At 42.3% G+C, this 144,179-nt stretch overlaps 1 protein-coding gene across 1 annotated transcript; it reads left to right on the forward strand.

The window, feature by feature from the left end:
• On the forward strand, window positions 14,774–92,617 carry SH3BGRL2 (SH3 domain binding glutamate rich protein like 2). The gene is made up of 4 exons (XM_018052901.1): window positions 14,774–15,041; window positions 68,020–68,205; window positions 85,315–85,395; window positions 89,606–92,617. The coding sequence occupies exons 1-4, from the start codon at window positions 14,997–14,999 to the stop codon at window positions 89,615–89,617; spliced, it is 324 nt and encodes a 107-aa protein (XP_017908390.1). The 5' UTR covers window positions 14,774–14,996; the 3' UTR covers window positions 89,618–92,617.

Genomic DNA, 144,179 nt, shown 5'->3' on the forward strand with positions numbered 1-144,179 from the left:
AACTATTTTCTGTGTTTACTATGTTATCCGTATGTAACCAGGAAGGGTTAATTATGGCTCCATGCCAAATCTGTTCCTCTTGCTTTAAGTTTTGCTGCTTTTGTTATTATGAGCATATATAATGGCTTGCCTTAGGGAACGTTGCCCTCCTCTGCCTGTTAAACTAAAGTGCCTTTGTTCATAACCGTGTAAACCTGCAGATGGCAGGAAGAAAGAAATTAAGGCATCCCCCTGCGTGAAGCTTGCCATTCTAGGAGTTATTTGCAACAATTAAATGGTCTTTTTACCTTGTTTCCTTACCTTCCTCCATCTCTGATTCATAAAAGAACCTGGCATCCATGCCCCAACATGATGGTTATTTTGAGACATTAGTCCGCCATCTTCTCGGTCAGCCAGCTTTCCAAACAAAGTTGTATTCCGTGCCTCAACACCTCATCTCCTAGATTTACTGGCCTATTGTGCAGGGAGCAGAAGGAGCTTGGACTTGGTAAATAGTTAGAATAACTTGTTTTGGTTTGATTTCAAATTTGGTTTGCTTTTATTTTCTTTGTAAGTTTTAGTTTTGAACAGGTAAAATGCATTTGAGCCTTTCTGTGGCTCAAATTCAAAATTACATAAAAATATACTGTGAAGAAAGCTGAGCACCGAAGAATTGATGCTTTTGAACTGTGGTGTTGGAGAATACTCTTGAGAGTCCCTTGGACTGCAAGGAATCCAACCAGTCCATTCTGAAGGAGATCAGCCCTGGGATTTCTTTGGAAGGAATGATGCTAAAGCTGAAACTCCAGTACTTTGGCCACCTCATGCGAAGAGTTGACTCACTGGAAAAGATTCTGATGCTGGGGGGCAGGAGGAGAAGGGGACGACAGAGGATGAGATGGCTGGATGGCATCACTGACTCAATGGACGTGAGTCTGAGTGAACTCTGGGAGTTGGTGATGGACAGGGAGGCCTGGTGTGCTGCAATTCATGGCGTAGCAAAGAGTTGGACATGACTGAGCGACTGAACTGAACTGAACCGACAGTTAAAGAAATCAACTTTTTTCACCCATGCCCCCTCCACCTGCCCCCCTTCCTCCCTACCTCCGGGTTACTAACGCTGTCATTTCTGTTGGTGTGATACTCTGCATGTGTCTGTGTGATCTCCTCTCCCCTTTACACAAAAGAAAGCAACCTACATTTACTGCGCAGTGCCTCGTTTTCTTCCTAACAACATTAACAATGCCTGCTGAGAATCCATCTAGTTCCTACTTATCTTCCTCATTGGTTTTTGTTACTGCAGCCTTTGTTGTGGTCCTACACTTTTGTCGCTGTTTGGTCTCAAGCAGTTTTGCCTGTATTGGTACTTAGGGGCTCTTTTTGCCTTTATTTGCTCTTCTGGTCCTCACAGGCATTTGAGGTCTTGACCTCTGCTAAAGCTTTCCAGTAGGACAGAAGCAGGGAACCCAAGTCCAGCCAATTCCCAGATTTTTCCCATTAATTGCCTTTGGTGGAGATAAGGGTAATGAGGAACCTAACTTGGCTGTTTCCCCTCAGATCCAGCCCCAGTCACCCTGGGCTTTTTTCTGTTTCCATGGAGAGCTGGGGGTTAATGACCAAGGGGAGGGTGCTGATTTAATACAGCTTGGAATTAACTTCCATGTTTGTTTGGTTTTTTTTCCCCCTTCCCTCTCCCTTCTTTACTATGTACAAATTGGAATAATTTTCCTCTTGTGCTAACTTATAGGCAATTAAAAAAAGAAAGAAAACAGAACACAAGATTTTACTAACATTCAAAAGACACATCATTAGATTGAAGAAAGATTTTACTGCACACTGGAGTTGGAGCTTTCATCTTCAAAATTCATGTCTTGGATTTCTCAGAATAACTTTAAATATTCAGTATGTGAGTTCTCTTAATGCAGACTTTTTTTCTGTGCTCATCTTCAAAGCTCATAACACACACATTCTCTTATTTTCTTTTTGCTGGGTAATTCTCTTGCAGGTATATTCTTTCAAAAGTCATTTCTTAAGTCATTTGTTTCATTTCTGCCCCACTCATTAAAAAAAAAAAAAAGATGGAAAGACCATTTTGGTGAAATTAAAAGCTTTTTGCCTTTCCCTGCAATGATTTTCTTCTGACCTTTGAGTAATATGGCAAAAAGAAACCAATGCAATACAGCGTGCTTATCATCTGATCCACCCATGCTGGCTGTGTGACTGTCGCCTGGCTTGTGAGTTACTTACACTCTAGCACTCACAGAATAACTTAATCAAGCTCTGAAGAGATCACCTGTTAGTCCTTGAAGGATACCTGTCTCATAGGAATCTGAAGCCCTGGCTGAGGGTCAACATCCTTTTCAGCCTTGCAGTCAGGAGTAGGAGCAAAGCAATGATTACTTCCTGGCCTGTAAGGAAGAGAAGGGAGAAAAGGGCGTGAGTGGGAAAAGATGGAAGAGTCGATGCGAGGGCAAGGAGGGAAGAAAGAGGGAGGGAAGGGAGAAGAGAAAGGGGGGCCACTGCAGGCAAGAGCACAAAGCCCTAAATTATTGGGCTGGCTAAAACGTTTGAGGTTTTCTGAAATAATGTACCGAAAAACACAAAAGAACTCCTTGGCCAACCTAACAGAGCCAACTTTTTGGCCAACAGACATGTTTCTGGTGGAAAGAATTCTCTGAGGGTTGGAAACCACGTTTTCCAGTTCAGTATCTTCTGCACATGGTGCTATCCAAAGAATCTGAGGAACTGGCTTGTACACAGAGCATTTTTGGAAATACAGCACCTCTTTTTTTTAGTAGCCAATATTTACGAGTGAGTTGGTGATGGACAGGGAGGCCTGGCATGCTGCAATTCATGGGGTCACAAAGAGTCAGACACAAATGAGCGACTGAACTGAACTGAACCACGTACTTATTCAAGCACTTAGCATGGGTTATGCCATTTAATCCTTACCTCAAGCCTAGGAATTAGGCTTTATAATTACCTCAATTTTACTACTGAGGAAACTGAGGCAAGGATGCTAATTAACTTACCCAAGGTCACACTGAGCAAATGACAGTCACTGCTGTCATGCCCCCCTCCTACCTCCACTGTCTTCTTCGCTAGCAGAACCCCAGTAGTTTAGGTTGACTATAGGCCCACACTCCACCCCAGTCCCTGGAGAAAAAGACCTACACCCACCTTGCCTCTGGCATACTCCTTCATGATATATACACTTTCCCAGTCTCCCTTGTAGTTTGCCATGTGACCCAGTTCTGATCAAATAGGTTTAGACAGAAGTCCACTGGAGGGCTTCTGAGAAAGCTTTCCTCTGTGATGTGCGTGTGTGCTAAGTCATTTCAGTTGTGTCCGACTCCTTGTGACCCTATGGACTGTAGGCTGCTAGGCTCCTCTGGACATGGGATGCTCCAGGCAAAAATACTGGAATGGGTTGCATATCCTCCTCCAGGGGATCTTTCCAACCCAGGGACTGAGCCCGCGACACTTAGGTCTCCTACTTTGGCAGGCAGGTTCTATACCACTAGAGCCACCTGGGAAGCCCCCCTCTGTGATAGAAGAAAGCGTTTTTTCTGCCTGCCTTCTTCCTCCTTAGGGTGATAATCAATGACAGTGTCATCCTTTTGGCTCAGGCAGCCACCCTGCAACGATGAGGCAACAAGCCCAAGGACAAGCATGGCTACACTAAGGATGATAGATTGAAAAGTGGAATGTGTCCTGCATTTTGAGGATACTGCTAGGTGTTATGATAAACCTGGATTCACCTCCCTATCCTCTTCTTCTTATGTGATATTTCACATCAAATGTAAACTATTGCTGCTGGAAATTTGTTACATTTAGCCAAACCTACAGCTGCATGTATATCAACTACAGTTATGGGAACAGAAGTGGATTTTAGACATAGGAAGCCTGTTTCTATTTTAGGCTGATAGTTTGCTATTCGGTATCCCAGAATTCCGTCTCCAACAGCACTTCCTACCCTCAGCCTTGACCTCACATACACAGTTGTTATTCCTAAGTGAGGAACAAAGGCAAAATGTAGCAAATTGTGGGACACTACATACTGGTGAGATTCGTAACTACTGAAATTTTATTCTACTAAAACCAGAACAGTAATGATACATATTGCAAGTAAACATCAGTTCATACTCCAGACATTCTTCCCAAGGACCCGCAGTCTTTGTCTCTGCACTGTTCACACAGAGCCGCATGCTTACCCATGCTCACAGTTGTGCTTCTCTCTAGGTCTTTGTTGTTCAGTTGCTAACTTGTATCCAGCTCTTTCACAACCCTGTGAACTGTAGCCCACTAGGCTCCTCTGTCCATGAGATCTGCCAGGCAAGAACACTGGAGTGGGTTGCCATTTCCTTCTTCAGTGGATTTTCATGACCCAGCGATCAAACCTGAGTATCCTGCACTAGCAGGTGGATTCTTTACCACTGAGCCATCTAGGACTTTAGTTTGTGCTAAAACTGTTTCTTTCTGTCCCCAACCACACATGCTTTGTTTTAGGAATCTTCATATTCCCAGCATCTAGTAGAGTGCCTGATGTCGACTAGGATTTTGATAAATACCAGTGGTATGGAAGTAAAATTGCATCATATCCTCTCTATCAAACAGTTATCAAAGTCACATGCATCTCAGGAATTACAAATATATTAATATTTTCCAGATCCTGAGAGATGATTTCTTTAATTACGAAACATTTAAAGCAATGCAAATTGCTGAGGAGAGGAAGTTTGATGAGTTGCTAATAGACAGCCAATGCTCAAGTGCTCAACAACTAAACTAAACTAAACAGATTGACTTTTAAAAAGCTACATGTTAACCATATGATCCAGCAATCTTATTCCTGGGCATATATCTGGAGAAAACTATAATTCAAAAGGATACAGGCGCTCCAATGTTCATTGCAACACTATTTACAATAACAAAGACAGGAAATGTCCACCAGCAGAGAAATGAATAAAGAAGAATAGTACATACATACAATGGATTACTTGGCCATATAAAAGAACCAAATAATGCCATTTGCAGCAACACAGATAGACCTAGAGATTATCAAACTGTAAGTAAAGCAAGTCAGACAGAGAAAGATAAATATATCACTCACATGTGGAATCTAATTTTTTTTAAATGATACAAATGAAATTATTTACAAAACATAAACAGACTCACAGATATCAAAAACAAACTTACCAAAGGGGAATAAAGTGGGAGGGGGGGATAAATCAGGAGCTTGAGATTGACATATACACACTATTATATATAAAACAGAAAATAAGGACCTACTGTATATGACAAGGGCCTCTACTCAATATTCTTTAATAACCTATAAGGAAAAGAAATCTCAAAAAGAAAGAATATATGTATATGTATAACTGAATCACTTTGCTGTATACCTAAAACTAACACCACTTTGTAAATCAATTATACCCCAATAAAATTTTTTTTTAATAAAAAGCTACATGCTCTGGGAAGCGTAAATTTGGTTCAAGTAAAATCAGGCATTTCCGCCACATTGTTCTCAGGGCAAGAAGGATTTAATGGATTTTTCAACTAAGTTTGGCTTATAACCAGAGAGCAATTAACACCAGAAGGACTAGAGCTTCGTTACATTATTAAGGGCTTCATTCTGTCATAAAGTTAGTGATGCCTGGACCAGATCAGAGCTCCCTAGTACAGTGAGTGCATTCACAGGGAAGTCTAGTTCCCTGACCTCGTTGTTAAATGGAATTCCACTTAATGCAAAAGAAATGCCTTCCCTCTCAAAGATGCTATTTAAAGCCAACAGCTCTCATTGCAGTGGAGACCAAGGTAGAGTGATGCCTGCAACTTAAATTGCTTCTAAATAAACTAAATTGAGAAGGATGCAAAGAACTAAGGGAAAGAAATGGTAACCTAATAAAGCACTCTATGTTTTTTGTTGCTCTTTAATTTTACTTTCAGGAAAGAGTTGCAACATTTAAAGGTAAAGACCTCTTAGTTCTTTTTAAAATTATTATGGCTCAAGGTATTTAAAAGTACTATAAACAAATGTTAATCATTTTCATTCAGTAGACCCTTCAGAATCCTAGGGAAAGTAATAATAAAAAAATAACAATTGCTACAATACCACTTTATATTTGTCTAAGCTGACTTTTTCATTTTCTCTAATTATAGCTATATATAAACATTTTCTTATACTGGCTCTGTTGCAATTATTCTAAATGGCCTTTATGCCTAGCATAATGAGAAATTATAATGAACTGAAAACTCATTAGCAATGTATTCATAAGGAATCGAAATAATTTCAGAATTCAACAACAACTTACATGTAAATTTTTGTTTATTACCATATGGTATTCATTTATAAAGTAGCGAGCTAATAACCAAAACACTAGTGTATTGGGAGTTCCTCTAATAGCGCTGCCTAGAATTACTTAAGCAATATCAACTTTAACCTTTGTTTTGTTGTGGTGATACTGTCTCCTGATCTGGAATGTAATCTTGAGGGGTGTGGTGGGGTTGGGGTGTGTGTATATATATATCTATATGAAAGTGAAAGTGTTAATCACACAGTGGTATCCGACTCTTTGTGACTCCACGGACTATAGCCTGCCAGACTCCTCTATCCATGGAATTCTCCAGGCAAGAATACTGGAGTGAGTAGCCATTTTCTTCTCCAGGGGATCTTCCCAACCCAGGAATCTAACCCAAGTCTCCTGCATTGCTGGCAGGTTTTTTCCCATCTGAACCACCAAGGAAGCCATATACCGTTTTTAAAAGTTGATTAGGAGAGTCTTGTAGGATTACAAAACAGAACAACACAGTAAACAGATTCTTTCCATCAGTTCAGCTCAGTAAAGTTGGTCAGTCGTGTCCGACTCTTTGCCACCCCATGAATTGCAGCATGCCAGGCCTCCCTGTCCATCACCATCTCCCAGAGTTCACTCAGACTCACGTCCATCGAGTCAGTGATGCCATCCAGCCATCTCATCCTCGGTGGCCTCTTCTCCTCCTGCCCCCAATCCCTCCCAGCATCAGAGTCTTTTCCAATGAGTCGGCTCTTCACATGAGGTGCCCAAAGTACTGGAGTTTCAGCTTCAGCATCATTCCTTCCAAAGAACACCCAGGGCTGATCTCCTTTAGAATGGACTGGTTGGATCTCCGTGTAGTCCAAGGGACTCTCAAGAGTCTTCTTCAACACCACAGTTCAAAAGCATCATTTCTTCGGCGCTCAGCCTTCTTCACGGTCCAACTCTCACATCCATACATGACCACAGGAAAAACCACAGCCTTGACTAGACGGGCCTTAGTCGGCAAAGTAATGTCTCTGCTTTTGAATATACTGTCTAGGTTGCTCATAACTTTTCTTCCAAGGAGTAAGCGTCTTTTAATTTCATGGCTGCAGTCACCATCTGCAGTGATTTTGGAGCCCCCCAAAAAATAAAGTCTGACACTGTTTCCATTGTTTCCCCATCTATTTCCCATGAAGTGATGGGACCAGATGCCATGATCTTCGTTTTCTGAATGTTGAGCTTTAGGCCAACTTTTTCGCTCTCCTCTTTCATTTTCATCAAGAGGCTTTTGAGTTCCTCTTCACTTTCTGCCATAAGGGTGATGTCATCTGCATATCTGAGGTTATTGATATTTCTCCTGGCAATCTTGATTCCAGCTTGTGCTTCTTCCAGTCCAGAATTTCTCATGATGTACTCTGCATAGAAGTTAAATAAGCAGGGTGACAATATATAGCCTTGACGTACTCCTTTTCCTATTTGGAACCAGTCTATTATTCCATGTTCAGTTCTAATTGTTGCTTCCTGACCTGCATACAGATTTCTCAAGAGGCAGGTTAGGTGGTCTGGTATTCCCATCTCTTTCAGAATTTTCCACAGTTTATTGTGATCCACACAGTTAAAGGCTTTGGCATAGTCAATAAAGCAGAAATAGATGTTTTTCTGGAACTCTCTTGCTTTTTCCATGATCCAGCGGATGTTGGCAATTTGATCTCCGGTTCCTCTGCTTTTTCTAAAACCAGCTTGAACATCAGGGAGTTCACGGTTCACGTATTGCTGAAGTCTGGCTTGGAGAATTTTGAGCATTACTTTACTAGCGTGTGAGATGAGTGCAATTGTGCGGTAGTTTGAGCATTCTTTGGCATTCTCTTTCTTTGGGATTGGAATGAAAACTGACCTTTTCCAGTCCTGTGGCCACTGCTGAGTTTTCCAAATGTGCTGGCATATTGAGTGTAGCACTTTCACAGTATCATCATTCAGGATTTGAAATAGCTCAACTGGAATTCCATCACCTCCATGAGCTTTGTTCGTAGTGATGCTTTCTAAGGCCCACTTGACTTCACTTTCCAAGATGTCTGGCTCTAGATTAGTGATCACATTATATGATTATCTGGGTCGTGAAGATCTTTTTTGTACAGTTCTTCTGTGTATTCTTGCCACCTCTTCTTAATATCTTCTGCTTCTGGTAGGTTCATACCATTTTTGTCCTTTATCGAGCCCATCTTTTCATCAAGTACCTAGCATACTCTTGTTCACTTTTCATCTTCCTGATTAGCCATAATCTCCATGAGGGTAGGGACTGTGTTTGATCTACTCCTGAATCCTTAGCAGCTAGCATAGCATCTGACACATACTGAATGACTGCAGCTGAAAGAAACAAACTGCGGGAAGGTCTTCAGTCCTTCCTGTGGTTACCGGCAGACCTAAAGCTTCCTTGGTATAGTTCCAGTGGTGCTCCAAGATGCTGGCTTGTGCCATTCGCCTCTCTTCTCCTGACTTTTTTCAGATTCTAGTGGGAATAAGGTACTGGGAAAATGAAAGTGTTTTCCCCTGTTAGAGAGGCTGGGGAACCCTATTGATTTGGTTGAATATTAACTGATTCAGGAATAAGTCCTGGTGTGGAGGAAACGGAACACTCTAATACTGTCGGTGGGAAAGTGAATTGGAATAGCCACCATGAAGAACAGTATGGGGAGGTTCCTTAAAAACCTAAAACTAGAATTACTATATGACCTAGCAAGACAGCTCCTGGGCATAAACTTGGAGAAAACTATGATTCAAAAAGGTACATGCACCCTAATTTTTCTAGCAGCACTATTTATAACAGCCAGGACATGGAAGCAAACTAGCTGTCTGTTGACAGATGAGTGGATAAAGAAGATATGGTGCACACACAGACACATACACACACACATAAATATATATATATATATATATATATATGGGATGGAATATTACTCAGTCATAAAAAAGAATGAAATAATGCCATTTGCAGCAACATGGATGGACCCAGAGATTATCATTCTAAGTGAAGTAAGCCAGAAGAGACAGACAATATCATATGATATCATTTATATGTGGAATCTAAAAAAAAAACCCAAAACATACAAACAAACTTATTCACAAAACAGAAAGAAACTCATAGACATAGTAAACAAACTTATGGTTACCAAAGGGGAAAGAGGTGGGGGAGGTTAAATTAGGAGTTTGGGATTAACATATACCCACTATTACATATATATATATATAAAACAGATAAATCTACAAGGACCTACTGTATAGCACAGGGAACTATACTCAGTATTTTGTAACAGCCTCTAACAGAAGAGAATCCGAAAAAGAATATGTGTGCACATGTATATATATATATATATATATAAGTTATATATAGATATATAAATAACAGAATCACTGTGCTGTACACCTGAAGCTAGCACATTGTAAGTCAACTGTACTTTAATTAAAAAAAAAAAGAATATGTCCTAAATGTTGGTTTCAAGCCTAATTCCTTGCTTTATGATTTACCTCCAGTTCCTAAACATGAGGGCTGAAACTTTCATCCAATTCAGGGATTGCTCCGTATGACTCTGTTAATTAAGATTTTATTTTATTAAGAATAGACAGAATGGGCCTGATGAAGCCACATAAAAGCACTGGATGAATTCTCTCATGAAATCCAAGCTGCCTGATTTGACTCTATGCCTGCTTCGTTTCTCTAATATTCCTTTTATCTTAAGCATGGCCTCTAAACTTCATTAACATCAAAAAGATTTTGTTAAGCACTTTAATGGAACATGGCACTGTACAAAGAGGCTTATAAGAACCAGATTCTTGTTATTTAGCAAGTTCAAATCACAGACTTAAGACAGAAATATGTATAGGACTCACACGCTTTATGTAAATACAGGCCATTCCTTGATTTACTTTGCATGATTCATAACAGCTAATACTTCCTGAGTCCTAACTATGTCCCAGGCATTGTGTGAAAAGCACTTTCCTTAATCTTCTCCAGGAAGTCCCCTAACAACAATGAAGAAGGGGAGAAACTGGCAAGTTACATAAACCTTCCTTAGTTAGCTATTAGTCACTCGGTCATGTCTGACTATTTGCAACCCTATGGACTGTAGCCCCCAGGCTTCCCTGTCCATGGAATTCTCCAGGCAAGGATCTAACCCAGGTCTCCTGCATTAGGAAGGTCCTTAGGAAGCTCATATAGCTGTGACACACCAATCCTGGTCGGACTCAGTGGCCAAGCCGGTTCTTTAACCACTGTGACCTGCTCCTGCCCTTTGGCTTATAACCTCCTCTCCCACAAATCTATTGCCTACTAACAGCCAAATACACTCACTCGGCATTCACAGCAGCTGCTGCCTGCAGTGGGGCACGGATTATGGCAGGCATGGTGTGGTGACTGACTTTCCTTGAAAAGTTAAATTTTGGGGTAGCCAGATAGTATTGGATTAAGTGCTGTTAAAAATAGGGCAATCCTCGACTTCCCTGGCGATCCAGGGGTTAAGACTCTGTGCTTCTAATGCAGAGGACGCAGATTTGATCCTTGGTCAGGGAACTAAGATCCCATACGCCTGCCACATGGTGTGCCAAAAAAAAAAAAAACAAACAGGGTATCCCTGACAACAGAGAATTATCAATCAAATGCAATTCTACTCTAAAAATAAAATCTGGACAGTTGGGACTCCAGACTGTTTCAAAGAGCTCTTCATTTAATCTGTAAGGAAACCTTAATGAAGAGTGTTTCTGCTCCCTGGCTCCCCTGCAAGCTTCATCACTCATCCCCTGTTACTCCTCATCCTCTAATTAGAAAAGCTAGATCGCTGCCTCATTAGGCATCAGAGGGCTCCGGCCTCTGCCATTTAACTTCTGCTTCCACTCTCCTGCTGGAAGCGCTCTCCCAAAGGTCAGCAATGATAACAGACCACCATTATAATAATACCCAGTGGTTCCTGTGGATTTACTGGGCTCCAAACCCCATGCTTGGCGCTTTCTTTACACTGGAAGAACCAGGAGAACCTTAGGGTTGTACTGGACTTGCAGATGGCTTTGGCTTAGTTGGCTCGATTTTTGAAAATCAAGTCAGTATTAAAAGATCAGAATATCTTAGACAAAAGTCTATATTTTGAGCGGTGCTGCCCAGTTTCCTATGGTCCTCATGGTGAATATATGTCCACTTGGATCTATCCGACCTCTGTCATTTATGCCATTTGCCTGACTCCCTATACGAGCAGTATTTACTCTCATTGCTTTGCATGGATATTCTGGTCGGGATTGTGTAGCTGCCAGGAAAAGAGATATTATACACCTTAAACTTACAGAGTGTTATATGCCAATCCTATGTCAATAAAACTAAGGAAAAAACCCACATTCTCCAGATGGTCTATCATGACTTGTAAAACCCATCAAGTCCTAGACAACGCAGGAGCACCTTCTGTGGTGTCCAATGGCCTCTCCATTTTCTGAGTTGTCTTTAAGTTTTAGCCACCTGCTATATTTGCAGACCTGCCTTGTCAGATCGGCAGTGAATCCTCTCTGTGCTATGATATGCTGGGGCTGATCTTGGACACTTAAATTATATCCCAGATTGCTTTTTACTCTCTCTGTCACTCTCTGGGTCTCAGCTCCATCCTGGCTGCTGTAGGTTGCTGGACTGCTGACACTTTGTCCTACATACAAGCTCTGGAGACAACCTTCTTCACCAAGGATATTTAAAAACAGAGCGAGCTGGGACCAGAATAATCTTCTCAAAGTATAGTTCTGATCGTATGCTTCTCTTCCTCAGAATGCTTACAAATTAAGTACAAACTTCTCAGTTAAGGCAACTAGGGTTGTAAAAAAACAGAACCCTATTTGAGGTGACTCAGATCAGATTTATGACATGGATACAGGAATATTACACAGGCCTCCAGAGCAAAGATCAGGAACGGGCTGAACCATAAAGAGACTGGCAAACTTTGTTTGTAAAGGACTACGGAGTAAACGTACTAGGCTTTGCAAGTTATCTGGTTTCTGGCACTCTGCCAGAGACAATAGGAAAAGTAATGTGCTCTAATAAAACTTTATTTACAAAATAGACATCCAGCTGGATTCGACACACAGGCCAGAGTTTTAGGGTCCCTGGGCTCAAGCATTATCAGAGCTCACTGAAACATCTCTGTCATCTTCCACACACCTGCTTTGTTCTCCTCCTGCCGACTACCGTCCTTAGCATCTCTTGTGCTCATGTTGGAAACTGACTTCTGAAAGCACTGACCTTTCAGGTTACAAGCTAAAGTTCAAATGTTCTTTCTCTTTCTTAGTCCTCATTCTAAATTCTTCGGGTGGAGATGTGGCCAGGCCTTTCTTGATTCAGATACTTACCCTGAGACTAATCAGCTCAGGGTAAGTATCAGGAGTTTGGGTCTTGCTTTATGAACCAGGAGGGTGTTGAGACCCCCACCCCCCAAATCTCTTAGATCAAAGCAGAAGAACAAATTTCAGAAAAGGGCAAGGAGTTGGGCAGACAAGTTAGTGAGAGTCCCTGGCTGCATTCATCCGAAGCTGTATTTTCAGCATTGTCCCCTATTAGAACCCTGACATTTCTTCTTGAAGTAAAACAAACTTCTTGCTGTTCCTATGGACCCTGCATATTCCATCCTGGATGTGTGAACTCAGTCGCCTCCCACTCTTTGTGACCCCATAGACTGCAGTTGGCCAGGCTCCCCAGTCCATAGGATTTTCCAAGCAAGAATGCTAGAGGGAGTTGCCATTTCCTTCTCCAATATTCCATCCTGTATCCCTTCCATCTGCTAGCAGAAATACTACTCATCTTTAAAGTCTCTTCTAGAAGGCCATCTTTGCCCTCTCTTTTCTCTTTATATCCACACAACTCTATTGGTACAGTGTGTCTTGTCTCATTGCTATTTCTGTATCTGACTTTTTTGTTTTGCAGTCAATAGACACTCTGCTGACTGAGGAAAGGACTTATTCAGCATTTCATGCACTCTGGTACCTGTCAGAGCACAGGCGTGGAGTTCTCATTTGTTGAGTTTAACTATATCCTCAAAGCTGAATAATTCCAAATGGAAGAAATTTAGATTTTATAAAATTGCATCAATACAGGAAATATGGTATCTACTTTTAAGAAAATATTTTTCAAGATATAAACATTCATTTCTACATTTAGGGTAGCCAAATTAAAGTACATGTGCAGAGAGAGATTATTTACAGCCAGCAAAATGTACATTTAAAAATGTCTAATAGTAAGAAGAAATAAAGTCCCATTAGGATTGTCTTTTCTGTTACCGTAATAAATTTAAAAATGGAATACTACAGACATGACGTCTGATAAATAATAGGGCGGGTTATACATGTGAAGTAATCAAAATCGCCCTAAAACACAAATGCTCCAAAACCAAAATGGTCCAATGTTTATGCAAGAATTTTACCAAAGAGCCAGAGACCTCATCATCTAATCTTTCTTCCTAGAACTGTTAATTAACATTGTTCCCAGAACTCTGCTAAAACTCCCCTGCTGAAAGGAAGACAGTAAATACAGTACTGCAGAGAAAACTGGTTCATTCTACAGGAACTGTGAGAGGCTTGCGCTTTTGCGAAACAGAAAACACTTGCTGAAGAACTATTCCTAAACTATTAGAAACTACCTAACAGCTTTTTTATTTCAACAGCATCCTCCTGGGAGGCTGCGCTGGAATGTGCAGCAGGTCTGAAAACGGCACAGATTTGGCTCAAATCTGTGAATATTAGGTGCACAGAGCCGAAGCCATTGTGTAGGGAATCGGGGTGGGGCGGGCGGGGTCCTGATTCTCGATGATTAGTAGGATTCTAATTTCGCTTGAGATTTTTTTTTTCTACAACAATTATTACAGTTTCGCTAGAAAAATAAAATTTCTAATTTCGCTTGGGATTGTTTTTTTTCCTACAACAATTATTACAGTTTCGCTAGAAAAATAAAATATCGGTTGTGCTCTCACCTGGGTTTCTAATTTTCAGCGTCTACCGGAAACACAAAACAAAACAAAAAAACCTCGTATTTATTCCCCAAGAATCACCCTTCTGCAATCTGCTGAGCCGCTGGGAAAACAGGAGCGCACAGCCCCACCGCGCCCCCCGACCCGGTCCCCACCGCGGCCACCTCCCAGCCGCCCAGCCCACCCCACGCGCGACCCGGAGACGATGGGTCTCCGAGCATCACTGTTGTCTGCTGACGTTTCTGGGTGTGGGGAATGCTTCAAACCAGTAAACCACTACACACAGAATCCCAGCTGGACACCGAACCACGCCATCCTCGCCTAGCTTTCTTTTCTCCCCGGCCTCGTCTCGCCAGGATCCTCGCCACCCCGGCATAGCGTCTCCCCGCGGCCTCGGGAGGCCCTCGCGGCACCTGCGCGCGTCCGGGACGCAGGCTCAGGGACGCGGCGGCGGGAAGGAGCCCGGCGGCGGCCACTCCGGGAGCGGCGCGGACTACAACTCCCATCACGCCCCGCAGCCGGCTCCCTCCCCGGCCCGGCCCCGCCTCCCTACCTCGGCCGGCGGTCGGGCAGCGCCGAGCTTTTATCTGCAGACCGGGCGGCCGCGCGGGCTCCGGGTCCCTGCCGACCTCCCAGACGCGAGCGCTGTGTCGGGCAGCGGCGGCGGCGGCGGCGGCTCCCCGCCGAGTTCTGCCTCCGCGTCCCCGCCAGCCCGGAGCCCGCGGAGGGCGCAGAAGGTCCGTCCCGACCCGGCGAGAGGATGGTCATCCGCGTGTTCCTCGCCTCCTCCTCGGGCTTCGTGGCGGTAAGCACGCAGGGGACCGGCCGCGGGCGGGGGTCGGGTCCCGCCGGGAAAGGGGGCGCTGGTCCCGCGGGACGCGGGCGGCGGGAGCCCCTGTGCGTCTGGGCGCGGCGGGCGGCGGGAGCCCGCGCCCGGCAGGTGATCCATCTCCCTCGGACGACAATGAACGGGGCGGGGAGCCGGGGTGTGTGTGTGTGTTGAGGGGGGGGACCCCGGACTCAACCCACATGCCCACCCTGCATGGTCCGAGACGGAGACCGGGAAATGGATTCGGCGGGAAGCCCCCGGCTCTAGTTGGGAGGCTCGGGGATTTTGGAGAGGGGCGGGGGGGTCCCACTTTCCTTGATGAGCTTGACCGATTTGGGACTTTCAGCCTGGTTCCGTTTGGTAGGGGAGCTTGTTAAGCTGCTTGGTTTGCTCACCTAGCTCCTGAATGGAACAAGTTTAAGTGGAACTTGCTCTCCACCCTCTGTGCCCCGCCGCCAAGCACGTTACTTCATACCTGCGCAGAGAGAATGGTAAACCAGGTTTGTCCTGTTGTGCCAGGGTTGTTTTTTGATTTTTTGCCTAAGGTGCTATAAATATGTTTACATCTATATGTAAATATGGTGTGTTTGGTTCATCTTCCCCTATGTGCTCAGTTTCATCTTGGGGATATGTAAATTGTGGTCTGTTTAATTATTTTAAGCATTTTGTTTGGTCCGATGTTCTCGAATTTTCTTTTTTTTTTTTTTTTCAGGGAGAAGTTACATAGCTAGATGTCAGACTTTAAGGAAAAATTCAGTAATAATAGCTCACTGAGTAAGACATGTAGCAGTATGTTTTACATGATTATTAAGATTTGGTTACCTTTAGCTGAGTTAAACTGTAGATTTCAGGGGCTCTCTAGTGAGATATAGAGTTAAATACATCAAAAGCTGCGGTATTGATTGTTTCAAATTTAGTCCGGCCACTTGGTTGCCTGTCTGGAGATTCAACTAGGTTTTCCCCAAATTTGTTTCAGAAGGCAGGTTCGATGGAGAATCGAAGAAAATGTCGTTTGCAACATAACTCTGAAGTTTTTTATTTTAAAAAGAATTAACTTGTGGTAGAAAAAAGGCCCCCTTTTGTATTAGTAACAGGAGGTGGGAAACTCCAGCTTATCTTTATATGCAGGGATGTTCTGGTCCCCAGACTCCTGATAGTTTCAGTGTTGCTCTCTGGGGCTGCTTAGTCATACCTGCCTTTTATAGATCCCTCCACCGCTCCACCGAAGCTACGCTTCATGTGTTTGGGAACCCATAGAGTTTGTGGATAGATTTTTTTCACAGTCACTCCTTCATAAGTTCTACAAAGCTTTTGGTTCCACCGTCAACTTGCATGCTTCCATAACTATTGCAATAGTATTTCATTGACTGGGAAGGGATGCTTTATAGTATTGATATTAAGAAACCTATGTTACCTATGTTGGACAAAGTGAAGTCGCTCAGTCGTGTCCGACTCTTTGCAGCCGTGGACTATAGCCCACCAAGCTCCTCCATCCATGGGATTCTCCAGGCAAGAATCCTGGAGTGGGTTGCCGTTTCCTTCTCCAGGGGATCTTCCCGACCCAGGGATGGAACCCAGGTCTCCCACATTGCAGGCAGACGCTTTTAAACTCTGCACCAGCAGGGAAGCCCTTGACAAGTCAGAGTCAAAATTCTGAGGTCATTACTTGGCTTATCCTTCAGGAGGTAGTATATTAAGAGAGTTCTGGAAGCCTGCATCTCTGTTTACTCATTTCCATTAACAGATATGCATTGCCTGTCTGCTATGTGCCTTTTTAACTTTTAAATTTAATGATGGGTGTTTTGCACATGAAGCTAGACCTGAGAGAACCCAGGCAGGCTCTGATGAGCGGAATGAGCTTGGCTGAAGTACCTCATCTCTGCCTGAATTTCTCATCATTAGAATGAAGAGTTGTGATGAAAAACTCGGCATTCCACTCTAGCTTTAAAGTACTTTGGCTTAATTAGTTGGATAAATGCAGATAAATCCTCATAACAGCTCCTTTCACATTGGCAATATACATGCTAGTATCAAAGTGAATTTTTTTTCCCTTTGGTGTTTTACTGGGATTCCCTCCTTGCCCCACCCAGTTTGTGTTCTAACAAGATAAGGTTTGAGCTGGAAGACATACTCTGTTATCATGTGCCATATGTACAGCCCATGAACACTAATTATCTGTTTTAATGTACCTGATCTTTTTGGGTCTCAGACAGTCCTCAGTCACTGAATCTCTCCACTTGTAATATTATCTCCTGTATCCCTGCACAGTTTTTCTGTAATTAATATATCATTGATACTTTTGGTAATGATAAGTTTCTGCTTATATGCAAGAATAGTGATTTCTAAGAGATAATGAAATTGTTTAGCTCAGCTACTGAGCAGTAGAGGCTGCCTGGGGCTTATGGCATTATGCTGTATTCAACTGTGAGGGCATAGCAGGGTTTTCCCTCCAGCAGTATTGTACTGACCATTGGCTCTGTTTTATCCAGTGGCCAACCATGACCAGCAAGTGCATGGGAGAAAGAATATTTTGATTCCTAAGTCAGTTTGGTTTTAGCTGAAGTTGATTAAACCACACTGAAGTAATGTGACTGGAAGTAGACTTGGCTAAATAAGTCCCAGGAATTTCAGAAAAGAGGCTCTGCCCCAGTCCACAGTAGATTTAAACTGTTTAGGGAAAACCCTCATATCTTGTTCTGATTTCCCTGAACTCTCCAGCTTCAACACCTAACGGTGGTAATTGTAATAATTAACACCAAAAGGTGATTGCCCTTTTCTCTTCCTCAGCTCAGTGTAAAATCTGCTTTTATAAGAAATAAAAGCAATACCACATTATTATGCTGTGGCTGCCTGAAAATCAGATTTCTTATCCAGCTGTCATTCATGTCATAGTGAAGGGCATTTTATTTCAGTCCTAAGAAAATGCTGTAGTCATAGAAGGGCTGTTTTAAGACGTCTTGATTTATTTTGGTTGTATACCCAGCAGGGGTGATCTTGATAGCTTTATCCAGGAAATGTATTATTAATATGACTTTTTAAAAAACTTTATTTTGTATTGGAGTATAGACAATTAACAGTGCTGTGATAGTTTCAGGTGGGCGGCAAAGGGACTCAGCCATACATATACATGTTTCTTCTATTGAAAAACATTGAAATCAGCCCGTTATTTCATATTCATTATTTTATTCAGTCAGCAAGCATTTTCTAAGTGTCTGCTGCTTGCCCAGCTGTGTAAGGATTCTTGTGGGAATTGGAGGAGCGCAGAGGGTGTGGTTTCTGTGTCCTCAAAGAATTCAGGTAGGGATCACGCCGGGAGATAAGATAGGAAAGGTGAAACCACCAGTAATAAAGTACAACCCAAGGACACATACCTCTTTCGGGAACATTCTTAACAGAGATAGAAAGGCGGCAGAGGGATGCGTTGCAGGATGTCAGATAAGGAGGAGATGTGCCAGGAGTCATAAAATATGCATGTGGGAGCCTTAGGCGGATGGCGGAGAGAGGGACCGACTTGGATTTGGAACCGAGGGGAGAATGCCCAAGCCCACCTTGTTCAGGCTGGAAAGGGGGCGCCTTAGATGGGAGGAGGCAGGCTGCAGGGTTCCTTGCGGACCTCTCTTGAGGACAGGGCAGACTCTGAGTCCGTGAAGTGTTAGCTGCTCAGTCGTGTCTGACTCTGTGACCCCAAGGACTGTGGCCCACCAGCCTTCTCTGTCCATGGGATTCTCCAGGCAAGAATACTGGAGTGGGTAGCCATTCCTTTCTCCAGGGAATCTTCCTACCCTGGGATTGAACCTGGGTCTCGTGCATTGCAGGCAGATTCTTTATGCCTGAGCCACCAGGGAAGCCCATGATAACAACGTCCAGAGTGCTTAGCGTCTCAGAGATGTCTTCAAAATTTGCAGCTGATGTGCTGTCTGGACCCTTTGTCCCCAGGGAGGAAGGTGTGGTCTGATGGGGAGGGCCCCCGGGATGTGATTTCAGAAGATTCTTTACCTTTCTGCCTGTCCTGACTGAAATTTCTCCAAAAGGAAGGAAAGCTTTTCAGTCTTCGTTACAGTCCTTGGGCTCCGGTGTTGGGGCTGGCAGAACACCGAGAGAGATTTTCTCGTGAAGTCCAACCGCCTCATGTCACAGAGAAGAAAATACGGCTGAGAGAATAAGTGACCTGTTCTGAGGTCATTTATGTCAGTCAGTGCTGAGCTGGGGGTTAAATGGAGTCCCGGTCACCTGACTCCTGAATGTATTCATTCCTGTGTTCACTCGACCCCGCGTGTATTCGTGCCTTGATGTCCTCATTCATATATTAATCACTGAAAACCAACTGAGTACCAGGCTCTGTCTGACAAAGTTCTGTATAGTTTTTCCAGTAGTCATGTATGGATGTGAGAGTTGGACCATAAAGAAGGCTGAGAGCTAAAGAATTGATGCTTTCCAACTGTGGTGTTGGAGAAAATTCTTGAGAGTCCCCTGGACTGCAAGGAGATCAAATCAGTCAATTTTAAAGGAAATCAACCCTGAATATTCATTGGAAGGACTGATGCTGAAGCTCCAATACTCTGGCCACCTGATGCAAAGAGCCAACTTGTTGGAAAAGACCCTGATGCTGGGAAAGATTGAAGGCAAGAGGAGAAGGTGATGACAGAGGATGAGGTGGTTGGATGGCATCACCGACTCGACGGACACGAGTTTGAGCAACCTCTGGGAGATGGTGAAGGACAGGAAAGCCTGGCGTGCTGCAGTCCATGGGGTCGCAGAGTCAGACACGACTGAGCGACTGAACAACAACCGGGCTCTGTGAGGTGCTGATGTGTGCTAGGTGTATACCATGGTCAGGAGAACAGACACAGACTGCCTTCATGGCATAAATCAGTGCTGAAGCCCCACAGCCCAGAGACTTGGACTGTAAACCATTTCACCGAAGAGAATACAGAGCTGATGCTGTTGTGGGGGATGTTCCCATGGACAAGGTGAAATGAGCCAGACAGCAGTAGTATATCGCTGGATGTTGAGGGGACAGTCACTGGGAGAAAAAGGTACAGAGAAATGGGAAGCAGAGTTGGAAGATGTGGACCTTTGCCCACAGCTGCAACGCTGTTTTCAAGTGAGGTTGGGAGTAGAGGGGAAACGGAACTGTGCTCAGGGTTGTCTTGCTCTTTTAAGCTTAGAAAAGCATTTTATTTTGCCTGACTTATAACTATTTGAAACATGCAGAGATCTGTTCCATCTCCACAGGATGTATCATGAGGCTTTATTTGTGTAAGGGAACCTCCGAAAGGAGTTCCAATGTAAATCAGGATGTGACCATGTAAAACAGGCTGAGCATTAATTCTTAAGTGACTCTAATCCCAGAAAAAGCTGGTGAGGGTAAGCCTGGACTTGCTAGGATCTTTAATTCAATCCTGAGCCACCTGGCAGGGTTGATTCCCATCTTATAAGTGGAGAGGCTGAAGGTAACTGACCTGATTGAGATCATTTGCAGTTGATGGTGGGACCTTGAGTCAGAGTGTGGCTGGCAGGTGGCTCTAAAGCTTCTGGAGCCGAGTTTCTGCACTGTGGGCACTATCATGTCCTTGATGGAATGGAAGTGCCAGGGATGCTTGACATCCTGCAGTGTCCTGGACAGTCGCCCAAAAGAGCTGCCCCATGCAAAATGCCATTGGTACCCAACAAGAAATACTGCCGAAGGGCTTTGGTGGCAGGAGGTGTGGAATGACCTTAGGGAATTGGTGGGAGCATATAAGAATATTAGAAGAAAAAAGAATAAGTCTTCCCTCATAGCTCAGATGGTAAAGAATCTGCCTGCAGTGCAGGATACCCGGGTTCGATCCCTGAGTCAGGAAGATCCCCTGGAGAAGGAAATGGTAACCCACTCCAGTATCCTTGCCTGGAAAATCCCTTGGACAGAGGAGCCTGGTGGGCTGCAGTGCATGGGGTCGCAAAGAGTCGGGCGTGACTGAGCGACTAACAGACTAACACAGGGACAAAGTCGAAAGAGAATGGCAGGCTGGGAAGACTTGGGTGTTGTTTTTCTATGGCTGCCATTACCGAATACCAAGAACTGTGGGGCTCAGGCAACAGACATTTGCCTCAAAGTGCTGGAAGCTGAGAGTCAAGATCAGGGTGTTGGTCTGATTGCTTCCTTCCAGGGGCTGTGAAGGAGACTGCGCCATGGTTCTCGCCTACCTTCTGATGGTTTGCTGGAAGTCTTTGGTGTTCCTTGGTGTGTAGATTATCCCTTATATCTGTCTTCATGTCCGCATGGCATTCCCTTTGTGTGTATGTCTCTGTCTACATTTCCTCTTTTTATGTTGAACTTCAGCCTACCCTTTTACCTAATTTTGACTTGATCATTTGCAGAGGTCCTATTTCCAGGACCACATCCCAGGTACTGTGGGCTAGGACTTCAGCATCTTTTGCGGGGGACACAATCCAGTTCCCATAACAGCATGCGAGTTGAGGGTTGAACTAGAAGTACTAATTGATGGCACTTTAATTGGGAAGACTACGGGCAAGTTTCCTGAATCCCAGAGTCAGCAGCAGGGTACGCAGCTTTAGTCCCTGCATACACGAAGGTCCATTGCTAGCGAGGGAGATTCTTCATCATCCCAAGTGAAGACCTGACCTCAGTTCTTCTAGTGCATGCTAATATTTCCCAAATTTGACATCTTTTTTCCGTTCTGTGATATTTTAAATTTATAAATATAATCAAGGGCATGGACTCCTTTACGAAATTAGGGACTTTAAAAAATCTGTTTGCATTAGGACACTTTAAATAAATATTCCATTCTATTTGAGGAAACTAAATTTTGACAGCTGTTTATAAAAGTATGAGGTGGTTTCCACGTCGCAGGAATGTGAAGTCTAGTTGTCTTGCCTTTTTCTGTGGTTTTCAATTTTTTGATCAAAACCAGAGAATAATGGAGAAGGCAATGGCACCCCACTCCAGTCCTCTTGCCTGGAAAATCCCATGGACGGAGAAGCCTGGTAGGCTGCAGTCCATGGGGTCGCGAAGAGTCGGACACGACTGAGCGACTTCCCTTTCACTTTTCACTTTCATGCTTTGGAGAAGGAAATGGCAACCCACTCCAGTGTTCTTGCCTGGAGAATCCCAGGGACGGGGGATCCTGGTGGGCTGCGGTCTATGGGGTTGCACAGAGTCAGACGCGACTGAAGCGACTTAGCAGCAGCAGCAGAGAGTAACTGTTGTGAAACAAACCCCAACAGTTCTGCAGGAAGCAGTGAGATACTACTAAAGAACTAAAGAACATTTCTTCCTCAGATCTTTTTTTCATGTTTAAAAAGTTCTGGAATGAATTTCATGCTCTTTTTTGTCAGTAAAGTTAGAAATGGGTAACAGAGTAGAAAAAAAATCTAGATTAGCTGTGACGAACCTAGACAACATATTAAAAAGCAGAGATGTCACTTTGCCAACAAAGGTCTGTATAGTCAAAGCTGTGGTTTTTCCAGCAGTCATATACAGATGTGAGTTGGACCATAAAGAAGGCTGAGTACCAGAGAATTAATGCATTTGAACTGTGATGCTGGAGAAGGGTCTTGAGAGTCCTTTGAACAGCAAGAAGCTGAAACCACTCAATCCTAAAGGAAATCAACCCTGAATATGTTCATTGGAAGGAGTGATGCTGAAGTAGAAGTTCCAGTATTTTGGCCACTTGATGCAAAAAGCCGACTCATTGGGAAAGACCCTGATGCTGGGAAAGACTGAGGGCAGAAAGAGAAGGGTTTGACAGAGGATGAGATGGTTGGATGGCATCATCAAGTCGATGGACATGAGTTTGAGCAAGCTCTGGAGATAGTGAAGGACAGGGAAGCCTGGCATGCTGCAATCCATAGCGTCGCAAAGAGCCAGACATAACTGAGTGACTGAACAACAAGATTCTTAGTGAATGTGTCATTTTAAGAAAAAAATTATTTTTTGCTGCACTGGGTCTTTGTTGCTTTTGCACAGCTCTCTTTAGTTGCAGTAAGCGGGAGCTACTCTTCATTGAGGTGTGTGGGCTTCTAATTCCTATCCACTGTTCCACTTTTAGCATAAAAATTTATTATGATTTAATGATTATATGTGAAAGTTTGAAACTCTTTTTTGAAATGTGGATTTGGAAAAAAATGGGATCAAGAAATTATTAGTTTAGCTGCCAAATGTTAATTTTTTAAAAAGTTGTCCCCCAAACTCTAAACTCAGAAGGAGACCCTTTTAGGTTTCATCTGTTTTTCAGTACAGACTGCTTTAATAGGTGTTAGTTTAGCTGCAGGGTTAGTTAGAAACTTAAGTTATCATTTAAATCACATTCCTGTATTCGTTATTTTTCTGTGGCCAACTTTATATTATTTTGTTTATGTGTTTTGCAGGGAAGGAGCTTAGCTTTCCAAATTAGAAATTTATTGAAAATTTATTCTTTCTGTAAAATGGTGAATGCTTGTTAACCTGTGAGGGAAATCCTCTGCTTCTGATGATGTACACTTGGCTTTTGGGGTCCTCTTGTAACAACAAGTCATCGAACTCTTCTGTTTGGTGTTTATAAACCAATAAGGATCAGTACTTACCATTGCCAAGTTTGGTACTTACCATTGGTGGTTGGGATGGCTGGGGTGGGGGCAAGGATGGGGGGAGTCGGAGATTGGAAATTGATAACTGCAGGCGATGGCACCCCACTCCAGTACTCTTGCCTGGAAAATCCCATGGATGGAGGATCCTGGTAGGCTGCAGTCCATGGGGTCGCGAAGAGTCAGATACAACTGAGCAACTTCACTTTCACTTTTCACTTTCATGCATTGGAGAAGGAAATGGCAACCCACTCCAGTGTTCTTGCCTGGAGAATAGGGATGGCGGAGCCTGGTGGGCTGCCGCCTATGGGGTCGCACAGAGTCGGACACGACTGAAGCGACTTAGCAGCAGCAGCTAAGCATCTAGTTTAAAGCAGTGATTTACCTTCTGTCCTCTTCAGAGGCTTATCTGGGTTTTTCTGCCAGTACAGGCTAGTCCCTCAGGACCGGGACTGTGGCAAATATTTTCTTTTTTTTGGCCATGCAGCATGTGGGATATTAGTTCCCCAACCAGGGGGGTCAAACCCACTCCCCAACAGTGAAAACATGAATTCTTAATCACTGGACCCTCAGAGAAGTCCCAAGACTATAGCAATTTAAAGTTAGTGCTGTTATTTCTCTTAGGTTTGATTGTGTGGTATTTTTTTCCCTCAAATGCTAAAAGAGAAATCAACCTAGGAAAAGTACTTCATTGAATGTTTCCCTTCCAGACTTGTGACAGCTTTGCTGTAAACTGACAGCTGAACTGGGTGCTGGCAGCTGGGCCCCCCCACCTATAACCCCAGGGCCCTTTAGGCTGGTATGGCCCCTGGGAGGCACTGGAGCAGTTCGATTGGTCTCCTACATCTGATCCCTTGTGTTAGCCTTGACAGCTTATTTATTCCTGAGAGGACCTGACTCCTTTGTAACTGGCAAAACCCCAAAGGGAGTTTCCTGGAACTGACCCCTGACAGTGGAAGGATAGGAGTGGTGTGCGTCGGGGTGTGTCTGCCTTGTTGTGGGACCTTTGTGGGCTCCATGCCAGCATTACAGCCGGCCTCTTGAAGCCGGAAATGGAGTTTGGCTCTGACTGTGGGCAGAGAGTTCTACTACTTCAGGGTGCATTTTCCACCTCCTAGTGGTGATGAGTAGCCCATATCTGGAAACGGCTTGTCATCACCTTAGCCCTAGTGCCTCTGGCAGTGGAAGGCTAAGAGTGAGAGGTGACTTGCCTGACAGGTCAGTCCAGTGGTGTTCCGTAAATGCAAATGCATGGAGTTAAAGTCAGTAGCTGTTGCTACATACCAATCTAGTGTTAAAAACAAAGCAACCAAGAAGGTTGCTTGTATAGCACCGTGTATAGCTTGCATAGTTCCCTGTAGAGCACAGGGAACTGTATCAGGGTCTTGTGATAACCTATAAGGGAAAAGAATCTGAAAAAGAATAGAGATATATGTATATATGTGCAACTGAATCACTTTGCTTTACATCTGAAACTAACGCAGCATTGTAAATCAACTATACTTCAATTAAAAGAGAAAAAAGTAAATAAAAAAATACACCACCTGTTGTGCATGTTAAGTTGGGAAACAGTTTGTGACTATATCTGATTTAAATCGGTTTATGAATGCCCCTGATTTCAAAGAGAACACGTTCAAATGAAAAACAAGACAACAAAGCAAAAGAAAAACCCTCGAAGCAACACAACCAACGTAACTTTTGAGTCAGTTTGTTTTCCTTCTGTGGGTTGTACGAGGAATGGGAGTGTGTCTCCGTTCGTGACATTCCCGCGTAGACTGACGCTGCCAGCTTCTCTGCTTTAGTAATCATGCTGCTTAGGACAGATCCTTTGCCTAAGAATTGGCCATTTCCATAAGCCTGGATTCCCCCCTTGACCGGAGGTTTGGGTTGCACTGTCCTTATCCTTTTATGACAAAACAACATATTTGCCAAAGTAGATCTTTGCATTGAATATCTGCTGATTTATTTAATTCTGGCGGCAGTTTACATCCAACTCAAGAGCCTACTTCTGCCTGTTTGGACTATCTGCCTTTGGGTAGACATCACCAGCGCAAGCACGTTGGCTACACTGGTGTAGTCTCATGGTTAAGGCGGGGCTTGGTCCAAATCCTAGTCTCCCATTGGTGAGGGAGCTCCTTCATTTGTAAAAATGGGACTGGAGTGGTACCTTCTGTATAGGATTGCTGTGAGCATCAAAGATTTCTTCAATGAACTATTCCATATCGAGTGCCAGGTACACAGGAAGTATTCAGTGCCTGTCATCTGTTATTTTCATTGTATCATCATTAACAGCAGCAGTAATAAAAACACGAAAAATTATAACCCTGGATCATACAAGACCTTTAGTCATAAAAATATTGTGTTCAGTACATAAGACTTTACTAAACCAAGGGTGCACGCTGGTATATAGAGAGCTTTTAGTAAATTTAAGTTCAGTTTTTGACTGAAATTTAAATTAAGAGCATTATTATTTGAGGTCATTCCCCAAGCAAATCACTTTGGACATCGCATGCTGTGCACGAGTCGTTAAGCCATGTTTATTCACAGCCTACGAAGTGCTTACTATGATCCAAATGGGCACTGTCCTTTGCTGTACATGGTGTGTGATTTTAGAGTCCTCATTCGATTTAAGTCTTCCTAAACTTGGCAAGTAGATTCCATCCCAAATGGCAGCCCTGTCCGATGGATGGTGGCTGCCTGGAGAGCTGGGAGAGGGGTTCGGGAGCCTTGTCTGGGATCAGCTGGGGACCACACAGTGTGATTGATTGTTGATGTCTGCTCTGGCACCAGAGCAGGCGGCCCAGGGGTCGCCCACATACTTGGCAGCCCTGTCTCCGACTCTGTGCACGTTTCAGATTCATGTAACTGAATGTAGAATGTTTCCAGTCTGTGAGTAAGAGGGAATAGAAATATTGGACAGTGGATTGAATTGATGGATTGTATCCCTTGCAAACATCTACCCTTAAATAAGGGGGTGGAAGCAGAGAACGATCAGGATCTCCGTGTTTAATGAAGATGAGTAATACTTTCCAGAAAAGACCATCACGATTATTCTCACTGTGAAACTGAACACTGAACCTTGATGTCATGAAAGGTAGGCAGGGTTCTTTCACATCTGGCAGAGGGCAGAGGGATGGTGGTCAGAGAGAGCAGGAGCTTTGTGGAACGAGGTGGTGGAGACAGGAGAGGAGCAAAGCACTGGAATAGATGAGCATCAGCCTGCGCACCCTGCTGAGTCTTGACCACTGAAAGATCGGGTGAGTGATGAGTGTTTACCCATGCCCAGCAGTCTTGGACAATTTTTTTCTGCAGGTAATTCAGTCCTTACAGTCACCCTACAGCCTGCAGGCTATTATACCCATTTTGCAGATGAGAATATTGGGGGCACAAGAGTGGTTAAGTCACATGCCCAGCATGACTTAGCTCAGTGAAACCCATGTCTTCTGGTTTTGTGTCTAGTCCATTTTTTGTTACCCCACGTGGCCCACCAGAAAAGCCCCTGATTGGAGACCAGTGAGAACCTGGCCCTGCTGACCCAGAAAACTTGCTAGGATAACAGTGTGTGAGCCCAAGCTAACAAAGCGGGAGGGGCAAGACTCCACAGAGCCATTCCAGGGGCCTGCACTCAGCTGTGGAGCAGGTCATTTTAGGCACAGTGTCCTCAGGGCTTGTTTAAACAATGGCTTTGCTTCTTTAGAGACTGATAAAAGCTATCAGGAATGCTATAGATTGAGGGACCTCCCTGATGGTCCAGTAGTAAAGAATCTGCCTTCTAATTTAGGAGACATGGGTTCGATCCCTGGTCAGGGGACTAAGATCCCACATGCCACAGGACAACTCAGCCCTTGCACCACAATGAAGGCCCAGCACAGCCAAAATACAAATAAGTAGGTTTTTAAAATGAAAAAAATTTTTAAAGTATGGTTGACAGCATGTGCAGGAAGTACTCAGGGCTTTGTGTTTGTTATTTGTATTCCTTAAAGTAACTTGGCCTGGTAGCCACTGGAAGTGGAGAGAATGGATTTTCAGCACGGAAAGACCTGGGTTCAGATTACGCTTCTGGTTCCCCAACTGGCAGTAGAGTTTAGCAGGATAGTTTAGCAAGTCTTTTTATTCCTCTGGACCTCAGCGTTCCCATTTGTAAAGTTGTTGGGAGTTTCAAGAAACGGCAGCTGTCAATAATATTATGAGTTCATTTAAATTTAAGTTAACAGTAATTCTCTGGTCTTTGGTAAATTTTCAACTTCAAGTGAAACTATTAAGATTTAATTAAAGAAAAGCAGTTGTTCTTATAACCAAACAGTAAGTCCTGTATTCGATGGAACACATTCCTAGGAAAACCTGAATTGGACATTGCTTATTGGGGTTAACGTGTGCTACCTCATGGCCTGTTTGCAGAGGCTGGAACCCCCTTTTTTTAAAAAATTTTTTAATTGGAGGATAATTGCTTTACAATGTTGTGTTGGTTTCTGTCACACATCAACATGAATCAGCCATAAGTATACACATGTCCCCTCCCTCTTAAACCTTCCCCCCACCTCCCACACCTCTAGGTTGCCACAGAGTACCCGATGCGAGCTCCCTGCTTCAAAAAGCAAATTGCCACTGGCTAATGTATTTTAAATAGGGTAATTTATAGATTGCTGTGCTACGGTCTCGGTTTATCCCACTCTCTGCTTCCCCAGCGTGTCCCCAAGTCTGTCCTCTGTCCACATGTCTATGTCTTCATTGCTGCCCTGCAAATAAGGTCCATCAGTACCATCTTTCTAGATTCCAAGTATATATGCGTTACTATACAATATTTGTTTTTCATTTCCTGACTTACTTCACTCTGTATAGCAGGCTCTAAAAATTAGGACTAGAACTACCACGTTGTTGCTGTTGCTCAGTCGCTCAGTCATGTCTCTTTGCTGACTTCATTGCATGCAGCACGCCAGGCTTCCCTGTCCTTCACCATCTCCCGGAGCTCGCTCAAACCCGAGTCCATTGAGTCGGTGATGCCATCCAACCATCTCATCCTCTGTCGTCCCTTTCTCCTCCCGCCTTCAATCTTTCCCAGCATCAGGGTCTTTTCCAGTGAGTCAGCTCTTTGCATCAGGTGGCCAAAGGATGGGAGCCTCAGCTTCACCATCAGTCCTTCTAATGAATATTCAGGATTGATTTCCTTTAGGATTGACTGGTTTAATCTCCTTGCAGTCCACTGGGCTCTCAAGAGTCTTCTCCAACACCACAGTTCAAAAGCATCAGTTCTTCGGCCTTGAGCCTTCTTTACGGTCCAACTCTCACTTCTGTACATGACTACTGAAAAAAACCATAGCTGTGACTATACGGACCTTTGTTGGTAAAGTAATGTCTCTGCTTTTTAATATGCTGCTTAGGTTTGTCCTAACTTTTTTCCCAAGGAGCAAGCGTCTTTTAGTTTCATGACTGCAGTCACCATCTGCAGTGGATTTTGGAGCCCAAGAAAATAAAGTCTGTCACTGTTTCCATTGTTTCCCCATCTGGGAAGTGATGGGACTGGATGCCATGATCTTAGTTTTCTGAATGTTGAGTTTTAAGCCAACTTTTTCACTCTCTTCTTTCACCTTCAGTTCTTCAGTCTTTCACCTTCATCAAGAGGCTCTTTAGTTCCTCTTCACTTTCTGCCATAAGGGTGGTGTCATCTGCATATCTGAGGCTCTTGATATTTCTCTTGATATCTTGATTCCAGCTTGTGCTTATCCAACTGGGCATTTCATATATGTACTTTACATATAAGTTAAATAAGCAGGGTGACAATATACAGCCTTGACACACTCCTTTCCCAATTTTGAAGTAGTCCTTTGTTCCATGTCCAGTTCTAATTGTTGCTTCTCGACCTGCAGGTTTCTCAGGAGGCAGGTCAGGTGGTCTGGTATTCCCATCTCTTTCAGAATTTTCCAGTTTGTTGGTGATGCATCCAGTCAAAAGACTATGGCGTAGTCAGTAAAGCAGAAGTATATGTTTTTCTGGAACTCTCTTGCTTTTTCCATGATCCAGCGGATGTTGGCAATTTGATCTCTGGTTCCTCTGCCTTTTCTAAAACCAGCTTGAACATCTGGAAGTTCTTTGTTCACATACTGTTGGAGCCTGGCTTGGAGAATCTTGAGCATTACTTTGCTAGCGTTTGAAATGAGTGTGATTGTGCGGTAGTCTGAACATTCTTTGGCATTGCCTTCCTTTGGGATTGGAATGAAAACTGACCTTTTCCAGTCCTGTGGCCACTGCGGAGTTTTCCAAATTTGCTGACATATTGAGTGCAGCACTTTCACAGCATCATGATTTAGGTTTTGAGATAGCTCAGATGGCATTCCATCACCTCTACTAAAAGTGAACTTCCATATGACTCAACAATCCCACTACTGGACATGTACCCTGAGAAAACCATAATTGAAAGAGATACATGTACCCCAATATTCATTGCAACACTATTTACAATAGCTGGGACATGGAAGCAACCTAGATGTCCATCAGCAGATGAATGGATAAAAAGTTGTGGTGTGTATATATAGTAATATTACTCAGCCATAAAAAGAACCCCTTTGTTTTTAACTTAACAGTGTTTAAAATTTTTTGAGCAAAGATTTTAAATTCTGAGAGATGTCTTTCTCACCCCCACACATGATCTGGATTTCCCATTCTTCTTGAGACATCGGAAGATTTTTTGGCCTCCATCAAGGCAAAGATCCACTGAAGATGGCTAGTGGTGGCCCCTTCTTCTTCAGGGCATATACCCCTGGGGTCTCCAAGGCTCCCCATCATTCCTGCCATCTTTCCAACTCCGAGCCATTTGTTCTTGAGCTCATGCTGTTCTTTTTCACATTTATTGTTGTTCAGTCCCCAAGTCATGGCCAACTCTCTGCAACCCCAGGGACTGCAGCAGGACTCCCTGTCCCTCACCATCTCCTGGATTTTGCCCAAGTTCATGTTCATTGAATTGGTGATGCCATCCAACCATCTCATTTTCTTATACTAGAACGTATTTCTTGGCATCCATGACTGTCAAAGTAGGTAAAGCTGAGAGTCTGTTGAGAAGGTTAGATGTGTTTCATGAAGAATGGAGCTAGTGAAAGTCCTTCTTGTGGAAGGAAGGACATAATAGTCCTAAATGGTTATTAGGTGTTTGCGGGCAGTGGATATGTGGTGGAATCTCACTGTGGTTTTGATTTGCATGTCCCTTGCGACCAGTACTGTTGCTATTATTTCTTAAGAACTGGTTTAGATCTTTTTTGTCCCAGAGCTAACTCTAACTTTTTAATTCAGATGTTAAAGAATCTGCCTGCAATGATCAATCCCTGGGTTGAAAAGATCCCCTGGGGAGGGGAATGGCTACCTACTCCAGTATTGTTGCCTAGAGAATTCTGTGGACAGAGGAGCCTGGCTAGTCTGTGCTCTGTCCATGGGGTTGCAGAGAATGAGACGCGACTAAGCGAGTAACACTTTCACTTTTTTTTTTTCTTTTATTCCACACTTAGACCAATATGACAGAATTGAGTCGTTAAGGGCTCTCTCTCTCTCTACTTATATATATTAGGCTTCCTGGTGACGCTAGTGATAAAGAACCCACCTGCCAATGTAGGCGATACCAGAGATGTGCTTTTGATCCATGGATAAGGAAGGTATAGATTTAAATTTAATGTAGTTAATCCTTCCCCATATGTTCATGAGTACTTTTTGTTGCCCAGTGTTCGCTTGTGTTCAGGACACAACATGAATACAGATAGTATAGTCAGATAGCTAGTCATCTGATTGAGCAGAAAAGATGAGCACAGAAAACAGTCCTAGGGAACATAATGCTAGAATGACCTGTCCTGTCAGTAAGCCTCCAGGGCAGGTAGATTTATCTGGATGAGGGCAAAAAAAGCCATATTCTGAGCTCGCCAGAAAGGTAGCGTCTCTTCAACTGGGAAGATGACTATTTTTAAGATTCTAGAAAGTATTACTTAAATAAAAGGCTTTAGTGGAAAATTGAGAGACTTTTTTTTTTCAACATATTTTGTACGAGCTTGTGAACTGGAACAGATATCACCTTTCCTATTCTCTTTTTGTCAAAGAGATGGATTGGATTGTGTACCATGCTGCCTGGTGTCTTAGCCTAGACGATTCCTTTCCCACTGGCATGCATTTCACACTTGTAGAGTGAGAGCGTGGCACACACATATGCTGCTGTGAGTTCCACAGTAATATTTAAATGGTGAGCTCGGTTCTAAGCGATGATTAACAGAGATGAGATTAATACTTCACCTTTTTAAATTCCTTTTCCATTAAAAACGGGAAACTAAGCATCTTCCTTCTAACAAGATGAAGTCTGTGTTCAGTTCAGAGAGTGTAGGAAAACCTCACTGTCTACTCCCTTCAGGGCCTCACTTCTTGGCCTGGCACCTTGGGCCCCCTGATCCAATCCTGACCTACATCTGCGGTGTTTTCTCTACTGTATATATCAGTTCAGTTCAGTTCAGTCGCTAATCATGTCCGACTCTGCGACCCCATGGACGGACTGCAGCACGCCAGGCTTCCCTGTCCATCACCAACTCCCGGAGTTTGCTCAAGCTCATGTCCAGCCAGTCAGTGATGCCATCCAACCATCTCATCCTTTGTCATCTCCTTCTCCTCCCGCCTTTAATCTTTCCCAGCATTAGGATCTTTTCAAATGAGTCAGTTCTTTGCATCAGATGGCCAAAGTATTGAAGTTTCAGCTTCAGCATCAGTCCTTCCAATGGATAGTCAGGACTGATTTCCTTTAGGATGGACTGGTTGGATCTTGCTGTCCAAGGGACTCTCAAGAGTCTTCTCCAACACCACAGTTCAAAAGCATCAATTCTTTGGCACTCAGCTTTCTTTTGGAGACGGCAGTGGCAACCCACTCCAGTACTCTTGCCTGGAGGATCCCATGGATGGAGGAGCCTGGTGGGCTGCAGTCCTTGGGGTTGCTAAGAGTCAGACATGACTGAGCGACTTCACTTTCACTTTTCACTTTCATGCATTGGAGAAGGAAATGGCAACCCACTCCAGTGTTCTTGCCTGGAGAATCCCAGAGACGGCGGAGCCTGGTGCGCTGCCACCTATGGGGTCGCACAGAGTTGGACACGACTGAAGCGACTTAGCAGCAGCAGCAGCTTTCTTTATAGTCCAACTCTCACATTCACACATGACTACTGGAAAAACCATAACTTTTGACTAGATGGACCTTTGTTGGCATGCGTATGTGCTAAGTAGCTTCAGTCACGTCTGACTCTTTGCAACCTTGTAAACTGTAGCCCGACAGGCTCCTCTGTCCTAGGGATCCTCCAGGCAAGAATACTGGAGTGGATTGCCATATCCTTCTCCAACTATATACACATACCAGGCTTTTCTCTTTATTAGAGGCTACACCGGCTCTTAGCTGTGGCATGTGAGACCTAGTTACCTGGCCAGGGATCAAACCCAGGCCCCCTGCATTGAGAATAGGAATCTTAGCCACTGGACCACCAGGAGAGTCCCCACACCAGGCTTTGTTAATCCTTTCCCTCTGGGCCTTTTCTCACGCTGCTTTCTTTCCCTTGATTGTGCTGACCTTGCACTGGGACTAGGCCTCTTCCTTCTTTGAAGCCCGTGCCAGTGACATTTCCCAGTACATCCGCCTCGCGACCCAACCTGCCTCCCACTTTCACCTTATAAATCGGGAGGACTCTGTTTCCCCAGCCCCTCAAAGTCCAACCTGGGGAACTGCTCTCCTGCGGCCTCGACACGTGTAAGTCACGGCCAACTGTTTGTGATCCCATGGACTGTGGCCCACCAGGCTCCTCTGTCCACAGGGTTTTCTGGCCGAGAATACTAGAGCCAGTACTATTAGCCATTTCCTACTCCGGGGGTCTTCCCAACCCAGAGATCGAACCCGAGACTCTCGCATCTCCTGTGCTGGCAGGCAGATTCTTTACTGCTCGCGCTACCCGGGAAGCCCATTTCACACTTGGTTACAGTGATTTTGTACCCAGGTGATTTGAACTCTTAAGCTTGAAATTCGCTAAGGTCAGGTTCTATTCTTCTTTTTTTTTTTTTTTAAGGAAAATATTTATGTTTTACAAATGCTTTTATAGCGTTATTTTTTTAAGAGCAATTTTAGATTTGCAGCAAAAGTGAATAGAAAGTAGAGATTTCCCATATGTCTCCTTCCTTCTCATATGCAGTTTTCAAGTCCTCTTTTTATTCCCCCCACGCTTCCTGTCATAGCTTCCGGTAGCGCTAGTGGTAAAGAACTCACCTGCCAGTGCAGGAGACTTAAGAGACTCAGGTTCAATTCCTGGATCAGGAAGATTCCCTGGAGGAGGGCATGGCTACCCGCTCCAGCATTCTTGCCTTACAGTCCGTGGGGTTGCAGTGTTGGACATGACCGAGTGTGCACGCACACGTTTCCTGTCAGAGAACTTGGCATGTTGTATTTATTGAACAACATGGAAAAGAAATATTGTTTCTGTAGCTTCCACATCAGAAAGGAAAGCTAATAAGAGTTGGTGACCTTGCCGGGGGGCCTGGTGTGGAGTAGGTAGATGAAAGTATGGTAGGAAAACAGAAAGGCTACGAGGGGCGTGATTCATTTCACTGCTTCTTAAATAGATGGCATGAAGAATCCATTGTCATTAGGGATAATTTTATTACAGTATTACTTCTCTTATTCTGATAGCAGGATTCTAGAATCTTCATTTGGAAGGAAGCAGGGAGACCTCTGAGAGGCAGTTGGCTGGTCTCCATTCAGCCAGTCGGGGGGCTGCCCTCTTCCAGACGACTGGGAATGCAGTGGGGTCCTGCAGTCCTGGCCCCACGGGGTGGGGATCGGGGTCACCAGGGGAAGCTCTGAGAAGGGGAGTCGCCTTCTGAAGGCAGACAGAGCATTCCAGAAGCACAGCTTTGGTCTGTTTGGTATAAAATAAGCCAGCAGGCTCTGACACATAAGTGGGCTCTGAGAATGTCAGCATACCACATCAAAGGACAAAAATGGGTCAGCAGGATAACGCTCAGTCCAGGAGAGATCAAATCGGAGTTGGCATATTTTGGCTTGATGTACCCTGCTGAACAAGGCAGGAATACTTGTGGTGCATTTCAGAAAGATGTCTAAAATAAAAATGGCTTAAAATAAGATAGCAATAAATTTGTGCTTAAAGAGCTGAGTTTCAGTTACACAGAAACCCTCAGGCTCCAGTCCAGGAGAAAGTAACTTGGGTAGTTGTTTAGTTGCTGAGTCGTGTCTGACTCTTTGCGACCCAATGGACTCTATAGCCTGGCAGGCTCTGGTTATTACCAGGTAAGAGTCCTAGAGTGGGTTGCTATTTCCTTTTCCAGGGGATCTTCCTGCCCAGGGATTGAACTTGGCATTTCGTGCATCACAGGTGGGTTCTTTACTAGCTTCCCTTGTAGCTCAGATGGTAAAGAATCCGCCTGCAAGGCAGGAGACCCGGGTTCAATCCCTGGGTCAGGAAGCTCCCCCGAAGCAGGAAATGCCTACCCACTCCAGTATTCTTGCCTGGAGAATCCCATGGATGGGCAGTAGTTCACGGGGTCTTAAATAGTCAGACACTACTGAAGCAACTTAGCACTTGCACACTTGGAAAAAGATAGTAATAAATTTGTGCTTAAGCAGCTGAGTTTCACTTATACAGAAAGCCTCACTCTCCAATCCCAAGAGAAAGTAACTTGCTTACCCTTAACTCTGTACCCATACGGCACCTGCTCTTCACTTCTCACTTTTCTTTCTGTCTTTCAGGATTATAGGTGTTGACTCTTTTTCCTTATCATCCTCGGAGCCATTTGTTTTATATTTCTTCTTTCTGCAGTTCTCATGCTGTGCCTTTGTTCCCATCCACGTTAGCTGTGGTGACAGTTCCTCCCCAGTACCTTCCCCACAGAACACCTGCCTTTGGGCTGGCCTGACCCTGTGGGCACTCCGGCGTTACTGCCAGTTTCATAAGGGAGTTGCCTGTTGACAAGCCCTGACTCTGTCCTCTCACCCCAGTGACTGCACCGCCTCAAACTGGAAGCCTTGTCTTCTCACCTGTGCTCTCCTAGTTCCCATGGCAACGTTTACAACCTTTCAAGGTCCGCACGAGGTCTCGTAAAGCCTGTCCAGTGAACCTTGGCTCCTTGACCTTTTAAGGAATTTGGTTTTCCTTTGTGCTACCACCCCCTCTCACTAATTTTTTTTTTTCAGTTATAATATTTTTTTCACTTGAACTTCCCTGATGGCTCAGATGGAAAGAATCTGCCCGTAATGCAGGAGATCGGGATTCGATCCCCGAGTCAGGAAGATCCCCTGGAGAAAGGAATGGCAACCCACCCGTGTTCTTACCTGGGAAATTCCATGGACAGAGGAGACTGGCAGGGTACAGTCTGTGGGGTTGCAAAGAGTCAGACATCACTAAGTGACTAACACTTTGACTTTTCACTTTTCTAGTTGATTTACAGGGTTGTGTTAATTTCTAGTTCTTTGTTAACTTCTTCCACTGACTCTTTGGAGTCGAGACGGAATTCAGAAATGACGTGGTTGAAGATAGAAATTTGAGGACGTTCTTCAAGAATTTGAAGACGTTCTTCCAGACAGACTTTATCTCATCTGGGCTGCAGGAATCAGGGTCATTTGTGGGAAGGGTGAGTGCCTCCAGAGATACGAGCAGACTTTGAAAGCTCCTCATGGTGGTTTTTTGGGGATCTAAACAGAACACTGAAAGTGAAAGGTTTTTTTGGGCTCCAAAATCACTGCAGATGGTGACTGCAGCCATGAAATTAAAAGATGCTTACTCCTTAGAAGGAAAGTTATGACTAACCTAGATAGCATATTGAAAAGCAGAGACATTACTTTGCCAACAAAGGTCCGTCTAGTCAAGGCTATGGTTTTTCCTGTGGTCATGTATGGATGTGAGCGTTGGACTGTGAAGAAAACTGAGTGCCAAAGAACTGATGCTTTTGAACTGGGGTGTTGGAGAAGACTCTTGAGAGTCCCTTGGACTGCAAGGAGATCCAACCAGTCCATTCTGAAGGAGATCAGCCCTGGGATTTCTTTGGAAGGAATGGCGCTAAAGCTGAAACTCCAATACTTTGGCCACCTCATGCAAAGAGTTGACTCATTGAAAAGACTCTGATGCTGGGAGGGATTGGGGGCAGGAGGAGAAGGGGACGACAGAGGATGAGATGGCTGGATGGCATCACTGACTCGATAGATGTAAGTGTGAGTGAACTCCAGGAGTTGGTGATGGACAGGGAGGCCTGGCGTGCTGCAATTCATGGGGTCACAAAGAGTCGGACATGGCTAAGTGACTGAACTGAACTGAAACAGAACAGAGTGTCCAACTGAATGAAGTTGGTGGTGGTTTAATTGCTAAGTCATGTCCAACTCTTTTGACCCCATGGACTGTAGCCTGACAGGCTCCACTGTCCATGGGATTCTCCAGGCAAGAATACTGGAGTGGGTTGTCATTTCCTTCTCCAGGGGATCTTCCTGACCCAGGGATCGAACCCAGGTCTCCTGCATTGCAAGCCAGTTGTTTACTGATTGAGCCACTCACCCAGGAAGCCCGTTAATGAAGTTTGATACTTGGAATTTTCAGCAGAGAGGGCGCCCTGGCCTGGCTTTGTAGCCCACTGAGGGAGGAGAGAGCTGATGGGACCTGGCCCGTGGGATGTGGGTGAGCATGCCCAGAATGTCTCTGGGGTATCAGTGTGTGCCCACTACGGAAATGTGAACTCCTTTTGTGATCTCCCATGAAATGTAACTGTGAGAACAGTCTACTGTCCCTGTGCTCTTTGGTCAGATGTGAATAGTTATCATTTCTAGATTACCTCTTAGGATCTCTTTATGCAGATCTGAGGATGGACTGGCATAGACATGGGAAGATCGTGTTGCAAAAACATTGTTGCAGTGTAGCACCCTGGCCATTGATAAAGCCTTGACTTTTGGCTGCAGTCCTGTCATATTTGGTGGAAAATACCATCGTCAGCAGGATTTCCTCCTTACTGCAGAGGATTTGGACTATTACAGTGAGTTCTGCTGGAGCAGCTTTTTCTACAAAGTATCCTCTAATTAACAGGAAACGTGTGTGAGAACAGTAGTATATAATTTTCGTAGATAGTCTTGCAACATAGTGGCATTCTAAGTTGGTATTTTATACTTGGCTGACTTTTTCCTTTGAGGAAATAAACATGTAATCTTGACAGGGAATGTAAAAACAATAGCATCAAACCACCCACATCTTTCATTCCAGGTTTTTGCTAATGTTTTTTATGACTTCACATTGCTAAGTAACACAAGTTTTTTTTGTTTTTTTTTTTTGCTAAAGTGCAGAGTAAAAGTAGTTTAATGCATGAGTTGATAGAGAAATTACTTAGAGCTGTATATATTGCATCAAGCAGGTGGGAAAGGGGACAGATCAGCTAATGGCTATGTGACGAGCAGTCCTCAGAGTAACCCTCCCAAGTCCTATGGGGGACTCAGATGTGATACCCACGTGGTCTTCATCCTCCAGAGGAATTTACAGTTAAGTTGGGGAAAGACACACACAAACACAACTGTTATAAACAGTGCCAGGCTGTACATCATTAAATTCTAGGTTGCTGCTGACCATCGGTATAATGGGAATTTGGTTAGGAGACAATCTGGGAGGGCAGTGGTTGGCGTAAGTCAGGATTCCTCAGCGTCATCACTGTTGGTATTCTGGGGGGCTGTCCTGTACATCAGAGGATGTTTAGTAGCACCCCTGGCCTTTGCCTCCCAAATGCCAATTGTATCCCTTAATTGTGACAGTCAAAAACGTCTGCAGATGTTGACCACTGTTTCCTAGGGGGAACAAAGTTGCCCCAGCTTCGAACCGCTGGGTGGGCGTAGTTGAGCACAGTGTGGGTTTAGGGCTGAATCTTGAAGAATAAGTAGAACTTGGATAGGAAGTGTGGACTGTTTGGAGATGATTTAGTTACCAGGCGCCACTATGTAAAGACCCAGTCAATTTTTTGTTTTGATTTTTTAATTTATTTATTTGAGTGTAGTGAATTTATAATATTGTGTTAGTTTCAAGTGTACAGCAGAATGATTCGGTTATATATATATATTCTTTTTTTCAGACTCTTTTCCATTATAGATTATTACAAGATATTGAGGATAGTTTCTCATGCTGTACAGTAGGTCCTTGTTGTTTATCTATTTTGTATGTAACAGTGTGTATATGTTAATCCTAAACTCCTCCTAACTTATTCCTCCCCCAACCCCATCCCCCCACCCCCAGACCCAGTCGGTCTTGGAGCAGCCTGCTCAGAGTAGCATCTGTGGCCTGGACCTTGTTGCTGATATAAGTATTGCAATCGAGGGTAAACATTTAGCAACTTCTGTGGCAGGTTTACAGAATTAACTTTGTATGGTTTTCTGACTATAATCACGAAAACTTTAGGCTTCTGTTTTGTATGTTTTTAATCATTTCATTTTTCTAGAAATGCATTTTCTGACAGTCTTAGAACATTAAAGACCATTGGAAGGTTGAAGTATGAGAACAGTGAAATAGTAAGAACAATAGCAGAGTGGTCCTTTACCTCTGACGCTCTGGAAGGATCGCAACTCTGACCAGATGGGACTTAGGACCCACAGTGTGGAATAAGATGGGCTAGGTTTGGCCTTTGTGGGCCGTGGAGTTGGACTGGATTCTGAGCCCTCACAGTGTGCTTGCCACATCTTAGACCTGATGACTCAGTATTTTCAGGATGACTGGATGAACCAATGCCTGGAAAGCCTCCACCCCAAGCGCAGTGGATCTCGGCGGGAGGACCTGGTGGGTATTTTTGAGACAGGAGCAATGTTTAGGAGGGTGTTTGTCATTTGGCCCGTCTCTGGGTTTAGTCTTCAGGCATCTGATTATTCCCACTTAGAAACCTTTTCTAGTTGCTTGCCCTGGGACCATGAGTTTGAAACTTTCATTGATATATTTTAGACTGGGTGTTCACCTTTTGTGTGTCTTTCCCTCTTGGGATTTGTAAACAATTTAGTATCTTTGGCAGACAGTAATGTTTGTGATTATTTGCCAGTGCTTAAGGCCATTTCTTAAGGAAAGAAAGGAGAATGTGTTTTGGCGAATTTGCATTTTCTGTGAGTGGAGAAAGGTCTGTGACCTTGGTACTGTTTTTATAGTGGCGTTGGTGGGTATGTGCCTCTCTACTTATAATTTGGATTCCTGTTTGGACGCATGGGTGGTGTGGGTGTGGGGTTGTGAAGGCCGATTTTTAGCCTAAGGCTGTGGTCCTTTGCTTCTGTCTTCCCAAGAAGCTTTGAAGAACTTTGAAAGTTTGCTTTGAAATTCCACCTGCTGCTTGAACTTTTTTTCTTCTTAAGTTTTATTGAAGTATAGCTGATTTACAATGTGTTAATTACTGCTGTACAGCAAAGTGATTCAGTTATATATATAAATTCTTTTTCATATTCTTTTCCATTGTGGTTAATCACAGGATATTCAATATGGTTTGCTGTGCTATACAGTAGTACCTTGCTTATCCAGAGTCTATATACAATAGTTTGCATTTGCTAATCCCAGACTCCCAATTCTTCCTTCCCCCAACCCACCCTCTTCTGCCACTTACTTTTAAATTACCCCTCTTTTCTTTCTTTGAACATATTGCACTTACTTATATTCCGTATCTGATAATTTTAAGATCTAAAGTGTTCTTGGTGTTTTTTTTTCTTCCCTTCTTTATTTTGCGTCCCTGACTCATGATACATTGTGTGTTTCTAGAACGGTTCAGTTTTGAATATTAACTGCTTCCTTGCTTGAAACTAGTTGCTTGAAATAATGCACAGAGCTCAAGGCTTTGTATTTTCATTTGGGATAATAGTCTGGGACAAGAATTCTCAGTTTCCCAATTCCTGAACGTAAATTACTTGGCAGGACTTCCCTGGTGGCTCAGCGGTAAAGAATCCACCTGCAGTGTGGGAGACAGGAGTTTGATCTATGGGTTGGGTAGATCCCCTGGAGAAGAAAATGGCAACTCACTCCAGTATTCTTGCCTGGAGAATTCCATGGACAGAGGAGTCCAGCAGGCTACAGTCCATGGGGCCTCAAAAGAGTCAGACACAACTTGGCAACTACACAACAAAAGTCACTTGGCAGAGTGGGGAGGCGGATGTGGGGCTGCTTGTTAGGATATGTGGATCCAGCTCTGTCTACTGGGCAAATTACTTAACTAACCTGTGTTTCTGTTTTATTATTTTGTCAAAAGCGTAAGTTGACGGGTCATTGAATAGATGTAGAATAAATGACTCATTTCAGGATCACAGTCATCTAGGCGTTGGCAATTTCACGTCCACTGTTGCTGTGACTTCATCATTTGCCGAGGCAACGTGCAAGGTACTTTAAAGTCAAAGAGACATAGCATAAGTTCCCTGCCCTCCGGGATCGAAAGTTCCTTGACTCGACAGGACCCAGTAACTCTTAGACATACAATGAGTGTGGGTCAAGTTCTCTGGAAGTTCAGGGGAAGTGAGTGGAGAATATTCTGGACTGGGGTGGTCCTGTGTGAGAGAGGTAGACTTGAAGTAGAGCTTTGTAGGGGGTAGGAATTCACTGTTGAGAAGGCAAGAGGGCATTCCAGGTATCGAAAGCAAGGGTTATCAGTGTGGTGAGGACGTAAGTGTAGGAAAGAGGAGGTGGTCAGCTGCATGGAGAAGTTGGGACCACAAATGCCAGTCCCACACCCCTTACCCACACCTGCCATCCTCCTCACTCCAGCCCTGCACAGCCACTCATCTGCTTTCTGTCCGTAGATTCGTCTATTCTCTGGACATTTTATTTAAATGGAATTATCAACAGATGATCCTTTATGACTAGCTTTTTTTCACTTTAGCGTAATGTTTTCAAGGTTCTTCCATATCGTGGTGAGTATCCATACTTCGTTCATTGATGGATATGAATTGCAAATTCTTTTTAAAAAAATATTTGTTTCTTTGGCTCTGTGAAGTGAAGTGATGTCACTCAGTCGTGCCCGACTCTTTGAGACCCCATGGATAGTAGCCTGCACCAAGCTCCTCCGTCCATGGGATTTTTCAAGGCAAGAGTACTGGAGTGGGTTGCCATTTCCTTCTCCAGGGAATCTTCCCAACTTAGGGATTGAACCCAGGTCTCTCACATTGTAGACAGACACTTTACTGTCTGAGCCACTGGGTCTTAATTGCAGTATGCAGGATCTTAGTTGCAGCATGTGGAATCGAATTCCCTGACCAGGATTTGGAACTCTGGGCTTCCTGCATTGGGAGTACAGAATCTTAGCCCCTGGATCATCAGGGAGGGCTCTGAAATGCAAATTACTGAGCCCCACCCAAGTCTTACCAAATCAGAAACTCTGGAGTCCTCCAGGACAAGCCCTCCAGGCGACTCAGGTGTACTTAGGGGTGGAGAGCCAGGGCTCCTGAGGGGTGGGGGAGCTGGGGAGGTGGGCCTCGTGGGCCTGGGCAGGGATTTCTACCTTCATCTCAAGGATAATGGGAGGTTCTTAAACAAAGGTATGAAACCATTAGGTTTAGGCTTTTTAAAAAATTTCATTTTAAAAAGGATGTTTGGCAGCATTCTTGCCTGGAGAATTCCATGGACAGAGGAGGCTGGCATGGTGTAGTCCATGGAGTTGCAGGGTCGGACACAACTGAGCAACTAACTCTATACACTATTTGTGCAAAGTGGGCAATGTAGCCAGTATTTTGTAATAACTGCAGATGGAAAGTAGCCTTTTAAATTATAATAAAAATAAAAATTTTTCTTAATAAATAAAAGAATTTAAAGTCTCGTTTTAGCTCCTGTGTAAAAAGTAGCTTCGGGGGAAATCTAGCTAGAAGAAGATATAGGAAGACCAGAGATGATAGCTTGGCATGGACAAGTCGGGGTGAAAATGGAGAAACATGGATGGAGTCAAGAAAAAATTGGAAAGCAGAAACTTGATGATTAATTGTATCATTGGGGTAGAGGTAAAGATGGAATCCAGGTTTCTGGGTTGGGCAGATGTGTGGGTGTTGGTACCATCACTAGATGGTCTGAATTTTCTAGTTTTCTAGTATATGGGTAAATCTTGGTCTCCTTTCCTCCCCCTGGAATCTACTCTTTCAAGCAACCCTTGGGGACAGTGTATCAGATGACATCTGAGTACATACTATGCAGAAAATACTCTTGGGAGACACGCCTACGCATCTAGAACCATAATGTTAATACTATTGTGTATATATAAAAACAATGTCTGAGAAGCTAGAAAAGAAAGGTGCAACCAAGGTGTTTGGACTCAGGTGTGTGTCTTTGCAGGCACATGAGGTGAATTTCCATAGTTTAGAGAGCAGAGATGGGAGTGTTTGATGAGTGGAGAGAAGAGATCTGAAAGGAAAGGAAAGTGAAGCCGCTCGGTCGTGTCCGACTCTTTGCGACCCCGTGGACTGTAGCCTGCCAGGCTCCTCTGTCCATGGGATTTTCCACTCAATAGTGCTGGAGTACATTGCCATTTCCTTCTCCAGGGACTCTTCCCAACCCAGGGACTGAACCCGGGTCTCCCACATTGTAGACAGACACTTTGCCATCTGAGCCACCGGAGAAGTCTATAAGACAAAAGGTCAGCATAAAAAAATTCAATCCTGTTTCTACAGACTAGCAATGAACAACAGGAAACAGAAATTTTAAAAGCATCATTCACAACAGCACCAGAAAATATGAAATACATATTAATCTTATTTTAAAAACATGCAAGATCCAATGACTAAAATCTACAAAACACTAACAAAAAAACTAAAAAAAAAAAAAGTCAAAATAAATAGAACATCATAAATCATGTTCATGGCTCAATATGACTAAGCTGTCAGTTCTACCCTACGTGATTTACAGATTAAATACAGGGCCAATCAGAAATCCTGGCGGGATTCTTCTAAACAAGATGATTCTAAAAGATACTTGGGGGGAATTCCCTGGAGATCCAATGGTTAGGACTTTCACTGTCAGGGGACCAGATTCAATCCCTGGTCAGGGAAGTAGGGTCCCACAAGCTTTGAAGTGCAGCCAAAAAATAAATAAAAATAAGTAAGTAAAACGTACTTGGAAAGGCAAAGCAACTAGGATACTCAAAGATAATTCTGAATAACTCAATTAGAGAACTCATACCACCTGATTTCAAGACTTACTGTATAGATACAGTAATCAACAGTGTCGTGAAAGAAAAAATGAAAGACAGACAGTATGACAGAATCCAGAATCCAGGAGCAGACCCACACATACACGATCAAGTGGCTTTCAGCAAAGGTACAAAGGCAATTCTATGGAGAAAGAGGTCTTTTCAAAAAACACTGCTGGAGCAACTACACACACCCATATGCAAAAAAAAAAAAAAAAAATTAATCTCAATCCACACTTGGCACCATTAGAAAAATTAACTCAAGTGATTCATAAACCTAAACTGTAAAATTTTGAACTATAAAAATTCTAGGAGAAAAATACAGAGCAAAGTCTTTTTACTTTCAGGTGGGGCAGTAATAAGAAGACAACTAACTTGAAAAGTTTAGAACTCTAATCCAAAAAGATACATGCACCCCAATGCTCATTGCGACACTATTCACAGAACTATGTCCAAATGTGCGTGTGCCCACGTATACACACACACATGCAATGGAATAATATCCTGATTTGTTTTTAATTAACTACAAAAAGCTATTGGGAGGACAAACAGGAAAAGTTGAATATGCACTGAATGCTATAGAACTGTTCAGATGTCATCATTATAATTAGTTATACAGAACAAGGCTTAGCACACTGTTTCTGTGAGATAGTAAATATTTTCAGCTTTGTGGATCACAGGATGTCTTGTAACTGCTGTCACTGTAGCGCCAAAGCAACCACACACAATATGGAAACAAAGCAACACTGCTGTGTCCCAATAAAGCTTAATTTAAAAAAAGAAACCAACAGTAGGGCAGATCTGGTCTGCGGGCCATAGTTTGTAAACAGAACTGGTGACAGAAAGCAGAGTGGTGGCTGCTTACGGTGAGCTAGGCAGCAGAGTGAGGGGTGGAGGCAGAACTCTCTGGAGAACACAAAGGAACTTTCTGGAGTGATGGAAACATTCTATACCTTTATTGTGCTATAAGTTCAGTCAGTTCAGTTGCTCAGTCGTGTCCGACTCTTTGCGACCCCATGAATCGCAGCACGCCAGGCCTCCCGGTCCATCACCATCTCCCGGAGTTCACTCAGACTCACGTCCATCGAGTCAGTGATGCCATCCAGCCATCTCATCCTCGGTCGTTCCCTTCTCCTCCTGCCCCCAATCCCTCCCAGCATCCGAGTCTTTTCCAATGAGTCAACTCTTCTCATGAGGTGGCCAAAGTACTGGAGCTTCAGCTTTAGCATCAGTCCTTCCAAAGAAATCCCAGGGCTGATCTCCTTCAGAATGGACTGGTTGGATCTCCTTGCAGTCCAAGGGACTCTCAAGAGTCTTCTCCAACACATGCATGAATATATTTGTCAAAACTTGTCAAACTCTGTACACTTAAAATGGGTGCATTTTATCGTATAAACAGTGACTCAATAAACCTGATTTGTTTACAAATTGTACTCTTTTCAGGTGACATTAGTGATGTGAAAAGCATGCCCTTTGCAGCCAGAATAAAGTTTTATATATATATAATGAATTATATATATATATAATGAGTTATATGTGTGTATGTATATATATATATATATATATGTATAAAATGAATTCATTATTCATTTTAGCACCAAAATTTAAAACTATGTGACCACTGTCAAATCACTTTTGTGGGTGTTTCCCCCTCCTGAAAGTGTTACTCACTGAGTTATGTCCCACTCTTTACGACCCCATGGACTGTAGCCTGCCAGGCTCCTCTGTCCATGGAATTCTCCAGGCAAGAATACTGTAATGGGTTGCCACTTCCTTCTCCAGAAGAGATCTGAGGTTCTGGTCAATTCTGGAAGGGCCTCCGGGGTGAGGTGAGGTGCTTGGCTGTTAGAGATGTGATCCAGGATTCCGAAGGTGAGATGGAAACGGTATGGCTGCTGAGCGGCCTGGGAATCTAGGGGCAGGAGACAGTAGAACTGTCTGAAAATTTTTTTAAAGTCAAGAGCCGGTGAGGAATTGTGAAAGTGTGGAAAGGTAGTGATTTGTGCTTGAGAAGAACATTCTCATGGGCTTTTGGAGGGGCGTGGGTAAGTTAGTAAAACCTCTGGGGGTAAGACTGAGAGCAGCGTAAGCACCACGGAAATGGGGGGAAATCGGCAAGATGAGGGGAGCGGTGGAATTTTCAGCAGCTGTAGGCAAAAGCAGAGGAACAAAGAGAAGAAGGAGGTGACTTCATGGTTTCTAGGAAGCTGAGAGATCTTATGCCCATCATAACTTGTGATGGAGGACTTATAGAGAAAGGCTGAGACAGTGACTGTCTTTTAACATGAGTGAGTGCTCACATGGAATTAAATAAATTTAAGTGTGGTTTCGAAACATAAAATCTTTAAAAGTTGAGGTAGCAGATTTTATTGAATCCTTTATCTTTTCCATTATAATTAGGTTTTCATATGGTCCTATTAGCCTGTCTTTTAAAATTATACCAAGAATTAGAAGCAAATGTTGTTTCAGTAACCTATGATGTAGAATATGAAAGGACTTGGCCAAGCTGTTCTGAAATGCCAACCCATTCCAGGATTCTTGTCTGGGAAATCCTATGGACAGAGGAGCCTGGCAGGCTACAGTCCATGGGGTCACAAAGAGTTGGACACAGCTTAGCAGCTAAACAACAACAAAGCTATTCTGAGAGTACCAGTTCCCAATCAGAAAATACATAAATTTTCATTAGTGACGGATTAGATTCAAGTTCATGGGAACAGTTCTTTTGCCAGCCTCAGGGCAGCAGGAACCTCTCTTTGAAATATTCCTTTAAACTCAAGAACTGTAGACTATAAACTCCAACACCCGCCAAAGTTTCAGTCAGGGAACTAAATGAAGTGATTGGATTAAATTCCATCTTAACTTCTTGATCTTAATCTTTGTTTCTAAAACTGATTCTGACTCCAGATAAGCAGGTGTTTAAATTGATGTTGGTTATCGGTTTAAAAGTATGCCAGGATGGCCTTTTAGTCTTAGAGGACAGCTCTGGAGACGTTTGTTAATTACTCTCTGTGGCTTAGTTGCTAAGTCTTGTCCGACCCTTGCAACCCCATGGACTGTAGTCTTCCAGGCTCCTCTGCCTGTGGGATTCTCCAAGCAAGAATACTGGAGTGGGTTGCCATTTCCTTCTCCAGGGGATCTTCCCAACCCAGGGATTGAACCCTGGTCTCCTGCATTGCAGGCGGATTCTTTACTAACTGAGCTACAAGAGAAGCCTTTACTTGTCTGATATTTGTGGTTCTCTCCGTTCCACTTTCCAGTTTTTTTTGGAGTCTAGTTAATTTACAGTGTTGTGGTAATTTCTGCTATACAGCCAATTGATTCAGTTATACAACTTAAACATTCTTCTCTATATTCTTTTCCATTCTGCTTTATCACAGGATATTGAATATAGTTCCCGGTGCTATGTAGTAGGACCTTGTTGTCAATCCACTCTCTGTATAATAGTTTGCATCTCCTGACCCCAAATTCCCAATCCTTCCCTCTCCTCTCGCCCCCACTTTCTAGTTTTAACTCTAGCATCCTTTTTTCTTAGTCCCCATATGCAGCAGAGGTAGGGAAGTCCAAAAGGTTATTCCTGCGAACAGACAACGAGGGACAGCGCCTGCCTGTCCCCGCGTTTGGTGAGTCTGGCTAGGGTAGCTGAGACGCATTCTGCTGTGACGAGCTCTGTGCAGGGACCCCCGAAGGAGACCCATTGCTGCTCTCATCCCCTTCACGCTGCCCCAGCCCGCTTCCCGGGATGGGAACATGGCAGTGTTAGCATGAGAATACAGCCTCACGGAATCTGTGCTAGTGTGACAGCAATTACGTGTGCATCTAAAGAGAAACCCATTTTTACCCGTGGGTGTATTCAGTGCAGGAGACCCGGGTTCAATTCCTGGGATGGGAAGATCCCCTGGAGAAGGAAGTGGCAACCCATGCCAGTACTCTTGCCTGGAAAATCCCATGGACAGAGGAGCCTTGTAGGCTACAGTCCATGGGGTCGCAAAGAGTCGAACACAACTGAGCGACTTCACTTCACTTCATATTCCCAGGGAGTGGATCCTGTTGACAGAAATAATGAATATAACAGTCAACTATAAGAATAGAAAGCAGCTTTATTTGAGCCAAACTGAGGACTAGCCTAGAAGCCTGCTTCCCAGGCAGTTCTGATAAACTGCTCCGGAGAAGCAGGGTTTTCAGCGCAGTTTTATTTCCTGTTAGAACAAAGAACATTAAACAAGTCAGGGATACATTTCTTCAAGGCTTCAAAAAAAGAACAGTCCAACAAGTTCACAGCAAGTCAGCATGGCCTTGGTCCCTGGGAAGGGAGTCTTATCCTCAAAGGAGGACCAGCATTGGTGTCCCAGGAAGAGAGGCATTTCCTCTTTATTTTTAACATGGGCAGTCTTTACTTTTGGTCAGTGTGTCTTTTTCGCTAGTGATTAGAGCAGGTGTACAGTGTACACTTGATAGACCGTGAACAGGCTGTTTCAGTTAGCGTGAAATTCAAGCTAACCTGTGGATAAGCCGCAGTGACCTTCCTGTCTCTTAGACATGAGCATTGCTGTCATCAGTCCTTTCTGCATTGTCTGGGTTTATAGTTCAGGCACTGTCGGTGCTCTGACTGGTGGCTCCCTGTGACTCCCAGCTTTCTTGGGGGGGCGAGCTGAAGGAAGGCAGGTGCATCCCCCCTAAGCCTAGTACCGTGCCTCACACCTGTTCAACCCTCAGAATGCCCTTCCGGAAAGAACAGATGAGGGACTCACTGATCGAACGGTGCTGTGTCCTCAGTGACTAGTGAGAGCGTCCACTTACCGAAGAACAGAGCAGCTAATGAGGCTTGTGGCCTTGGCCCTAGCGGTTCAGTGATTGAGACTGCGCTGCCCATGCAGGGAGCATGGGTTCGATCCCTGGTCAGGGAGCTAAGATTGCCCCTGCCACAGGGCACGGCCAAAATAAATAGATACAGTAAAATAGCCTTAAAAAAAAAAAGAGTAGCAGTAATAGTGACTAAGTGTGCTGAGCTTTTTCAGTGGGTGCCTGCTGTGGCTTAACTGTGAGTGTTGATTGCGTCATTTAAATTTTCATTGCCACTGTCTGCCCTAAATTTTGATCTGCATTTTACCAATAAGGAAACTGAGGCTTTGATAGAAGAAGTAATTTGCTCGAGGTGACACAGATCCGTCCCTTGCTGGTTATCCGGAACTAGAACATAAATCAAAGTTAAGTGGCCCAAGTGAGGATCAGGCCACTGCCCTTGACATCATCATCAAATGTTCTAACCATCAAGGAAAAAGTCACAGATGAACCAGGACCCCTCAGAGGCATCTTCCAGTACCCTTTCTACACCATTCCTATTCCACTACTGCCACCCTGAGCTTGGAGACACTCTTCCTAGAAAGAGAAAAACAAATATTGTGTAACATCGTTTGTATGTGGAATCTAGAAAAATAGTACATGCGAACCTATTTGCAAAACGGAAATGGAGACATAGATGTTGAGAACAAACTTACGGATACCAAGGGGAGAAGGGGGGTGATGGGGTGAACGGGGAGGCTGGGTTTGACATACGTACACTGCTGCGTATTAATGTAAATGTCGAGAACCAGCTGTGCAGCACAGGGGACTCTGCTCTCTGCTCGATGGTGACCTAAATGGGAAGGAAATCCAAAAAAGAGGGGCTATATGTATACAGGCAACGGGTTCACTTTGCTGCACAGCAGAAAATAACACGATGTAAAGCAACTGTATTTCAATAAAAGTGAAAAAAGAGAGAGTGCGAGAAAGCGAAGGCTGCCATTTAGGTAGATTGTTAACGTTAAGTGTTGGACTGATAGGCAGGTCTGTGGTCGTGCTGAGTCATCAGCAAAGTGACGTATGCTAAACAGAAAGAGAGAAGTTAGGAGGAGGTAGATTGGTAGGTAAATCTTGTGACAACAAGGTTGTATCATTTTTGTTGTTTTGTTTTAGCAGTCAAGTTTGAGATGATGGTGGGACCTGTGAGCATACACTTTGAGAAAGGCTTTGGAACTGTGGGTTGGCCATTGTGAAAGAGGCCAATTTTGAAATACAGATTTTTTTAAAATATAAATTTATTTATTTTAATTGGAGGTTAATTACTTTATAGTATTGTATTGGTTTTGCCATACATCAACATGAACCCATCACGGGTGTACACGTATTCCCCATCCTGAACCCCCCTCCCACCTCCCTCCCGGTACCATCCCTCTGGGTCATCCCAGTGCACCAGCCCCAAGCATCCAGTATCATGCATTGAACCTGGACTGGTGATTCGTTTCATGTATGATATTATACATGTTTCAATACCATTCTCCCAAATCATCCCACCCTCTCCCTCTCCCACAGAGTCCAAAAGACTGTTCTATACATCTGTGTCTCTTTTGCTGTCTTGCATACAGGGTTATCGTTACCGTCTTTCTAAATTCCATATATATGCGTTAGTATGCTGTATTGGTATTTTTCTTTCTGGCTTGCTTCACTCTGTATAATAGACTCCAGTTTCATCCACCTCATTAGAACGGATTCAAATGTATTCTTTTTAATGGCTGAGTAATACTCCATTGTGTATATGTATCACAGCTTTCTTATCCATTCATCTGCTGATGGACATCTAGGTTGCTTCCATGTCCTGGCTATTATAAACAGTGCTGCGATGAACATTGGGGTACACGTGTCTCTTTCAATTCTGATTTCCTCAGTGTGTATGCCCAGCAGAGGGATTGCTGGGTCATAAGGCAGTTCTATTTCCAGCTTTTTTAAGGAATCTGCACACTGTTCTCCATACTGGCTGTACTAGTTTGCATTCCCACCAACAGTGTTAAGAGGTTTCCCTTTTCTCCACACCCTCTCCAGCATTTATTGCTTGTAGACTTTTGGATCACAGCCATTCTAACTGGCGTGAAATGGTACCTCATTGCGGTTTTGATTTGCATGAAATGCAGATTTTAGATGTGGTTTCCATAGAGGGGCTAGTTGAAGTTGTGGAAATGTTTGATGTCTTCAAAATAGTAGTGTGAAGAGCAAGCAGATTATAAAGGACATTGTAAGGTGCTGTGATGATTCAAGCATGTATTGCCTGATTCAGCTGTATTAGTATGTGCTTATATTCCTGTTTTTTTCCTGCCTCTAGATTTATTACCATGTCTCAGTTATGTTAACTCAACAGAAAATATATTAGCAGGATAGTAGATTTATATATTTACAGTGAAACTCTGGTTAGTTTTCTGAACTTTTAGAGAATATGTTGGGATTCACGTCCCTCCATTTTTGCTGGTTTTGCAAGATAGGAATTTATAAACTGACCTTCAAACATAGTCTAAGAAATAAGACACTAAAAAATTAGAATAATAGAATTTAATGTTTATCAAATGTCTGAAAAAGAGATTTACCTTCTGACTTGAAAGCTGTTTAGACATGTTATTTTATATTATAAAAGAAAATAATGTAAAATCCTCTGATTTGCACGTTCACATTTCTCGTGGGCCCCATGGTTCTCTAGTACAGTGGTCTGTGGAGTTTTTGATCACAAATCCCAATGATAAAAAATTCTTTGAGCGTATTTCCCCAATATGTATGTATTTTAAATGAATTTTATGTATGCATTACTGTACTAATAAAGGACATGCATTTTTAAATGTCAGTTAAAGCAATTATAGAATAATGAGATACAGTTGAAATTGCATTCTTAATTTTATTTTTAATGATAAAAATCTTCCAACAAAAATTTTTTTTCTTAATGAGAACAATGAGAGCTAAAGATCAATACTACAATTTGAAAGTCCGCTTTTAACAGTTGTCTTTTTTTTTTAATTAACTAACTTCCTTTTGGCTGAGCCTTCATTCCCGAGCAAGGGCTTTGTTGGTTGTGGTGCATGGGCTTCTCATCGCAGTGGCTTCTCTTGCTGCGGAATGCAAGCTCTAGAGCGTAGTTGTGGTACACGGACTTAATTGTCCACATGTGGAATCTCCCCGAACCAGGAATCAAACTCATGTCCCCTGCATGGGCAAGTGAATTCTTAACCACTGGACCACCGGGGAAGTCCAGCAGTTGTAATTCCTTAAAAATATGTCAATGCAAATGGAGGATAAGCAGCATTAGAATTAAAGGACAGTGATAATCATTTTTCTGACCTCATTCATCAGTAGTGCAGAAGTGGTAAACATTTTGTCATTAAAATCATACTGTCTTCCCTGATATCTTTTGGTTGTTCCTGAAAACTAATTGAAAGATGTTGTTAGATTTCTACACTTAATAAAAGGCACTGAAAATTTTCATTTGAAAGACTTAGTAGATTAGAAAATTATGTTTCTGGGTTTTCATAGTGACAGTTTTTATAGATGACAAGCTCTGTTTACAGTAACAAAATAAAAATATCAAACATTTCCTAAAATCCATTTTGTGAAACAGTTACTTGACAAAAGTATCATCTTTACTTTGAAGGAACAAATGAAGAAAGAATAGGGTCTGTGTGTACGTGTGAGTGACTCTTGTGTTTTAATATCTGTTAGGTAGCTTACTGTTGATATCATTTGTCTCCATGAAGAATGTCAGCCCATTTAGAACATTTTTTTTATATAAAAGAAAAATATCTCTACTATATACTTAAATTTCCAGTGGTAGGATAATGTTCTAAATATTAGAGTAAATAACAGAACCCATCGTATGGTAAGGTAACTGTGAAGATTATCAAAGCAGGAAAATCTTTGTAATCCATCTGAAACATTCTGCCCCAAGTGTATATGTTATTGTGGCAGCCATATAAAATCTATTTATGAATGTTGAATCCTTGGAAAGTAACATGAAAAATAATTACTTCAGGATGATACTATGGGTTTTGTTTTTTTTTTTTTTTAATGAAAAAGATGACTTAACATTATAAACATGGGGGAAAGAAGCCAATGCAAGGAAACAGGATCCAAAATATTTACTGGTTAAAAAGAAAGTATGTTAATAGTATTTATTCAAGCTCAGTAATGTTTATTTGTTTAATGCAAACATATGGAGTGCCTCATAAGTACCAGGGAGTTTGCTAATGACACACAGATGAAAAAGCATGATCTTTTCCATCATTGAAAATGTATTGCTTTAATTTATAGCTTATAATAGTGATTCTTTCAAAAATTGCCCTGTGGTTCACAATTCCCCTTTCTGACACTCTGATTCCCTGAAACTCAAGTTTCAATCCCTTGCAGGACAGCCTCTCTCGTTATCTCTGGCGTGGTGACCTGGTGTTTGCTTTCTAGTAAGACAGACTGAAATAGACACCAGAGACACAGCCATTCGTGTGTAATCGCATGTGGAGCTAAACAGCGTTTGAATGTTGCCAGTGAGTTGATGGCTCGTTGGGGTGTAGTCTGTACCCCTGCCCTGCTCTCCAGAAAGGAAACATACCAGTGGCTGTTTCAGGAAGGACTATGTCTGTTTGAAGGTAAAACTTGACTAACCCGAGCTTAAATGAGCAGGTGTTTTGGTCTCTGTTGGTAAATCAGGAAACTGATGTGTTCAGACCTGTGTTTCTTGGATTCTCTTGGCATTTTCCCGACGCCTGCTGCCTGACAGTGGAAAGGTGGCCCCTGCACTTCCAGCCCTCGTGCCGTGGTTTTGAGCAAGAAGAGGAAGAAAGGGCAGCTACAGCAGGAAAGCAGAGCTTTGTTCAGAAGCCCTGCTCCGTGGACTTCGGCCCCTGCTCAGCTGTGGCCTCTGGGTCCTGTGGCTGCCGAGCTGCAAGGATGGCTGGGAACTCGGGGCTTTCACTTTCCAGGCTTCATGGGAGAAGTAGAGAATAGCTTTGGGGTAACTAGCATCTGCCATTTGCATCTTCTTTATGAGAATATAATGCCTGGTGAGTCGCACAGTGTGGTATTAGTTAAAGAACTTGCCATGAAATGATTGATCTTTGAGGCACCCTGCCTAATCCTGGGAAAGTTCCTGGGTCTCTGACCGGGGAAGGATCCTGAGCCCATTCCTACCTTTTTGGTTGGAAGGAGGAGTTGTCCTCACGCCCCATCCGCTTAGTTTAGTCCAGCTCCTTCTCTATAGGTCTCATCAAGTTATAAGAAAATATGTCTTCTCTGTCCTTCCTCTGCCTGCCTTTGACTTTTTCCTCGTGAGAGACATAACAAGCCCTAACCAGCCTTATATCTGCCTCAAGTCAAAAGAAAGAAATCTGTATATTTGAAGTGCAGAAGGAGGTGAAATGAAGGACTATTGCATCTAATTCCTAAAGCCTTTGAAAGTTCTCAGAAGTTACTTTGCAGTTTTTGCCAAAGGCTGTGTCTAGGGTGAAGGAAGAAAAGTTAATATGCTTGAATGAATGAAATAATTGAGCAATGCCTGTTACTGCATGCACACATGCTAAGTTGCTACAGTCCTGTCCCACTCTTTGCCACCCTGTGGACATTCACCCAACAGGCTCCCCTGTCCAGGGGATGTCTCAGGCAAAAATACTGTTTAGCTTTTTTCTTACTTAATCCTCCCAATAAACCTATGAAACAAGATACTGAGTCTATTCCACAGGTATGAAAACTAGGGCTGAAAGAGAAGCTTAATAATAGCAGCAAGGCTCCTCAACTGACAGGGGCAGGATTAAAACCAGGACAGTGTAACTCTAAAATACTTATTTTTCCTCTAGTTTTTCCTTGTCTTCCATCTGTGCTTTGTCTTTTTTCTTTTTTAAATTCTTCATTGAGTAGATCTGATTGACAGTGTTGTGTTAGTTTCAAGTGTACTGCAGAGTGTTTCCGATGTGTATAAATACATATGTTCTTTTTCGGATTCCGTTCCCGTATTTGTATATCTATGTTAGTTGCTCAGTTGTGTCCAACTTTTTGCCAGCCCATGGACTGTAGCCCATAGACTCCTCTGTCCATGGAATTCTCCAGGCAAGGGTACTGGAATGGGTTGACATTCCCTTCTCCGGGGGAACCTACCCAACCCAGGGCTCGAACCCAGGTCTCCTGCATTGCAGGCAGATTCTTTACTATCTGAGCCACCAGAGAAGTCCCCTTTCCCATATAGATTATTACAATATATTGCGTGTTCCCTGTGCTATAAATTAGGTATTTGTTTTTATGTATTTTATGTATAGTAGTATGTCTCTGTTCGTCTCCAAGGCAAACCATTCAATATCACAGTTATCCAAGTCTATGCCCCAACCAGTAATGCTGAAGAAGCTGAAGTTGAACGGTTTTATGAAGACCTACAAGACATTTTAGAACTAACACCCAAAAAAGATGTCCTTTTCATTATAGGGGACTGGAATGCAAAAGTAGGAAGTCAAGAAACACCTAGAGTAACAGGCAAATTTGGCCTTGAAATGCGGAATGAAGCAGGGCAAAGACTAATAGAGTTTTGCCAAGAAAATGCACTGGTCATTAGCAAACACCCTCTTCCAACAACACAAGAGAAGACTCTACACATGGACATCACCAGATACTCAACATCGAAATCAGATTGATTATATTCTCTGCAGCCAAAGGTGGAGAAGCTCTATACAGTCAACAAAAACAAGACCAGGAGCTGACTGTGGCTCAGATCATGAACTCCTTATTGCCAAATTCAGACTTAAATTGAAGAAAGTAGGGAAAACTGCTAGACCATTCAGGTATGACCTAAATCAAATCCCTTATGATTATACAGTGGAAGTGAGAAATAGATTTAAGGGCCTAGATTTGATAGATAGAATGCCTAATGAACTATGGAATGAGGTTCGTGACATTGTACAGGAGACAGGGATCAAGACCATCCCCATGGAAAAGAAATGCAAAAAAAGCAAAATGGCTGTCGGGGAGGCCTTACAAATAGCTGTGAAAAGGAGAGAGGCAAAAAGCAAAGGAGAAAAGGAAAGATATAGGCATCTGACTGCAGAGTTCCAAAGAATAGCAAGAAGAGATAAGAAAGCCTTCTTCAGCGATCAATGCAAAGAAATCGAGGAAAACAACAGAATGGGAAAGACTAGAGATCTCTTCAAGAAAATTAGAGATACCAAGGGAACATTTCATGCAAAGATGGGCTCAATAAAGGACAGAAATGGTATGGACCTAACAGAAGCAGAAGATACTAAGAAGAGGTGGCAAGAATACACGGAAGAACTGTACAAAAAAGATCTTCACGACCCAGATAATCAGGATGATGTGATCACTAATCTAGAGCCAGGCATCCTGGAATGTGAAGTCAAGTGCACCTTAGAAAGCATCACTATAAACAAAGCTAGTGGAGGTGATGGAATTCCAGTGGAGCTATTTCAAATCCTGAAAGAGGATGCTGTGAAAGTGCTGCACTCAATATGCCAACAAATTTGGAAAACTCAGCAGTGGCCACAGGACTGGAAAAGGTCAGTTTTCATTCCAATCCCAAAAAAAGCAGCACCAAAGAATGCTCAAACTACCGCACAATTGCACTCATCTCACACGCTAGTAAAGTAATGCTCAAAATTCTCCAAGCCAGGCTTCAGCAATACGTGAACCGTGAACTTCCTGATGTTCAAGCTGGTTTTAGAAAAAGCAGAGGAACCAGAGATCAAATTGCCAACATCCGCTGGATCATGGAAAAAGCAAGAGAGTTCCAGAAAAACATCTATTTCTGCTTTATTGACTATGCCAAAGCCTTTGATTGTGTGGATCACAATAAACTGTGGAAAATTCTGAAAGAGATGGGAATACCAGACCACCTAACCTGCCTCTTGAGAAATCTGTATGCAGGTCAGGAAGCAACAGTTAGAACTGGACATGGAACAGCAGACTGGTTCCAAATAGGAAAAGGAGTACGTCAAGGCTGTATATTGTCACCCTGCTTATTTAACTTCTATGCAGAGTACATCATGAGAAACGCTGGATTGGAAGAAACACAAGCTGGAATCAAGATTGCCGGGAGAAATATCAATAACCTCAGATATGCGGATGACACCACCCTTATGGCAGAAAGTGAAGAGGAGCTAAAAAGCCTCTTGATGAAAGTGAAAGAGGAGAGTGAAAAAGTTGGCTTAAAGCTCAACATTCAGAAAACGAAGATCATGGCACCCGGTCCCATCACTTCATGGGAAATGGATGGGGAAACAGTGGAAACTGTCAGACTTTTTTTTGGCGGGGGGAGGGGGCTCCAAAATCACCGCAGATAGTGATTGCAGCCATGAAATTAAAAGATGCTTACTCCTTGGAAGGAAAGTTATGACCAACCTAGATAGCATATTCAAAAGCAGGGACATTACTTTGCCGACTAAGGTCCGTCTAGTCAAGGCTATGGTTTTTCCTGTGGTCATGTATGGATGTGAGAGTTGGACCGTGAAGAAGGCTGAGCGCCGAAGAATTGATGCTTTTGAACTGTGGTGTTGGAGAAGACTCTTGAGAGTCCCTTGGACTGCAAGGAGGTCCAACCAGTCCATTCTGAAGGAGATCAGCCCTGGGATTTCTTTGGAGGGAATGATGCTGAAGCTGAAACTCCAGTACTTTGGCCACCTCATGTGAAGAGTTGACTCATTGGAAAAGACTCTGATGCTGGGAGGGATTGGGGGCAGGAGGAGAAGGGGACGACCGAGGATGGGATGGCTGGATGGCATCATGGACTCAATGGACATAAGTTTGAGTGAACTCCAGGAGATGGTGATGGACAGGGAGGCCTGGTGTGCTGGGATTCATGGGGTCGCAAAGAGTCGGACACGACTGGGCAACTGAACTGAACTGAACTGAGTGTGTCTGTGTTCCTTCCAAATTCCTAGTTTATCTCCCTCCCTCTTCCCCTTTGGTAAACATGTTTGTTTTCTATGTCTGTGACTCTGTCTGTTTTATAAGTGAGCTCGTTTGTATCTTTTTTTTTTTTTTAGATTCTGCATGTGTTATCATAAGATATTTGTTTCTGTCTGACTTACTTCACTTAGTATGACAATCTCTAGATCCATCCATGTTACTGCAGATGGCATTATTTCATTCTTCTTGTTTTTCTGTGCTTTTTCTATAAACTTGCTTTCCCACAATTGCTCACATTAAATCTTAGTTAAAAAGCAAAAGCCAAGGAAAAAAAAGCCCTCTCTTGTTCTAATTGATAATATGTTTATTTACTAGTAGACTTCCAGGATCCCAGGATGTAGCCTTGGCTGTGTTCAGCCTGGAATTCAAACATGACTGGACACGTCTGGAAGGAATCTGGCACGGGCTGCTTAATTATGTAAGTTAACTGGCAGCCTTCTGGGAGAGAACTAATCCTACACAAAGAGAGAGTGGAGGCGTACAAGTTTACTTATAAGCCAGTGCCTCAGAACAGGGGTAAGTGTAAGTCAAGTGCGGTGTCATTTATTTAGCCTGGCCTCTGATCCAAACCCTAGGGGTTCCTGGAGTCAGGAGGTTGCCAGTGGAAGCTACCAGCATCTTCACTGGGGTGTCTGCGAGTCATTGAGGGTTCACGCCACGTCAGCAGATTCAGCAGCCGCAGCCCAGACATCTTATCACCAGCGGTGGGTCATCAGGACTTGAGAGCTAGAGTCTGGGTCCTGCAGGGTTCCCCAGAGTTGAAAGGGTAAAAGGTTTCTTGTCTTAGTCCATCCAGGCTGCTATAAAAAAATGCCAGAGACTGGGTGGCTCCTCAGCAACAGAAGTTTCTCACTGTTCTGGAGGCTGGAAGTCTAAGAACAGGGTGCCAGCTTGGTTGGGTGCTGGGGAAATCCCAGTTCTAGGGAGCAGACTGTCGTCTTGGCTGTGTGCTCACATTTCGCCAGGGGCAGGAGAGCTCCGGGCCTCCTTGATAAGAGCACTCCATCCTTGATTACCTCCCGTTAACCTCGTCTTCCGATGCTGCCATCTTAGGGGTAAGGTTTCAGCATAGGAGTTCAGGGGTGACACCTTCAGGGCGCAGCACTTACCGATGCAGGGGCCAAGGAGGCTGCTTTGAAACACGTGTGAGGAGCTCGCTTCTGAGTTCTGGGAGACGTGGGGGAAAGGGGTTGGGGCGGTTAGAGGTGGTGTTGATAGAATTCTATGGTAGCAGTTGGAAGGAGGGTCAGGGAAATACCAGCAGATTTGCTTAGTTTTCGGTTGCCATCAGTTACCAGATATATCAACAAACCTTTTTTAAAATGTTCTCCTGAGCTCCAGATATGTTTCTAATGAGCAGTCATGTTTACAAACAGTTGGACCATATGATGATGTTTCACTTTCATCTAGTTTGTTTCACTTTTTCTAGTTCATGTTCAGGGCTCCCATTTCATTTAGTTTATGTTTTCCAATTTCTCCATCTCTTCATTTTTTTTTTTAATGTTCTTTCTCAAGCCTTTATCAACCGTAGTAGAAAAGCTTTTGTATACATATATATAAATATTATAATAGTATATATATATTTAAAAACTTAGGAATTTTTGCCTAACTAAAAAATTTATGACATTTTGATTCATTTGTTTAACTTAATATGAATAGAATGCTGAATTTAGACAAGCGACAAGCAGCAAAGCTTTCTTGTATAGCACAGGGAACCATAGTCAATGTCTTGTAATAACTGACGATGGAAAATAATTTCAGAAATAATATATGTGTATTTGTATAACTGAATCACCTAGCTCTGCACCTGAAACGTTGTAAGTCAACTATACTTCACTAAAATATGTGTATATATATATGTATATATTAAGAAAAAATAAATTTATTTAATTTTGGCTGCACTGAGTCTTCGTTGCTGTGCGTGGACTTCCTCTAGTTGTGTCAAGCGGGAGCTGCTCTCACTTCAGTGTGCAGACTTCCCATTCTAGCGACTTCTTTTGCTGTGGAGTGTAGGCTCAAGGCATGCAGGCCTCAGTAGCTGCAGCACGTGGGCTCAGTAGTTGTGGTGCCTGGACTTAGCTGCTCAGCAGCATATGCAGTCTTCCCGGCCCAGGGATTGAACTTGTATCCCCTGCATTGGCAGGTGTATTCTTAACCACTGGACCAGCAGGGAAGAATCTATCAGCAATCGTATTAAAAAAAAAAAAAAAACCATTTGGGCGAAACACTATGTTACAGGATGCACTTGCAGTTTTTATTTTATTTATTTATTTACTTATTTTTTGCACTTGCAGTTTTTAAAATTGACTGACTGTAGCATTTATTTAAACATAGAATCACATCCAACTTCTTTCTTCAAGGTCAGTGGCAACGTTAGAAGGGATGCCTTTTTCACATTCAGGGTCCAGAGAGTCTTCTGAATTATTTAGGCTGTTTCCAGTTCCAAGTAGCATGGTAGACCTTTCTAAAGTCATTCAGCTTTAGCATTCATTGAAAAATATTGGTATTTGATCTACATTCCTGTTTGGCTAAACTTCAATTCCATTTGTTCCTAAATTAAATTATCAGTTCAGTGTGATCTCTTGAATGTCACCTGGAAAGCTTTGATGTTCAGCACTGGGGCGATAACTCTTTAATCATCCACTCAGTTAATATTTTTTGAGCGCCTCCGGTGCACCAGGCCCTGTGCTTAAAGAGAGCTGGCACTGTGGAGGGAGACATGAGCATAAAAACAAGTAAACAGATAAATAAAACTGTAATAAATGTAACTAATAAAACTTCAGCTGAGGAAGCTAGAGAGGGCTCTCCAAGAAGGGTGGTACCTGAGGTATCTCGTCCTCATGATGATCGAATCAGTGAAAGTCCTGGCTGTCCACTAAGCACTTACTGAGTGTCTCCTCTGTGCCAGATAACATTCTAGACCCAGGGATACAGCAGTGAACACAAGAGCAGACAAAACACCCTGCCCTAGTGGAATTTGTATTCTGATAGAAGAGGTGGACAAACCCATGTGTAAAACGGACCTATACGTCAGATGCTAAGCGCTGTGGTGAAAAATAAAGCATTGCAGGAAGAGTAGGGGTTGTGGGGTTGGTGGGGGCAAGGTGGTGGCTGGGGAAAATACAAAATCACGTGGTCAGGGAAGGCCTCCCCTAGAAAGTGAGCTTTGAGCCAAAAATGAGGATCTGTGACCTGGTGCAAAGCTGGCTAACTTTTTCTGAAAAGGGCAGCTGGGAAATACCTTAGGCTTTGGGAATCGTGCAGTGCGCCTGCGTGCTCAGCCGTGTCTGACTCTGTGACCCTAGTGGACTGTAGCTCACTAGGTGCTTCGTCCATGGAATTTTCCAGGCAAGAATACTGGAGAGCATTGCCATGTCCTTCTCCAAGGTGGATCTTTCCGACCCAGGGATTGAACTTGCATTTCCTGCGTTGGCCGTGGTTTCTTTACCACCTAGCCACCTGGGAACCATACAACCTCTGTTTTAATGGCTCAACGATGCTAATTTTTCTAGGGTGGAAGCAGCCGAGGAGAGTATGTAAATGAATGGATGTAGTTGTCATCCGATACAACTTTTTTTTTTTTTTTTAGTCAAACTGCAGGGCGTGTAGGATCTTAGCTCCCAACCAGGAATCAAACCTGAGGCCCCTGATGTGGAAATGTGGAGTTTTAACCACCGGACCCCCAGGAAGGACATTGCCTACAACTGTATTTATAGACACTGAAGTTGGTATCTCATAGAATTTTCACATGTCATGAAATACTATTATTCTTCTGGCTTTTTTTCAATCACTTAAAAGATAAAGACTGTTTTTGTGGGCTAGAATTGGTCTGAGGGATTCCCTGTGTTAGAGCCTGAGAGATTTAACAGTGTACTTTGCTCACCTGATATGAAGAGCCAACTCATTAGAAAAGACCCTGATGCTGGGAAAGATTGAGGCAGGAGGAGAAGGGGACGACAGAGGATAAGATGGTTGGATGGCATTACCGACTAAATGAACATGTGTTTGAGCAGGCTCCAGGAGTTGGTGATGGACGGGGAAGCCTGGTGTACTGCAGTCCATGGGGTCGCAAAGTGTTGGACTCAACTGAATGGCTGAACAAGAACAACAACTTCCCTTTAATTGCTTTGGATGACATGTAATGGTGTTTGGTTAATGATAAGGTGAAATACATCTTTCATGCTTCTGTAGATGTCTTGCTATTTTAGGTCCAACGTCTTTGTTGTTGCTTTACGAAGAAAAGGAAAATTCATCCTTTTATCTAGTGACAGATACTCATTTCACTGATGTGAAATTTACGCCTTACAGCTGTCATTTCTAGGCTCTGCTGTGCAATAGTAACTTTTATTTTCAACCCATCATACCACAGTATTGCCGAAGACATTTTATGTAGCAATTAAGAGTTTTACTAAATAGCATTGCATTGGGATGCAAGCTGTAGAAAAGTTGTTATAGAGTGGCTTAACTAATTATGGATTTATTTGTCTAATAGCGAAAGGTTAGCTTGGGCTGCATAAGACTAGTGTGGCAGCTGTGAAATACCAAGGACTCAGGTTTCTGTACCTTCTTGACCACCGCCATTTTTGCATAAGGCATTGCTTTTCTCATTTGCCAAATAGTTTTTGTACCTCCAGGCACCACAGGTGTGTTTCTGCAAGAGAGAAAGAATTTCTTGTTGTTCAGTCACTAAATCATCCGATGAGCAGTAGCTCTACAGGCCCCTCTGTCCTCCAGCATCTCCCGGGGCTCGCTCATATTCATGTCTGCTGAGTCAGTGATGCTATGTAACCATCTCATCCTCTGCCACCCCCTCTGCTTTTGCCTTCAGTCTTTCCCAGCATCAGGGTCTTTTCCAGTGAGTTGGTTTGCATCAGGTGGCCAAAGTATTGGAGCTTCTGTTTCAGCAACAGTCCTTCCAATGAATAGGTGCAAAATGGGCTTCGTCTTTTCATTCATTAAGTGGAGCCTTTCCAAGGAGCGGCCGCGGCAGCCTCACATCTCACTGGGCAGCACTGTGTTCTGTGATTGCCCCTAGCTACAGAGGAGTTTGAGTCAACAAGTTTTTGTAGCTGAGCAGATTGCTTTCTTAAGTAAAATCAGCCTTTGATTATTAAGAAAGAATGGGAGATTAGCTACTGGGTAAATAACTAGCATTATCTGCCATGGCTTGTAAGTGTTTTTGTTAAAAAAAAAAAACAGCTACAAGGCTAAATTGACATGGGGGTGAAGGAAGCAACAGACGACCCCACAATTTGCTTGTTCTCTTTCACAAGTTTCTCTCCCCAATTTCCTTTAATATTAATTGTAAGGTGTGTTTTGTTCCAGGACAGTTGAAGTAAAGCATAAAGCTCTTTGTCCAGGAAGTGATGGTGTGTGTTATTGTTATCTGAACCCTGGATTTATGCCAGTATGTGCAGTACCCTTGATGGCTTCCTCTTGGCTTGTGGGAACAGCCTTTCCATTACCTGGTACCCCAGCCTCTCCTGGGTCCTGCCCATCCCTGCTGCTCATCCCTGGCCTCCCACTGTTCCAACCACATTCACCTGATAAATCTCAAAATCAGCCCTAGTGCCGTGACTCATCTTCCTTCCTGAGGCTAATGTTGTAAGCAAACATCCCCTTGAAACTTCCTTCTCTGGGGTAAATCTCTCCCTTTTGTTTATTTGGTTGATTTGCTATCGTATCAATTTTCTGTGACCTTAGTTCTTTTTTTTTTTTTAATTTGCTCTCTCTAAATTTCAGCAAGAGTAAAGCAAAATAGATTTTGATTCACCTTGTCTCAAAAAAGTGAACTTTTTAAAAACTGATACTGCATTTTAGAAGATTTTTTTTAATGTGCTGTCAAATAGCAAACTCAACAATAATAATTGGAAACATTATACATTATGTGCCAGGCAGTATTGTTAGCTAGACATAATTTAAATGTAACCCTTACAGTGATCCAGTGAGGTAGGTAATACTATTGTTCCCATTTTAAAGATGGAAAAACCGAGGCATAGCGAGATAACTTGGCTCAAACTCACCCAGTAAATAAATGAAGAAACTAGGATTTAGAGCTCTCTTTTTTCCCCCCCTTTTTCTTATATGTATAAAGAGTCAAGGAGGCCAGCTAGCAGCAAAATGCCCAGAATCCAGCTTCACACCGTGTTAGGAAGCATGATTTATATAAAATGCCCCAGTTCTCTATGGACGTGGACTACCATCCCCCTCCAGGTTGTCTTCTATGGGATGTTCTCTCTCTCTCAAATTAATTTCTTGTATTTAATCTTGTAAATATAGACACATTCACATTTTCCAAAAAAGTGTACATCCATAGAGTGCTAACTCTTGCTCCCACTGTGTCTCCCCTCCTCCATGTCCCGCCCCCAGGCCACCACTTTCGTTAGTTTTTTATATAACCTTCAGCCATTTTTCTAAGAAATGAAAATACAAGTAAATATAGATATGTTCCTATTTTTTCTATTGTTTTAAAAAACGTCCTTAGTGTACACACAAATTTTTTTTTCTCTTATAAACCTTGGGAACCTTTTCATAGCAGTGTCGACAGTACCTACAGAATTTCTCCTTTTATATTTTTTTATTGATTAAAAAAATTGTTTAGCAAGTATCCAGGTGTTTTATTTTTTGGCGGCACCATATGGCATGCAGGATCTTAGTTCCCTAACCAGGAATAGAACGCATGCCCCTTGCATTGGGAGCATGGAGCCTTAACCACTAGACTGCTAGGGAAGTTCCTCCTTATTTCTTTCTAAGATGCATAGTATTAAAGTGGTCTCTTTGCACGTAAACCTGGTCATGCCTCTTCTGGTTTTCTCTTAAAATACAGATAGAATTGCATTTAGCTCCTGATGCTACCATCAGCCATTGCCAGTGAGTGATGACCTGTCCTTTGCTTCCTGAAAGTTGATAGGGTATAATGATGCATCTGAATTTTCTTCTTAGCGTAATGACCATTTTCCCACCAGTTTTATTAAGGTATAATTGACATAGAACACTGTATAAGCTTAAGGTGTATAGCATAATGGTTTGATGTATGTATACACTGTGATTTGTTCACCATAACAAGTTTAGTTAACATCCATCACCCCATGCCCTTTGAATTTTAATATTCTACAATACAGCTTGCAGATCCTGGTTTTAAGGAAGAGGGATGTTGAGACATGGACACTCCTAGACATTGCTAATGTAAATTGAGGAATGTAATTTGAGGAATGTGAATTGGGAATGTAAATTGAGGTGGCTGTGTTGAAAGACATTTTTAGCTTGAGTCCTTCAGGAGTCTGAAAAATGTCTTTGCCCTTTCATCTGGCTTTCATTCATGGGGCTTTGTCCTAAAATAGTATTGAGGTGGTGGTGATGGCTTCGTTGCTAAGTCGTGTCTGACTCTTGTGATCCCATGGACTATAGCCCACCAGGCTCCTCTGTCCATGGGATTCTCCATGGACAGAGTGGGTTGCCAGTTCCTTCTCCAGAGGGTTTTCCCAACCCAGGAATGGAACCTGGGTCTCCTGCATTGCTGGAAAATTCTTTACCGACTGGACTATGAGGGAAGCAAAATAGTGTTGAGAGATACCATCAAAGATTTACAGGGACTTCCCTGGTGGGCCAGTGGTTAAGAATCCTTCCAGTCCAAGGGACGCAGGTTCAAGCCCTGGTTGGGGAACTAAAATCCCACATGCTGCAGAGCAACCAGGCTTATGAGCCACAACTAGAGAGCTGCAACTATGTCCTAACACAGCCAAAAATAAACGAATAAGATACTTTTAAAAGATTTTATAAAGATGTTCACGTGATATGGTTTCTCGTGGTGAAACTTAGAAGGGTGCTGAGTATTAAACAACAGAGTAATAGTTTTATACATCTACATGATGAAATTGCCAGGAAGATATTAAAATTAGTGCTTTTGAAAAAAGTTTTAAATGACAGGAGGCAGTGCTCATATTTTTGAATGAAATGGGTGGGTGCAGCTATTTTTACTGACTGTGATCCTGTGAAAGAAATGATCAGGTGGGCTGTAGGGGATTATAGTCCAACAGTAAATACTCTGTGTGTGTGTGTGTGTGTGTGTGTGTGTGTGTGTGTGTGTGTGTGTGTGTGTCTATGTGTTTAGGGTCAGGAGGCTGGGGAGTAAAGAAGTTGTGTATATGTCTCGATATATCCTCATACTGAAAATGTTTGACCCTTTACCCACATTTTGGGGTAGTGGTGGGTGTTATTTTATGTCTATGCCTTACACGTGACAAGTGAAAGTGTTAGTCACTCAGTTGTGTCCAACTCTTTCTGTCCATGGAATTCTCCAGGCAAGAATACTGGAGTGAGTAGCCATCCTCTTTTCCAGGGGGACCTTCCCAACCCAGATATCAAACCCAGGTCTCCTGCATTGTAGGCAGTTTCTTTACCATCTGAGCCACCAGGGAAGCCCATACCTTACTAATGGAAAACCAAGATAAGTTTCATTTTTGATCACACTCATGAGTGATTGAAATGTGCTGGGTATGTAGAGCTCCAAACAGGAACATTAAATCCGGACCCTTTTCTCTGTTTAGATTTTGGCAGTGGCTGTTGGATAGTATAATTGTAGGCAACCTTTTGTTCGTACTACAAAGATCAGTGGGGGTCCACTGAACAAGGATTTTAGGACAATGACATGATTGTCTTGAGAGGAACACCCACTAGGACTTTGATCAAAATAGGTGAACACTTTCAACCTCAGGGATGATGAACTCTGCCTGGTAGGGTTGTAAGGAAAAGTTAACTAGGAAGGCTGATAATGTTTTGCACATTGGAGTTACAAAATAACATATATTCTGAAATAGTATGAGTGAGGAGAAAAAGTTAACTTTTCAGACATGAGAAGTGGCTTAATTCAAGAAATTAAGATAATGGCATTTTCAACTTGGATTTACAACCACATGGCAATTCTCTCTTTTTATGATATTGAGCTTAAAGATGTCATATTTTGCCAGCCTTTTATTTCTGTCTGTACTAATTATGCCATCTCCTTATTCAGTCATAGACTTGAACCCAGTGATCTGGGTTTCCATATATAAGGTATGGGCTTCCCAATGCCTCTGTCCTCCTGGTGTTTAACAGACTTCCACCTCAGAGAAACATGTCACTGAAGCTTTGGGGGAGGAGTTGGATTGAGGGGTGGGGCTGGGAGGGTTTGGTTGGGACTATTGGTATGTGAAGGTTGGTTCTTCAGCATTTTATTTTCTGTGTCGGGAGGTCTTTCTAGCTGCTTCATTTCTCAAAATGATTCTTTCCTTTGGCCATTATAACATTTCCTTCACCTCTTAAGTTTTTTTTTTTTTTTTTTTTAATGGCTGCATGTCGGTTTTGCAGGATCTTGCAGGATCTTCCCTGGGGGCTCAGACGGTAAAGCGTCTGCCTACAATGCGGGAGACCCGGGTTCGATCCCCGGGTTGGGAAGATCTCCTGGAGAAGGAAATGGCAACCCACTCCAGGACTCTTGCCTGGAAAATTCCATGGACGGAGGAGCCTGGTAGGCTACAGTCCTTGGGGTCGCGAAGAGTCGGATATGACTGAGCGACTTCAATGTCATGTTCAATGTCAGTGCCATTAGTCACCCAGCCAGAGATCAAACCTGCATTGTGGGCAGTGAGAACATGGAGTCCTAACCACTGGACCCCGTGGGAATTCCCTTGTTTGGCTTTTATGCATGTTTCCCAGAATCATTTAGAAAAAGCACACCTGTTTACTCATATGTTTCATATGCTGTGTTGAAGATACTGAATATTGTCACCCCATCTTGGTTGGTTAATACATACCTTAAAAAACAAAGATTTGTAACAGTTGGAAAACCTGGCACAGGTGTTTGCAGCTCTTCAAGAGCACACCTGACCCCTGGTGACTGGAAGGAAACATAAAGGTCAGAGAAACAAGAAGGGTTAAGAAAGGGAGTTCAAAGTAAGGTGGTGCTTGCTGCTCACTCTCATCTTAGAAGTGGAGAACATTTTCCTCTTGTGAGTTGATGAAAGGATGCTTTGATGACAGTGGCTACAGCTATGGAATATCTGAAAGAGGCTGCTGGGGGGAATAAAAATGTGGCCACTCCCAGGAATCAATGAAGTGTCAACATCTCAGATGGGCTATATATGGTTTTCAAATGGTTGGGGGCACAGGGGGTCTTTGTGACTGTACCTGTCAACTTTGAGGGGCGGGAGGGGGAGTGTTTATGGCCCCTAGAAAGGTAAGTGAATCTCCCACCTCAGACCTAGTCTGTCCCTCCCAGACCACCTGAGATGTGCCCCAGAATTCTGTGCAGAAATCACTGTGTCAGGGCTTGCTTAGCCATCCGCTTGATAACCAGGGAGTGGGTGGTGTGTGGGGTCTGCAAAAAGCACCTCTTTTTTGGGGGAGGGGTGGCTCAGGGGCCTTTGACAACGAGCAGTCAAATCTAGTTCACATGGGAAACTTGTACATACGGTTTCAGAGGAGCATTTCTCCTTGTGTGTTTGTCTTCTCTCTGCAGATAAAGAAGAAACAGCAGGATGTGGTTAGATTTCTGGAAGCCAACAAGATAGAGTTTGAGGAGGTGGACATCACAATGTCAGAAGAGCAGAGGCAGTGGATGTATAAGAACATCCCCCCGGAGAAGAAGCCTGCTCAGGGCAACCCTCTGCCGCCTCAGATATTCAATGATGACCAATACTGTGGAGTAAGCAGCTGGATTGTTCCCATATCATTTCTTTGCCTGGGGTGCGGTTGGGATTTTTTGGTGCAGGCTGTGACCTCCTCACCTAGTACCTATCCGGGTCCACAGATCTAACAGAGTGAAGTTATGTGGGCGTGTGAGTCCAAGGTCACAGGCGATGTCTTCCTGTTTGCTTTGAGACGGGATGGGAAGAGAAGCTGTGCATACACGTGTTTATTGTGTTCTGCATTTTAAAGTGTATTTTTTGATTCATACATTCTGGGGGACGGAATGGAAAGGGTATGTTCTTAAATATTTATTTCTCTAAAACTGCTAATACCTGATTATAAGTCAGCGTTTTGCTTTTTGATGATCATGAACCAGATGGATCATTGGTGGTGGTGGTTTAATCACTAAGTCATGTCCAACTCTTGCACCCCAAGAGCCTGCCAGGTTCTTCTGGGTCATTATGAACAGCTAAAATATATCAGATGCCTTCTTGCTGTTTGTGGCATTCAGAAAATGAAGGCATTTTTGACTGATTATGTATTTTCCTTCTTATTCCTTGGGTTAAAAAATTTTTTTGAGAAATTTCTCTACTGAGTAGTTAGGATTTGCTTTCTGCCAGTACTCTAAGGACGTAAGTCGGTGTTTCTTTTGAGACCTGCATTGTAGTTCTCTAAGGATGGCCTGGAAAGAGGGAGGGGCTACAATGTGAGGGTACTTAAGGTGGAGTAAAGAACTGGGTTGCCGCTAGAATGGAGAAACAGGGTAACAGTGCTTTAGGTGGCTCAAAAGGAAACAGGTCTCCATGAACATGAGAGAGAATGAGATGTTGAAACATAAAGCTGTAAAGATGGTGCCCAGCGTCTTTGCATGTCATGAAGAGAAAATTGAACCTGGTGCTAGACACTGATTTGAGTTCAGTACCACTTTGTGTTGGCTTGACACTTTTGGAAAGTCACTTATCTCTTTATACCTCAGTTTTCTCATCTTTACACAAAGGATGATAGTATCTATCATACTTCCCAGGATATTTATGACTGTTTCTAAAGTACTCCTAAAATTCTATACCCAGCCAAATTACCACTCAATTACAAGACCAGAATAAAGGCATTTTCACAGCTGCAGAATTTGAGGAACAGAATGCAACAAAACCACTGGATTTTTGTTTTTTCTTGCACTGTTTAACTAATAGCTCTCTTTTATTTTTCAATATTTACATGTTCATTTGGCTGCACTGGGTCTTAGTTGCCGCATGCGGGATCTTCCATCTCCATTGGTATGTGCAGCATGTGGAAACTCTTAGTTGTGGCATGTATATGGGATCTGGTTCCCTGACCAAGGATCAAACCTGGGCCCCCAGCGTCAGAGTATGAGTCTTAGCCACTGCACTACTGGGGAAGTCCCTAGCAGCTTTATTTTGAATTGTACAGTTTACACAAATTTTCAACTGTTATCTCATTTTGGCCTGCAGGCATGAAAGTATTCTAGACTCTGTAATCATGAGTGAGATACACCCTTGGTTACCATATACTTTCCCAATAAAATATGTGATCATGACTCAAAAATATCCACTTTTATTCTTATATAATAATGCAGCTTATTTCTTGTTGATGCTGCCTCTTCAGACACTGAAGTGTGACCATCCTCTGCTCTCACCTTGTCTCTCCATTTCTGTACCCACTTGCTGCTTATGTGGTTCAGGACTGTCGGCGTCTCCTAGTTTTATTTTTAAAGTGGAGTTGTTTTTAATCCTTGTTGTTTCATAGCCCTATTAGGAGGAGGCAGGTAGAGACATCTTTGCTTTGTCACCATAAAAGCCAAAGTCTTCGGGGCCCTTTTGAGTAGAGGAATGTATTTAAAGAATCAAAAGGAATGTGATGTGGAATAAAGTTAGTTCCTTTTCTTTATTTTCACTTCGTCATGACTTCCTAAATCTCTGTATATCTTTGCCCTATGGAGTCTATGGAAGTTTTCTTCAGGTGGACTGGCAGCTGGCTAGAGGCCTCCATATTTATCAGCAGTGCCCTGTAAGAGGCATCTTCTCTGCTAGAGCAGAGTCGGTCCCGCGGTGGCGGTGGAGGCAGGGTTGTGTGTGCATTCTGTCTTTATAGTGTGTTCTGGCAGCAGTTTTGAAGACGGTGTCTGCCTTTATCAAGGTCCAATAAATTCAACTTTGAGAAAAACAAAAGAATTAGAGGGCATTGAACCATGGCTTCATTCAGACCACCTGCTCCTGGGCACCTTTCTTTGCCCAGTGACAGTTTATGAGTGGTCTTATCTAGTTGGATAACCTGTGGAAACCTGCAGTGTTGCAAATGACAGGCTCCAATAAGCATGAAGATTCTCCTGTTTCCTAAATTGGCTGGAAATTTTACTACTTTGTTTTAAATTGGGTGAGCTAGGCATGTGAGACATTCATAGCTGCTAAGCTGTTTACTAACCAGTGTGGACAATTGCCCTCTCTCTCCTTTAACACTTGAAAATCCTGCCTTTAGCCTTTGAAATTTCCCACCAAATGAAAGCGTCCTGGCATGGCTTCTTCCCTCCCTAGATCTGGACATCGAGGAAATGATGCAGAAATAGCATCAGTTGGAGGTGGCTCAGTGAGTATCAGGGAGTGATGGGCCCAGGTGTAACCTGGCGGCTGGACACTGTATGTTTGGCGCCTTAAGGAAGCTGGTCCTGGGGTTTGGCCTGGATGTATTCTTGGCTTCCCAGACATGGAAATTCCTCCTGTTTTCTAAACTGGATCTCCAGCCCTAATATGGATTCTGTGAGTTCCCCCTATACCTTTATATATTTCTTTCAAGTTTCCAGTGTCTGTTTCATTTTGTGGGCAAGAACACTTATTGATGCAGACTGGTGGTTCTTTCTATTTCCCTGAAATGTCCTACCACGAGCAAGATTCTTCTCTGGAAATGAAGTCCTAAAGATCAGCATCCCAACATGTAGGCTTTCCTCGTTTTAGAAAGCTCAGACCCTCATGTTCAAGGGTTAAACTCCGTTCTCTGTCTGTGGAACTGGCATGTGTGGAATGCACCAGGAATGAGAATGCACACGTCTGCACAAAATGAAAACATTTCCTCCCATTTCTTTTCTCCCTCCCTATTTAGAAGGAAGAAAAAAAATAAAAGATTTGGATTTCTTTATGTTTTTTTTTCTTAAAAATATTTATCATTAAATTTACTTTTTCGGTTGTTGTCGCGCCGCTCGGCATGTGGGATTTTAGTTCCCCAACCAGGGACTAAACCTTTGCCTCCCGCAGTGGGTGCACAGTCTTCCCCACTGGACCATCAGGAAGGCCCCCAAATTTACTGTCTTAACCACTTTTAAATGTACAGTTGAGTCATGTTATGTATCTTCACAGTGCTGTAAAACAGGTCCCCAGGATTTTTCATCTGGCAGAACTGAGATTCTTATCCTCATTAAATACACCTGTTTGTCCTCTATCATTGTAGAATGATAACCATCATTCTACTTTCTATATCTATTGAATCTGACTAGCTTAGAGACCTCCTAGAAGTGAAACCATACAGTCTTTGTCCTTCGTGCTACGTGAGAGGACATAGCACAGTGTCCTTAAAGTTCACCCCTCATGTGTGTCTTCATCCATTAAGACTGCTGTAACAAAATACAGCAGACTGGGTAGGTTACGAACAATAGAAATTTATTTCTCAGAGTTTTGGAGGTTGGACGGTAAGGGTTACACTAGAGCTGGGTTCTGGTGAAGGCCCTCTTCTGGGTTGCAGATTGCCAACTTCCTGTAGTATCCTCTTGTAGTGAAGGGCTTAGTGGAGCTGTAATCTCATCCAGGAGGGCTCTGCAGACCTAATTGCCCCCTTTGGGAATTGGTGTTGCAGTGTATGAATTTTGAGGGGCTTCTGTTGTATGTGTATGTCACGTTTTGTTTTTCTACTCATCCGTGATGAACATTGGGTTGCTTCTGCCTCTTGGCTATTGTGAATAGTGCTGCTATGAACATGGGTTTTCAATATCTCTTCAAGGTACTGTTTTCAGTTCTTTGGGATACATACATAAAAGTGGAATTGCTACATATCATATGCCAATTCTGTTTTTAATTTTTTGAGGAACTGCCAAACTGTTTTTCACGGTGGTTGAACCATTTTGTAATCCCATCCATAGTGCACAAAAGTTCTAACTTCTCCATACCCTCACCAACACTTGCTATTTTCTGTTCTTTGGGGGTTTGTTGTTGCTGTTTTTGAGAGTAGCCATCCTAATGGGTATAAGGTGATGCCTTGTTGTGGTTTTGGTGTACATTTCTTTGACGATTAGTGATGTTGAACATCTCCTATGCTTTGTTCTCTGTTTTATATTGTCTTTGGAGAGATGTCTATTCAAGTCCTTTGCCCAGTTTTTAATTGGGTTATTTGACTTCTTGTCACTGTGTAAAAATTCTTTGTATATTCTGAATATTAACCTCCTATCAGATATGTAACCTGCAGATATTTTCTCCCATTCTTAGGTTGCCTTTCACTTTTCTTGATTGTATCTTTTGATGAACAGACTTGGTGAGTTTGATACTGACTCGTTTGGCTGTTTTTGTTTTTGTCGCCTGGGCTTTTGGAGCCATACTCAGGAAATCATTACTTGCCAAATGCAGTGTTATGAAGCTTTTTCCCTATGTTGTCTTCTAGAAATTTTGTAGTTTGGGGGTCTTATGTTTAGGTCTGTAATTAATTAATTTGTTTGCTGATTTTTTATATGGTATAAGATAAGGGTCCAGCTTCATTCTTTTGCATGTCATTATCTAGTTTTCCTATTACCATTTGTTGATGATACTGTGCTTTTCCTGTGGAGTGATCTTGATGCTTCTGTTCAAGATCGTTCGACTATATATGTGAGGGCTTATTGATTTATTCATATTTTGGACTCTGTTCTGTTTCACTGGTCTCTATGCCTGTCTTTATGCAGGTACCACACTGGTTTGATTACTGTAACTTGGTAATATGTCTTGAAATTAGGAAGTGTGATTTCTTTAACTCTGTCTTTCTTCAAACTTGTTTTGGCTTGAGATTCTGTATGAATTTTAGAATTTTTCCTTATGTCTGCAAAAAAAAATGCCATTAGAATTTTGATATGGAAATGTTGGATCTTTAGATTGCTTTCGGCAGCACTGACATCTTGACAATATTAAGTCTTTCGATCTGTGCACATTGGAGTCTTTTCATTTTACATGCCTCTGTTCATTTCTTTAAGCATTGTTTTGCAGTTTTTAGTGTTCAAGTCTCTTACCTCTTGGTTAGGTTAATTCCTAAGTGATTTTTTTTTAGTGTTACTATAAATAGAATTATTTTCTTAACATCCTTTTCCAATTGTTGATTATTAGTGTGTAGAGACACAAGTGAATTTTATATGTTTTTTTCTTTTTGTCCTGCAACTTTGCTAAATAAGTTTATTAATCCTTTCATTTTATTAAAAAGTTGGGAGTTTGAAATGGGAATGCAGCCAAATTTTATTTGACTTGGGGGTCATGTTAACCAGTTTGTGGATTCGCCATCTAGCAGAGGAAGACACAGTGACCCTTCATGTAACTGAGATGAGCAGGTATGTGTTTGGCTAAGGATGCCAATACTTAGAATTAGGTTATGGGTGAAGTGCGGGAGAGAGATGAAGTGACGTGGAATCTGCGGCTAGAACTACTCATGTAGCATCCTGTCTAATGAAGAGAGGGCAGTTCAGCTAAGACACAGATGGCAGACTTTTGATTAGTTTCCATGAGGCAACCTATAAAATTATCTATTGTTTTAAAACTATTGAATTACTTTTTTTGCACTTTTAGATCTTACTTGCAAAATATTAAATTTGTACCTAAGCATTGGGTGTATTGCTCACCAGATAACATTACATTAATGCTATTGACCAGTTTTGTTTAAGTAATGATTTGAGGGACAGCTATGACTGCCTTTTCCCATATTACCTTGCTTACTTGGAGTCTGAAAGTAGGTGACAGATAGGGTAGACTTCAGGAGGCACAGAAATGCTAAATGACCAGCAGTGGTTCTTTGTGGAGTCTCCTCCGCTTTTCTTTGTTAGGTATGAAAGGAAACAAGATATGTCAGCATTTTCTAACTGTGGGTAGAGGCTCAGAAGCACACTAGAATACCTAAATGTATGCAGTTGTATTGTTCCCAAGTGCAGTGTTTATGTAACTTTTGAAAAGATTGTCTCTGCATGATATATTTTAGAATCTTTTCTGAAACTGAAGAACCAACTCCTTTAATTATTAGTTTTACAAATCCCTACCTCATACATGTAATTTTATTTTAAAAAAGGTTACACACACACGTACATATAGTCATCGCTGACCAACCTAGACAGCATATTAAAAAGCAGAGACATTACTTTGCCAACAAAGCTAGACAGCATATTAAAAAGCAGAGAATTGACTTTGTCAACAAAGGTCCCTCTAGTCAAACCTATGGTTTTTCCAGTAGTCATGTATGGATGTAAGAGTTGGACTATAAAGAAAGCTGAACACTGAAGAATTGATGCTTTTGAACTGTGGTGTTGGAGAAGACTCTTGAGAGTCCTTTGGACTGCAAGGAGATCCAACCAGTCCATCCTAAAGGAAATCAGTCCTGAGTGTTCATTGGAAGGACTAATGTTGAAGCTGAAACTCCAAAGAGTTGACTCATTGGAAAAGACTCATGCTGGGAAAGATTGAGGGCAGGAGGAAAAGGGGATGACAGAGGATGAGATGGTTGGGTGGCATCACCGACTCAATGGACATGAGTTTGGGTAAACTCTAGGAGTTGGTGATGGACAGGGAGGCCTGGTGTGCTGCAGTCCATGGGGTCACAAAGAGTCGGCCATGATTAAGCGACTGAATTGAACTGAACTGGCCTCTGCAGGGGAGTGGTTCCAGGACCATGAGTGAGCATACTGTATCTACCATTTTGTGTCTGGCTTTGTTTCTCCAACAAAACTAGCTTCCATGTCATTGCAAACTTAATATTTTAGACGTTGCATATTATTTCCTTGGATGGATTATTAGAGGGCTTCACTGGTGGCTCAGATGATAAAGAATCTGCCTATAATGCAAGAGACCCAGGTTCGATCCCTGGGTTGGGAAGATTATTAGAAGGGTTATTAGGACTTAGTTAATCATCACCTGTCCTCCCACCTGCCGTGGGCTATTTGGTTTGTTTTCAGCAATTTGAAACAATAGTTTGTTAACTGGCAAACCATTCTAATCTCCTAGCTCATGGGCCCCTTCATGACCTATGCTTCCTAGAGTTCAGTCGCGGTCTCATTGGAGAAACATAGAATTAGCTTTTCAAGTCTCCTTCAGGAAAATTAAGCATATTGTCTGGCACAATGGCTTAGAACATAATGAGGAGAGCAGCCTGGCCCCTGTTCAAGTCCACTTGTCTGCAGTAATTATGAGTTAATAGGATTTTTGTTAGAGTCAGTAAGAAAAATAAAAAGGAAAGTTAAAATCCAGTTGTCATCATCCACAAGATGATGGCAACTGTCTCTATAAAGTATGGATGTTGTTTATATAGGTTCAGAGCTACAGCATCCGTGGATGTTATTCATCTGGGTCCTAGGCAAAGCCCTGAAAGTCACCCCACACCCATTTTCCTCATCTGCATACTCCATTGATTAACAAGTCCTGTGATTTTTACCTCCTACAAAATTCTGTCCTGTTTCTCTTTCAAAGCTCTGTTCAGATGGGCCTTGTTGACTCTCTCTAATTAACTAGGATGCTGGTTATTCCCTATCCCCCGCATCGTGCCCAAAACTTGTGCCTCATTACTCTCAACGTGACCTTTAGCACTTAAAATTTTTTTTCGTGACTTTGCCTTCAACCAGTCTCTGAGCTGCTTGTGCTCACCCTCAGCAGACTCCGTGGCATATTTATCTTAGTACCTGGTACCTACGAGAACACTAGGGACATAGAACATATTAACAGAAATTGGTTCTAGGAATGGGTGAATAGCTCCACAGATGTTTTCACTCAAGCAGGTGGCTAACCCATTCTGTTGGATCTTGCCCTGTCAAGGTCCTGAGCATTTTGCATTCCTGTTTATTAATAAAACTCAAAGCCAAATATCTCAAAAGCAAGCATATTGAACTATCTTCTAAATTTTACAATGAAATCTATTGGGGAAATCACCTCTGTTAGAAGCTCACCTGCACCACAGGTAGAATTTTCTTAGGAACCTTTTGATCTGAATTTGAAAATCTATATTCCAAGGTTTTCTGTCTAAAAGATCAGAGATCTAATCAAGGGGAATCTTTTTCTTCAAATGTTCTACCGTAAATGATCTAATGCAACATCCTCACAGATACTAGAGGGTGGGGGGGAAGGGTGATATCAGTCCCTCTTTATTACTGGATGCCCAGAAGCATAGCATTTTAATTAGATATTCTTTGCAGTTTTCTCTCTTCTGTATAACCCTGTTTTTTATTCTTCTCTCTATAAATGTTTAATCTCCCATTTTCACCTCGCTGAGATGTTTGTCACAATATTCTACAGTGACACATCCCTGGGACGTGTCTTTCATGAAAACGATGGCTTGTGCTCTGAATGTTGAACATCTCCATCCATTCAGGGCACCCCAGTTGTATGCTTAGCAGTGTATCTTAATAGATATCCAAACTGGCGGTTTTCCTTTTGTTAAATTTTTTTCATTTTTCTGAGCCTACGCAGTTAAGGAAAAGAAAACAAAACTGAAAAGCACTAACACCATGTTAATATCAGTGTTAAGATAATAAAGTCTGTCGACAGGAGGGTCCATCGTGAAAGGTCAGTCTCCCCCAGATTCCCAAGATACAGCCTCTTTTATGAGATAGGCTGCTTTGTGATTTGAAGTTACCACCTCTCTGAAAACATAGAGATATAGAGGGTTAGAGAAACACGAAGATAAGTTTCTCTCAATGTTCTAGATACTAGAGATACTAGTATCTCTATTCCTTGATTTTAAATTGGACAGTATTTGCTTTTTTCTTTAGAGGATGAGAAATTGGAACTCATATAGCTTCTCTCATTTCTCCCCCATTTTGATTTACTAACGCATGCACACACATCTTGTGGGTACACACACATGGCATTGCTAACATTTAGAACAGTGACTTGTCTTCTGTACTGTAATAACTATTCTATACTTTGTAAGTATGTCACATTTATATTGTTTTAGACATATTATTCTCTACAGAACTGTTTAGTTGTGTGAGCAGTTGTAGTGGGGGGTATATAATCCTATTTTATTAAATTCCTGTGGCTTAAAGAATGACTTTATTAATGAGAGATTCTCGTAACTGACTTTAGCCTTTGCACTTACGCCTCTGGGTATTTATTAAACTTTTATTGCTGGTTGCCTTTGCTATGTTTAACACAAAGTTTTTTCCCACCCAGTTTCAATGGGCGCTTGGGTAGATGTATTTGCTTGCTCTGCCCTCTTGTATCAGAGCAGTCAGAAATGTTAAACGTAAGTTAGGAATCTTAAATCTGTAGCTTTGGGCTTATTCATATTTTTGGTATTTGGCCTAAAAGTTGTTAAATAAAGCTATTTTAGACAATTGCATCTTGCCTGTCCTACCAGGATTGGAGCCGTCAACTATTTTTTCCTTCTATATCAAGATTTCGCAAAATAGACTATAGCATTAATGGTCCTTAACCACTGAATGAAGACTTTCTGCTCAGAGGCTGCTCTCAGACTTGAAAGAAATTTCAGGAAGAAGTCTGTGTGCATTTGCAGCAGCAGTAACTCTTATAGTCTTAGCAAGACGGTTTTAAAAGACTGTCTTCTTTGGGGTAAACCACCTTCTCTTTGGCTCATTTAGAGGTGGTTGCTGCCACTGTTTCCTTATGGGCCACGTGTTGTTTGTGCTCCCTGTGGCCTTCTGTTTGGAAAGGCCCTTGGCGTGTAGAAATAATACGGGTTTGTCACATAATTGTCACCGACTTAGCGTGGGAAGCGATCCCGCTTTTCAGAGTGGCTGCTGTGGGTTTTCCTGGCCATTCTCTTAGGGAACACTTAAAGGGCAAAGAACTTTAAGGCCTTTGTCTCAAATGCTTGTCCAGTCCATAATAGTCTAACCGTGGTGAACGGGTAATGTTCTTAAGTAAGCTCTGTGGATGAATGAAACTATTGTGAGCTCTACCTGTTGTAGATTTTATCATGAGCTTATAAATGTCTCTAACATTGGTTTTCACTTGAAAAGCAAACCCAAGTATAGGTAATGGAAGCTTTTCCCCCCCTTTTTCTTAACAGCTGTTTAAGCTCTATTCTTCTTAAAATTGCAGCATTTAGATAAATATCCCATTTGTAACAGTGCTCAGTTGTGCTGATACCTTTATAGCCCAGAAGTTTTTTCTTTTCCTGAGTAGTTGGTACTGGAAGCAGAGTGAATTTTTCAGCCTTTGCTTTAAATGCACCAGCTTCTGAAACGAATGGTTTTCTTTTTCTTGCAAATGTTTTATGTACTCGTACTTTTCTCCCAGGGTGATGCTGACTGATTATTCGATTCTGTAGTCACAGGGATTGTCTTACAGTGTGCAGTTTGCAGATGTGTATTTGCACACACGTTATAGAGAGTGTTCTTGAGTGTAAGAAATTCAGCAAGCCCATTTAGAAACTTCATGGTGAGTTTTAAAAAGACTGTTAACTTTTGCAGTGTCTGCCCTAGCGTGTTTTCTTTTCAATAGAAATGAATTTTGTTGAGAAAGCCAATCTTTCTCTTTGATTGGTGAATGCCTAAGGCCATAATATAAAAACTTCTCTCTTAATAGGAGGTGATTTTAAAATTTCTAATACTGTTTTACTCAAATTAGATCATGCTGTTTAGTTGATTATCTCTAAAAGAAGGTATTAAGAAGGTCTCGATTTTAAATTATCAATCACTTACTCTTTGTCTCAACATGACAAAGAAAATAACTTCTTACAATTCGAGATTCATCAGAGCACTCAAAAGCTTTTTATGTCAGAAGGTACATTTTTTACATAGTGATTTAAAATCTATAAGTAACTTAGAGTAGAAATAGAACTTACTCAAATGACATTGCTAGCATGAGACTACCTAAAACATGATCTGTTGGTCATTTATTAACAGACACAGCTCCTCACCCTCTTTGCCTGGTGTGTGTCAGGTACTGTTCTCACACTGACTTTTAAAAATAGTTTCCTTTGAATTATTTTGCTTTTAAAGTTAATTGCCAAATTTTGTATTCATCACTCCAGAAGAAATTAATTACCTTAGGTGACAATTTCTAAACTGTTGGCCGCATTCGATTTAATATTCAGGTCAGAAGCCCTCTGGCCAGAGTGTGATATGTTAAAGGTTCATAAACTAAAAGCAATGGTTATAACTTTTATAGCAGAAATACAGTTTAAGAGAATTTTTTATATAAATGCATAATGTTGCCGTTCTGGGATGTCTAAATGTCTGACATTTCTAAATAACTTTGGTTGATGACTATTCTTTGTTGATGACTGATCTAATTTTTAAGAGTAAAATAGTATTAGAAATTTTAAAATCACCTCCTATTAAGAATAGTTTTGGTTCAGTGTGGTTAAGTGGATCGTTTATAATGTTACATATTTTTCTCTATGTGTATATAGTCTGTCTTGCTTTATATGTATGAAACTCACTTATGAGAGGTAACTTTATTTCTAGTTTTGTGATGTGGAGAACTGTAACCATTTTAAGATTAAGGTTTTTAATACAAAAACTGAGACCTGAATTAAACATACTAAGTCTTGTTGTAACTTGCCTTTTAATCTTCTGCATGCACTATATTTTCATGTTAGCACTTTGGTCTTGAAAGAAAATTCACACTACATCTGTAGAGATTGATTTAGGCACTGTTTCTTATTTTTCATTTTTTATATTATTAGTTTTTTTTTATTCCTCTGTTTTCACACTGACATCAGAGATTATTCATTAGGTAGAAACAGGCAAAAAGGTCTTTCTGAATTCAAGAGCAGGGATAACATTGTAATAACAAAGTCACTAGTCCTCAATTTTTTTTTTTCTCTCACTTTTGGCCCTTCCCTTACCTGTTCTGTTAAATCTGTTTCCTGTTCAGAGAGGGGTAAACTCTTCAAACAGGTACCTCTAGGAACTGGAATACGTGGACTAGACCTTACATCTGGACAGCAGCTGACAGCCCTTTTAAGAGCAACTTCACCGAATGCGCCATCATTCATTCTGTCGAGTTCTGGAGCCTCAGGGGCTTTGGTCGAGTCTGATACAGAAGTAAGAAGCCGTCCGAGGAGGTTAAATGAGTTGGTCGCTGTCGTGACTTAGATAGTAGGTTGTCTGCTTGTATGTACCACTCAATTTCCCAGAAACGAGGTGTGACAGACGCTGGTTTGGTGCAGGTAGAACCAGAGCCATTGTGATGGAGGGGACAGGAGTGGGCAGGCTGGAGATCCATTTTGGAGGAAGAGTCGATCATACTCGATTGTGGAACTGATGTAGAAGGTTAGGGAGAGTCAAGAGTTACAGCAGCTGTCGCACAACTCTCACACAATCCCCTCTTCTCCCCAAGGAGCAGTCAGTCTTGAAGGAGAGGACCTAAGTGGATATGATCAGATTTGCATTTGCTTTCTGTTTGGGGTTTTGTCCTTTAAATCGGGGATATAGTTGCTTTATAATACTGTGCTGGCTTCTGTTGCACGGTGAAGTGAATCAGCTCTGTGTCCACATATATGCCCTCCCTCATGAACCTCCCTCCCGCCCCCCACCCCATCACAACCCGCTAGGTTACCACAGAGCTCCGATTTACAGCTTTAAAGGATAAATACATGCTCACTTGAGAATGACTGGGGGGATAGGTTGGACTGGAAGATGGTTGGTGTGTTGAGCTGCTATTGCAGATGTCTGCTTGACCTAGGGCAATGAGACTGATGTAGAAGAACAGAGAGGTTGAAAGGATATGTAAGATAGTTACTGGTTGAGGGAAGAGCAGAGCTCTCTGACGCCTTGGTTTCTGACAGGTAGAGCCTGTTAGGTGGCGATGCCACTCTTCTGAGAAGTCTGGCTTGGGGGATAGAAGGAAGAGAATGAATTGCCGTTTAGAACCGTTATGTTTAAGAGTCTATGAGCAGGGCTTCGCCCCTGGTCCAGTGGTTAAGAATCTGCCTTGCAACACAGGGGACACCAGTTTGATCCGTGGTTTGGGAAGACAACACATGCCACAGTGTGGCTAAGCCCACAAGCCACAAGTATTCAGACCTGCGCTTTGCAGTCCATGCCTTGCAACAACAGAAGCCACTGCAACGAGAAGCTTACACGCTGCAACTAGAGCCCACACAACAACAAAGACCCCGAAATGCATAATGTTTATTAAAAATAACTAAATTTTATTTAGTTATTAAAAATAAATATTGTTAAAACAATATTATTTATTAAAATAAACAATATTGTTTACTAAACAATATTGTTTATTTATTAAAAATAAATACCTAAATTTATAAAGTAAATTATTTATAATAAATAAATAATTTTTAAATTTAAAAAATATGTATTTTAACGAGTCTATGAACAAGTTGCTTACTTGGAATCAGAGTTGATAGGAGAATCAGAGCTAGGGATCTGAATCTAATTAGAACCATGGCTTTGAGTGAGATTCCATAAGGGAAAGAATTTAGATCAAGTAGTGGCAGAATATGGTGTGGAGAGAAGCCAGTCCAGCAGTTTTCACGTGGTAGACATCTAAAAGGTTGGGATAAGCTGGATGTAGTTTAGTGCTCGTCCTCCCGTTTACCACACTGAATGTAAGCGGCAAATGATCAGGTAGAGAAAGTACGTGTCGAGGATTATTTCCTGAACCAAGGCCAGTAAAATGCTACTCAAGTATTTAGAACTACCTTTGTTACAAAGAATATCAATAATAACATTTTCAGTTCATGGAATTTTGCCTAAATTCTACATCAAATTGAGATATAATTTTTATTAAAAGTTTTCCGTGAAAAAAAATTCTATGAAATCTATAATACCTAGAGTCATTTGAAACTTCCAAGTGCTCCATTGAGATCTTCTTCACTCAGTGTCTCATACAGTTTCTCAAATTTAACATTTTGAAAGTCAGCTTCAACCTTATCCTCAAACCTGCTTTTTCCCTCTGGTCTTTCCCTTTAAGTCACAAAGCTCAGACCTTCTTTAATTTTTGTTTTTTTCCAAAATTTTTTTTTTTTATTGAGCTATAGTTTTTACAATATTGTATGTTTCAGGCATACAACAATGATTCACAGTTTTTAAAGGTTCTACTCCCTTTATCAGTTCAGTCAATTCGGTCGCTCAGTCGTATCTAACTCTGCGACCCCATGAACTGCAGCATGCCAGGCCTCCCTGTCCATCACCAACTCCCGGAGTGTACCCAAAGTCATGTCCATTGAGTCAGTGATGCCATCCAACCATCTCATCGTCTGTTGTCCCGCTCTCCTCCCACCCTCAGTCTTTCCCAGCATCAGGGTCTTTTCAAATGAGTCAGTTCTTTGCATCAGGTGGCCAAAATGTTGGAGTTTCAGTATCAGTCCTTCCAGTGAACATTCAGGACTGATTTCCTTTAGGATGGACTGCTTGCCGTCCAAGGGACTCTCTAGAGTCTTCTCCAACACCACAGTTCAAAAGCATCAATTCTTTGGCACTCAGCTTTCTTTATAGTCCAACTCCCACATCTGTACATGACTACTGGAAAAACCATAGCCTTGACCAGATGGACCTTTGTTGGCAAAGTACTGTCAGTATTCCATTTATGCTGCTGCTACTGCTGCTAAGTCACTTTAGTCGTGTCCCCTACGTACAAACAAGTTCTGTTCTGAGAACACGGTCATAAGTCCAGTATGTTCAGGAGTCCAGCAGAGTTAGCCTAGGTATCCTGCTAACACAGTCAGCTTTGTACCACTGCTTTTATGCTCGCTTCCAGACATCCTGTGCTTGGAATAAAGATACTGTACTTACTGTACTCTGTACACAGGAGCACATATAAGTACACAAAAGCACAGCCAGTTGTGGAGGATGCACACTCAGGACAGTGCATACCAGACATGTGAACTTACGTGATTGGACATGGAAGCATACGTTCACAACTTTGAAAGTTCACAACTTGAAGGTTCGTATGTAGGGAGCTTACTATATAGATCATTCTGCTTGCTCCCTTACTCAGAACCCGCACATGATTTTCTTTCGTGCTTAAGGTAAAATTCAAAATCTTTCTCTTGCTTTCTAAAGTCTGGCACATGCTGATCCCAGTCATAACTGCCAGCTTTGCCCTTCCTTGGTGTTATTTCCTGTCCCAAAGGCTCCTATCCCAGCCCCTCACTTATCTAGTTCTGTTGATTCTAAAAAATTTCAGCTTTAAACTCCATTTTCCAAGGAAGTATTTGCTGAAGAGTCTCCCTCTTTAGAGGTGGTGCTCCTTCTTGGCAGGGTCAGGGAAGGCCGCTCTTTGGGGTGACTAGCCTCAGGGGTGATCTGAAATGACAGCAGGAGTGATTGCTCCCAGATCTACAGGAGGAGCTGTGCACGCATCCCTGGGGCTGGGATGACGGCACAAAAAATCAAGCTGCCTTCAAGCCAGATGAGACTCAGCTTACTAAAACACTTGGACAACAGAGTCTCTACGCAAAGGCAAATCATTGAAAGATTTTTCATCCACCGAGGCCTGCTTTGCAAGAGGCAGATCTCCACTCTGAGTCATCGACTCTCATTTAGATTCCTAGACAGGTTTCAAAAGTGTTTGTAATGCCATTGACCCAGCTCAGCAGCAGCTTCATTAGGGCTCAGTGACTCATGTACAGGGTGCCCCATACCTGGTTTCCTCTTGGGCAAGAAGCATCGTAGAATACAGAAAGCGTTGATTTCAACACCAATGAAACTTGGGCCCAAATCTCAGTCCTCTTATGCATCGGCTGTCGACCTTGGGTACCATAATTCTTTGCTCTGAGCCAGTTTCTAACCTGGTGGTGGGGATTAAATAATATGCTGGACTTCCCTGGTGGTCCAGTGGTTAAGAATCCTCCTCGGCAATGTGGGATGGGGGTGGTGGGCTGGGGATGGGACGGGGGAGGTAGGGGGATGAGTTCCCTCTCCATTCCTGGAAGATTCCACATGGCGTGGAGCAGCTAAGTGCATGCGCCATACCTACTGAAGTCCAAGCTACCTAGAGGCTGTGCATCGCGATGAAGAGGAACCCTCGCATACTGCTACTAGAGAAAGAAGCCTGTGTACAGCAGTGAAGACCCCAAAAATTAAATTAATAATTTTGCAAAAACCTCTCCCATTAAAAATTATGAAATAACCTTTGAATGATGTGGTGATGATAAGACACCGAACCCAAAGCAAATGCCCACCACTGATGTTGGTCATTGTCTGTTTGCAGTGTTTATCCTCTGCGTAAAGTGACGCAAGGGACTTATGTCAGATTTTAAGACCCCCCGACCACCACCTTCACATCAGCTTAGCAACTGTGTAGTATTATACAGGCAGACTCTGGAAAAGAAAGCAAGTAATGAAAACATTGGCCAGAACCCCTTGATGGCTTCTCTCTCAAAAGTAGGAAGAGAAAAGGGATTCTGTGTCTGAGGCAAAGATAAATGTTAGAAAGAATATTTCTTCCTTGAGGTTTTACTTGATCTTTTTTTTTTTTTCTCTCTGAAGACATAGTCTCAAAGAATGTGGAGAAACTTCAAAAGCAGAATAGAAGCACGCACGTTGACACACGGAAACCTTTACAACTTTTCTGTTCATGCAGTGATTTTTTTTTTAAGCCCTGCATAACAAAATATGAAGAGTGGAATTGAGAGACTGCCTTCCAGATTGAAATGCTTAAGTAAAAATCTTGGGTCAGAGTGACTCCACACAAATAAATGTTAGTTTGACACGCGAGTCAGCATGTTCTGACTTCCTTTCTGTTGTTGATGGTTTACATTTTAATTCCTGTCACAGGCTTTGGATTAAAAATGTGTTGCCTTCATCATCATGCTCGTATGTTGAGACTCAAACAGAGCAAATCCAGTGGATTTATGTAGCTTTTCCCTGGCCTGGATGGAACAGCAGTACATTTTTTATTGACATAAAGACTTTGTCAAAAACACCAAGTACAAAGATGGTTGTTTGCTTTTGTTTATTTTCTGCTTCTCCTTTTTCTAGGATTATGACAGTTTTTTTGAATCCAAGGAGAGCAACACAGTCTTTTCATTCTTAGGCCTGAAATCACAGTTGGCGTCAAAGGTAGGTTAATCTTTTCTTGTTTTAAAATGTAACTTTCTTGAGTTGTTCTTAGGGATTGAGGTAAAAGGAGTGTATAGCTAGTCTTCCAGATTTTCAGCTTTTGCTTTCTCAGGGGCACAGTTAGGACTGCCCAGGGTAAAGCCACATAAAGATGCCATTTTTTTTTTTTCTTTCTTTCTGTCTCATTTTTAACTGTTGCTGTATATTAGAATTTATCTTTATTTAAAATTCAATTTATTCATAATTTGGACTTCCTTCTTCCAAGAAAAATTTAAGGTAGCAAAAACTCATAGGTGCTTCTTACTTTAAAGTGCAAGCTCACATTACTTTACCTTTTTTTGAAAAAGAATCAAAGCCATGCTTTTAAGGTTTTCTCCTATTTAAGTCATTTACATTGGAAGGGACATGATTTGCAATAACAAATGGTCAACCTTGAAAAAAGGGTAATTCCCAAATTAGTCCAAGTGTTTTTGAAGCCACGTTATTGTGTCAAATATCTTTTAGAAAATGTAAAAGCCTCACCCTTTTCTAGCATTTAGAACTATAGATGGTATATATTATGGTAACTTTGTAAAGCACATGAATTCATTTTCAAAATAAATACCATTTCTTTGTTAAATAAGGTAATATTTTTAGTGTTATTTCCCCTTCAGAAAATACTTTTTTTTTTCTGATTATGAAAATAGCCTAGACTCATTCTAAAAAATTGGGAAAAGGCAAAATGTATAAAATAGAAAATGGGAAGTCACCAGAGAAGACCACATGAACATTTTTGACGTATTTCCTTGCAGTCTTTGTGTACATGGCAGTGGAGCTCTTGACTGTATTTCAAATTGAGACCGAATTCTAAAGCATCTATTTTTAACACTGAGTTGAAATGAAACAGCATTACTGGGAAACTTTGATGTCTATAAGTAATAGGTCTTTTGAGGCCACCCGGGATCTGTACCATTTCTGGAACACCTGTGGGAGGAAGGCAGAGACTATCAATAATATAAATTACATCCCAGCACCTGTAGTTCCTCTCCAATGTGAAACTGTGCTTTGTTATATATCAGTAAGTCCACAGATGGTGGTGGGTGGTTTCTGTGCACATGTTTTAAACAGAGGCAAAACCCACACATAAAATATTTAAAGGCTCTTAAAGCTATTTTTATAAAGACGGAACATTGGAATCCTTGGGAAAATGAAAGTATTTTTATAATGTGTTTCATACAAAGATATTAAACAATCCAGATTTATCTTCAAAGAACTGGAAAAAACTGGGATAAGAGCAGTCTAATGGATGCATGAATCCAGTGGACAGTGTCTGTGCAAACATCTTTGAAAAATACTGTGTGCTTGCCATCTTTGTTCTCATTTTCCCCAAAGATGTAGATTCCTGTGAGATTCTGTGGGCTGGCTTTTTTTACTGTTTGAAAATCTTTATATTCTCTTAGAAAGTTTTTAGGAAACCTATGATCTGTAAAATATGCATTCTCCCATAACTTGTGGTCGTGGGATTAAAGTTGGTCTTATGTTTTAAATGTTCTAATGGATTTATAATTTACATACCGTGCATTTCACTTGTTTTTACAATTCAGCGATTTTTGGTATATTTACAGGGCTGTGTAACTATCACCACAGGCATAGAGCTCATTTATTTATTTTGGCCACTCCGCATGTGGGATCTCTGTTCCTAACCAGGGATCAAACCCATGCCCCCTGCATTAGGAGCATGGCGTCTTACCCCTTGGACCACTAGGGAAGTCCCAAGGTTGGTTTTGATGCCACTGAGGTTTGCTTGATTTCAGGAGACCATCCCCTCAGCAGTGAGGGCTCTGGGCATCCCCACCCATTCCGACCCCCATTTTCAGACTCCTGAGTGAATCAGACGTGAGCAGGAGCCTGTGGAGCCCAGGCGGAGGGCTGTGGTGCAGTGTACGTGCTGCGCCCATGAACCAGCCAAGGCCTTAAGCGTTAATAGCAACTCATACTTCAGCTCCGTAGGAGAGAAGTGTAGGTATCTCTAAGAGCAAATCAGCATCTCCCCCATTTCTGGTTGTTTCTGTGTGCTCAGTGCGATCCCAAGGACTGTAGCCCTCCAGGCTCCTGCCCTTGGGATTTTTCTGGCAAGAGTACTGGAGTGGGTTGCCATTTTCTCCTCCAGGGGATCTTCCCGACCCAGGATCATACCCGTGTCTCCTGCATTGGCAGGCGGATTCTTTACTACTGAGCCCCCTGGGAATCCCTATTTATTTTGTACCTTGGTAGTAATTCATTATACAGTCTACACTCTTCAGGCCTAGATGGAGCTTTCATGGGTGTAATACACTATACAATGGAGCCTCCTTTCCTGTCTTCTTTCCTACCCTTTCTGCAGCACAAGCGCATGAAAGACAGGTAGGCCAGCTCACCAGGGGGAGAAGGCAGTGGCACCCCCTCCAGCGCTCCTGCCTGGGAAATCCCACGGACGGAGGAGCCTGGTGGGCTGCAGCCCATAGGGTCTCGAGGACTCGGACACGACTGAGCAACTTCACTTTCACTTTTCACTTTCATGCACTGGAGAAGGAAATGGCAACCCACTCCAGTGTTCTTTCCTGGAGAATCCCAGGGACGGAGGAGCCTGGTGCGCTACCGTCTATGGGGTTGCATAGAGTCGGACACGGCACCCCACTCCAGTATGCTTGTCTGGAAAATCCCATGGACTGAGGAGCTACCTATAGTCCATGGGGTCGCCAAGAGTCGGACACGACTGAGCGACTTCACTTTCACTTTTCACTTTCATGCACTGGAGAAGGAAATGTCAACCCACTCCAGTATTCTTGCCTGGAGAATCCTGCGGACAGAGGAGCCTAGTGGGCTATCATCTAAGGGATCGCACAGAGTCGGACACGACTGAAACAACTTAGCAGCAGCAGCAGCAGCAGCAGCCCGCCAGGGGACGTAAAGACTCCATTAGCATCTGATTGCTCCGAGGAACAGTGAGGGGAGAGAAGCTCAATAGGGAAAGAACATTCAGCACCCAGGTGTAGACACTGGCCAGTGTTAAGAGTGGACGGGACACAGGACGGTAGAAAGTGACAGAGTGGTGGCCTGCAAGGCTACCATCCCATATAGAGTGTGTGTGTATATGTGTGTGAGTGTGTATAATGGGATGATATATAGTCATGCTTCAGAATAAAATTTAATTACATTAAAGAAAAAGACGTCCATGCAGGACAGACATCCGGAGCCAGTGTCCCTGCATAATAATGAATACGTTGAACACCACATTTGCTTCCAACTTTTTGCATTCTTAGTAGTGCCCAGAAACATCCTTGTAGCTACTGACACTCTGCTCATATACGTTTTTAAAGAACTCGAGTGAGTTGCTGATACTTAAAATACTGATTTCCCACGCTTCTCTCTTCCTTGAATTGTCCAAACCCTGGCTGGGAGTGGGGGAGAGGGGGCACACCTTCCTTGGATATCTGGAGGTCCCTGTGGTACCTGCTTATGAGAAAAGACCTTTTCACGAATAATCTTCAAAGGAAATCAGCAACCTCATTCTCATAATAGACTCAAAACAGAGCCTGAAATGGAAGTTTCTGCTTTTGGATCTCCCCCATTCAGGGCTGATATTGAAAACGTGTAGCCACCAGTAAACCCTAGGCACTGAACCAACAGGGGGCTCCTCTCAGAGCTCCCACCCCCCACCCACCCCAGTGGTCAGCCATCCAGCTGTTGGGTCATGGTGGCTCTTGGGGGATTGGGGTATCAGCTGGTCACCAGTAGGTGTGGTGGTATCCCCCCCGGGTTACCCTCTGCGGGGCCCCTGAGTGAGCTAACTGTCCCCCCCCCCACTCACCCAGGTGCAAGAGGCATTTCATCAGTGCTGGAAACAGGTGGCCTCCTTTCCCCTTTTCTATTTGGCAGGTCAGGTGGGTGTGACTTAAATCTGGGCTCTGATCCTGAGACCTAGGATTCGCTCTTACCCATCACACGAGGGTAATTATTATGGTTTCCAACCTCTCTGTTCCCTGGCGTTTCAGATGTCACTGCCAGGGTCCAGTGGGTAAGACTTTCAGGGCAGGGAGTGGGGGTTCAACTCCTGGTCGGGGAACTAAGACCCCACGTGCCGCATGGTGCAGCCAATAAATAAATGAATAAATAACACAGATCACTGGCCAGGGTGAATTTCTTGTCCATGTAATGCAATAACTAGCCTTTTTTTTTTTTTAATGAATAGGCAGAACCTTAGCGAAGACAAGTGGAAGAGATGGAGATGCATTCCAGAGTCCCCTTTGGTACTCGGCGCACGCCTGCTTACCTAATGCATCACTGTGACAGAAGCACATGCGTTATCAGTGACTTTGCTTGCCATGGAAAAGGTGTTTGGGAAAGACTTGGGTCTAATGGGATTGCATGATTGCTTTAAACCAAATCAGGACTGTGGTGGGTTTTTTTCCTTATTTTCAGAATTACCTGCAGTTGCCTCACTTTACCCAGAGGAACTGTCACCCGTTCCAGGTGTGCTTCCTGAATGACTGAGTGATAAGCGGGTGGCACCATCAGAGAGAAAATACTGGATCTGCCCTGGTTTGTAGTTGATGCCAGGACTGCTCAAACCTGCTTCTCTTCTCACTACCTAGGTGATATCCTTGAAATTAGTCTGCCAGGCTTTTAGAATATTTTGATCAGAAAGAAAAATAGCAATGTTGGTTGACAAAGGGCTGAAGGTCTTTGCTGCAGAATCACAAATATTCCAGTGCTTTGTCATAACTGTAGAAAAAGTTAGGTGCTCTAGCCTCCTTTTGGTGATGGAAATTCTGACCCCTATAAATCCTCCAAGCTCCTCCTGATGTGTCCAGAAATCATAGTTGATTACAGTATATGATCAGAACCGAGTTATAGGGATGAAAAGAATTGCTATTTTGAAAAATACATGCTTCTTTATCTCTTGCAAGGGGCAAGTCTCACTTAATGCATAAGATTGCATAAAAGGTATATTTCAAGAGGTGCACTAATTAGATAGTAAATTTATAGAGGATATTATCTGACTCATATCTGAAAGCATTTCAGCTCTAGCAACTTAGTATGCATAAGTGCACATATATTTTTGAATGCAGCTCCCCTAACTAGTAGCTGCTTATATATTTTGTGAAAGGATTATATTTTTTGAGAAAGGAAGATCTTGGTTAGATGTATTTTGGGAACCCTTGATGAGGCATATTAAAAAAAATAATATTGCTATACATTTTAATTTTTTTTTCCTGTGTTACTTTTCACTGGTCCTCTCATTCTGGCAACTCATATTTCTGGCCAGTGCACAGTCCCAGATTTTCAGAATAATGTAGGTACATGTTCTTACTCCATGTATGAGCACCATTGATTTTTCAGAACAGAGTACGTACAAGAAAGAGGCTGTCAGGGAGTCACTCTGGATAGTACATGGCATGTGAAGTCCCTGCTCCCTTTGAAGTGGATGCAGATAAATACTGAACTTGTCTACTTCATTAAGGCAGAGGCTCCCTTTACTGCATCCTTGTCCCTGCTCACACTTAAGAGTTTTTAGTTGCCGAACCTGGGAATAGTCTTGCGCAGGATAAACTCTTAAAGGACTGTGTAAGACATTCTGCTGTTCTCAGCATCCTGATGGTGGGCCTGCCCTTGGATTCTGAGCAGGAAGTTTGTAAGAAAGGAAGAGAACAAGAGAACTGAGTTCCTGTCACCTATGTTTTCTCTCCCTCCAACTTGCTAAATGTGGACTCTTCTAAAGAACTTGTTGAATGCTAAAGCTGATATCCCCAGCCTGAGGTTTGCAGTCCAAGACTATAACCAGAAGGAAAGCATTCCACTGATTCCTACTTGACTGGAACAGACACATAATCCACAGTTTTCTCTCCAAGGAAAGCTGCTGTGAAATCATGAGTATGACTGCTTAGTTGGCATTAAATACAATCCAGGTCACATTTCCACTTGATAAATCCCAGGGACTATCCAGGAAATTGTTTTTGAACTGGTATTATGTTAAAGTCTGATAAGACTTAGTATTTCTTTCTAAGATACGGCAGTTTAAAACATTAATGTTACTGTGATCTAACTTACATTTTGTCTGCTCTTGCCAGTGAGTACCAAGAAGCAGCTTGGTAAGATTGAGTCTTTGGGAGTTAAATTCTGGGGTCATAGGATCAATACAATACTTGGCAGACCAAGAAAGCTACTCAGACTTGTTTGTCTCAACACCTTTGAATTACTCTGATTGTAGTAGATTCTCCTAAGCAGACTAGATGAATAGGAGAGCTAAATTATTATCACAGTTACACACCATCTACCCTCACCTGTACTATTTTTTTTTTTTATCAGCAAAGAAATAGGAGAGACCAGCTTGAGCTGGTATTGTGCTTGTTACGAGTGAGCGCAGAAGCACATTGGTATGGTATTTCCCGTGGTATCCAGGCTCTGTGGAGTCCAGAGGGTATTGCTGTCTGGGCTTAGCTGAGCCACACTGTGTTCAGATAATATCATGCTCTTACTTGTGGTATTTTACCAGCTAAATTCCAAACACGTAATGATTTTCTTCATCCCTTCTTTAACTAGCTGCCTTTAGATCTGGATAATCACCTAGGAAAGAAGTGGATGGGAATCGTAGACATAAATATATCAGGAGCATTTCAAGACAGAATTTTTCTTTCCTATAGCAGGCTTGTTGGAGCAAAGGAAATGTGCTGCTAAAAAATCAGATTACGCCTTTTCAAAATTAGACAAAATACAGAGTGCCATCTCACTAGGTATATGCAGACCAGAAGAAAATTTATTTGGGGAAGTACTTGTTTTTCCGGATTCTGGTGTTCTATTAAAATCAAAGAGGAGAAAAGGAAGATTTTTTTTTCTCTCAGGCTCTAATATATTTTAGATTTGTTTCTGTTTTATAGATTTATCCAACACTCCCACGTAGATGTTTTTATATTACATGAATTTAATAATGAACTAAACTTATTTGTCCTCTGTTGTTGAAGGGTACCAAAGCCTCTTGCTGTTTTTTTTTTTAATTTGATTCTGTTATATAGGGTTTTGCTTTTTCTACAGATGCTTTTCATTTAATATCTTTTCTAAAGTGTCAAGACCCACTTTGATCTGCAAAATTATTGTTTTTAGATTTCAATTTGTATGCATTTGTCTCTAAAGGCATTGGCGAAATGTCAGATTTTATATTCAGCATTAAAGAGGAATAAATTCCAGAAAACCCACAGTCTGAAAATGGAGTGTTTGTTCCCTACTGTGTCTTATACCTTTTCTAATTTTATTTTTGTGTTTGTTTGAATCTGAAAAGCTATAGATTAGTTGGAAAAATGCATATGGCTCATTGACCACTCAAAGAGACAGTTAGGTGTGTGTGTGTGTGTATGTGTGTGTATTGGAGGTGACTGCAGAATCATCTCAGTGTGTATGTGTATATGTGTGTAATTGGAGGTGCTTGCAGAATCATTGTGTGTGTGTGTGTGTGTGTGTGTATGTGTATGTATTGGAGGTGACTGCAGAATCATCTGTGTGTGTGTGTGTGTGTGTGTGTGTGTGTGTATTGGAGGTGACTGCAGAATCGTGTGTGACTGTGTGTGTGTGTGTATTGGAGGTGACTGCAGAATCATCTCAGTGTGTATGTGTATACGTGTGTAATTGGAGGTGATTGCAGAATCATTGTGTGTGTGTGTGTGTATGTGTATGTATTGGAGGTGACTGCAGAATCATGTGTGTGTGTGTGTGTGTGTGTGTGTATTGGAGGTGACTGCAGAATCATCTGTTTGTGTGTGTGTGTGTGTGTGTGTATTGGAGGTGACTGCAGAATCATGTGTGAGTGTGTGTGTGAGTGTGTGTGTGTGTATTGGAGGTGACTGCAGAATCATCTCAGTGACCAGGACCAAGAATGGCGTTAAATCACTCATCCCTTGCTTGGTTCAAGTACCTGACAGTGGTTTCCTGAGTACACTGAAGCGCTGGGCTGTGGCTTCTCTTCCCTTGGTTGGTTTAGTTGCTAAGTCGTGTCCGACTCTTGCAACCCCGTGGACTGTAGCCCGCCAGGCTCCTCTGTCCAGGGATTTTCCAAGGAAGAACACTGGAGTGGGTTGCCATTCCTTCTCCATCGCTTCCCTAATTTTGTGCAAAAAAGAAAAAGTAGTGTAGCCTCAACCTGTAATAGCAGGGCTTCGTTTGCTGCAGCCACCTCTGAAGGCAGAAGATATTTCTGAAGGCAGCGTCTGAAGTTAAGCGCGTCCCTGAACTGTTTCTAACCTTAGACACCAAGACAAGGGAGGCGAAGGAGGAGATAAAGAGAACAGGCTGTCAGTCTCCAGAAAAGTGCTAAATTGTGAAACCAGGGAAGCCAAGTAAATGCCCGCCTACTTGTAACCCAGATTTTCCAACTTGCTAGTTTTCTGGCAGTGCAGGCCAGGTTAGTTTGGTCACCCGGTTAATCAGTATGTGTTGTGCCCCTAGAACATGAGGGGGACAGTCTGAGCAGGACGATAGTCTCAGGCCTCCAGGAGGAAAGAAACAGAAGCGCTCACAGCAAGGACAGCAGGTGGTGATTGGAGAGAGAGGTAAGTTCAGTGTTCTAGGTGATGGTTCATCTGAAATGTGGTGTATAATCTTTTTCTATGTATGTTTGAACCATTCTGGTTTTTAAAATTATCTCATACCTGCAGTGGAATCAGCATGCGTGCACACACACCCCTATGTAACATATACGCTGCCACGTAAAGGAAAATGCACACACCCAGTAGTGTCTGCCAGCAGCCTCCTGCCGTCCCTTTGTGGCGCCACGTGGCCTTCCCTGACCCTGCCCCATCCCCATTCAATAGTGGGAGGCCGTCCTGAGCGCCGTGTTGATCGTAACCTTTCTGTCCTTTCTTCTTTTACCTTTGTGTAGATACCTAAATGTGCATATCTTGAATGAATGGAATTAAACTGTATTCTTCCATCGCCTTTGTTTTTATGTTCACTGCTTTGGGGCATAGTTATTTTGAAGCAAGTACCCTAGCTTGTTCACTGCTAAGTATTAGTTCACTGTATAAATATATCACAGTTTTTCCCTTCTCCGTGTGGAAACACACCTTTCTTTGAAATAGAGAAAGGAAATGTTGCTGCAGACATTCTTCTGGTGACTTCTGGGGCGCGTAGATGTAAGCCTTGAATGGAATTGCTATATTCCGCGTGCTAGAAGGCACATCGTTAACCTAACTAGACAAGGCTAAGTTATTTTCCAAAGTGATGGTACCTACTGACAATCCTACTGGGGTTCTAGAATTTCTGGTACTCTCGATCTCACTAGGGTTTGCGATCATCAGACTCAACATTTTGCCAAGCTGAGGAGTGTAAAATGGTATCTGTGGTTTCATTTATTTGACTACTAACACGACAAATATGTTTTACTGTGGGAATTCTTATTTCTTCTTCCTGGAAATCCCTCTTAGGTCTTCTACCATTTTTTCTATTGTGTTTTTTTTTTTTTAATTAAATTTTGAAAGGTCTTTCTAGTTTTATTGGTAAATGCTTAACTAATAAAGTAGAAACCATATTTAGAGTAAAAATTCTTCTGAAATTGTTGCCAAAATTATGAAAAAAGCATGTGAAACTTTATTCTATTTGGAGGGAATAAAGTTAAATGTGTAAATTATGTGTTATGTGCTAATTTTCACCTCCTCAGCATCTCAGCCTAGAGAAGATGTACCTTGGAAACCTCTATGTCCTGGAGGAGGAAATGGTTACCCATTTCTGTAGTCTTGCCTATAAAATCCCATGAACAGAGGAGCCCGACGGGCTACGGTCTAATGGGTCACAAAGAGTTGGACACGACTTAACAAGTAAGCACACACACACACACACAAACTATGCTCTCAAAGTGTTCTTTCTTTGAGGTAATTTTAAGGCTCATCAATTCCAGTTATTTGGTAGGAAATGTGATTTATTTTCCTACTGCAGAATAAAACCAAAAGGAAATCTTTGTGTAGACTTCATGTTTATTTATGCACAGTTCCTTTGTATGTCAATATAGAATAGGCTTACAGCAATAGGCCAAAATGACGTTATACTTAAAAGGACATTTAAAAAATAATTTTTTTGTAGGGCACAGAGTTTTGAGGGCATTAGTCTGCTAAGACCCCCTTTGCCCAGCAAAGGAATAAAGCTGTTCTTTTCTACTTCACCCGTTCTCCACCAGAATAATTTTTTTGAGTTGAAGGAGATTGTGTTGGACCTATTCTCATAACTAAATAATTCTTAAGCTGAATGAAATATCACAATCATGTGAATAAACCCAGTATGTTGTGACTTGTTCAGCCACCAAGTCATGTCCGACTCTGTGACTCCGTGGACTGCAGCAAGCCTGGTTCCCCTGTCCTTCACTATCTCCCAGAGTTTGTTCATTTGTCCATTGTGTCAATGATGCCATCCAACCATCTCATTCTCTGTCGCCCCAGGCTCCTTCTGCTCTCAATCTTAACCCAGCATAGGGGTCTTTTCCAATGAATCAGCTCTTCACATCAGGTGGCCACAGTTACGGAACTTCAGCTTCAGCATCAGTCCTTCCAATGAATATTCAGGGTTGATTTCCTTTAGGATTGACTGGTTGGATTTCTTTGCAGTCCAAAGGACTCTCACGAGTCTTCTCCAGCATAATTTGAAAGCATCAATTCTTTTGCACTCAGCCTTTATGGTCCAACTCTCACATCTGTACACAACTACTGGAAAAACCATAGCTTTGACTGTATGGACCTTTGTCAGCAAAGTGATGTGAATATTTTCATTTCTGGTTGGCAGGTATAAGAACTAGAAACTACAGTGCAGTCTTCTGAGGCTCCTGCTAATCAGGGGGCAGTGTTTTTCATGGGCCAAGGATGCTGACATTTGAAAAATACTAACTGAAAATTTCGTACTGCTTACAATGAATGGCACAGAAATTTAGACCTTTTTTTATTAAAACAGCAGTCCACACTCTCGTAATGTACATCCTTTTGGGTTCTATAATCATAAACTTCACTGTCACCAGACTTTCTACTGAAAAAGCTCTAGTGCAAATATCTATCATCGTTAATGTAACGGAAACGAAAGCTCAATAGTACAGAACAGTTGCTCAGTGTGGTTCCAGCAAGCCACATAGAATTATTGGGCACTTGAAATGTACTTCCTGACTTTGTTATATGCTGTGAATTTAAAATGTGGTTCATATTTTGAAGACTTACGAAAAAATAAAATATCTTAATTTTTATATCAATTACGTTTTAAATGATAATATTTTGGACGTATTGGTTTAAATGTTAAAAACTGATTTCACCTTTTTTTTTAATGTGGCCACTAGAAAATTTTCAATTATCTATATGGCTTATGTTACAGTTCTCTTGGACTGTACTGTTCTTTACCTGAATTTATAATATAGAAAGACCTTAAGTGCGCTTTTGAGTTTTGGCAAAATATCTCCTTTCTTCCTTTATAATATGAAAGGAAGTGTGAACATCTTCTGGAATATAATTTTCTAATATACTGCCAGGATAAATGCTTTTCTCATTTGGTTTTTCTGTCCCTCTAGCTTGAACCATTCAAGGCAGAGGTTCTTTTTTTTTTTTTTTTCCTGGAACGAAAGAATAACGTGTATGTCTTGTAACCCAGGACATCTCTCTGTGTCCAGCCTCTTCCTTTATTATCATGTCATGTTGATGTCCCCTATTACATCAGTTAACGCCTGTGAACTGAGTCACGGTGGCATTTTTTTTTTAAAGGAAGGAATTTAATGAATCACAGATCCCATCTATAATCTGCAGAACAGTGATGAATATTAATAGGATTTTTGTCCTAGATTTCCTAAAATGTTCTCTGTATCTGTAAAACTTGAGCTCAGAAGAATATATGGATCATCTGCTTTTTAGAAGTTTCCTTGCCAAAGATTAAAACAAAATGTGAGTATTAAGGGAGAATAGCTTCCTTTTCATGCCCAGAATTTTTAACCTTTTTCGTTGTTGTTGTTACTCTCAGCAAAATAGTTTGGGAGAAAACATGTATTATTCTTATCGTGAAAATAATTGATGGTAACAGTACTCATTAAGTGCAGGAATGTTTCTTCAGATTATTTCGTTTAGGACACTTCTCTGAAATAAGAGAGAGATTGTAATATAGCCCTTGCCAGCCAAGAGATGCCAGCCATCTGTGTTGCTTGCTGCTCTGGGGCTCTTGGTTTGTCATTCTAATGAGCTACCACACTTAGACAGGATTTAGTCTCTGGGCTTCTCTGGTGGTGAAGTGTTAAAGAACCCACCCGGCAATGCAGGAGATGCAAGAGACGTGGGTTCGATCCCTGGGTCGGGAAGATCCCTTGGAGGAGGAAATGGCAGCCCACTCCAGTTCTTACCTGAGAAGAACAGTGGAGCCTGGTGGGCTGCAGTCCATGGGGTCACAAAGAGCCACACGCAACTAAGGGACTGAGCGCTGATGGGTGGAACAACTTGTCTGACATAAATGATAGACACATTTTTCATGCTGATTTTATTTAGCTTATTGGTACTACTGTCCCATCTGTTTCGTTGAGATCATATTTTTCTCTTAATTTTCTCCCTATCAATCCATTTAATGTCGTGTGTCAATAGTACCACGAGGTTGAAATAAAGATCCTGGGCTCCAGGCCAGCCCACGGTCAGTCTCAGAGAGCACTCTGAGCTCAACAGCTGGGGCAGGAAGACCAGCATTTCGGCACTGACCCTCTTCCCCTTGCCCAGACTTGTCTTCTTCTCTCTCCCTGCCTGTCTTCATGATAAACCACTCAAACAGTCCGCTCCTAGCCACACCCTAAACAACAAGTACAGGGGACAGAAGTGATGACAACAGCAACATTTTTACTTCCCAGATTGGCAATCAGAGGGAAGGACGGAGACAGCTGCTTCCCTTCCTGGACTGTTCTACATGCCTAAGAAATATTTATTCTACTGTGTCCCAGTCAAGAGAGATGTTATGGGGAGGGAAGAGGGAGGGGGGTTCATGTTTGGGAACGCATGTAAGAATTACAGATTTTAAAATTTTAAAAATAAAAAACTAACAAAAAAAAGAAAAAGAAGAAATCAGATATAACAGGATCTCCATCCTAGTCGAAACATGACTGGGCGCAGACAGTGTTACCGGTTACGTATTCACCAGGTGAAATGACTGTAGCATTCAGACTGGTGGGTAGTTTCTGAGCAATGACAGCAAGCAACCTCTTTCCTCTGCATGCGCGCTCAGTTGTGTCCGACTCTTTGCAGCCGCATAGGCTGTACCCTGCCAGGCTCGTCTGTCCGTGGGATTTCTCTAGCCAAGAGTATGAAAGTGGGTTGCCATGCCCTCCAGCAGGTGTTCCTGACCCAGAGATCAAACCCACATCTTCTGCGTCTCCTGCATTGCAGACAGATTCGTTACCCCTGAGCTACCAGGGAAGCCCGACCTTTTCCCTACCATGGACTCATTCAGTGAACAGGTTGCCTCTTAGTAAGACCGTTCCAGAGTGACCCAGTTCTCTAGGGACAGCTTTACTCAAGTCACAAAGTGTAAACAGTTACATCTCCAGCGAGGATAGGCAGCTGTTGCTGCACTCAGGGTAGTGCAGGCAGAGTAACAAGTGAATGAGGGGAATTTCAGTGGTAGCAGTGTCTATCCAGGGAGAGGGCTATCTTCCTAAATATGGGTCTTTTTAACACAGAATGGATTTTTAAGTTTTCTCCGGTGTTCCTGAAAATTGTGTATTAGTCATTCTCATTGCAAATAGCCCTTTGCATGCATGCTAAGTTGCTTCAGTCATGTCTGACTCTTTGTGACCCTATGGACTGTAGCCTACCAGGCTCCTCTGTATCTTTTTCCTGGTAAACATCTTAGAAAGGACAGAATATGCCCTGTCCTATTTCAGAAATGGCATAATCTCCAGTCAGACTCAAACATGATGTGATTAAACCAGATCCACATCATTTCCATCCACGTGGAGTTTGTTGATACCTGCACCGGTACCTGTACAGATATTTACGTTTGTATGATATAGCGCTCTTTGTACTGGCTTCCCTGGTGGCCCAGCAGTAAAGAATCAGCCTGCAGTGCAGGAGATGCGGGTTTGATCCATGGGTTGGGAAGATACCCTGGAAGGGAAAGTGGCAACCCACTCCTGTATCCTTGCCTGGAAAATCCTTGGACTGAGGAGCCTGGTCGGCTATGGTCTATAGGGTCGCAGAGTCGGACTTGATTGAGTACAGCACAGCACGGTGCTCTTTGTGCCTTATCTGGGAGCATAAATGTGTACTTTCAGTATCTCAAAAGCTGCTTTTTTTCATTTCTTAAATCTTATCTTATTTGGTATGGGTCAGCTTTGTATTAAGAGAGTGGAATTACATATATATTCTCTTTTTTACTTGTATACAGTGAATTTGTTATGTTAATAGTTTACCCTACAGTCAGATGAAATACATGGCTTTAAGCATGTGTTAATGGTGTACATGATAATTACATGTAAGACCAGGTACTGAAAAGTTGAATTTTTTTCTTACTCTGTCACTAGGAGCTTTGAAGCCTTGTGTCTTTTCTGCTGACAGTTACTGGTTGTGAAGTGGGAAATGTGTTGTATCAGACTGTGACCATTCAGAAGATACACACCACTCGGTGATTTAAACAAGGGAAGTAAAATGTCAAGAATTATTACACTTTGATGAAAGGGTGACTCTCGGATTTGAGAAAACTGCATTTTACCCTGTGGCTGAGGGAGAGCATCCAAGGAAGGACAAACTCGGGAGGAAGGGAGGTCAGGCTTCAGAGTTTGTTGGAAAAGTTGTATTTACAGTCTGCAGAGAAGTTAACAGGTTTCCCTGGGCAGGACTGGCCTACAGTTGCTTGACAACAGGAAGCAAACACCTCCTCCTGCATTGGGCTGGGGTGGGGGTGGGGGCACCAGGTGGGCATGGCCAGACCAGAGCTACAAGTTCCCCAAGACACCACATGTTCTAGGACCCGGAGTTAAAGCAGCGCCATCAGACCCAACCCACTGACCCACCATGTTGCAGCCTCACAGGAACACCCCCTTCCTCCTGCATTGTCCCTCCAGAATCTTCTGTCTGAACAAGTGGAACAGCGTGCTCACTGTGATGGGAAGATGCTTAGAGGAGTTCTGTCCATCCTTACAGAACATGTGTTGGCAGGTGAATTTGGAGCGAAGACTTAGTATGGTGATAGCTGGCACATATCATTAAAGGATTCTCTTTGTCATATCTGGAATCACACATGTTCATTAAGAACAAAGGACGGTCCGTGTTTTGTGAAGCAATTTGGTAATTTAAGTGAAAATTTGCATCCCAAACAGTACCTGAGGCCTGGCTGTCAAATTGGGAAAGCTGGCCACTCACTTGCTAACTAAGCTGGTGAGCATCTTGTCACAAGCACAAATGTTACAGGAAGATGTGAAGCGCAGGATGTAACCTTGATTTCCAGCCATCCTTACTTTGTGGTTCTCGGTTTTATAAAGCTGTTGAAATTTAATTTAAAGGAAAAAAAAAAAAAACCATGATGCTGAGGAATATATTTAAAGTTTCTAGAAGTGACTCCTCATGCAATCAGTTCTTTAGAGGATATATATTAACCTATTTTTAGAGCATTAATCTTAGCCTAGCACTAGAATTTCTTCTTGAATTCCCTAACAATAAATACCAAGAACCCGATACTTGCATAAAGGACACAGCTTATGGCTCTTTCTCTTTTTGTTTTTAATTTACTCCTGTGGTGAACAGAAAATTGAATAGACTCTCTGTAAAGTCTGACCTATTTACTCACCCTAAAAGATCTACCTCTAATGGAAGACAAGGCAGAAAAAGTTATTAGGAAACGGTAGGTGCCAGGTCCAATTAAATCCAATGATTAGGCGCTTTCCCAGACTTGCAGTCCATGGTGGCTAGTGATTAAGTGGATGGGTAAAGAAGAGATAGATTATCCTGCCAGATAGCCTTCCTTTATTAACTTTTAAGTGGGCCTGAAGTGAAAGAAAAATTAATTTTACTGAGAAAGTAATTGGCTTCACGAGATGACCTGTCCAGGATTCTCTGTCCCTTCCCAGTGCCTTTCTCAGCTTGCTGCTGGAATGCTTGTCTTTGGATCCAGTGTCTCAACAGTATTGGAGGGGTTTGTGTGCCATCAAGCCATATTTACTAAATCAAGAGTAACATATTCATAGTACCAGCACCATTCTGGACTTTGTTGGGAATAGAAAAGCAACTTCCAATGTGGCTCTATCGTTTTAGGCGCTTACTGTGTTGATGTCACTGTTGGTGGTACAAAACCCACCTGTAGAAAAGGTTTCTGGGGCGCTGAGGAGCTGCCCTGGGCAGCCTCTGCACTCTCTTAACTCTTAGATTCTATGGTGTAGATTTCATAGGTGTCAGTAAATCAGTGGTAACACTGGTGTTAGTTCCGGGAATTAATTTCCTTTACCCACAAGCCCAGACTTGTCAGCTGTTCTTAGGTATGCCGGGGAGGTTTGAGACCTTATTACTTTGCAAAACTATTAGTTAAGTAAACATTCTAATTTCCCCGGTAGTCAAGTAGAAGAGTCACTGTTGACTTACAATGGAAGCAGACCCAAATTTGATGCTTTCATCGTATAATTATTCACTTTCTCAATTTTTAAAAATATTTATTTTATTGAAGTTTAGGTGATTCACAGTGTTAATTTCTGCTGTACAGCAAAGTGATTTGCTTATAGACATGTATACAATTTTTTTTTCATTTTCTTTTCTGCTCTGGTTTATCACAGGCTATTGAATGCCTGATGTTATACAGAGGGACTTTGTTGCTCACCATTCTATCTGTAGTAGTTTGCCCCACCTTTTCAATTTGGTTGCTATCCTTTTATATACACACTTTAAAACAACAAGACTTCATGAGCACAGCCAATTCATTCACTAACATAGCCTTTGGGTGGTTTCTCTGCTCAAGGAAAAACCCTGGCCTTCCTGGGCTCCTTATTAATTTTAGCTCCAAAGTCAGAAATCAATGTGAATTGCTTTTAGAAGCCTGACAGAAATCTGCCAGTTGAGCACTAACTAGACATAGGCCTTAATATGAGCTCACTGCTGTTCAGTATTTTTCTTGGGTAGAACAAGGGGGTGGATGATAAAAACAGCATGTTCTCTTGTCTTACAATAACCTTGATTACAGTCAAAGTTCTTTGCCTAACAATAGTTTTGGTTATATTCAAAGTTCTCAGAAAATGGCTGTCTAAATCTGAAATGTAAGATGTGGATTTATTTACGTCTGTGCACGCACACGCGTGTATGTATGTGTGTGCATGTGCACATGAATACACATACATACACACATGCCTTGATGGAGATTTGTCTCAGGTTTTCGTTCTACCAAACCTTAGTTTTTAAAAAAAGGAGAGGCAAGGAATATCTTTAAACACAATGTTCTTTTTAATTATTTGTCTTGGCCTAGCCTATGAAATGTGACTTACATCGGCTATTAGAAATAAAATGCAATAATTAGAGAGTCAGGAGCAAGAGAAATCCTAGGGTGAGAGTGACCAGCAAAACCACAGGAGCTGTAGCCCTGCCCTGGTGTAAATAAAGACTCGGGAACAAAGGAGGCAAGTTCAGCGTAAAGAGGGAAACTAGAACAACTGATCATTTTTGTAAAAGTTTGCCATGTGTTTTCAACCTGAAGTGGCTGGAGAAAACCTTCTTCAGATCACAGAAGGGCAGAGTTGGAAGGCAGACGTGCAACTCTTTTGAACCCTTCTGAATTCACCCAACCCGGCATTCTTATTTCAGATTCCGCATGCCATATACGTACAAATACGTAAGCTTAAAACTTCAGAATGCGAAAGAACCGAACATTAATGATTAACTAGTGACATTTTGGAGTATTTTTAGAACTCTAGGTGCCCCCATTCTTTCCCTGTTTGCTGCTTCACACTTGTTTTGACAACCAACTCACAGTGGTCTCTGAAAACAGATGAGAATCCAGAGGAAGGGAAAACACTGGCTGTTTGGAAATGAACAATTTTTTGCATGTATCTGTAGAATGGGGTGCATCTTTAGTGAATATTTTGATAGTCAAACAAAATCCAGGATGTTCCAGTGCTGATGTGGAAAACAGAGCAAAAGAATAGAATTTAAAAGTAGCCAGGCATATCACTTACTTTCTTGTGTGTGTAGATGCTCAGCCATGTCCAGCTCTTGGCGACCCCATGGACTGCAGCCCACCAGGCTTCTCTGTCCATGGCATTCTCCAAGCAAGAATACTGGAGTGGGTTGCCATTTTCTCCTCCAGGGGATCTTCCTGACCCAGGGATCGAACCGGTGTCTCTAGAGTCTCCTGCATTGGCAGGTGGATTCTTTACCACTCTACTGCTTTTACTTCCTTATTTGAATTTTGCTCAGAAACCTAGAGCTGGCATGGCATGGAGGAAAATGCCAGTGTTCTTTATATGTATATAAGATCTAGGCCAAAAAATTTGTTATATGTGTAATATAGGCGCAAATATATACATTGTGTATTGGAAGTGTTAGTTGCTCAGTTACGTCCAACTCTTTGTGGCTCCACGGACTGTAGCCTGTCAGGCTTCTCTGGAATCGAGGCAAGAACACTGAAGTGGGTGCCATTCCCATCTCCAGGGGATCTTCCCAACCCAGGGGTCTTACCCAGGTCTCCCATGTTGCAGGCAGATTCTTTACCATCTGAGCCACCAGGGAAACCCATACATTGTATGTATAAAATATATAATGTATACTTTACGCATTTTTTTTTTTCCTGAATAATCTTGAAACAATACTGAACACTGAGTCCCTCTGTGCAGGGCCAGCGCCCTCCGATAACAGGACTTGGGTGGTGGCGACACCTAGAGGCCTGGTGACTGAATGCAAGTGACAGGGTGGACTTCGTCTCGTGCATTTTAACCATCACCATTGCAATTAAAAGATTTAAGAAGACAGCTGTGAAAAGGAAAGCTACCTTTCAAAAAAGGTCTTTTTCAGTATATATTTACATGCCTTACACTGGAAATAAAGGCCTAAGGAGGGGTAATTTTCGCAGTATTTCAGAACATTAACCTAAGAGAGTCAAGAAACCTAGGTTCTCCAAGGAGGTAAGCCGTCCTGTGTTCCTGGGGGAGAATGGGAGCATGGAGAGACCCGGCGGAGGGTGGGGGATCAACAGCAGTAGTATGCTTGAATTTACCTTGTTGCAGTTCTCAAAGAGTGCTAGAGAATCTTAAACTAGAAACCAGATAAAGATTCCCTACAGCACCAACCACAGGACCTGCACCACTAGGTGACAGAGAATATTTATTTAATGAAGCAGGACTTTGCGTTTTAGTGGAGTGACAGTGTATTACATAAGCCCTTCATTATTCCCCTCCCAGCCCTGCCCCAGCTGGACCAACAGAACACAGTGGGGGCGGGGGGTGGCGTGGGGTGGGAACAGTCGTAGGGGTGTGCAGTAAACCTATGCGTGTGAAAGGTATCTTGCTGAGGTCCTACAGCCATCATCTGCACCTTTACCTGCAGCTCAGGGAGAAAGAGGAGACAGAAAGAGCACAAAATCGAGGAGCTGAGCCCAGAGGCATTTTTCTATTCCTGCGTTCTGTGAAAGAACATTAACTGAGCACTGTATTAGTTTCCTTTTGCTGCTGTAGCAAATCACCCAAATGCAGTGGCTTAAAATGACACAAATACTTTTTTTCTCAGCAGCACTGTGCTGGCGTACAGGAGCAGCATGTAGGATCTTAGTTCCCTAATTAGGAATTGAACCTGTGCCCCTTGCATTGCATTGGAAGCACAGAGTATTGGGCTGCCCGGAAAGTCTGATGACTGAATCAGACTCTTAGCTGAGCTAGCTTCTTAGTGCGTTACCTATGAGGACTTTCCACCATCTGTAATGTTGAAAATCTGATTTTCAAATAGGTCGTGCATGTGTGCTAAGAAGCTTCAGTCACATCTGACTCTTTGCGATCTGGACTGTAGCCCACCAGGCTCCTCTGTCCATGGATTCTCCAGGCAAGAATACTGGAGTGGGTTGCCATGCCCTCCTCTAGACCTTCCCAACCCAGGGATCAAACCCATGTCTCATGAGTCTCCTGCATTGCCAGGCAAGTCTTTAGCACAACCTGGGAAACCCATCTTAGAGTTCAGGAGATCAGAAATCCAAAATAGGTCTCACCCACCAAAATCTAGGTGTTGGCCTTCCTTTCTGTTGACTTCTGGGGATTTTTTTTTTTTTTTTTTTGCCTTTTTCCGCTTGCACAGGCCTTAGCTCCAGGCTGCATCACTCAACCTCATGTCTCTTTCTGTGACTCTGACACATCTTTCCTCTTAGAAGGATCCTTGTGGCTACATTGGATCCACCAAGATAATAATCTAGGAAAAACTCCATTTTAAGATTATGAATTCCATTTGCAAAGTCCGTTTAACCAATGGAAAGCTGGTGCAAGAGATAAAGATATGAATATCTTTGAGAGGAGAGGGCATTCTTCTGTCTACCACAAGCACCATGTGATTCAACACTGTGCCAGCAGGCTCAGGAGATATGAGGTCTCTGCCTCTAATGGAGTGGGGACTGAGATCATGCAGACAAATCAGATTTTCTACATTACAAATGGCGGTCCTCATAGGTAACTCAGTAAGAAGCTAGCCAGCAGCTCAGGCTTCCTGGTCCAGGTGACATTTGACCTAGTTCTGAAAGATCAGCATGGGTTAGCTACAGGAGTGAGAAAGGGAATTTTAAGCCGATCGAGTAGCATGTGCAAAAGTACAGATGAGTGTAAAGACGGCTCAGCAGTTTTCACGACTGATAAAGTGTTGGGTTGTATTGCTAGACTTGGGAAAAGATGAAGCTGAACCCAACAGCTCAGCTAGCTGTGCGAGATTTTTTTCTATAGTGGGTTCTGTTCTGGGCTCAAGGAACAAGGACGTTAATTTTTTCTCACATGAATTAGGAGGTTGGGATTAACCCATATACACTACTATATATAAAATAGATAACTGGTAAGGACATACTGTAATGCACAGGGAACCACGCTCAATATCTTATAATAATGAAAAAGAATCTGAAAAAGAACGTATGTATGTGTAAGCTACCCAGGTGGGACTAGTGGTAAAGACCCATCTGCCAATGCAGGAGACACAAGGTTCGATCCCGGGGTCAGGAAGATCCCCTGGGGGAGGGCCTGGCAACCCACTCCAGTATTCTTGTCTGGAGAATCCCATGGACAGAGGAGCCTGGCGGGCTACAGTTCCTAGGGTTGCACAGAGTGCGGCGCAACTGAAGTGACTTAGCACTCACATGCACACGTGCATATATATATGTGTATATATATATGTATGTGTATATAACTGAATCACTTTGCTGTACCCTTGAAACTAACACAACATTGTCAATCAACTATACTCCAATAAAAACGTTTTAAAAAACATTGCTTCCCAACATTCATGGTGTTAGGAAAGTGTGTTCAACTCTGGTCAAGCAGCCGAATGTATTTTAATCTACCTTTTTATTAGAGACTTTTAATGATAAAAGCAAAAGAAACTACAAAGCTAGAATGAAGATAAGCAATTGATCATCTCTTGAAAATATTAAAGACAATATCTAGAAGAAGATGTATAATATATTTTTCATAAGATTCAATATAGTTCTGATCTCTTACCACTAGCCTCATGAAAATTTTAGTGAGATTTTCATTAAGGAAAAAAAGATTACTGTGGTAAAGACCCAAAGGTGAATTGCTAAGAAGTTTGAAACAAATGTGATATTATTGAACCATTTCACACTAAAGAGCTTGTAAAACATGTATTGCCCTGCTATTATGGAAATTTTATCTGATTTTTATCTTTTGAATATGGACTAATCCCCAGCTGGTGCTTATTTCACTGGCTGACAAAAGAAATGGGAACTGTATCTAGAAACTCTGAGGGTCCGTGGATCGAGGTGGAATGAAGGTTTGAAGTGACTAAGGTTTGACATGTAATTCCTGGGCAAGGTCAGAGGTCACAGATGTCATGTCAAGCAGGAACCAGACTGTAGGGGCTATGAGATTTGGACATGAACTTGGAACTCTTTCTACTCAAAGTGTCATCCAAGGAGCTATAGCAGCGCAGGGAGCTGGCTATGTCCCCACTCCATCAAAGTCACATTTTAACAAGCTCCTGGGTGACTGCGTCATACCGATGTTTGAGAAGCACGGCTATAGAGATCTGAAGACATCGAAGTGTTGAAAGCAAGAATGTCAAAGAATCATATTTACATTTTCAGGAAATCATAGAGTTGGCCGTGGGAGGAGAAGATGGAGTGAAGGGAAAGGTGATGTTGGAAAGAATAGAGACTGGGAGGAAGGTAACTCAGGATGATAAGGGCTTGGGCAAGGGTCATGGCCATGCAGATGTCTTATTAGCTGTTGGGGAGAGAGATGGTGATACGCACATTTTCTGACTTGATTGGTGGAGGCAGTTAAAACAGGGGAGAAAATGACGCTGCCTTTGGCCACTGTGAATTTGAGAAGGAGGTGAAACACCCAGGTGCTTAAATTCAGCATCAGACAACACAGTGGCTATGATGTTCAGCAAGTCCTGGAGAACAGAAAACGAAGAATCACCCAGGGAAGTAGGAAAGCCAGGAGAAAGGATTCAATATTATGTGGAAAGCTGTCTCGAAGAAAAGTCAGATCAGACAAACACTCAAGTATATCCTTTGGATTTGACATTTTGGAAATTTCAGTGAGCTTCTTAATTGTATGCCAAAAAATGTGGGAATGAATTGCTGAAATTAGGAGAAAGTGAAGAGAAATGAAATGGGATGCGTACAGGGAAGTCACTAAAAAAATCTAATTTAGGCCAAGTGGACTTGTCGTAGCAGGTGTGATTCTTAAGGACTCTTGTGGAAACAGACAAGCCACTTGAAAAGGAGGGTGCCTCAGCAAAATTCTTGCAAGAGCCAACTGAAGCATGGGGAGCCCAGAAATGAAAAGAAAATTGAAGAAAATGGAGATCAGAGGTATTAGAGGCTCTATGACGATTTTTACAGAAAGAAAGCAGAGAAGAATGCTTTAAATAAGCTATTGAGATGGGTGACTCTTAAACTGTGATCATTAAGACTTTCTTCAATTTTGTGCTATTTTATTAATGTTATGGAAATAGACCTGGCACCGTCTTGCTTAACGAATAGCTTCCCCATTGGCTGTTTATGTTACAAAATGTGTTCTTTCTTTCCATCTGTGTGCGTCTATTGTAGGTTTTTGATATGTGTTTCCCATGGAGTTCATATATGTTGATTTATAACTGTACCCACTTGTTTCAAACTGGTAGTCATTTAAGTTCAGACACATTCTAAAAGAACTACATTTTTACTCCCCTCCCCCACATTTTGTGATTTTGATGTTGTATGATACATCTTCATGTCTATCCCTTAATTGTTTATTGTAGTTGCTTTTACAGTTTTTTGTCTTTTAAGCTTCATATTGGCTTATTAAGTGGTTGATTCTCAGTCCTTATTATATTTTTGTCTTTTCTATTGGGCTTTTCCCTTTATATAAATTCTTACTTCTTTTCCACTTAGAGAAGATCTTTAACATTTCTTTTAGGGTTGGTTTAATATTGATGAACTCTTTTAGCTTTTGTTTATCTGCAAAATTCTTTATTTCTTCTATTCTAAATGATAATCATGCTGGATACAGTATCCTAGATTGTAGGGTTTTCTGTAGAGAAATCAGCTGATAGACTTATGGGGATTCCATTGTATAAGCCTCTTTGTTTTTCTCTTGCTTCCTTTAGAATTTTCCTTTTTTTTTAACTTTCGCTATTTGAATTATGATATATCTTGGTGTGGCTCTATTTGGGTTTGTCTTGTTTGGGACTCTGTGCTTCCTGTACCCGAATGTCTGTTTCCTTCTTCAGGTTTGGGAAACCATAGTTTCCTCAAATACATTTTCAATCCTCTTCTCTCTCTTCGCCTTCTGGGACCCCTATAATGTGAATGTTGATGTGTCTGTGTGTGTGCTCAGGCGTGACTGTGTCTTTGTGACCCCATGGGGAAATGTTGATATACTTAGTATTATTCCAGAGATCTCTTAATAAACTACTTTCATGTTTTAAAATTTGTTTTTTTCTTTTTGGTGTTCTGATTTGATGAATTCCATTAGTGTGTCTTCTAGGTCAGTTAAGCATTTTTCTGTATCACTCATTCTGCTAGCCAGTCCTTCTAGTGACTTTTGATAGCATCTGTTGAATTCTTCACTTACAATTGGGTCTCTTCTATGTTTTCTAGTTCCTTATTACAATTTTCATCGTGTACAGCTATTCTTTTCCCCAATTCAGACTACTTTTACTACCAATGCTTTGAATTCTTGATCTGGCCAACTGTTTATTTCTCGATTATTGTTGGGTTTTTTTCAGGGATTTTTCTCTTGCTCTTTTAATCCAGAGTAGTTCCCCTGCCTTTTGATTTTGCTTAACTTTCTCTGCCTCTAGGCATTTAGGTGAAACAGTTACTTATTACAGTCAGGAGGGAGTGTTCTTATGTGGGAACATCCTTATACAGACTGCACATGCCCAGTGCTACTGGGGGAGGGGAGCTGAATCTGACATGAACGCTAAGGTGTGTCTTTTTGTCAGGGGGCTTCTGGCAGCCATCACCTTGTTGGGGCGGGGGGAGGTGCTTGAGCAGGAGCTGGGTATGAGGTGGGACATTCCATCTGCTCAGTTGCTGTCACTGTCTCATTAGAGGCAGGAGCTGATCCCACATTACTGGAGCAGAAGCCGTGAAGGTCAGAGCCAAGCTGGCTTTATTCCCTTTGAAGTGTGTGTTTTCTCCACTGCCCACACCACTGGGATCCCCACTCCAGAGCGCTGAAGCAAGTGGGGCATGAGTGAGCTGTTGGCTCGTGTCAGCCACAGACAAAAATCCAGGCTGTCTCTGGTGAGCTGCCTGTGTAGACATCTGCAGTTGTGGCCCTCGCTCTGCTCAGACGCAGCTTGGGTGCAAGTCCCCTTTATCCCTCACAGCGCCCACCGTCCCCTGCCTCTCCAGCCCTATTGTGAAGCCTCAAGCCAGGACAGGTGGGGCCCGCATAGACTTTTGGCCTGTGTGAGGAGATGAGCTGTGGTAGGGCAGCCAGTGTTGGAGATCTGGGCTCCTGGGAGCTGCTTGACTAAGGGCCAACAGCAGCCACCACCACCCCACCCAGCTCTGCCCCGGGACCAAGGTGCTTCTGCATCTGAGTTTGAGTCTCCTCCTGGTCATGGCCATCCCAGCACGGGGGCAACACTGTGCCACAGGGTGAGCGGGGCTGGAGCGTTTGCTTGGCTTGGGCTGGGGGTACTTGCCGAGGTGGTCACAGGAGACATAGCAACCCTAGAGCAGACCTCTCCTCACCCTGCCTGGAGGCAGGCCAGCACACCGGGGCTCCTCCCTAGCAGTCTCCAGGCTCCCCACATTCCTCCCATTAAGCCCCATGGTCCTCCAACCACCCAGGAGGGCTCTTCTGCCTTGCATATAACCCCAGGACTGGGGTGTCCAGTCTATGCCTCTCACCACTCACTCCTCAGAGCTATATTAAACAATATTTACTCAACATATAAATTTGGAGGACACAATTCATCCCATCCATAACTTTTCAGCCATGATATATTTTTTTTGAACTTGAGATCATTTTGTTCCATCCTGACAACTAACCAGTTCAGGGATGGTCTCTCTGAATGACTGGGTCATAAAACTCTTCAGTGTGACATTTTACATTTTCATCCTTTAGCATACAAATAATACAAGCTTTGCAAAAGCTTGCATATCATCACCACCATCGTTGCTTCCTCTAGATATGTTAGCATCAACAGAAGTTGGGAAATTAAAATGGAGCATGAATGGGATGCTACTTTGTAACAAAGAACTGTATTCATCTCAGTCTCAAACATTGCAATTAAAAAAAAGAAACAGAAAACTTCTACTTAGTTATTAGATTTAAACTAAAATATTCAGAACAAAGCTCAGCCCTGATATCTACTCAGTAACTTAATTTCAGCCCGTTATTGGGTTGTGACATCCAGTTCTTTAAACTGTTCAAGGAGAAACAGAGGGCTCCTTAGGTCAAATAATTGTCCAGCTCAGGGCTTGGTGTGCATTTTCTGTAAAGGACCACAGGAAATGTATCTCAAGCTTCACTGGTCACATGTGGTCTCTTTTGTATTTTTCTCTCTGTTTTTCTTTATAACACTTTCATTCTTAGCTCAAAGTTCTTACACAAACGGACCACAGGTTGGATTTAACCTACGGAGATCTAGGCAATTGCCCACTTGGCAGGTACTTCCTTCAAGCCTTGTAGAAGCAGATACCATAGTAAGATAATCTAATTCCTCCATTCTGATTTCAGTACTCTTTTTACAACCTCTGAAAAGAATTTATATTTTCAAATAGATTGTCAAACTTCTAATGAAAAATGTCCTGATCACAAAACACAATATTCTAAATTACTTAGCAGCTATTTTCTAATTTCAAATGAATAAATTGGCAATCTGAGTTTTGTGACCTCTGTGTGTGTGTGTGTGTGTGTGTGTGTGTGTGATGTGTTTGAAAAACTATAGTTTGGAACTAGAACTTGGAACATGGTTCCAAGGATTACTCCATTCTGGGTGGTCCATCCTGGAAAGCGAGCAGCATACCTTTTCCAAGCACTATCCATTTTCGGTCGAGACAAGTGATTGATAGCTGAAATGACCGAATGGCTGAAATCTGACAGTGGCCTTGCATTCTTGGTACCGAAAGTATAGGTTCCATTCCATCCCACTCTGTGGTCCTTTTAGAAATCATTTTGCTTCTCTACCCATCTCTTTCCACGTAGGCTGTCTACAAAGATGGCTGCTAACACATTTTCTGTGCTTGTACCTGCAGACCACTTGCCCCACCAAGAGGCAGAACCCATTTTCCCAGCCTTGGAATCCAGCCAGGCTCAGTGACTTGCTTTGACCAGCACAACGTGGTGAGAGTGATGCTGCACTAATCCCAGGCTTTACAAAATCTGCTTTTGCTCTCATGGGCTCTAGCTCCTGTGTAAAGGAGCTTACCCTGTGGTTTGGTCACTAAGTAATGTCTGACTCTTCAACCCCATGGACTCTAGCCCACCAGGCTCCTCTGTCCATGGGATTTCCCAGCCAAGAATACTAGAGTGGATGGCCATTTCCTTCTCCGGGGGATCTTCCCGACCCAGGGTCAAACCAGCGTCTCCTGCATTGGCAGGCAGGTTCTTTACCACTGAGGCACCTGGGAAGCCACAGGCTTAGTCTACACTACTGAATCATGGCAGACCACGTGGTGAGAACCAGCCAGCCCCACCTGAGGCCCAGACATGAGTGAAGACATCCTGGGTGTTCCAGTCTGAGCTAAGGGCCTGGTTAAATGCATCTTACCCATATAATCACTATGTGGGCAGCCAAGCCAATCCATCTCACACCATCACAGGAAATAAGAAGTTACTATTTTAATCCACTAAGCTTTGGTGTGGCCTGTTTCAGTGCAGTAGACAGCTGAAATGCACCAAGTCTCTCTATCCTTCTCTCCAGCAGGCCTCACACTCTGCCCCGCCCAGCATCAGAACACAGCATAATGGAGGAGGAGGTCACTTGGAAACCCCCCTTGGGGATCCTGATACTCCCCTCTCTCAGTTAAGGATAGTTTGGGCTGCATCTAATAGACAAAGCCCTGGTTACAGTGGCTTAAATGATGTGGAAGTTTCTCTCTCATTTGAAAGCTAGATGCAGTTTGTGAAATAACTGCCCAGAAACAGTGCAGAATGTCACAACATTTTCCTTCTTTTCTTTAAGTATACTAATATCTTTTTAAATTTTAATTAATTTATTTTCTCTGTGGTTGCACTAGGTCTTCGTTGCTACGCATGTGCTTTCTCTAGTTGCGGTGAGTCGGGGCTCCTCTCTGGTTGTGAAGCATGGGCTTCTCATTGTGATGGCTTCTTTTGTTGCCAAGCTCAGGCTCAGTAGTTGTGGCTCCCAGGCTTAGCTGCTTCAAGGCATGTGGGATCTTCCTGGACCAGGGATCAAGCCTGTTCCCCTGCATTGGCAGGCGAATTCCTAACCACTGGATCACCAGGGAAGTCCCACAGTGTTGTCTGCTTTGGTCAAGAATATGCCTTTTCCAACTTAGTAATTCTATAGCTTTATCTGTTGCCTAATTGACACTTTTTATTTCAAATAATATTTAAGATCATTCACTGTATTTAAAAAAAATTGAAATGCCCTGAAATCTTACAATACATACATGGAAGAAATTTCCTAAAAACATACAATCCATTAACAATAATGAGATGTGAAGTTCCAGTAAACTTTCCTATGCTGTCAACAATTTCTTAAAAGTTCAATGAAGGCTTTCAGAGGAAAGAATGAATGGTTTTTATCTCCAGAAAACTGGATATAAAAATAATTTTAATTTTCTTATGAAGTGATCAAGGAATATACAGTAAAAAAAAAAGTGCTTGATGTATTAGGGACTTAATTATAAGAGACAAGCTTCTTTTTGCATTTGGGAATGTTGGTACTTGTCAGTCTTTTTTATTTCATAATTTTAGGTATTATCTTTCCTCATTCTGCATGCCTGCACACCAAGTCACTTCAGTCTGATTCTGAGTGACCCTATGGACCCACTAGGCTCCTCTTGTCCATGGGATTCTCCAGGCAAGAATACTGGAGTGGGTGGCCATGCCCTCCTCCAGGGGATCTTCCCAACCCAGGAAGTGAACCTGTGTCTCGTACATCTCCTGCATGGGCAGGCAGGTTCTTTATCACTAGTGTTACCTGGGAAGCCCCTTTCCTTACCCTAACCAGTGTTTATTTTCATACCTAATTTTATAAAAATCCCATAAAATTTAAATGCACCTCTGAACACTAGAAGAAAATCCCCATCAGTTCAGCCAGATTAGACTAGCCTGTTGATCCAGGAGAACAGCAGCTTCCTGTTATGCTGTATCGCTGTGAGGCTGAGGGTCCAAGAGGGCGCTCCGGACCTGCAGACACTTGTTTACAAGAGCTGTAGCTGTAGAAAGCAAGGCTCCCAGGCTGTGTGGACCGTGTGTTATCTTATCTGGGGATGGCCTATCTGCTTGAAAGCATTATTTTGTTGCTATTCTGGGATTGTTCAAGTCTCTGATAGGGACAGTTCCAGTCTGCTGAATTCTGCATTCTGTCAGAGCAAGTGGAGCCTCCCTGACATGGGTTCACTGCTAGCTGTCTCAGTGGCTACCCCTGCTCTGCGCTGAGGTAGGTTGTGTCAACCAATTGTGCCAAAGGCCCTGGTTTCTACCTCTGCACTCCTTAATTTGGGTTCCAAACACTAGTTACTTGAACACAAAGATGGGACATCTTGATTCTTTTTTTTTTTTTCCTAGCAAAAAAAAAGTCTTAGATAAATTATTTGTTTTACATTTAAATTTCATCTATAAGTACATCTTTGCCCCAGAAATAGTGAACTTGGTTGTATTTATCTTCATTTTCCTTATTTGCTCTTTGAAATAAACATTTCTTTACAATGAAAGTGTATAACTGAATCGTTTGCTATACATCTGAAACTAACACAACATTGTACATCAACTACACTGTGATTGCAGCCATGAAATTAAAAGACACTTGCTCCTTGGAAGGAAAGATGACAACCCTAGATGGTGTATTAAAAAGCAGAGACATCACTTTGCAGACAAACGTCTATATAGTCAAGGCTACGGTTTTTCCAGTAGTCATGTATAGATGTGAGATTTAAACCATAAGGAAGTCCGAGCTTCCAAGAATTAATGCTTTTGAATTACGGTGCTGGAGAAGACTCTTGAGAGTCCCTTGGACTGCGAGGAGATCAAATCAGTCAATCTTAAAGGAGATCTACCCTGAATGCTTATTGGAAGGACTGATGCTGAAGCTGAAGCTCCAACACTTTGACCACCTGATGTGAAGAGCCGATTCATTGGAAAAGATGCTGGGAAAGATTGAGAGCAAGAGGTGAAGGTGATCACAGAGGATGAGATGGTTGGATGGCACCAGTGACTTGATGGACATGAGTTTGAGCACACTCCATGAGATAGTGAAGGACTGAGAGCCTGGCCTGCTGCAGCCCATGGGGTCACAAAGAGTTGGACACGACTTAGTGACTGAACGACAGAGTACTCCAATATAAAATAAAAACTGAAAAAACAAATTTCTCTCAAAGCAATTCAGTTTTAAGCAGAGAAGAAAAAGACATGTAATAATCAAGAGTAATCTTTACACAAAATAAGCTCTCCCTTTATTGGAACGTATGTTCCCTGGACAGTATCTCTACTCCAAATAAGTTAGCAAAATGTTTTATGCATCACCCTCTAATTAGGGTTCAGGAGGTGGTTCTCCCAGCAGATGAGAAAAATATTCTTTTATTTTGACATTGCACCATTGTTAAATTTATGGCGTGAGAGAAAGCATCTGAAATAAGTTTTCACTATTCATTAGTATTCATGACAGGAACTGACCTGAACTTCAAGATTTTTAAAATAACCTTTAAAGAAACCAGACATTGAAATGTGCTTTATTTTCATTTGAAAGGTACACAAATGATTTTTTTCTGAGCTGGCAATTTGTCTTTTGAAGTTTTGTTTTTCCTTTCCTTTTGGAAGCATTTCCTCCAGCTTTAAAATCGAATTCTAGTTGCCTAAAGATTCACATTACAATGTAAAAGGAAGAATTTAATCCAGAAGTTATTTTTTAAATGGAAAAGTGTTAAAGCTTTCACAATAAACCAGTTGCATTTTATTTTCAGGTTTAACTCTTTATCTTCCCTCTCTGTTGGTAGACATAAATCATGCAGAATTAGATCATGATACCCTTTGATTCTAATAGAATCTAGTTCATTTCACAATATAATCACCCTATTTTACAGAGATTAGTCTAGCAAAAAACATGTTTCAATATCAGTGCTGTCAATTCCTGTCCATTCTAGTCACTCATATCGTTGTAAATTAATTAGCAGAAGATTTAGATGTTTTGGACACCTTTTAAAATATAAAACTGGATAGTCTGTTTTCTCACTATCACATTAAATCTACTTTTACATAGAAATAATTAATTCTGTTCACCAAAAACTAGTGGTCTAAAGTTTTAATTTTTTTCCAAGCCAGTTTCCTCAAGTATATAAGATCAATCTGAAAACTGATTATCTTCCATTTCATATCTACAAGAAGCCATCTTAATCGTGGAATAAATAATTTTTATTTATGATATTTTTTCCTAGTCTCATGCAAACTCTTTGCCTTTGTTCTCACACAAACAATAAGTGCATTTATGGCCAATGTTGGCAAGAACCTCCATGTCAGATGAACATGACTTTTGGGTCATTCATCCCAAGCCTGTCTGATCTGCTCAAATCAGGGCTCACTGATGGCGCCGCCAAAGTCGTCTATTTTAAAAAAACACTGATTTATGTATTCGGCTGCGTCAGTTCTTGGTGCCGCAGATGGCTCTTTGTTGGGGTGCAAGCATTCTCTAGTTGTGGTGCTTGGGCTCCCGAGTGCAGGGGCTCAGTAGTTGCGGCGTGTGGGCTTAGTTGCTCTGTGGTGTGTGGAATCTTAGTTTCCCAACCAGGGATCGAACCAGCGTGCCCTGCATTGCAAGGCAGATTCTTAATCCCTGGACAGCCAGGGAAGTCCCTGTTCATGGACTCCTGTTATATTTTGTCTTCAGGAGCTCTAGATGTTGTGTCCATTAGGACGCAGCTTGTAAAGCCCGAGATGCACAGTCCTGCTTACTGCTCATCTCTCTTCCACCAGATATTCTAGAATCTAGTCTACTAGACTTGTCTGTTTTCTTTATGTTTATATGACTCTTCTCTGTGCTACAGCTTTGAAGAATACTGGTTTCTTTTTCTTCCTTTTTACTTAGACAAACTAGATTTCTCCATTATCAATCTGGGAAACCCTTCATCCTGGCCTTCGAAAACTTTCCCAAACCCCAGTCCATGCCCTACCCCTCTGTCTCTGGCTTCTCCCCATCAGACGGATCTGTTTCAGCCTGGTAGATCTCCCCATTTTGAGAAGGGTGTCTTTCTCCCCGCAATGCTGAGCCATCGCAGGTCAATTTCCCCATGCAGATTTTGCTCCCCTCCCCTCCGCCCAACCAGCCTTCAAGCTCCAACCTGGTTCATTCCTGCCTTCTGTAGAAGGGCTTTTTCTTTTTTAATCTATTTATTTATTTGGCTGCCTTGGGTCTTAGTTTCTTAGTTGCATCTTGAGGGATCTTTCTATGTGACGCACAGGCTCTCTAGATGTGGTGCTCAGGGCTGGTTGCTCCATGGCTTGTGAGATCTTAGTACCCTATCCAGGGGTCAAACCCTCGTCTCCTGCTTTGCGAAATAGATTCCTTACCACCAGCCCCTCAGGAAATCCCCAGGAAGAAGATTTGACTCCTTCTGCTGACTCGTAGCTCATTCCTTTCCGAATGGTTCCATCATTTGTTTCCAAAATTTCTCATTTGTCACTTGATTATCAGCAATAATCCAATATATTTTCTTATCTCCCCAAGGAGATTGCATATTTTTTGGAGAACAGGGGCCAACATTCAGGCTTCCCATCCTTCCTTCCCGTTGACTTTAGCACAGGGCATTCTCATGGGAGGCACTAAAGAGGCTCCTCTCGACCAAATGAGTGGCAGCCTCTGGTGCTGGACTCTACTGCCTCATAGATGGATATTTGCCTGGCGTTGAACTGAGCCTCAGAAAGGCTAGCTGACTCATTGGTCAGCTGTTTCTGTGTCTAGTTTCCTGCTATCCTTATCAATAAAAATCTAGCAGTTTACGTTTGATGGAGAGATTTTTTCCAGCTCAGTAACTCTCTACACCTCTCACCATCTTGAATCTTTTAAAAACTTCTCTTTCATTCTGGTTCCCCATGACACAGCCATGTTTTAGTGACATCCATTCCTGGCCTCCATGTTTTGCAATGTCTGGTAGACAGATCCCTTTTCTCACTATTGATCATACAGGATGAGGTTGACTAAATTTTTCTATAAAGGGCCAGGGCATAAGTAGTTTAAGCTTTGCATGCCCTGTGGTCTCTGTTGAGACCACTCAGCTCTGCCACTGGAGCATGAAATGAGCAATAGACAATATATATGTAAACAAATGACATGGCTGTGCTTCAACAAAACTTTTTATGAACTTGGGAATTTGAATTACATACTATTCTCATATGTGATAAAATATCCTTTTTTCGTTTATAATCATTAAAAAGTATTGAAAAAGTTTCTTAGCTGGTGGGCTTTACAGATACAGATGGTAGGTCAGACTGGGCTTGCCAGCCCCGTTATAGTATATCAAAGTGCAGCTTAGACATCAGCCAGGGTAATTTAATTAGAGGCAAGATTGGCTTGAGTCCAGTTTTGGCTTGCGGAATTTCAGGGCTTTCCCTAAGATTCCCATCTATTCTTGGTGAATACAAGACTCCCTCAAACCTCTAGGCTCCTCCTTCCTCATTTCAGGCTTCTACTCTATACCCTGCTAACCCTCCTGTGAAATGAAGCCCCTGTACTGAGCAACTCAAAAAAGCCCCCACTCGCAGAGTCCTTCTTGAACAAAACAGACTTTACTGGAGATTTCAGAGGAGAAATTTGCCACAAGCCTAAGCTATATCTAATGGGATCATGACACTATACTTTTCAAAAAAATTTTTTTTGGCCATGTGGCATCTTAGTTACCCAACCAGGGATCCAACCTGCATCCCTTGCATTGGAAGCACAGAGCCATGCCCGTTGGGCCACCAGGGAAGCCCCAGTTATGCTCTTTAAAAGGTTGTTCTATCGCTTCACCACTGAGTTCTATTCCCACCCCCACCCCCAATAAATATGTCTTCTTTAAGAAGACTGGGTGCTTCCCAGGTGGCACTAGTGGTGAAGAATCCACCTTTTCAACACAAAAGAGGCAATACACGCAGTTCTGATCCCTGGGTCGCGAAGATCCCCTAGAGGAGGGCATGGCAACCACTCCTATGTTCTTGCCGGGAGAATTCCACGGGCAGAGGAGCCTGGCGGGCTACAGTCCGTGGGGCTGCAGAGAATCAGATGTGACTGAACACATACAGCTCAGAAGAAGACTGGCTCAACTTTTTACCAAAGTGGTACCTGTTTCCCCTTCTTGAACTCTGGGCATTCATTTGTTCATTCAATTTGTGTATCAAATTTAATTTATTTCTTGAATGTCAAATACAGTTCGGTCTGAAGAAACTTAAAACCATGAGGAAAATGTTCGCCGCTTAATATAGTAGCCACCTGTGACTACTGAGCTTGACGCTACTTGAAAGTGTCTAGAAAGCCCAAAGAACTGAATGTTAAACTGTATTTCATTTAAATTAATTTAAATGTAAACAGCCACACGTGGCTACTGCTATCAACCTGAACAGCACAAATCTACTATGCTCAGGGCACTAAGGTTCCCTTCGAGGCTCTGTTAATAGTTGCTAAAACTTAGCACAAATCTGGGACTGGGCTTTCACTGCCGGTGAGCAAGATTTAATTAAAACTCCATGGTTTATCATGGCTGCCTTGTAATCAATAATGTTTAAAGCTTTCACTCTTCCCTTCTGTCATGTAACTGAAGAAAGTCCCTGGCTTTCAAGGTTCTCTTCTATTTTCCACTTCAGTTGCACACAAAGGCAAAGGCTTTTTTTCGCCCAAGGGCATATTCCTCACACAGAACACATCTTCAGCCATGTGTCCAAATACTATATTGATTCCAGCTGTTTCTTTACCAAGTTCATAGACACAACAGCTGGTCTTTGTTTTTAACACCTCTCCGTTTAAGCAAAATATTTCATTTTAAATACTGCTTTAATATGTTAACATGGGGATGATCCATATGGAAACTATCCTATGGAAATATTGATAGTTTGTACACAGGAGGATTGATCTACCTGGATTAGGAAGGTTTTGAAATAGTGCTAGGATATTTCTCAAAAATGTCAAGGCATACTTTTTAATCACTGTAGATAAACACAGTCCCTTTGGAAGTGAAGCCAAACTTTTGGCACCATCCCAAGGATATAATGAACCTGTGTTCTATAGCAGAGCTGGAATCTATGTTACCACATCACTTGGAACATTCTGCTAGAGAGGGCAGTATTCAGATCCATATGGATCTAGGAGAAGCTTGGGTCTATAACCCTAGGGACTAAATTAGTGTAGGAATTCATTCCAAAATTATGAATCAAAACAAGATGGTACCTAAGAGGGCCAGTGTTTTCAGGAGACCAATTATCTCTAGTCTTCCCTGGTTGTTTGAGTCACGCAGAAAGTGGTAGGAGTGTAGGGTTCAAGATGTGAGATATTGATAGCTACTTTCCGGATTAAAAGGCAGATTAAACATAGGCAACCAATTTGAGGTGGTCCAGTGGTTAAGATAGGGCTTCCCAGGTGGCTCAGTGGTAAAGAATCTACTTGCAATGCAAGCGCCACAGGAGACATGGGTTCAGTCCCTGGGTCAGGAAGATCCCCTGGAGGAGGGCATGACAACCCACTCCAGTGTTCTTGCCTGGAGAATCCCATGGCCAGAGGAGCCTGGTGGGCTACAGTCCATGAGGTCGCAAAGACTAAGAACAGCACGCACGCAGGCAGGGTTAAGACTTCGCCTTCCAACACAGAGGGTGTGGGTTTAATCCCTGGTCTGGAAGCTAAGATCTCATAAACACCGAAGCCCAAACACCAGAACATAAAAGACAACAATAGCAATATTGTAAGAGAAGGCAATGGCACCCCACTCCAGTACTCTTGCCTGGAAAATCCCATGGATGGAGGAGCCTGGTGGGCTGCAGTCCATGGGGTCGCTATGAGTCAGACATGACTGAGCGACTTCACTTTCACTTTTCACTTTCATGCATTGGAGAAGGACATGGCAACCCACTCCAGTGTTCTTGCCTGGAGAATCCCAGGGACGGGGGAGCCTGGTGGGCTGCCATCTATGGGGTTGCACAGAGTCAGACAAGACTGAAGCGACTTAGCAGCAGCAGCAGCAGCAGCAAGAAATGCAATAAAGACTTTAAAAATGGCCCACAGCAACAACAAAAAAGCTTTAAAGAAAAAACTACCCAATTTGGGCCTTGTCATATAATAACTGAACTGAACTGAACTGATACAAAAATCACCTAACAAATGTTAATTCCCTTTTCCTCTATTTTACTCCCTGGTCTTTGAGATTTCAGTCACTGCGGAGGTGCCCCATTGAAAGTTCTCTCTTCCAGGGCTGCTGTGACCAGACAACCTTCATGGAGCAGAGGTGCTCTGGAGGGACTGTGAGCCAGTCCAGAGGTGAGCATTAGCTCTGACCAGCGGCTCCAAACAAGGTTACAATAGTGGGAGATGGTATTGTTCTCTACTGTAAGAGCTGCGAACCCAACACGCAAAAAAATCTTTACAGAAGACGTTCCAGGAAACACAAGTTCATTAAAAACCTCTTAAATGCAAGAGGAAATAAGCTACCATAACCAAGATTTAGCTGAAACAGCAAACTGCAGAAGTAGAGATTTGGTATTGGAGATATTTGATACTGGAATATAAAATAAAGTTTTACTATGCTTAAAGTTAAATGAAAAATATTGAGAACATAGGGCAAAGAGACTTACAAAATGACTGGGTGGGTAAAAAAAAAAAGAATAAAACTTTTGGAAAATAAAGAAATATATAATTATTGAAATGAGAAACTCTACAGATAAAGGAGATTTGTGAACTGGAAGCTAAATAGATCTGAAGAAATTACTCAATTAAATTAGAGATAAACAAGATCAAAAGATATAAAAGGAAGGTCTCTAGTAAGAAGTTTTAACTATATTCAATCCAGAGTTTTAGAAAAAGAGAATAGCATAAAGGAAAGGAAGTATCCAAAAAGATACTCAAAATTTCCAAAATTGTAGAAAGACTCAAATTCTCAGATGTAGGAAACCCCCCAAAATTCCAAACCAGATAGTCTGAATGGAACTTTGGGGAGAAACCCAGACAGGGTGGACTTCAAATGGATTAAACCTAAACATGAGACAGAAAACTTGGAGGGACAGTGAATGAACAGATGCACTCAGTTAGGAAGAAAATGTTACTTTATTTCATGATCAAATATTAGATGAAAAGTCTCTTAGCAAAAAAGCCAATGAAATTCTAACTGCATATCCGCATGATTCTCATGTAAGTAACCGTCCAGGGGCCTTTCGCGAGAAAGTCCTGAAAAAAAGTTTTTTTAAGTTAATGACAGATTGACAAATTGGTAGAAATACAACCGGAGAAATCTGCCTTCCTAAAATCTAAATTTTCAGTGCTTATTCAAGAGAATAAAAAGTTGTGAAATTAGCTGTGAAGAATACTAAAAAGTGAGCATTCCTACAGGACAGTGAGAATCGTGAAAGAGAGGGTCAGCAGATGAGGAAATATCAGGACTGAGGTAAATCAGATAGAAGGCTGAACACCTCCTCTAGCCATGCCCCTAAGTGTTGTAGGAATTTGCCCTGAGGCCAGGCTGGGAGTTATTATAAATACCACTGTGCACAGTGCTTACAGTTTGTGGCGAAGAATCATGCCCAGGCTAATTCAGAGTAATGTGTTTATACTTCTTATTCCATATGGTCTTCATTAAGTTATCCTTAATTACTCCTTTTGTGATCTCTGTGCAGGCTTGCGCTAATGAACGTCTCTAGTACCAAAGTCTCGGAGAAGGCAATGGCAACCCACTCCAGTACTCTTGCCTGGAAAATCCCATGGATGGAGGAGCCTGGTGGGCTGCCGTCTATGGGGTCACACGGAGTTGGACATGACTGAAGCGACTTAACAGCAGCAGCAGCAGCAGCAGCAGCGGCAGTACCAAAGTCTACATCTGATTGATCTCATTTGCTGCATTAACCAGACCTTTGCTTTCCTGAGGCTTTGACATCTTGAGAGCTTGCTGACCCTGGTGGGGCTGCCCAGAGACAGCGAACAACTCACCTGTGAATGCACCTTTCCTAAGGAAACCAGCCAGAGCCCGTGCCCCTCAAGCACCTGCTTTATCAGGGTCTCACACTCTGGGCCACTATCCACTTGCCTTAATCACCCCAGGGTCAGGTGTCAGACAACCAGAGACTGCCCCTCTACCCCCAGGGTCTGCTGATATTATCCCAACTAGTGAATCCTAAGCCAGTTCAGCTTGCCTCACCAGCTTCTTCTCACAGGAACTAAAATAAAGGCTCATGCCCACATTTTCCCCTGGCGCCCTCTGTCTCCTGATTTAACCCGGTTGCACTCCCATGTGACCCCTCATGACATGGCATGTCCTCTCCTCTTAGAGTCTATGAGTTTAACAAGCTCTCTCTTCCATGGCACGTGTCTCAATCTGTTGACCTTGCCATATCTGAATGATGATAGAACCTGTATTCTGTGAGCGATAATTACCCTTCTGGTACCCTAGGTGGGAAGACTAGGTCAGAAGCTCTCTTGACTAAATGTCACCTTAGCCACTTACGCCCTTCTCTGGATGTGCGATACACATTTCTATAGACCTTGACAGTAATCTTTCCACCCTGCCCGCAGAAGAAAAACACGTGATCTGGCAAATGCGGTTATTCTGGCCCCTCAGGAAAGAATTCCTGTGGGTGGGTGAAGTGGATGAAATATAATTGTATTCAAGCTTCTTCTGTAGCCAGAGGAGGAAGCAAAGAAGAAGGGTGCTTTGGGCACAACCCCATCCAGGGCTGGCCAGTGAGTGGACGCATAAGAGTGCGCCAGAGGGGAGGAAGGAACGAACGCAGTCAAAACAAACCAAAGTCAAAAGTTATACACAGACTACGGTGAAAATACTTAAATAAAAGAAATATAAGGGTTTTCTTTACTCTGCATCTTCTGCAGCATTTATTGTTTGTAGATTTCCTGATGATGGCCATTCTGGCTGGTGTGAGGTGATACCTCATTGTGGTTTTGATTTGCATTTCTCTAGCAACAAGTGATGTTGAGCATCTTTCATGTGTTTATTGGTCATCTGGATGTCTTCTTTGGAGAAATATCTGTTTAGGTCTTCCGTCCATTTTTTGATTGGGTTGTTTGCTTTTCTAATATTGAGCTGCATGAGCTGCTTGTACATTTTGGAGATTAATCCCTCGCTTTGGGAAACCTCTTGCACTGTTGTTGGGAATGTAAATTGGTACAGCGACTATGGAGAACAGTATACTAATATTAATGCATATATTATGGAATTTGGAAAAACGGTACTGATAAACCTATTTCCAGGGTGGAATAGAGACACAGATTGAGAACAGACTTGTGGACTCGGCGGGGAAAGGAGAGGGTTGGATGAATTGCGAGACCAACAGTAAAACATATACTTTACCATATGTAAAATAGCTAGTGGGAAGTTGCTGTATAACTAAGGAGTTCAACCCAGTGCTCTGTGATGGGCTGTAGGGGAGGGATGCGGGGGGGGGGGTGGTGGGGGCGGGCGGACGGAGGTTCAAGAGGGAGAGGGTATATGTATACTTAGGGCTGAGTCACATTTTTGTACGGCAGAAACCGATACAACATTATAAAGCAGAAAAAAAGTGTTAGTTGTTGTTCAGTTGTGTCCAACTCTTTGCAACTCTGGGGACTGTAGCCCACCAGGCTCCTCTGTCCTTGGAATTTCCCAGGGAAGAATACTGGAGTGGGTAGCCATTCCCTTCTCCAGGGGATCTTCCAGACCCAGGGATCAAACCTGGGTCTCTGCGTTGCAGGTAGATTCTTTACTGTCTGAGCCACCAGGGAAGCTCCTATAAAGCAATTATCTTCCAATTTAAAAAAAGAGAAATATAAACCGTTCTCATGGGCAACATGGAGACTTGAAGGATGGGACAGAAAAAAAAATTGTATGTCTTGGTGTGATAAATGTTTGATTTTCGATATTTTAGGAGACAAAGAGCCCAAGCTAGATTGGAAAACCCCACTGGCCCCCCCTCCTCCCTTGGCATCACAAAACCAGGATTCCTGCTTCCCTTCTAGACCCCAGGAGCCCCCAGGAGTCAAGAGATCAGAGGGAACAGAGAGCAGTTTACCCATTTCTCCTCTGGGAGCCAGGAGAAACCTGCAGAAGTAGCAAGCTCTTCTCCATGAAATGAGACAGTTCTAAAAGCTGTCACAGTGGGGCTGGCCTGTTGCTGTTTCTGCAGGGAGCAGCAGGGCCTTGGTTTCCTCATCAGTCACCTCTGAGGCTTGTTGTTGGTTGAGAGAAGTCTGCAGAGCGGTGGGCCCACAGCCAGATCCAGAGTGCTCAGTAAGAGTTATTAATATCGATCACTACTATCCATGGAACATTTCAGAGATGGAGCTGCAGCTTTAAGAGAAGCTGCCTAGCTATCTATGTTATACGTGGTGGTGTATATATGTCACTCCTAATCTCCCAGTTCGTCCCACTCTTTCTTCTTCCCCTGTGGCCGCATGTTCATTCACTACGTCTATGTAATTATTCCTGACCTGGAAATAGGTTCATTTGTACCATTTTTCTAGATTCCACGTATATGTGTTAATATGCAGTATTTGTTTTTCTCTTTCTGACTTACTTCACTCTATATGAAGACAGACTCTAGGCCCATCCATGTCTCTACAAATGACCCAATTGTGTTCCTTTTTATGGCTAAGTAATATTCCATTGTATGAATATATCAGGACTGCTGCTGAAGCTGAAGCTCTGATACTTTGGCCACCTGATGCAAAGAACTGACTCATTGGAAAAGACCCTGATGCTAGGAAAGGTAGAAGGGAGGAGGAGAAGGGGACGACAGAGGATGAGATGGTTGGACGGCATCCCCGACTCTATGCACATGAGTTTGAGCAAGCTCCAGGAGTTGCTGGATGGACGGGGAAGGCTGGTGTGCTGCAGTCCATGGGGTCACAGAGTCAGACACGACTGAGAGGCTGAAGTGAACTGAAGAATATATCACATCTTCTTTATTCATTCATCTGTTAATGGACATTTACATTGCTTCTTTGTCTTGGCTATTGTATTAATATATGCTATAAAGCACAAAGCTCAGCTTATTGCTCTGTGGTGACTTAGATGGGAGGGACAGAGGTCCAGAGGGAAGGATATGTACAGCTGATTCAGTTCATTGAACAGCAGAAACTAACACAACGTTATAAAGCAATTATATTCCAATTAAGCATAAATAAACTAGAATAATAAAGCAGCTGTCTAACTCTCTGGGAGTGATTGTTGGTAAATGGCTGGGTTGAGCCAAAACCCAGATCTGACTTCCCAGTCCATCCACCCATCACTATGGCACTTCCTCCTGAGCAGCAGAGACCATTTCCTTCGTGAGGCTGTGCTGAGACCTGAGGGACTCAGCCTTCTTACACCTACCTTCCTTTGTTTCAGTGCTATGCTCACCAAGTAGCCTTCTGATCCTCCCCAGATCCTGGTGGAAAACGGGGTACTCCTGTGGCAGAAAGGTAGGACCAGAGATTGTTCTGATCATGGATCTCTAGACTAATAAATTGACATTGTCACATAAAAGGATTTGCTTGGCTTTTTGTTTTTCATATCACTCGAGACTGATACTTCTGAGAGTGTTGGAAAAATTCAGTTCCTGACCCCCAGGAGCTGGTACGTAGATGTTGGCCATGGTGACCTTAATAAGGACACATCACACTACATCCACACTGTCCTCTGGCCTGGCCAGTCTTTCTGCCTCATCCCTCTCAATCTGTCTCAGGCAGCATGGAATTCTTCTGACAAGGTCCCAATTTATTTTGCTTTCTATGTCATTCTATGACCTTAATGCGGGTCAGTGTTAATATTCTTCTCAACACTGAAATAATTTTCCATCTCAGCAGCTGTTCTTTTCACTCTGAAGAGAAGTTTTAAATGTGACCATTATTCCTGGCTTTTCACAACGTATAAACTTTCTCAGTATTATTCATAGGAAATGAAGGTTACACTTCTGAGTGAGGGCAAAAGGAAAGGAAGGCCGCTAGGGGAATCCTCCAGCTCTTGGGAAGAAACATGGATATTGAGTTAAATAATGTGATTTATTTGCTTTTTTCCAAGTGTGTGAGAATATTGGAAATTATTGTCTGTCACTGGAGGCCCCATGGTAACTAGGTTTTCTTGTGCATTTAATGATGAGATGCATTGGTAAAAAGAGGTAGCAGACCTGCTCAGTCTTCTTTCAGAGAAAGTTTTCTATTTTTTTTTTTTTTTAAGAGGAGAGAGGCATCCTTTGCAGTTAGCTCTAGCACTCCACATGGCAATGGTAGGCACTATATCATTGTATTCAGAAATCAAAAAGAAAAATCCTCCTGTGGATAAATGAAAAAAAAAAAAACAAAAACCATGCTTACCTACCCTGTCATAAAAGTGATAATATACAGCTGTGCCCCTATCTAAATGAATTTAACAATCCAGAGCCTCCCCTGGTGGTTCAGTGCTTAGGACTCCAAGCTTTCGAGGTAAGGGTTGAGGGTTTGATCCCTGCTTAGGGAACTAATATCCCATATGCTGTGTGGCATGGGCAAAAAAAAAAAACAAAAAAGATACAATAAAAATCCTATCTTTTTGCAGATACATGGGGGGGGTCATTATTTTTACTTTACAAAGTTAATTCTTCCCAGGATTCTTCCCAGATTCGTTTAAAGACTGGACGTTGGTTTATCTGAAATAACACAGAAAAAATACATTTAAGCATAACTTTTGATACAACTTGTTTCCTGTGTCCTGTACTTACATTCCAGCTGAGTGACACGTTTTCTTGTTCCTAAATCTGGTTCATGCCTCTGGGCCTTTGCACAGGCTGATCCCTTCACCTGGAATGCCCTCCCCCACACTCTACCAATACATTGGCCACCTGATTCAAAGAGCTGACTCATTGGAAAAGACACTGATGCTGGGAAAGATTGAGGGCAGGAGGAGAAGGGGGCCCACAGAAGATGAGATGGTTGGATGGCATCATTGACTCAATGGACATGAGCTTGAGCAAATTCCAGGAGACAGTGAAGGACAGGGAAGCCTGGTGTGCTGCAGCCCATGAGGTCTCAAAGAATCAAATACAACTGAGCAACTGAGCAAAAACAACATTCTACCTTTTGGAATTCTGTTAGAATTTCCAAGCCTTTTCAAACTTTCGTACCTACATGGCACTTATATTGGTCTTTCCCTCATATCTTCTCACAGTTTCTGTTTGTGTTCACTGTGAATATATTTTCTGCCTCCTAATGATAAGCTCCATGAGTAAAAGGAAAATGACTCTTTGCACTTCTCAGGGCTACGGGACTAGTTCCTTGCCTTGCATAGAACATTCTCACATTTCCCCCCAGGTATTACTCAGAGCAAAGGAGTATGTGCCTCCATATTGCTTTAGGATAAAATTTCTTTGAAGCTGTGCTTTATCTTAAAAATTCAAGTAAATTTTACATTCAAATCTATCAGTAATATTAGTAATTTTCACGAAAAAATGTTTAAACTGACTCCTGTGTAAAATTTAGACTCTAGAAACTGCCTTGCAGTTTTTGCTTTTTAGCTAGTTAGACTTTCCAGCATGTGGCCCTTGGGATACACATTTCTCAGATAAAAAGGGTACAAGTAGAAGTTTAAAATGTTTATTGAATTGAATTAAACAAGTATAACATAATGGAAAGTGAGGTGTTTGTTCAAAATGCCAAATAATTGAAAAAATACAGTCAAGACTGATAAAGGCCACTTGTCATTTGGAAGCCTAGCATAATTTTTCAGAGAATTATTTAAAATAGCAAAAGAGGGACTTCCTTGGCAGTCCAGTGATTATTCATTGCAGGGGGACAGATTCAATCCCTGGTCAGGGAACTAAGATCCCACATGCCACATGACACAGCCGAAAATAAACCTAAGAAATAAATAAAATAGAAAAAGACCCGCAAAATGCTTTGTATTCACATTTGCTGATGTTTTCTCCTTCAGGTCAACTTGTGAAGTGATTAACATGCAGTTCTTCTGAAAACCCACAGACACAGACCATCCTGCAATTTCTCTTTGTCAGTTATTTTAGCCTATGAACTTCTGAATCCATGTTCATTTCAAGATTATATTAAAATAAAAGCTGACCAGACTGTATAAGAAACTGACAGGCAGGCACACTAAGTCACTTCGGTCATGTCCCACCCTTTGTGACCCCGTTGGCTGTAGACCGTCAGACTCTTCTGTCCCTGGGATTCTCCAGACAAGAATACTGGAGTGGGTAGCCATTCCCTTCTCCAGGAGATTTTCTTACCTAGGGGTTGAATTTGCATCTCTTATGTCTCCTGCATTGGTAGGAGTGCCATTTGGTAAACCCCAGTTACTGACACTTAAACTTAATACTTTACCTAGCTGCTCAGGAAGTAAGATTCAGTTTTAATGGGCATGCCTCATAGAAATGTCTAAAATGACCTGGGAAAATACCATATTAACAAAAAGCCTTAGGTTAGAAATAAATTGCCGAATTTGAGCATATAAATAAATGAAACACCTCTAACTCTTACCCTTTCCTGAAATGGATCCTAATGCTCAGGAATAGAGAAACCACTCCCCAGACAACATTCTGATGGCCCCAAAGATGCTAAACACCTCCCAAAGTAAATGTTTCTAAGATGACATAATAACAATGGGATCTAGTGTAATAAAGAATTCACTGGACTCTGGGAAAACGTGTTCAGGCAAGAACAAGATGTTCTTCATTGTAACCTCCAACTCCAGTCACATCCGTAATGGTAAAGGGCATTGTTAACCAAGCAAGGCCCCCTGAGCACAGAGATGACCAGTTCCCTTTGCATTTCTATATTCCCTAACAAGATCCTTACTAATATCTGTTGAATGAAAAGTGAAGTCGTCCCGCACAGACCACATCATGATGGAATTATCTTTCCCTGTAGTCATGCCTCCCTCTCTAGGTCTTAAACTCCTTTTCTAATCTAGCATAGTGGACTTGGGCCATCTGTGAAAAGAGTGCTTTTCCAGTTTTCTCTCCTTGAATATTTACTTATCTTTCTCCTTCCTAGCCTGCTTACAAACCCAGCAAAGACAAGATTTTTCTCTAGTCTGGCTTTGACAATGGAATGAAATGCCAGGCATCCATTGCTCCTTTCTTAATGCTTATCAAGCTGCCGTGTTCCTGGGGTCTCTGGAACAGCCAGTCTGTCATTTATGGCTTGGCTGTCTTTCCAGCGCTGCCCTTATTTTGAGCATCTTCCGTTGCACTTGCCTGAAATCGTATATAAGCAGTAAAATCCCTGAACTGTGGAGGATCTGCTGCCTGCTGCTCCCTCAAGGCAAACAGCCTCTGCAGGGGCAACCCATCACGGATACGACGATATTTCAGTCACGCTGTGACTGCGCATGCAGGTTTAATCAACTTCGATGCAGATGTAATTCACAGTGGATCCCTTTTGTTTCACTTATCATCAGAATGAATACATACAGGAAGCTCATCTAGCCCCCAACATTCATCATCGGCTGCCATATTAAACATTGATTTTATAGTCCCAGGTCAGAAATGATGAAATCAATATCTAACATGGCAAATTGTATTTGCTTATCCCTTTTTGTTCAGATTCCCTGACAAACTTTAAACATTTGACCCTGCATTCATTTTACAGATTAAATGTGTGAGCTTATAGATTTACATGTCAGTAAAGGTTAAGAGTTAATTGCACAAAATCCTATGTTAAATTTTAGAGTGAGAGTTATTATTAAATACACAATGATATATTGCATTATTTTATCACTATGATCCAGTAATTTATTCATCAGTTAATTTGCTGGTTATTCTTTTAACATATATGAATGCAATGTTTGGTATTTTTTCAGAGAGCTTGAAAATAAAAGGTTAGGTATTTTACATATGAAAGGATTCTCAAACTGTGAAACTGTCATATCTGGAATTACTTTTTGTATTTCATTTAATTTATTCATCCGCAAAATGTTAGGCACTCGCTGTGCTGTGCTGAGAAATGTGGATTCACAGACAACTAAGAACTAGCTCCCACTCTCTAGCAACTCATAGTTTAGAGGGAGGGATGCAGGCACAGCAAAGAAGAAACTGGTAAAGAAGTCACAGAAAGGTGATGTCATCCATGACTATCTCATCTCATAGGTGGTCTCCTGCCCCATGGCTCCACAGAGGGGCAGAGGACGCAAAAATCAGAGAGAAGAGAAATATCAACTCTGAAGCAGTTTGAGATGTTCAGGAATGCTGAAAAGTTATGGGACAGGGGTAATAAGCAAAGAGACCAGAAAAATGTAAGGAGGAGCCAAGGTATGGCATGCTATGGGGCTCAGATTTTGTCCTTGAGTCATGGGAAAGTGCTGGGTAATATTTATGTTAAATAATTGTATGCCGCATCAAAAGTTTTTACCCTATACCATAGTTAATTGTATTACCGAATGCAGTTTATTTCATGGTAAAGTTGATAATAGTAATGACAAGTTAAGGGTGGTACGACAGACCTCTTTGATTTCCACAGGACTTCCTTTGGCCTTGGACCTTACTACACACACCACCATTTCTTTGTGTATGTATTTATATTGCACTGGGTCTTTGCTGCTGCACCTGGGCTTTCTCCAGGTGTGGAGAGCAGGGGCTCCGCTTCATTTGCAGCGGTCAGTCTTCTCCCGGTGCTGGCTTCTCCTCTTGCAGAGCACGGGCTTGGTTACACGGGCTTCAGTAGCTGCAGCGTGGGCTCAGTAGTTGTGGCACATGGGCTTAGCTGCTCCAAGGCATGAGGAATATTCTCGGACCAGGGACTGAACCCATGGCCCCTGCATTGGCAGGCAGATTCTTATCCACTACATTATCAAGGAAGCTGACACATCACTATTTTTTTGAGAGTGTTGTGAGTGCTGTTTTAGACTCAGAAGACTTGAGTCCAGTCGTCATTCAAAGCTTTGTAACCCTGTGAGCTTGTGTAAGCCACTTGATTTCACTAAGATCTGGTTTCCTTATTTAATAAATAGGAGTGATACCATACTCCCCAACTACCCCAATCTCACAGGACTGCAATGAGAATCGGGTTAAATAATGGACGTGAATCATTATTAAGATGGTGGAATGTGACACGTGAGAAAGGTTTTATCATTAACGTTATAATCATCATTATTGGCAGACTACCGTCCATGGGGTGGCAAAGAGTTGGACACTACTGAATGACTGAGCATACACTCACACTTATTGTTTTATTATTGCCGTTTAGAACCTGAGACAGTTCTGAATGACTTACTAATTTGTCATCAAAAACAGTCTTCTTTTCTGGAGCACCAAGTATGTAGGTAGTTGCTATTTTACAGACATGTAGTAGAAATTCCTGAATTAAGTATCAGTTCTTTGAGAACTGACAAAACAGTCTCTATGCTAATTGACTGAAACAAGTTAAAATTTAAAGGCTCATAACCTCTGATGTGAATGGTGCCCCTGGAATTGTGCAGTGCACTCCCTGCTCAACCTTTATCAGTACAGAAACTTGATAAGAGAACGAAGAGAAAATAATGGAAAAACGTGTTGAAGAGATTTGAATGGGGAATTTTCCAGCGTTGGAGGACACGATTTATTAATCCCCACAGAAGCGACTTAGCAGCAGCAGCAACAGCAGCACATTCAGAGTACTGAGCGTGAGAAAGATCAATACACTGTTCCAGCTCTGCCACCAACTGACTGTGGACCCTGATCAAGATGCTTTAACTCTGCGTGTGCTGGTTTCCTCATCTATAACACAAAAATATTAACAATGCTTACCTCAGAGGGTTGCTGAGAAGTGCAAGTTCCTATTTCTGCTTAGCACACTGGTACAGAGCAGGCAGTTAAAGAGTGTTAGCCATTATGACAAAGAAATCACGATTAGACTGAGAGCGTATTTGTCACAGGCAGCAAAGAATGACAGAGGGCAATACACTAACATCTTCCAAGTACGAAAGGGACAGTAACCATCAACCTAGAATTTTGTTAAACTTAGGTAAATTATTATTCAAGAATGAGATTCAAAAATAGGCATTTTCAGACCAAAGCTAAGTATTTTTTAACCCATATCCCCACTAAAGGATTCTTAAAGAATGCACTATTCAAAAAGAAATGAATTCCTAAGTCTTGAATTACAAGAAACAAAATTCATCGCAAAAAGAGATTAAAGTAAGTCTTAAATTAGCTACTGAAAATACAGCTTCTACTATTTTTGTGTGTCAAAAAATTAAAAGATAAAAATAACAGGAAGGAAGAAGTTTTTCACTGAACAGCTGAATCATGCTGTGGCTTGTATCCTATTCAGGGAAATAATTGAAATACTGAAAAACTCTAAGTACTGTTTGAAAAATATATAGTTAAATATTTATATTTAAAAATTAAAGGTAATTTGTCATGCATAAAATACAAGCCATGGCTTCCAAACTGAAAGACGGAAAACGAAAGAAAATAAAAATAAAGATAAACAAAAAAATATGAAATAAGATGGTCGAAACAAGACATTATTGTTGGCAATAGCATCAGTCAGGAAACAGCATTACCAAGAGGAGAATGGATAAATAAATGCTTTTATCAGTCACTGCTAAATGGCTAACAATAGAGTTGGTCACACTGAAACAGCAGGTATCAATCTCAGGCTAAACTGAAGGGGAAAGCAAGTTGCTAACCATATATCGAGTATGAAAACATTTACCTAAATTTCTAAAGTACAAAAACTTGGGAGGGAAAGAAGAGAGGAGAACAAAAATTGACTAACAATTTTGTCTACAGTTAACGTTTCTATGTGTTAGTAATTTTTTGCCACAATTTTTCAGGCTTTTATTTTTATGAAAGCTTAAATAGTTTTGTAACATCTCATGTGCCTATTTGACAGTAACAAGATATTTTAATAATCCCCAAATATTTGGAAATTTAATACACAATTCTAAATAATAATACATGAGACAAAGAAGAAACTTCAAAGTTCTATAATATTTTGAACTGAATGGAGATCAAAATTTCCGACTGCAACTAAAGCAGTACTTCGTTGCTGTTGTTTAGTTGCTAAATAGTATGCCACTCTTTGAGACCCCCATGGACTGCAGCCCACCAGGCTCCTCTGTCCATGGGATTTCCTAAGCAAAAATACTGGAATGGGTTGCCATTGCAAATGACAAGTTTCATTTCAAAGAGACAATGGTCGTACAGAAAAATCAATTGTATCTTTATGTACTAGTAATATTAAGAAATTATCCTTTCCAAAAAATCCAGATACTTAAGTATAAATTCAACAAAAATATACTGTTTCTCCATACTGAAAATTATAAAATCCTGATGAATAAAATCAAAGAAGAACTAGACAGTTAGAGACACATGCCATGTTAACGGAAAGCCCAATACCATCAAGAAGTCAGTTCTTGCCAGATCTATAGATACAAGAAAATCCAAATAGAAATGCTGACAGAATATTCTTTAGTTAGCAAAAATCTGATTCTAAAATTTATATAGAAAGGCAAAGAAACTGGAATAGCCAAAATAATTTTGTCAAAGCAAAACAGGTTGGAGAATGAACGATACCTGATTTCAAGCTTTTTTTCCTATAAAGCTACGGTAATTAAGATAGTGTGATAGATGTGCAGTTCCAAGAAACAAAAAATCCAGAAACAGACTCACTCAAATATAGTCAGCTGGCTTTTAACAATAATGCAAAGGCAATTAAACAGAGAAAGAATAGTTGTCCAGCCATAAATAAAGAAATGGACACCAAATAGGTTATGATTCTAAATATGAAATATGAAATTGTAAGACGTTCAGAAGAAAAGATGGGAGAAAAGCTCTGTGACCTTGAACTGAAGAAAGAAATCTTAGATATGACTCCCAAAGCATGACTACAACAAAATGATCAGACTTCATCAAATTTTAAAACTTGCTCTGTGAAAGACACTGTCAAGAGACTGCAAAGAAACAGACTGAGAGAAAACATTTACAAATCCCATAGGAGGAAGAACTTGTATTTCAAATATAAGAAAAAATATTAAAACTCAACAATAACAAGAAAGCAAAAAACCCAATTTAAAAATAGGCAGAAGATTTGGATAAACTCTCTACCAAAGAAGATAGATGACTAGCACCTAAAAAGATACTCAGCATCATTACTCAACAGGGAAATTCAGGTTAAAAGCATAAGATACTATTACACTCAGATATTAGAATGGCAAAAAAAAAGAAAACAGCTAGCAGTATCAAGTGTTAGGGAAGACAAGGAGCAGATAGAATCATCATGTATTGTGGGAGGGTGTGAAAAATAGAATATCCTCTCTAGAAAATGGTTTGGAAGTTTTAAAATGAAAGCTAAACATAACAAAACCCAAACCACCTTGCAATCTCACACTTGGATATTGTACCCCAGAGAAACTAAACAAGTTCATACAAAAACATGTATGCTATGCAAAAGTTGATAGTAGTTTTATTCATAATCACCAAAAACTGGAAACCATCCAGGCGACTTTTGATTGTTGAATGGATAAATACACTATGGTACATTCACACAATGGAATATTACTCAGCAATCAAAATGAATAAACAGGTAACATGATGGCGGAATCTTGAAAGCAATATGTTAAGTTGGTAGCGGTTTAGTCACTAAGTCGTGTCCAACTCTTGGACCCCATAAACTGTAGTTCTTCAGGCTTCTCTGTCCATGGGATTCTCCAGGCAAAAATACTGGAGTGGGTCGCCATTTCCTTCTCCAGGGGATCTTTCCAACCCAGGGATCGAACCTGGGTCTCCTACATTGCAGGTGGATTCTGTACTGAGTGACCCACCAGGGAAGCCCTATGAGAAGTTAGGAGTCAGCAAACCATTTGGTCTGCCAACTCCAGCCACACCTAGTCATTTATGTATTGTCTGTGGCTGCTTGCATGCTACTATATCACTTAAATAGTTGCAATAGAGACCATATGGCTCACAAAACTATTTCCTACCTGGCCTTTTACAGAACAAGTTTGCCAACTCCTGTGCTAAGTGAGGGAAACCAAACACAAAGGACTACATATTCTATGCTTCCATTTATATAACATTCTGGAAAAGGCAAAATTATTGGAATGCAGAACAGATTGCTGATTCCTAGGGGCTGGGCTTGGGTACAGGGAGTGACCATATAGGATGAGCTTAAGGACATTTTGGAGCCTGATGGAATTGTTCTGTGTTTTGTTACAGTGGTTGTTACATGACTCTAGGCATGTGCCAAAGCTAAGTTAAGTGAAATAACTGCACATCCAAAAAAAAAAAAAAAAAGTGAGTTTTCCTGTATGTAAACTAAAACCTAAATTTTAAAAACAGGGCAAAAATGAATCGTGTAAAAATGGCTCATGTATGAGTCTGGACTTTGGGGTTGCACGTCGCAAAAACAAATGATTCTATTTTTGTGTTTTAAACTTTTTGGTTGCACAGCATGTAGGACCATAGTTTGCCCACCAGGGATGGAACCTGCGCCTATCTGCATGGAAGCACCCACTGAACCACTGAGCCGCTGAACAACCAGGGACGTCCAGAAGCAAAGGATTTTTAAGCAAAACAAAAAAAGAGAGAGCTGATTGACTGCTCAGGTAGTCTGGATGAGCTCCTGTGGTAGATGACAGACCTGGCGGCAGGGCTTCAGGAACTGGAGCTAAGAGACGGACCTGGAGGTCACTGGGGCCATTCTTTCTCCGCATCTGGCTTTGGGTCTTCCTCTCACGGTTGTTCTCTCCTACTGATCGCTTGTGGCAGGGGAACCTGTCCCCTGGCAGTCCTAATTTAGCAGAGAGAAATAACTTTTTCCCTCTGTGTGTTTGTTTAGTTTTTTATTTTTAAATTATTTGTTATTTAGCTTTTTTGTGGCTGTACTGGGTCTTCGTTGTTGTGCCAGCTTTTCTCTGGTTGCAGCGAGCAGGGGCTACTCTTCTTCGAGGGGCGAGGGCTTCACATTGCAGTGGCTTCTCTTTTTGTGGAGCACAGGCTCTAGGGCGCATGTGCTTCAGTGCTTACGGCTCCCACGCTCTAGACGCCTCCTGTATTTGCCGGTGGATTCTTTACCACTGAGCCATTAGCCATCTCCTCTGTGTGTTTCTTTATCAGCTCCAAGGAAGGAGTTGCCCTGCATGGACAAGGACACATTTTGATCAATATAGTTGCCAAAGTAGAAAACGCATGAGGATTAATTAGCTCATCCTAGCCCTGTGTTTTGAGAAGAATGGGATTGGCAAGTCTGTTGAGAAGACAAAATCTAGTCGCGGGCTCAGTCAACTTCATTAACCATACATTAGTAAGACTCACACAACCAGTATTTTCTTTTTGCGGCTGCTGCTAAGTCGCGTCAGTCGTGCCCAATTCTGTGCGACCCCATAGACGGCAGCCCACCGGGCTCCCCCGTCCCTGGGATTCTCCAGGCAAGAACACTGGAGTGGGCTGCCATTTCCTTCTCCAACGCATGCATGCATGCTAAGATGCTTCAGTCGTGCCCGACTCTGTGCGACCCTGTGGACAGCAGCCCACCAGGCTCCTCGTCCACAGGAATTCTCTTTCTAGTGAGCGTCTAGAGTTTCACAGCTGTTTTTCTTACAATGGGCATACACTACAGGCATTTCGAAAAGGTTTTTAGGCACCCGACCCAAGCGGTCTGGGACTTACAGGACAGGAAGCCAAACTTGATTACTTGGGAAAATATTTATTTCAGGTCCCAGTGTATTTTATTGAAGTATTGACATTTTAAAGAATGATAAAAAGGAAATTTCCTAATGCTGGTAGTGTGACCCAATTAAATAACCTTATTGTATAGATGGAGACCATACTGTGGCCATTATGATTAAGCTTTTTTCCTTTGAAGTGTCAGTCTGTAAACATTTTTGGACTTTTAAAACAATCAGATCTAGATAGCCTCTCGTTAAAAGATAAAAGATGTATGATTTTAAAAGTTTTCTCAGGAAGCCATCAATTATGTTGACTGAATTCATCTTAGCAACTTTCCTGCCTCTGTGTCAGTGAACCAGAACTAATATTCTCTGTAAATGGAGAACAGAGGTTCAAAAACCTTTGTCCTTATGTGCAGTGTATATTGTAGAGAAGTCACTATGCAAAGTACAAACCACCCTTCCAAAGTGAGAGACACACAAGCTTCGTGATTTTGTTTTTCTCTTTCCCTTTCTGCAATGTTACTCCAAAGGCCGTACCTGAACGGCTTTGTTACACAGAGAAAGGTCAAGTACACACTGATCTCAAGACCCTAAATCGCCAACCGGTAACAGGAAGAAAAACAAACAAAAGCCGGCTTCCGTTTGCCCAGCCTTCTGGCTCATCCTCCAAAGAACACAGCCTCACTGCACATGTTCCGTCAATCCTGCCCTGATGACTTCTCCCCAGGAGGGAACCACACAGATAATTTGCCCTCAAACTCTTATTCTTGCAGCCTGGAGAAGCAAACGCAAATAAGAAACCAGAAGATGACTTGCCTGAGAGCAGCTCTGAACAATTGCAGAGAGGATTTTTGTAAGATAGTCTCAAAATAAACTTAATGTAATAAGTACACATCTTTGCAAAATAACTGACTGTGCGTTTCAGAACCATTTTTGTCTTTCTCAGCTGGGGAATAAAAACAAAGTATCCATTACCGACAGATCCTGTCAGTATTGCAGCAGCTGCAAAGAAGTGAATTTGTCTGATTTTTTCTCCGGTGAGTTAAAGGGGTATGATCACATATTTTAAATGTTTTTACTGTTCCATTTTGTGGAAAATTCTGAAAGAGATGGGAATACCAGACCACCTGAACTGCCTCCTGAGAAATCTGTATTCAGGTCAAGAAGCAACAGTTAGAACTGGACATGGAACAACAGCCTGGTTCCAGATTGGGAAAGGAGTACATCAAGGCTGTATATTGTCACCCTTGTGGTGACCCAAGGACAAATGAGCAGGTAAAACCGAGGAGGGTCTTGGAGTGCAGATATGGAAAAACCAGACCCTTATCATCCTTCCCTCCCTCATGTTGTAACTATTAATGGATTTCAGGTCCTCCTGACAGAATGTGGTCCACTGGAGAAGGGAATGGCAAACCCCACTTCAGTATTCTTGCCTTGAGAACAGTATGAACAGTATGAAAAGGCAAAATAATAGGATACTGAATGAAGAACTCCCCAGGTCAGTAGGTGCCCAATATGCTACTAGGGATCAGTGGAGAAATAACTCCAGAAAGAATGAAGGGATGGGGCCAAAGCAAAAACGATACCCAGATGTCGATGTGACTGGTAATAGAAACAAAGTCTGATGCTGTAAAGAGCAATATTGCATAGGAACCTGGAATGTCAGGTCCATGAATCAAGGTAAATTGGAAGTGGTCAAACAAGAGATGGCAAGGGTGAACGTCGAAATTCTAGGAATCAGTGAACTAAAATGGATTGGAATGGGTGAACTTAACTTAGATGACTATTATATCTACTACTGCCGGCAGGAATCCCTCAGAAGAAATGGAGTAGCCATCATGGTCAACAAAAGAGTCCGAAATGCAGTACTTAGATGCAATCTCAAAAATGACAGAATGATCTCTGTTCGTTACCAAGGCAAACCATTCATTATCACCGTAATCCAAGTCTATGCCCCAATCAGTAATGCTGAAGAAGCTGAAGTTGAATGGTTCTATGAAGACCTACAAAACCTTCTAGAACTAACACCCAAAAAAGATGTCCTTTTCATTATAGGGGACTGGAATGCAAAAGCAGAAAGTCAAGAAACACCTGGAGTAACAGGCAAATTTGGCCTTGGAATGCGGAATGAAGCAGGGCAAAGACTAATAAAGTTTTGCCAAGAAAATGCACTGGTCATAGCAAACACCCTCTTCCAACAACACAAGAGAACACTCTACACATGGACATCACCAGATGGTCAACACCGAAATCAGATTGATTATATTCTTTGCAGCCAAAGATGGAGAAGCTCTATACAGTCGGCAAAAACAAGGCCAGGAGCTGACTGTGGCTCAGATCATGAACTCCTTATTGCCAAATTCAGACTTAAATGGAATAAAGTAAGGAAAATCACTAGACCATTCAGGTATGACCTAAATCAAATCCCTTATGATTATACAGTGGAAGTGAGAAATAGATTTAAGGGCCTAGATCTGATAGATAGAGTGCCTGATGAACTATGCAGTGAGGTTTGTGACATCATACAGGAGACAGAGATCAAGACCATCCCCATGGAAAAGAAATGAAAAAAAGCAAAATGGCTGTCTGGGGAGGCCTTACAAATAGCTGTGAAAAGAAGAGAAGCGAAAAGCAAAGGAGAAAAGGAAAGATATAGGCATCTGAATGCAGAGTTCCAAAGAATAGCAAGGAGAGATAAGAAAGCCTTCTTCAGCGATCAATGCAAAAAAAAAAATAGAGGAAAACAACAGAATGGGAAAGACTAGAGATCTCTCCAAGAAAATTAGAGATACCAAGGGAATATTTCCTGCAAAGATGGGCTCGATAAAGGACAAAAATGGTATGGACCTAACAGAAGCAGAAGATATTAAGAAGAGGTGGCAAGAATACACAGAAGAACTGTACAAAAAAGATCTTCAGGACAGATAATCACGATTGTGTGATCAGTCATCTAGAGCCAGACATCCTGGAATGTGAAGTCAAGTGGGCCTTGGAAAGCATCACTATGAACAAAGCTAGTAGAGGTGATGGAATTCCAGTGGAGCTGTTTCAAATCCTGAAAGATGATGCTGTGAAAGTGCTGCACTCAATATGCCAACAAATTTGGAAAACTCAGCAGTGGCCACAGGACTGGAAAAGGTCAGTTTTCATTCCAATCCCAAAGAAAGGCAATGCCAAAGAATACTCAAACTACCACACAATTGCACTCATCTCACACACTAGTAAAGTAATGCTCAAAAATCTCCAAGCCAGGCTTCAACAATATGTGAACCATGAACTTCCAGATGTTCAAGCTGGTTTTAGAAAAGACAGAGGAACCAGAGATCAAATTGCCAACATCCTCTGGATCGTAGAAAAAGCAAGAGAGTTCCAGAAAAACATCTATTTCTGCTGTATTGACTATGCCAAAGCCTTTGACTGTGTGGATCACAAGAAACTGTGGAAAATTCTGAAAGAGATGGGAATACCAGACCACCTGACCTGCCTCTTGAGAAATCTGTATGCAGGTCAGGAAGCAACAGTTAGACCTGGACATGGAACAACAGACTGGTTCCAAATAGAAAAAGGAGTACGTCAAGGCTGTATATTGTCACCCTGCTTATTTAACTTCTATGCAGAGTACATCATGAGAAACGCTGGACTGGAAGAAAGACAAGCTGGAATATAGATTGCTGGGAGAAATATCAATAACCTCAGATATGCAGATGACACCACCCTTATGGCAGAAAGTGAAGAGGAACTCAAAAGCCTCTTGATGAAAGTGAAAGAGGAGAGTGAAAAAGTTGGCTTAAAGCTCAACATTCAGAAAATGAAGATCATGGCATCTGTTCCCATCACTTCATGGGAAATAGATGGGGAAACAGTGGAAACAGTGTCAGACTTTATTTTTCTGGGCTCCAAAATCACTGCAGATGGTGATTGCACCCATGAAATTAAAAGACGCTTACTCCTCGGAAGAAAAGTTATGACCAACCTAGATAGCATATTCAAAAGCAGAGACACTACTTTGCCAACAAAGTTCCATCTAGTCAAGGCTATGGTTTTTCCTGTGGTCATGTATGGATGTGAGAGTTGGACTGTGAAGAAAGCTGAGTGCCGAAGAATTGATGCTTTTGAACTGTGGTGTTGGAGAAGACTCTTGAGAGTCCCTTGGACTGCAAGGAGATCCAACCAGTCCATTCTGAAGGAGATCAGCCCTGGGATTTCTTTGAAAGGAATGATGCTAAAGCTGAAACTCCAGTACTTTGACTACCTCATGTGAAGAGCTGACTCATTGGAAAAGACTCTGATGCTGGGAGGGATTGGGGGCAGGAGGAGAAGGGAACGACTGAGGATGAGATGGCTGGATGGCATCACTGACTCGATGGACGTGAATCTGAGTGAACTCCGGGAGTTGGTGACGGACAGGGAGGCCTGGCGTGCTGCATTTCATGGGGTCGCAAAGAGTCATACATGACTGAGCAACTGAACTGAACTGAACTGAACAGTATAACCTGTCTCCCCTCCTACCCTATATATAGGGAGAAGGTATTTGCCTTGCTCTCTCCACCCACCCACCCAGTATTTGTGCCTCATTCAATCAGCAAATGACATGCAAGACCTCTTTTCCACTCCTTGTACCCTGGGTATAATGGTGGACTAAAGTCCTGTGTTCAACGTCAGTTCTCCCTTGAGCTGGCCCGCTGTTCTAACAGCATCTCCCACTCTAATAAACTTTATTTCCCTCTCATTCTGTCTCATGTCTGGAAATTCTTTTCCAACCTGCGCCTGGACCATGACAACCCTGCTTATTTAATGTATGTGCAGAGTGTATCATGTTAAATGCCGGGCTGGATGAAGCACAAACTGGAATCAAGATTGCTGGGAGAAACATCAATAATCTCAGATATGCAGATGACACCACCCTTATGGCAGAAACTGAAGAAGAACTAAAGAGCCTCTTGATGAAATTGAAAGAGGAGAGTGAAAAAGTTGGCTTAAAACTCAACATTCGGAAAACTAAGATCAAGGCATCTGGTCCCATCACTTCATGGCAAATAGATGGGGAAACAGTGAGAGACTTTATTTTGGGGGGCTCCAAAATCACTGCAGATGATGACTGCAGCCTTGAAATTAAAAGACGCTTGCTCCTTGGAAGAAAACCTATGACCAACCTGGATGGCATATTAAAAAGCAGACATTACTTTGCCAACAAAGGTCTGTCTAGTCAATACTATGGAGAAGGCAATGGCAACCCACTCCAGTACTCTTGCCTGGAAAATCCCATGGACGGAGGAGCCTGGTAGGCTGCAGTTCATGGGGTCGCTAGGAGTCAGACACAACTGAGCGACTTCACTTTCACTTTCATGCATTGGAGAAGGAAATGGCAACCCACTCCAGTGTTCTTGCCTGGAGAATTCCAGGGACGGGGGAGCCTGGTGGGCTGCCATCTCTGGAGTCACACAGAATTGGACACGACTGAAGTGACTTGGCAGCAGCAGCAGCAGTCAAAACTATGGTTTTTCCAGTGGTCATGTATAGATGTGAGAGTTGGACTATAAAGAAAGCTGAGTGCTGAAGAACTGATGCTTTTGAACTGTGGTGTTGGAGAAGACTCTTGAGAGTCCCTTGGACTGCAAGGAGATCCAACCAGTCCATCCTAAAGGAGATCACTCCTGAATATTCATTGGAAGGACTGATGCTGAAGCTGAAACTCCAATACTCTGGCCACCTAATGTGAAGAACTGACTCACTAGAAAAGACCCTGATGTTGGGAAAGATTGAAGGTGAAAGGAGAAGGGGACAACGGTGGATGAGATGGTTGGATGGCATCACTGACTCGATGGACATGAGTTGAGTAAGGTCTGGTAGTTGGTGATGGACAGGGAGGCCTGGAGTGCTGCGGTCCATGGAGTCGCAAAGAGTCGGACACAACTGAGCGACTGAACTGAACAAGTCTAAGTGACAGATACTTAAAGGTGAGAATTTAAGAAAAAGATTATTAAGAAAAGTCTCAAAATTATCCCATTACACTAAAATTACTATATATTCATATTAAATAATGCCAATCTGGTACAATCAAGTTCAGTAGAAGAAACTGATTCAAGAACTGATCTCCTACTTGCTTTAAAATGTGTGGTAGTGTGAGGGCTGATCAAAATCTTTCCTGTTTTCCGAAATTAAAAGAACAGCAATTCTGAGAATAAACGGTACTAAGTACCTGACAT

The sequence above is a fragment of the Capra hircus genome, chromosome 9, assembly GCF_001704415.2.
Source record: "Capra hircus breed San Clemente chromosome 9, ASM170441v1, whole genome shotgun sequence".
NCBI classification, from domain to species: domain Eukaryota; kingdom Metazoa; phylum Chordata; class Mammalia; order Artiodactyla; family Bovidae; genus Capra; species Capra hircus.

Bases quoted from the DNA above. Each gene is read 5' to 3' on its own strand.
- SH3BGRL2 (XM_018052901.1), top strand. From the start codon at position 14,997: ATGGTCATCCGCGTGTTCCTCGCCTCCTCCTCGGGCTTCGTGGCG. The intron at 15,042-68,019 runs GTAAGCACGCAG...TTCTCTCTGCAG, and splicing joins CCTCCTCGGGCTTCGTGGCG to ATAAAGAAGAAACAGCAGGA. The intron at 68,206-85,314 runs GTAAGCAGCTGG...TCCTTTTTCTAG, and splicing joins ATGATGACCAATACTGTGGA to GATTATGACAGTTTTTTTGA.